The following is a 144,179-nucleotide window of genomic DNA, read 5'->3' as shown; positions in this document are numbered from 1 at the left end:
AAAACCATCGCAAAGTACTTAATCAGGCAAAACATTTCGAATACACAATACAAGAAGTGTTCGGCAGTATCTAAATCCCGAAAAGCTTGGCAACTGCGGCCAAAATTAGTGGTCCTTGCTGCTAAAATTCGTTAAAATTGCCCAAAGCCCGGCATAGCTGTGCGTAGTTTTTGACAGTGTTATCGAATTTTGGCCGCAGGGATAAAAAATCTCGGCTCCAGTGGCCGAGTTATTCGGAAAGTGGATGTTACCGAAAACGTTTTGCCGCATGGGCAACTTTCCATAAGTAAAATAAAATTAAGACGGAGATGTACGCCCTAAGAAAAATCCTAAACATTTAAGATTGGATGGAAAAATGTTTTGTAAGAACAACCAAAATATATAAATATAAATTTGAATAGATATAACTCCCTCTAAACACATTAAAATAAACTAAGTTACATTTCACTGACAAAAATGAAAATTTAATTGGCTTATAAGACAGAAAAATAATGCCTCTCTGTCGTGTGAAGAGTCACTATGTGTCAATGTGCATTGTTGTGCTTTCTCCTTCATCTTCGTATTCTTCTTCAAGGTCGAATTTTTCGCAGAACTCTGGAGTACCCAAAGGTAATCCAGAGTTGTTCGTAGTAAAGGTACATGAAGGCGAAGTCGCCTTTGCACATCTCGGTACACTTGAAACCGTGCGTCCGACAAGTGTAAGGTGGTGCGCAACTTTTTTGTGCACATTTTCACAGACATAGCTCCATTGCTCCATAGCTCTGGAACACATGCACTAAACAATTTTTCTCAGGATATCATATTGACTGACAATGAGTTTCTTATGGACAAAATCTGGTTTTTTTAAGTTAAACAAACGTTGTTTTGCTAGCGTTAAGTTAAAGTTAAAAAAAAAAGATAGTGAAACAACGCTTGTTTAACTCCAAGAAACAGGTTTTAAGTACAATCCGCAAGAATTTAACGCAAAAAACCAAGTGTTGTTGACCAGAAACGACGCTTCAAGTCAAAATAATATCTCAAGAAAAAATGTTTTGAGTGTGGCCCAGTGCATACGACCTAACTGACTTTTTCTCCAACATTTTTCCTGCCACAATCCAAATCTGGATTACAATGCCAGGTGCTGCCTAACGTCTTGATGCAAAATATGGACGCCTGGAGGTGAGCTCTAAGAAACACAGGGTCCGTCTAGTCAATGGGAGGTTTTCATCCTGGTATTGTTTCTTCGAGAAAATCCACTACTTCGCTTCTTCTAAATCTCTAAGAGCTGTTTTTGGAGCACATCGTTGACGTACCAACTCCTCTAGGTGTTGTCTAATCTCTTCGGCGAGAGAAAATCCGGAGCCCAACTTCGCGAGAGCTTCCAACACGTTATTGCTTGCATTATTCATTTAGGTTTTCCACCTTGTCAGTTAACCTTTATTTATGAAAGATCCGGTGATATCGGCACCTGAAGGAGCGTGTAATTCAAGAAGAGTGGAAGCTTTCAAAAGACGGGGTACGTTTCAAATTGGGATGAGATCGAGGAACTTTTATTCCCTTAACCAAGACACATTCCCACTTGAGATGTAAGCTTAGGAATCCGCTTGCAAAGAAAAGAGTGTGGATGGGCAGTTGGGCACGTCAAAATGAATTCATGACCGATAAAAATAATGAGAAGGCAAAACCATTGAAATTTTCAAGTCCAGAGGGGGGAGGGGGCTGCCAACTCGCGATTGCTCCTTAGCGATTTACCATATTTTCTTCTAAAACTTATCTCAGCGGCTCAATGTTCCTTGTCCATGTCTGTTTTGACATTCATTTTAATTACTTACTCAGAATTTTAAAGCCTCTGGATGGAGGATTTTAAGCTTCGAGGGGGAGAGGAGATGGCCTTGGGGCCCCCTGCTCACCCCCTGCATCTCCCCGATGAGCAAAGAACAATTTCTTATCTTATATTTGAAATTCCCTACCTATAAAACCTATTGGCATCTATTTCATACGGCGTATGAAGCTACCTACGGTCATTTTCCCACCATGAGGTCAATTTTGGCCGCCATATTGGATTTTGGGGCCCTTTCTAAGACTAGATGACCATTTCAATGTGAAATTCGAGTTCTACGACCAAAATTACCTATGAATAGACATCCCACTCGGGGTATTAAGGAATTTCAAAATTTTTGGACCCCCGGCGGCCATTTTGGGGGGCACCCTGAGCCTCCCGAAGGGTCTAGCACAATTTCTGACTTCATATTCGTTATTCCCGACCCAGAAAACCTATCTGCGGATATGTCATACAGTATATACAGCCATCTACGGCCATTTTCCCGCCGAGGGGCCCATTTTGGCCGCCATCTTGGAATTGGGGCCCCCCCTTAGGTCGGAGGATTTTTTGAATGTGAAATTCGGATTCTACGACTAAAATTACATATAAATCGACACCTCAGTCGACTCTGTAGGAAAATTTATAATTTTTCAACCCCCCGGCGCCCCTTTTGGGCGCCATCTTGAATGGGGGGCGCCGGATTGATTTTTGAACTTGACACCATCGAAAATCTGATTCTACGTATCAAGACGAAGAGATTGATGTATCGAACACACTCTTTTCACAATACTGCAGACAAATGTACACTAGCAACTCTACTGTGTTCGTTTTTCGTTTAATTTTGGAGTTTTCAATCTATTTTCTTGATTCTGTGTGGTGCACGATTGATTCTAAAGTTCTGTGTGATAACGCTTGTCAAATACTTCCAGAAATGCGACGGGAATGAAGTTAAAATTGTCAGTTTTGGTACCAGTACACTGAGCTCATACCCTCTCCTGTAAGTTCGTTTGCAATTCACTTATTTTCCCCCTACTAAGGGAAAGAACTTAAATCAAAGAAAATGAATCAATTACCTGCCACGCATCTTCCCACAGAGTAAATTACCGCCACACTAAAATACTGATAATGTAGGCACGAGAATGTCCATTTATTGCCCAACTGTATTCTGTCACTTTTGTTTTGTTCTGCCTGTGTAAGAGGATACAGTTTTTATTCCATTTCGATCCAATCTCTAACTTATAAATGTTTTCAACTGTGAGTAGTATTGCAGTCTCTGATATCTCCCTCTTCTCTGTTACAAAAACAGCTGTTTGATAGCGGAAAATGTAGAACCTATCCTGCGCAGATTATCTAATATAGAGAGCAAGCTCGAACGTTGTTACTGTGAATAATCTCTCTGATTCCCTATCCCAATTCTAGGGAGCTCAGTGTTACTATATTAGTGGTAAAATCTTGTGTGGATCGCGCTTCAGTTTGCTGAAGGGAAGATCTATAATTTTAACAAGTGTGACAATTTTCGGTGGTATATTTCTTCGCTAATATTTTGTGGAAATTGTATCCGGTAGTTATTGCGGAGAGTTATATCTTGAAGTTTTGTCAACTTTTACTACTGAATTTACACCTTGAAATATTCTCAACCTCATTTTCAAGATTCTGAAGCTCTTCTAGTCGTAAGAAGTAAAAATCTGTAAGTAAGTATCTAGACCTACGCCGGTGGTTTTCATTTGTTAATCATTTAGGTGATTTCCTACTTTGCATTCGTATTTTTTATCGAGGGATTTCTTGTTTTTGACAAATGCTGAATTCTCATTGAGTGAAAGTAATTACATTTATTGAGAACGGGCTGCCAAGTGATAAAAATGATTTTTCAGTTTACAATTTTGCTGCAATGAGTTTTAGAAATTTATCACCTTCAGCAGTCTATTCTACAACTAAAATAGGTATAGCAAGAATTTTTGATCCATCTAAATTTGTTCCTTCATGTCTCAGTGGTTGGACTATTTCCATAACGTTGTACCCAGTTAATTGAATATTGATGGCTGAGAGGAATAATTTTCCAATTTTTTGTTTGTTTTATCCATGAAACATTGACAAGTATTTCACAGACTTAATAAGCAATAGGCAACTGTTTTAAATCCATGAACTTTACTCATCCGCGAATTCCGGGCTATCAAAACACGGAATGCTCTGGGCAGACGCTAATTTTTTTAAAATAGGTACATACTTCTTTGTTAATAGTCCATAACAATTTAATTTCAGGAACGTGATGGATACATCATACTGACTGAGAAAGATTCAGATCAGATTCAGATTTCATTTATTTTCTTTATTAATAAATGAAATCTGAATCTGATCTGAATCTTTCTCAGTCAGTGATGCATCCATCACGTTCCTGAAATTAAATTGTTATGAACTATTAACAAAGAAGTATGTACCTATTTTAAAAAAATTAGCGTCTGCCCAGAGCATTCCGTGTTTTGATAGCCCGGAATTCGCGGCTATGGAAGCCATCGGTGAATGACCCTCACAGCCGTGAATTCCGCACTCCGGGCGTTCGGCTTCCGGAGCACTCCGGCCCCCGGACGCGGAACGGACGGTAGCAGTATATAGCCCGTACAGTCCGTGCTCCAGGTCCATTACTTTCGGCTCGCACGGCCGGAGGTTTTTTTTGAGTGCAAAAAACAGACATTACTTCGTGAAAAGAGGGGCTAAAGTTTATTTTCTAGATGGAGCCTTATTCAGGAATACAACTTCAAACCTCTTTTTCTCAATTTCAACTTAATGAGGGTTGGTTCATTTCTGATGAAATCGGTGCAATTGAAGGATACCAGCTCGATTTCAGTGTTTTTAAAATCGTGTGACTTCTTCTTTGCCTTAAAAAGTAGTAAATATATTTACAGTAATAAAATTTACAGGATCGTTTACTTCTAACATGAACAGGTTTTTGGTAGGAAATAAACCATTTGCTTCTCTAGGCCTTTTTTCAGATACGGATGAAGATGCTCAATTTTTACAACAATGAATGCGAGCTGATTCTTTTCTGTTTAATGCGACTCATTTGATCACTGAAAAATTGAGGAATTGAAGTATTGAACAATTGTTGACGCTGGTGAGAAGGCACGGATGAGAGAAGGCTACCATATGTTCAGTAGCGACAGATAACCCATTTGCAGCTCATTTGCAGAGTGCGAACTCAATATTAGAAACATTAATCTAGAGAACTGCACAACGAAAATAAATCAAAACACGATGATTTCAGGCGCGACTGAGAATTGATGAAATCCGTTGCCTTTGGTCGCACCGGTATGATTTATGAATTCACCTCCGCGGGTCAATTCGGAAATGGTCCATTTTTGGAACGCAGCGGTCTCAATGAATCAGTTGCGTTGGTCACTGAATCATGTTTTGATGCTTGATTCTACTAGACTAGTTGAAAATAAAAATAATTGTCCAAATAACAGCTTTCTATGTTCAATATTAACAGAGATATCGCACTTTGAAGATTTCGGACTATGACGTCCTCCACCGCGATAGTTTTTAAAGCGTGATATCTCGGTTAATACTGAACGTATGAAGTCACTGTTTGGACGGCTCTCATTATTTTAGCTGATCTACAAGAATCAAGCATTAAAACACGATTCTGCGGTCAGTGCAACACCGATCCATTGAGATCACCGGAAAAGTAGAATTTGACCGGGAATAATGAGCAACCGGCAAATATTTTCCTGAAATGTTTTTTTAAAGATCGCAAAAGTTCACCCATTTTCGATCGCGAAAATATATAAAATTTTCTTTGAAAATTCACATCATATGAGACCAATTGTGCGGTTTTCAAAATATTGTGTCCCCGTTTGTACGGCATGGTTCTTGAACGGAGGTCATCGCGTTTTGCTATCTTTTTTTCTCATCCTCCACAGATGTCTTTGTTTGTCAGATGTCTTTTCCTCAAATTTAGCGCGCCGCGCGAGCACTTTCTGCCTCCATTGTGTCATTGTCTTTTGAAGAGACAACCAGAACGGATTCGATTTCCGACACGCGTGTCTTGGATCACCAATTTTCCCTATCTTTCTCATGGAGGTAAGCAAGCCCCTTTTATTTGACACCTACATTCTGATGAATTTGTTGTAACCTTTTGCTCGAGCGCACTGAGAAGTTGACCCAGAGAAAAATGGCTCCAAAATCGCAAGATAATACTATAAACACAACGAGAGTGTGAATTCTGACTTCACAATCTTCGTGAGAAAACCGCACATCTTCGTAACGCGCAAATATATTTTTCAATTCAATCCCGATTCAAACAGTTTTCATGGTATGGACATACATTGAGAGAGATGACTCGCCCCTGGTTTTCAACTAAAAATGGCCGCTGTCGTGTGAAGTAGCTTTTCAATTCCAAACCAATGACAAAACAAACGCCATATATCCGAAGTCTAGCTCCCCAAATTTAGTTTAAAAAATGAGGTAATTTTTTTGCTTCTCTTTATGTAAGGAACTGTTATGCGATGGCGGCCATCTTCAGTATCACTCGGGGACCGGCCTTAAATTATGTCACGCTCTAGGGAGGGAGAAGAGGGTTCGCTGCATTACAGTGAGGAGAGTGGGGAGGGGGGTTAGTGCAAGCGTTACTTGACCCTATTTCTATTGGTAAAAAGCACAAAAAATCCAAATTGTATTATCCCCATTTCTTCAACGTTATTTTTTACAGTATGATCAAAAATACTTCAAATTTTATACAGCTAAGCATATGCATATTCAACAATTTTCCAAACTTTTTGGGATCTTACTTAAAGGGGAAGGGGGTGTCTGTCAAGCGTTATATAATTATTGAGGGAGGTTCAGAGCCGTGTTACGAAGCGTTATTAGGGAGAGGGAAAGTAAACAATGCCGAACAAGTGCGCCACGTAATGTGTAAACGCTCCCCTGTAGTTGGGACGCATGTGTATCAAATCAAGTCCTCGCCGTGCAGTAATCTCTTTGTAGCGGAGAGTCCAAAATGGGCCAGTTGCGCTGCACACAGAATCGTGTTTTGATGCTTTATTCTTGCAAATCAACTAAAAATGAGAAGATCTGTCTAAACAGCAACTTTCTGCGCTTAACATTAACCGAGATATCGCACCTTGAAAAACTCAATTTATGACGTCATCCACCGCGGTAATACATACCATGTTATGCGCTACCGCGGTGGATGACGTCAAAAACCCGACTTTTCAAAGGACGATATCTCGGTTAATATTCAACGTCGAAAGTTGCTGTTTGGACGGATCTTCTTATAGCTAATCTACAAAAATCAAGTGCCAAAACACGATTCTGTGACCAGCGAAACTGGCCCAATGCGCAAACTTTCCCGGATTCTGAAATTAGAAGTGAATTTCAAATGGATTACATTTTGCAATAAGGAACCACTATTTCTGGCTCATTTTAGAAACAACATATATGCCATTGATTTCCCTATGCAGATACGTGCTTTTATGGAAGAGCTAGAGATAGTGGTTCCTTATTTCAAAATGTAATCCAAATGTGTCTATTGCATTTTATTTATGTATGAACCATTTACCGCGAGGAGCAACTATTTTTTTCGCTCTAACAAAAGCTTGCAATGGGTCTATTTCAGTTACCGGTCGTCAAGTGTATACAAAAAGTACGGATACACAGAAAATGTACGAGTTTTGCACAGTTGAAACAGTAACACGGAAAACCTACGAATATTTCATAAAATTGCTCGAAAATACGAGATGTTTGTGATATCTTAAGAAATAGCCTTGAAAGTTTGCAATTTCTCTGCATACTTCATTATATGTCGTCCTCGCATTAGCGTTTTACGATGTAACAAATCTCATTGTCCTAATTCTGACTACGTCTAGCCAGCTCCAAAGTCCACAGTTTAGGAATACAAAGACCAAAAAATTTCGGATTCTGTAAGGAAGAAACGTAAGTTGAAACTTGTCAGGGTCATTGGAAAGCGACAAGCACTGTTTCAAGATAACATACTGAAGAGTGTGACTTTTATGCAAATTGGACGTCTTCAAGAATTGGTGCGAGAAAATAATATCATAATTGTTTCTCGTTCATTATGTGGAGCGAGAACCCTAATGTTTAGGTGAGGTTGCGTACCTTCATTTTTATAAATGCTGCTATCTCAAAACATGCTGTCTATGTTGTTGGCAATGCTGTATTGCAAGAATCACTTTTGACACGATAAGAGAAACGTTTTTTTTCTTCTTTTTTTTAAAAGTTCCTCTTTTAGCCATTCAAATCAGGCTTCTTTACGGTCTTTTGGTACCCGATTTGCGAGATAGCAATAATTTTTTCATTAACCGGATATTATTACGTTAATGTCTTTATTCAACTAATTGTATGTCAATCTGGCTCCATTAAACAGTATAAAATAGTAATGTTCTATTTGAGATCTCTCTTTCTTTTAAAATATATTTTCTGTCGTAAGTGAATTGCACTTCTATGTACGTGCAAATACAGCTCAGTGGATATCGAGTTCACTGAACCTGAACTAGCAACATTGTCTTTTGATATTCACGGCGGATAAAGTCCAGATAGCCCAACAATTTGAGGAAATCGTTCATTTTTATGAAAAGAACGATTGGATACCGCATCATCTAACTACACTGAAAACAAAGTTACGGGCTGTATAGTTTTTTTGTCAGTGTATGCTTGCGGTCATGATCTTCAGATGACCCCTAGATATAGAGAAATTTAAACCTAGGTTTTTGCTGAATTCTGTGTAAAATTTTCAGGGCTAAATTAGAATTTTAGGTCAAGGAGGACATTAAAGCGTCATGCATATTGATTCCTTCACTATTATTTACTTTATGTGAGTAACAATTTAATTCTATATTCAATATTAATTACTTATTTCTGGGGCGTTATTCTTGAGCAGGTTTGCCAACAACTTTTGCGACAAAAACGGAGAGCTGGCCTGGAAAGAAAGAGGCGCGTGGGCTGAAAAAAGTGCCGAATGCATTGGCAAAGTATTTATTAACTCTTGAGCTAAGAGAACACCATCTGGGAATAGAAGCCATTTTCCTCAGAATGACTATTTAACTTACTATAGTATAATAGGACGGAGTTAAATAGAAAGGAACCAAGCCACATCGGGATCGAACCGAGAAAAAGAGGTTTAAAGTTTGGCTCCTGCTTAAGACTCAATGTAAAAGATAAACTTCAAGTTCAATTTCTGCAAAATTTGCTCCAACAAAAACTTTGAATTTTTGACGGTAGATAGTGGAGCAGTGGTTGAGTTCAAAACCACTCATAACTCAATTTTTTCCAAATTGTGGGTTGGTTCCTTTCTGCTTAACTCAGTCCAATAGTCCTTCTGAAGTTTACTCTTCTTAGTGCTTAAACGTGATTCAACTACATTCAGTACTTGGGAACTACAATTTATGTCTCATCTGTAAAAACACTTATGTGCATAGTGAAACTAATAGTACGTACATTGTTTCTAAACTGAGCTGGATATTGTAGTTCCTAATTGCAAAATGAAGTCCAATTAAAACATGCCTTAATTAATTGAAACATTTAAGATAAATGTACAAATCGCGGCCTGTCCTGTTTGTTTCCGTTCACCTCAATTCCAATATTTTTTTCAATACATGTTTTCATTTTATTCCATCACTCGACGACCCGATGGAAATCCCCGAAATGGCCATTAGGGCACAGCAAATTAATCCTCCGAAGACTTTAGGTGAGTGATCGGTTAAAAATTTATCCGTGCTCCTCTATAAAGACCATTACCGACCTTTTGCATGTTGTTACCACCGGGATCAACCACACCATGGTAACGCTATCCGTACGTATATTCGTGCCACAAATGGAGTCACCCGAAAACACACAAAAAATGTATCTTTAAAATATTTTTAAATTCTCAATAGCGTCTTTACACTGAAATCGTTTGTCGCGTAAAATTGGGGTCGAAGTGATTTAACAAAATGAACAATTTAAAAAAAAAAAGACACTTTTGCTTTATATACATTTGCGCTCGCAAATCATCATAACACGCCCTTTTTATTGTGTGTTTCAGCTTCACAAAGCATCTAAATGTATTACAATGAACATCTTCATTTCTCTCTGCCTGCTCTCACTTATATTTGCGATATCACTGTCATCTAGCACAGAAGACTGCCGTGCTGACGGCTGCTCTCGTTCAACGTTCGAAAAATTATGCAAGGAATTTTTTAATAGCACCATCGAATCTTTAAGGATAGTCCCTACTTTGGCCGTCTCATTAGATGAACTTCCAGTTATCATACCGCTTATGCTTGGGAGTGGGGCTGGTGTTCAGAGCAGTAATGGATCCCTCTTATTTGCAGGAGGTGGTGACATTTTTGATTTTGGGAGTGGAGTGAAGGTAATAGTAACGAATACAACTTTTACCATAATACTTGGAAGCCAACTTGTCAAAGATTTCAATATCACAGTCTTTAGATATGATCTTTTGGTTTGTCATTATCTCGGTCCTCTTTTGGGTAAGCTGGACAAAGGACTAGCTCAGATAGGCTTGAAACTCATCATCAAACTTCTGAACGTCGCGAAGAATCAACTGAACAGCACAGTTACTGAAGTTGTCCCTAGAGACACTACGATTAATATCAATCAACTTTTCTCAGACCTTCCTAACTTATGACACTATCCTAAGTTTTTTAAAATGATCTTAAAAATAACATTCAGAAGAAACATCCAACGGAAAAAGACATGTATAACCAGAGGCTGCTCCTTTCAATTTGCTTGTAGCTTCAAAGAGAAAGAGGAAAATTTCCGCTTGTTTCCAAAAGGATTCTTTTCGAAATTTTAGATATCGTCGCACGTGATATGTCTAACAGAACATCGACGGCCAAAGCGCGAGGCCACTCATTTCCGTTTGTGACGTTGTAGACTTCCTGTCATATACTTTTTTCTTTCCTTGGAATAATAGCAAATGTAATTCCTCGAAAACTTCTTTGATTTTTCCGCTCTGTTAGCAGAATATTCTGTATGAGTTTCAAGGTGTAATGTTGACTTGTCTTTTTTCGAAAAAATAAACTAAAAATGGAGGTTTTGAAACACCGCAATGGGTCTATTGCAAACTTTTGTAAGAGCAAAAATAAGAGTTGTTACTCATAGAAAATGTTTCAAAAATCACGATGAGCACATTGGCAAAGACTGAAATGCACTCCTTACATCACAATTTGCATAAGAAATTTGCGTTTTTTCGAGCTTCCCGCTTTACGATACCAAGGCACAGGTGAACATTTCGTTAGAGGAGTCATTCCACCCAAACCCTGCTCACAAGGATACCACGCAATATTCAACATAGCCGACGCCAATCTGCCAAAACACATGTGACGGGACGATGATTCTAACCACCCGATAACAATCGGCGTGTTAACATTCACATCTATTCACGTTGTTATATATCCGCCTTAATTAACCTTGTGCTCCAACTTGCGCGCGGAAGCGTCGGCCATATTGAGCAGGGATTGAATGGAACGACTTTTCTAACGAAATGTTCACCTGTGCCGTAGTATCCTTTTTGAAGCAGGAAGCTTAAAAAAACGCAAATTTCTTACGTAGATTGTGAAGTAAGGAGTGCATTTCAGAGTTTGCCGATGCGCTCATCGTGATTTTTGAGACATTATCTACGAGGAACAACTTTTATTTGGACCGAGTTCATCAGAAAGGAACCAACCCACATTTACGAAGAAATTGAGTTATAAGAATGTATTTGAGTTCAATTAGTCGTTTATATTCCCCTGCCAAAAACTGAAAGCCGAGAAAACAACATTAGTTTGTGTCAAGAGGGGTTAAAGTTTATTTTCTGCATTGAGCCTTACGCAGGAATAAAACTTCAAACCTCTTTTTCTCAGTTTCAACTTTATGTGGGTTGGTTCTTTTCTGTTGAACCCGGTCCATTTTTGCTCTGACAAAAGTTTGCAACAGGCCCATTGAGATACGTGGTTTCGCACGCCCTTGTAGCAGAACAAATTTTTGTTTTTCTAAAAAAAGTATAGACAAACATATCTGTTATCTAAATGGTAGTTTTATGTAAAAAACATGTAACGCTTTTATTAAAAAAAATCAAAGTTCAGACCTGACCATAATATATGAAAAATGATAAAAGGTAATTTGTTTTTATTGACAATTTTTTTATTTTTTATAAAACGCATGCATACGAAAGTGTTAAAAGTGAACATTTTTATGTAACTATTATATGAAAAAAAGTAATCATTTTCGTGAACTTTTCGCGAATTAGAAGATCTTTCAGTATGTTTGCGAAAAGCTCACGAGAACTATGACTTTTTTTACATAATGTTTACATAAAAATGTTCACTTTCAACACTTTCGTATGCATGCATTATATAAAAAAAATTAACTTTCGCACATAATCTTCATCTTTTCCTTCTATGGTTCTGCTACTAGCGACTTGAGTCTATGATTTTTTCTCAGTCTATGAAACGAATTTTGCCGCGCGATCTGGCAACTCCCCGCTGACCTGTGAGCGAATATTCCCACTCGCACGCCTTTTTAATCTCTTCCTTTCGCTTTGTCACGAGCGAATAATAGAAATTTCCTCGGGGCCTGATCTCGACAAGCCATTCACTCAAGCTCCGACGCCCGACGCAGTAGCGAAGTCGCGAACCGACGCGACGCCTTCGACGCCCGACGCTCGTCGTCACTTATGACCATCCATGTCGCATCGGCGTCGAAGGTCGTGGCAACACGCCTCCGGCCATTTCCAGCGAAAAGATACACTCATGTGATCCAGATATTGGAAAAAAGCTCCAAAATAAAAATGACAAAACTTCCCTTGACCATGAGATCTGCTAATCATTTTCGCGATGAAAAATCCGTGGTTGGCAAGGAGGCTGATTTCGTAGGGCCTTATCTCCATAGAACCAGTGGCGTGGCGTGTTTTGCGATTTATCGATTATTATGCCGTTTAAACCTATGGAAAAGGATCAACGATTACACACAAAGCGAATAGATCAACCTATTCGCCTTGTGTATAAAATTATATTTAGTGGACCTATCTTCTCAGTCTCGTCGTAGAGTTTCCTCATACCCCTTCGATCTTAAATGCCTCGAGTTAATCTGGTTTTTTTCTCATTGTGAAAAACTGAGCGTGCAGTAAGAGCCGAAAATGTCCAGCGACTAAAAAGCAGGAAATCAAATAACGGTCACAATTCGGCAATGCGAAGCTCATCCATCTAAGTCTCTACAACAGGGAGCGACACTCGATACGTGTCTGTCAATACCATTTTCGGGAGCGGCAGCCCCCTTCTCCCCTTTCCTAAGTCTCGCCTCGGCCCGCACTCTGCTCTAAGTGTTTAAATATTTTTCTTCCAATCTTTGCATCTTTTTCAAAAATTCTCAGCGTCCGTTCGTCCTTGGTCGTCGTATGCCCCTTTAAATGGATTCGGGACGCACAAGAACAACCTTCTCTTCTTCCGCTCAAAATTTATTCTCAACCCTTTTCCCGCTCGGATCTCAAACACCCCGGACGCTGTCCCCAAGGCGCGGTTCCATGAGGCCTAGACGATCAAATTCCCGAGCCAATTCCGATCAAAGTAGCATCAAAGTGTCGGGAGTCATCAGTCTTAAACTCATTAATTTGCCTCATTTTAAAATAAAAACTTGGCAGAAATGTTCCCTGTGGCAGGAAATTATGAATGGTGGCACTCCGTTCTGATCTTACTTTGAACATAAAAGTGCGGCCCGTCAAAATTTGATGGTAGATGGTGACCACCAGTCATCAGCATGTCTACTTTGATCGGAATTGGTTCGGAATTTGATCGTCTATGCAGGACTACACCTTCCTCCGAAGTTGCTTTCTTTTCAGCTGATTCGGAACCAATTATATTCGCAGAAAAATTGAAGGAACATTGTGAAAAAAAAAGTAGGAGTAGTTTTAATTTTAACTAAATATCAGCTCATTTTCTCTCGTCCAAAGTTCAAAGTCGAGACAAATCATTGGAGGGAAAAAGAGCTTCGAACTTAAGCTCTAATATTGAGTATTATGGATTGATACAACTTCAACCCTCTTTTACTTAAATATGTCTTGCTTCACTGAGGAGACTTTTTTCACGATTTTATTACGAGCCCTGCTCTTTATCCGTTCTTCGTTAACGACCTTAATGACTGATACAACTATTTCGACTCCTGAGTCTCTCAAATTGCATGACAACAATATTGAAGGAGAACTTACTTTTCAGAGCACCCGTCAACATCCACTCGTTTGACTCAAAATTCTAGGCTGAGGAAAAGTATTTGGAAATTGAAGAAAGAATTGAGCCATAAATTGAGGGTGGTGGGGGGGGGGTCAGGCCAGCGTTACGTAATTCAAAAAAAGAGGGGGTGCAGGGCTGCGTTTTTCATGTGCGTCACGAGAGAGGGCAAGGAAGGTAAAAAAATCGGAAAAAGTGCTTTAAGTATTACTTAAACGGACCCTTAAAAGGAGCGAAATAGATAAAACCAAATTCTACTTACCATGGTTCCTTTCGAATAGGTAGCCAACTCATAGCTCCTGCAACAGAAATATTTATGCACGTTAGAGAATAATTACTTTTATTTCAACAACGGGAAGCCAATTGGCAACGCGTGTGACAGCATGCAAAGATATTAATTAACTTAAGCAAGCAAAAACTTGAAAGGTACTCTGTAAAAAGTCATACCAATTGCTTAGTGTGAGTGCTTCAAGGAAGCTGGAAATCTTCACATCGTATGAGGCGAGTTTCCCCGGAACTGCACGTCTGTCCTCCTTTGCAAATTTTACGCCGGACTTTACACCGAGAATCGGCGTTTCTTTAATGTTAAATTCTTTAACCAAAAAAACTACGGTCTGAATCTGAACTAAGAGTAAAGGAACGGTTTGATTAAAAATTCATGAAATACCAGACGACTGTGGTTGTCAAGGAGGCTAATGAAGTAGAATACAGTAATCCAGTTATCATTCTTTTTTTACTGCAGAAGGCAGAAGGAAAAATTATGACTTTTCACCATTGTTTCCCTCAATCGTTTATTATTCCTCTCGCAACCACTGACACGAAATTTTCTTTAATCGGAAAGAACATCGAAGCTCTTTAGTTTTAGTTTCTCGCTAAGTCGATTGGATGATCAAATTATCACTTTTTTTTGGTCATAAAGATATTGGTCCCTGTTGTGGACGATCAGGACTGTAATTTTCCTTCATTTTTTTGAATATGCAACACGCACCGTCATCGATCACGAATAGTTGTATTCAAGCGTTGAGACAGGAGGGTAATTATAAATGTAGTCTGACTTGATTGATTTATATTTTTAATACTATCCATATAAGGCAGCGCACCCTGATCGCTTCGTGGTCCAACCCCTTGAAGTGCTTCGCGCCTCAGGCGTTATGCGCTACGCGTTACTATTGCGGTACTGTACTTCAGAGTATAATCAAGAAGTTATTCTAGTAGCAGAATACGATTATTTAACCAGAGCATCTGATCCATCAGCAATCCAACGTATTTATTCTAAAAGGAGTATGTGTAGGTATGGGAATTATAGCAAATAAAGTATGTACATCTTAATTTCGTTTAATTCATTTGCACGTACACCGCTCTTCTTATTTTAAAAGCGTCAAGAGTCTAGCGCGGGAGTTGGGCAGAAAATAAGTCAATGAACTTTTCGGCGGAAAGGTACATGTAACGTCATGTCTATTATATCGACGGTGTAAGTCGGCAATCCCATAACTCGATTTGCGACGTCACAGCGACTTCCTGTCATACTTTATTCTTTAAACATAAAACTACTCAACGGCAATTCTTTAAAACTGCCGTGATTTTATTTCTGCGTGCGCAGAAAATTCTGCAAAAACGTCAGGAAATTATGTCAACTTGTTCTCTTTTAAAAAAATAACACAGAGGCGCACATTTACAGACACCACAAACGAGAGTTATGTGATTGCCGACTTACACCGTCGATATGTATCAGGTTAAATTTCAGTCTTTACATATTTTCTCGGTATCAACACCTCATCATTGAACTCTTTGTATTAGAATGTACCTTTCCACGTCTACAATCACATTTATAGAATTTTTAAAGTTCCATCCTGCAACTGAAAGACTCCCCGCCCCCGCAACGGCAGGTTCCTCCCTTTCGAAATTGAGCTGAGTCGACGCGACGTCTCGGAGCGTGTCGCATAATTTCCGCCACGAACCATCACACACAAACCCATTCGTGACGTCACCGACGCGGGCGTATACTGCCGTGCTAAAGAGGAACGCCGTATGAGCCGCAGAGCGTTGCCAAATTTCCTCAGATTAAGTGCTTTTTCCATCGGAAAGAAACGGATATTTCCCCTTGGAATTTGCAGGCACAGTATATGAAATTGTGAATAAAATCCTATGAAAAAATGGGGGGAAAATATCAACAAGTTTTCCAGGAAACATGGTAAAACGATTGAGACAGTAATCGAGCTACAAGCCAAAAATAAATTAAACAAATACACTGGAAAAAAAACCTCTTGGTTCAAGAGTGCAGTTTCTTGTCGCCGGATTTAAGAGTCTGGACTCTTGTGTCAAGCAGATTTTGAATTCGGCGACAAGAAACTGCACTCTTAAGTCAATGTACCGCGGCATTGGTCCAAGAGGTTTTTTTTACCAGTGTAATATTTCAAACTGCATAGAGATGAGCAATAATACAAAAGAGAAATATAATACAATTTATTTTTGGCTCGTAGCTCGATTATTTTTTCAATCATTTTACCATGTTCTATGAAGCTCAGGCAGCCAAATTTGGAATTGACAGGTTTGATTTGGTTTTCTCAGGAAATTTGCATTTTATCGAATAAAATTTGGCAACGCCTGGAGGCTCATACGGCGGTTTTCCCGAGGACAGCCGTATATTTCACCGGTTCCCCGAATGCGGAGAGCCGAACTTGAGCGGCACCCTGGAAACGCTGATACGGTGGCAGCGCGAAGCGGAGATCGATTTACAGCCTCGCAACCGAAACCCTTTGCCGCCGTTATTAGTTTGATTTAAGCACCCAGCCTCTAGGCGCACGGGGGGGGGGGGAGTGGCGGCGAGGGGGGGTGGTGCCGGGGGTGCGGTTTATTTTCATTTCCAGTCGGAGCGATTATTGGGAGCCGGACAATACCTAATCAACCGGGGCACCAGCATTGGTCCACTGACCCTCCCCCGCCACTCCAAGCGCCGCTCTGTTGTCGTAAGTAATGGAAACGATGTCCTGTAAATCTGTCACCAGCATTTCGACGGGCACCGCGAACGCGAGGTTGTCAGCTTGCTTTGCGCCGTCCGTAAAATACGTTACGCTATTCCTGACCCCCCCCCCCCCCCTACCACTGCTAGCACCGTCTGTGTGATGCAAGTCCCTATCTTTTGACACGTACAGAGACAATGGTACGACGCACGGTGGATCGTAGGAGAGATCGGACAAAATTTGGAAACTTTAAACGCTTATAACTCAGCTCTTACGAAACTTACAGGTCCTAAAAGTGGCTCCATTGGTTTCCTCGTGTAATTTTCTTTCAGCAACACCCGTTGAAATTTGAATTGTGACGAACCGAACATAAAAATTTGCAATTTCAGTAAAAAATGTCATGTCCGATCGCTCTGACTGACTCGATCCACTGTGCGACGCTCCTCTTGACCCATCTCTTTCCCTAGAGCTTTACTTATTTAATGAATGATCCCTGAGTCGTTTTTGTGCCGTAAAAAACGTAACGACATTTTCAATGTTGCGAATTTTCCACTTCAAATTGTATTCTTACCAGGCAACTGTCGGGCGTCTCTAACTGATGTCACTGATTTTGAGTCGATTTTGCGACCTTGCGATGGAGTTACGTTCTGTTTTCGGGCAAATGACGAACTTTTTGATCGCTGAAGTGGAAAAATGTGTGCCTTTTATTGCGGTTTTGCAATTTGCAACTCATGTTTTATATAGTCTCTTTAAAGACTAACCATCAATGAGTTTGGTTACAATTATCTGTGAATTTTCTTCTGTCAGTAAGAAAGCAGCCACTTACCTATTAAACAACCTTAAAAAAGTCCAAGGACTTAAAAGAAAAACCGTGGGAATTAGTTACTTACGCTATGACTCTGATTTTTTTTTAAACTACACAATTTAAAAATGAAATAAAACCATCTCATTTGTTACTCAACCATTACCTCCGTTGGATTCTTATAAATGTCTATCACTCACTTTATAAATTATGCAAATGAGTAACTGAACTAACATCCTAAAGTCGCCAAATTTCCCTCGAATAAATGTTTGTTTTTGAGGGAAGCAATCAATGTTTTTCCTTGGAATTTTCAGGGACTCTAGGTAAAATTGAGAACGAAATTATCGACATTTGGAAGAAAAATATTCATAAGTTGACCGGGATATTCGTGTTTTATTAAAGGAAATTTGGAAATGCCCGCAGGTTCATACGGCGTTTTCCCTTAGTACGACAGAGATCACCAGACATCTTATTTGTTACTTTCGTATTCCTTTATTTATAAGTTGAAATAATTGTATATATTTCTTCTGCAGGAAGATAAATTAGGAAATAAGTAAGAAATATTCACAGACAATTTGAGGCAGAAATTTTGGCTTGTCTCCCGCTACAAAGATTAGAATAACAGGAAATTTTGGAATGTTGTAAAACGAACTGAGGTATTGAATTTTGCAGTTTTATTTTTTCCCTTTTAAGTGTCTGTGGATATGTCTTTGGCCTTGATTCCACAACTCAAGGTTGAGCCCGGATCGTCTGGCGTCGGCGTCGGCGGCCCGAAGACATGCGGGATCAGCGCGAGAACAGTTCCAGGGAGTGAAATGGAAAAAGTTTCAAAAGTCCAAGTTCCCGCGAACGGGTGCGGAAGGGCGGGCGGGGCGGGGACTGTAGATCAGGGATCAGGGCTGAATTCGAGATGAGGCCGCCCCAGACACCGGAGCCATCTGGCCAGAGACCGCCGAGCCCTGGAAAAAGGGAAAAAACTCCCGACCCTCCACCCACGCTCCCAGATTTACAGGATATTCTCATGCAATGAGAAACAAATAAGGGATCCCCACGGAAAAAAATTATATTGCTTATTTAACGATTTTCTAGGTAAAATAAGTGTCTCTCATGTTTCAATGTAGATTTTACGATAACATTTTTTTACTATATTGTAAAATAAACGTTTGAAACATGTCAGACATAATTATTAACAATTTAATTGTTAAATCAGCAATCCATTCTTTTGCGTGTGCACGTGGTCCACGGTGTTACGTCGTTAAGGACAGCGGAGGCTCAAGTTCCTTCTCTGTCCTGGGTCACCAGAGCATGTGAATCACTTCGCCGTGAAAAAAATGAAGATGAAGTATAAACGGATTTGGAGACGGAGGAAGAGGAAAGTCAATAGATGAAGAGGAAGAGAAAGAAAGGTGATGATGGGAGAAGAGGATCAAGAAGTATAAGGGAAAATAGAGAAGTATGAAGAAGGGTTCGGAAATGAAGGAACGCAGACAAAGTAGGAGAAAAATGAAGGAGGATACGAAGAAAGAAGAAGTGTTGGAGGATGGAGCGTTGGAGTAAAAGATGAAGGAGCAGGGGAGGGAGAGATGAAAATTAAGACGAAAGACAAGGAAATTGGAGGGAGTTTATAGGGAAGGATAAGATCCATGATGTTGAGGATAAAGAAGGAGATAGTTATGGACGTGGAGAAAGACAACGAGGATGAGAGGAAAGCGAAGAAGAGTTGCAAAAAGAAGGGAGGAAGACGAGAGAAAAATAGGAATAGACAAAAGAGGAGGATGTAGGTGAGAACAGATGAAAAAATGAGTAAAAGAAGATGAAGAAGAAGGCGAAAATGGCAAGGATGAAAAAGGAGGATACAGGAGAATGAGGAGGATAAGAGGAAGGAAAGAAGAAGAAAGACAATGAGAAGGAGATGAAGGGAAAGAGGAAGAGTGACGAAGGGAAAAGTAGCAATAAGAATAAGGTAAAGCAGAAAAGGAAAAGGAGGTGGAAACGAAAGAGGGATTCAACGAGGAGAGAAAAAGCAAGGATGATGAGCAGAAGAAAAATGACGGATCTGGTCTTTGGGATTCAGCGTTTCTGTTTTTGAGTCCCTTTCCAAGAATCAATGTTTGGCACCGCTGGGAAGGAGCCCGACCAGCCGAAGTGGATATTAAATAAGTTTTTCGGTGAAAATGGAAATGTTAACCGGTAACCGGTTCCGCTGATGGGTGATGAGCGCCGATCGAGGGGCATCGGTGTTCGGTTATTAACTTAAGTTGTTCGCTCGTTGTTAAGCGTTGGACGCTCAACTTTTTTCCTCGCTCGGACAGCTGTTGTCCCCGGGTGTTACCTCCACTTGCCGGCTTGACCGTATTCCATAAATACCCGGGACGACGCTCGACAAAAGCACCTATCCGCATCGGAGAGCGAGCGGCGCGATAGGTGGTTTCTCTTTGATCGCGGGTTAAGTTCCGCGGCTGCGGCAACAGGCCGACCCGGACGTAACCTCAAATTAGACTCGGCCGATCCATCAAACTCGGGCTTCGGTCGCTCTATGAGCTCTCGCAACTTTTTGCCCCCTTTTTTAACGGGAAGAGTTTCCTTACGAGTTGGACGCGCTCAAGTTGGCGCATAATTTATTTCGTCTACCCCATCCTGTCGGCGATGTCGGCGCGGTCTTGTGACGCCTTTGAGGAGGTTTTGTGGGCGGCTCGCAGGTGGCAATATAATATCTGCCCGGCAAATTAGCGGCCCTTCACCGAGGCAAAATCTTCAGTAGAACGATTTTCGTCGAATCGGGCCGAAAAATCGGAAACTCAGATTTCCACACGCTTCAGGGTCTTGAAGCTGAGGATAGAGTTGCTTCAGTTAATCTCAGTGAAAAACGTGAAGGTGGATACCAAATCCGTTGAATTGCTTGCCCTAAATGGCCTTAAATGGCCCTAAACGGCAGGCTAAAATTCGACCGAATTTTCTAATGTCTGTATCTGATAACGTTTAGCGTGATTTTTTAACTCCATTAGAGGAAAAAGTGACCCGATTCATAGAGAATTATCCTCAAATTTACCGCCGAGAAGATTTCCTTGTGAGTCAATAAAGAAAATAATGCTTTTTAAACGAAAAAAGATGCTTTTATAAGAAGGAAAGTCACTTACATCAAGCAAAAACTCACTTTTGTTCACCTATTTTATCCTTGATTCAAAATAAAATCTTCTTGATGGCATACTCAAGAATGTTTCTTTATCTCTTTTATCTCGATTTATTTTGCGAGGAAAGTTCCTTACTCTTAATGGATGCCTGTCATTCTTAATATGTTGGGGCTTCTTCAATTTCATTGATACTGTACAACACCTCTATAGTGAGATAGTGAAGCGCCGCGCCGTGGCACGCTGCGGCCGGGCAGCACGCAACGCGCATTGGCGCCTACAAACCTAAGGGGATACTCCACGCATTGCGCAATGCGTGAAGTATCCACTTAGGTTTGTAGGCGCCAGTGCGCGTTGCGTGCCGGCAGCACGTCGCGTCACTCCGCTTCATGTTAAGGTGAGACTGTACACTCCATTTAAACTCATGTAAAATATGCTCATACAAATGACCCTTTTTCTCAGGAACTGTTAAAGCTATCAGTCTGAAATTTTTTGAGTGTATTCTTTATGAGGTGGTGCAGCACTGGTACTAGGATTAAGACTTTACTGACATAGAAAGTGAACTTTTTTGAAAGTTCAAAGTTTGTTTAAAAAAACCCCTGCTTTTTTAGCTTTAGGAATATTTTGAAAAAAGTTGAGTTGAGTTACACACAAAATCCTAGTTCCACTTATGCTCCTTACTCTTGTGAACAGATCAAAAAAAAGTTTATGAAGATATCTCTTCTAGTTCCTGAGATAAAGGGTCATTTAGTTAAAAAAACCAAACTTTCGGAAACAGTAAAAATAGAAAAAAAAGTAGCATTGTTCCAGTAAGTATTTTGAAGAAAATAAAATCACACATATTTACTCAAAAGCTCCTGCTTTATAGAACTCTTCCTCATCCTCCAGTTTTCTTTTGCAGCCAATATTGCAATATTGCAATATAATAATATAATATATAATAATATATATATATATTATACATATATATAATATTGCATATTTGCAATATTGCAATATTGCAATTTGCAATATTGCATGCAATATTTGAAGAAGCACAAAAAATAGACCGAAAAAGGAAAGTATAGCATGTTATATACCATTTTAATCAGCAAAGCAAGCTGTTCAAGAATATATTATAAAACCAAAATGTCATTTTTTTTGATTTTGGGTGTACAGTCTCACCTTAAGCCCTATTATTTAAACTCGCGGAGTAAGCGTTTTTCAATTCGTGTTTTTTGCATGGATTACTCTTATTTAAATGATATAAAAATTTATGCATGAAAGGAAAATACAACGTACGTTTTGTAAATATTAAGGTGGATCCTTGTAAAATTTAATGATTTCCAAAGCTTATGAATTATTTCTTTTATATTTTGTGCTTTTACTGTGCTACATTGTGGTGCACGCGCAATCAAACGCTCAAAATAGGATGTATTTGACTCTAAAAATCGTTGTACAAATGGGCTAAAACCAAAAATTGTGTGCTTCTCGGGTTTTTCCCCTGTCATTCATTTTTTATAGTTTCTTTCAACACAACTACTGCTCATTGACTTTAATATTGATGCCATCGCCCGGAAAAGGTTTTACAAATATTTGCCACGTTTTAAATATGTAAATCTTTTCAAAATAAAGTAATATTTTCATTTAAAAAAAACATATATAAGGTTTATTTTTCATCGAAACTTTTAAGGATAGAAATAAAACCAAATATTCACCCATGACAATTTAAAAATATGAATAAAAAGAAAAAAGTAACATTTCATTTAAAAAACGAGTTACCACAACAACTTCTCCTTCTCTTTCGATTTTTTCATTTTAAAATTGTCGATATAATTTTACATACGAACTAAAATATAACACTTGGACCAATTCCCTTTTACGTAAACTACCGGACAAAAAAATCGTTTATGGAATGTCCTGGAACTGAATTCCGAGTGAACTTTTCCTTACTTCTTGGCGTTTTTCGTCCTTCTTGGAGTCTGTTGCCAATGATTTTAAAACAATTCATGAAATTTTCAACTCTGATAACGACATCCAAACCTAGTACGTGATGTCGAGACGCAGATTCTCCTGAACGCATATAGATTCAGTCGATGCATATTGAGGGTTCGACCTAAGTTCACCGCGGAAACCAAGTTCCCCGGCGAACGGGGCCCACGGAATTAGCTTTGAACAAATTCGGTGAGGAAACAATCTACCTCCCTCGGCCAATAAACTGTATCGGTCCTCTGATTGCGGTGAAGAGCTGTGACGAAGATTTGAGGTCAACCGATCCTGGTCCGTGCTCTGCATCCTAGATGGCGCCATGTGCAGGAAGACGCTGCCAAATTTCACATTAAATTCAACCTCCTAGTGAGTCACATTAGTCTCCACAGGAGAGTTCTGTAAAGTTACGCACGGAACGGTAACACTGTGAGAGGGAGCTGAGATTTCGTATTAGAAAACCCAGGCGTAAGTGCCGAGTGGGGCAATATCAACACACGTGTGGGAAACAAGAGGTTATTTTTTTCTGTACAAGTTGCCGTCTACGTGGAGCAGACGGGAACCTTTGAACGACTGCGCTCGTAAAAACTATACAAATCGAGGCCTTTCCTCAGGGAACACTTGAAGTGTACCCTGGACGCCCCCCATGCCCTCTCCAGGTTCTTTATTTTATCCTGCGGGAGCTTCCGAGGGGTGTGTTCTGATATCGCCTAACTTATGCGGACCCTCCTTGAGACCTTGTTGCCGATGAGGACATTGCTAAACACGCAGATGTTTCCCCTTGGACTTCTTACCTGAAAAAGTTGCAGGAGGTCCTTCATCTCAACGTCACTTACCTCCATTCTTCTACACACATTCTAAGCTTTGTAATTTTCAATTAAAATTGGCACAAGTGCCCTTAAATTCTCCAATTTGCTCCATGTCTCCTTGAATCTTATCAATAATCATGAAGCTCCTTTCTTACCAGAATTTAACGCCAAAGCTGCGAAAAAATTCACCGTCTCTTAGACGAAAGATTGTAATTGTATTTCGCCCTCATAAAATTCCCGATTTCATTTTTACAAGGCAATTTTCTAAATGAATACCGCTCTGATTTTGCCTGGATTACACGCAGCAATAAGCACAATTTTGACCAGAAAGTTACCGTCGTGTCACTGTGAAATTTAATTATTTTAGTCATTTTTGTAACCTTGGAGTGGAGTCTCTTTTTACGTCGTCTGGAAAGCGAATAATTAAGCTACGTTTTGTAGAAAAGGAAAAATGGTCATAAATTTTAATGATATTTTTTGGTTCTATGTTTCAGATCCACCAGATCAAGTACATGTTTGCTAGAAGACGAGGGATTTTGCTTTGAGCAACTCAGTCTCTAATAAATGCCCCTTATTTGGACGTATTTTTCTCAAACGGAACTATGTGAATTAAGACATGAGCCTTGAGACCAATGAGAACATATGCATAACAAGGCTCACCTGATACACACAGTTCTGTTTGGCAGAAATACTACCATTTGATTGGAACACCTGCTTGCGTGACATGACCAACACTGGACGTGAAGGTAAGAATTTTCGACATAATATTGAATAATGAAGAGGGATATGTCATATTTCTATCGATATGAGCTTTATGTTTTCAGTTTCTGTACGAAATTACGAAGAATTTAAAGATCTTAACCGCAGAAGTGGGAAAAAGTCATAGTACTAAACGAGAACTTCCAGGAATAATCCCTTCTACTGCAGGCCGAGCCATGACTCTTAAAATTGTTCTGTTTTTGATTTATGGCTATCGGCGGAACTAGGCATTTTTTTCGAAGAGGCACGAAGTATATAGAACGAGGGCTAAGGAGGGGCTAAGGGGGGTCTGAGGGAATTCCTCCAGCTACGGAGAGGCGTTGGGGGGCCTCTCTCAGAAAATGTTTGAAAATTGGAACAGTTCAAGTGCAATTTCAAGCCATTCGCAATTACAAATTAAAGGAAATGTATTACACATGACAGAAATTTCACTAATGTATTTTTCAAAAATACCATACCTCACAGTGGGTTTTAGTTTAATCAATTTTAATTTATCTCTCACGAAAATAATGATTGCGCTATAATGAAAAGAAAATGAAGACAGAACAAAAGAAATGGCTGTAGAGAGCTTGAACAAAATTAATACAGATATATGAGATGAAGGAGTACCATTTTAACGAGGAACTGAACCAATGAACGAAATTCCAACAAAATCGATAAAATCAGGATGGGGCTCATATCCATCATATTTCATATGCCTTTGATCTCAGAACTAATTACGAGATTGGATCCTTGATCCCTTGGAGGGGGCCGAGAAGAATTGTGGGGGGAGCCGGGCTAGTTGCGCCCATGTTTTTGGCACCGCGAAAATAGCGACAGATTTGATCAAATCAAACACCCTAACTCCAATCCCGCAGTCCAAACAATCCCTTAAATCGTCGAATCTCTGGCGTAAGGGCGTTTCTCAATTTCCACATGAGCCCCGAAAAGCATATAAATATACGGAGAACAGGGCTCACGTGAGAATCGAGGTACGCCCTTACGTCAGAGAGGCGACGAAATAGATGAGTGCTTTCTTAAATCCTAATGTAGATAGACTCCTCCCTCACACATGCGTCCAAATGATTCTTATCGAATGAAACGAATGTACAACAATCTGCATCCGTGCGGCGCCGAGGATCCTTATTCCGAGTTAACGTTGTCTTTTCTAAACTCTAACAAGGCGCAGAAATTACCGGTGGCGCTATTTCACTCCGCGATAAATTACCGACGAGAGAGCAGAGGTCGCTCCCTCCGCAGCCCGCAAACTAACCTGTGGAGGAGCCCGCAAAATAACCTATAAACCACACGGAACGGAACGGGAAAAGCGCGCGGCGCTAATAAGCCAACTAATATACCACCCGTAATTCACGTTACAACAATGCTACCAACGTGTCGGGAAACCCGAGGTAAGAATCGCGGGGAAATTAAAAAATACTGCCGCACAATATCGGGGGCTTTCCATCAGGGCCTGACGGCTTCCATTCAATTAAGCCGATAAAATCTCCCCTCGAAGATACGGGCATCGGGGATGCCTCCAGGTGAAAACCCTTGCTCCACGATGGGTTTATGGCGGAGATGAGTGGTTTTTTTTCCGTCCGCGATGCTCTTGTCACCAGCAGCCCCCCCTCCCATGCCGCCCTCCCCCCAGTTACCAATCAAATGCAACGCGCGAGCCGCAGGTCTTGGCAACGCTCTCAACTCCTCCTTTCATCCGGTGATCCTTCTTTTTTCCCCCTTCTTTCCTGGAATCAGAGGGACTTTAAAGACATATGGAACATGAAAATTGACCATGATCTCCGAGCCCATTCTCAACGATTTCCGAAGAAAAAAACCAATGATACAGATAGCATAGGCGGATCCAAACACTTCAATTTGAGGGAGGGGGTGGCGTAAGGGGTCCGGGGGGTTACCGGCTACTCCCAGAAAATATTCAAAATTTTAAAGTATCTAAAATGCAGTTTGAATCAATTTCGTCATGAATAATTGCCAAATCTAAGCGTCCTTCCTTCTTCTTTCTTTCATTCCTTCCTTCTTTGTTTGTTCCTTTTTTTCTTTCTCCTTTTTTTCTCGTGAACGGGGTGGGGCTGTCGCTTTTACAGTGCAGCAGGGCACTCTATGACACCTGACCATCTTTATGCCATTTTTAGAAAACGCCGTATAAACATTCGAGATTTGTCAAATTTTCTCCGATGAAATGTTCCTCTTTGAGGAGAGTTATGAATGTTTTCCCTCGAAATTTTCAGATAATTTAGATTTAATTACGAAGAAAATTCTCCAAAAAAATTGAGTTACTCCAAAGATACGTGGTTGCGGAGCTTCACCTTGGAAGTGTCGTTTCAGTCAATTTTAATATAGGTGGGAGCTAAACTTTTTCAGAGGGGTATAATTTCCTCGGAAGAGCAGGTAGCAATATAATATCTGCCCAGCAAATTAGTGACCCATCACCGAGGAAAAATCTTCAGTAGAATGATTTTCGTCGAATCGGGCGGAAAAATCGGAAACTCAGATTTCCAAACACTTCAGTGTCTTGAAGCTGAGGCTAATAAAATAAAAATAAAATCTTGATGATTGATTTTTTAACTCCATTGGAGGAAAAAGTGACCCGATTCATAGAGAATTATCCTCAAATTTACCGCCGAGAAGATTTCCTTATGAGTCAATAAAGAAAATAATGCTTTTTAAACGAAAAAAGATGCATTTCTATGAAGAAACGTCACTTAAATCAAGCGAAAACCCACTTTAGTCCACCTATCTTATTCTTGATTCAAAATAAAATCCTCTTGATGGCATACTCAAGAATGTTTCTTTATCTCTTTTATCTTGATTTATTTTGCGAGGAAAGTTCCTTCCTTTTAATGGATGCCTGCCATTCTCAATATGTTGGGGCTTCTTCAATTTCATATGATACTGTACAACACCTCTACAGTGAAATAGTTAAGCGCCGCGCCCGCCGTGGCACGCTGCGGTGCAGCGGGCGGCCGGCCGGCACGCAACGCGCATTGGCGCCTACAAACCTAAGGGGATACTCCACGCATTGCGCAATGCGTAGAGTATCCACTTAGGTTTGTAGGCGCCAGTGCGCGTTTCGTGCTGGCAGCACGTCGCGTAACTCCGCTTCATGTTAGGCCCTATTATTTAAACTCGCGAAGGAAGCGTCTTTCAATTCGTGTTTTTTGCATGGATTACTCTCATTTCAATGATAAAAAAATTTATGCATGAAAGGAAAATACAATGTATGTTTTGTAAGTATGAAGGTGGTTTCTTGTAAAATTTAATGATTTCCAAAGCTTACGAATTATTTCTTTTATATTTTGTGTTTTTACTGTGCTACATTGTGGTGCACGCGCAATCAAACGCTCAACACAGGATGTATTTGACTCCAAAAGATCGTTGTACAAATGGGCTAAAACCAAAAATTTTAGTATAATTTCCTCGGAAGAGCAGGGGGCAAAATTTCCAAAAATCTCCTTAAGTGATCAAATCTGACCAAGATTACGCGTGGAAAGAGCAAATTTGAAATCCTCCTGACGCCGCGTAAATGGACCACGTTAAGCAGAAAGGAACCAAACCACATCAGCTATTGCCAAATTCACTCTAGAAATTTAATTTTTTACATGAAAATGGTCTAGCAGGTTTGTGTGCTTTCAGTGAATATCCTGCTTAGGACGAAGCAAATTCCTTAAAGTTTTCAAAGCAACCCTCACAACCGTTCTCTTGTTAAAAACTGTATTGCTCCGTTAAATTTGGCAATAGCTTAAGTGACTTGGTTCCTTTCTGCTAAACGCGGCCCAAGTATTACCTTTCAGAAATCGATTACGCTGCGTTCCTAGATGGATTTGCAGTCACGCGCTGAAAAATTGAAGCCCTTGGGTGAAAAATCCCTCTTATGCGCTTTAGTTTCTCCACCACCCGATGGAAGAGCGAAAAAAGAGGACAACTTCGCTGCAGTGCTAAAGAAAAACGCCGTATGAGCCTTCAGGCGTTGCCAAATTTCCTTTGATAAAATGCGAATTGCCTGATAAACTTGTGGACCTTTTTCCTCCAATTTTTTAGATAATTTTGTTCAGAATTCCACCAAAATTTTCTGAAAATTTAAAGGCAAAATATTCGTAGCGTTCCTCAAAAATAAATATTTTATCGGAGGAAATTTGGCAACTCTCGAATGTTTATACGGCGTTCTTCTTTAGCACGGCAGTAGGGAGGGCTCTACAAAGAGGAACATTGACCGCCCTTTAGTGCTGCGGTGGGTGCGCGGCGGTCGTAAAAGGTGCCGTTTGAATTAGCCGGGTCAAGAAATGCCGGCCGCAGGAGCGAGTATGAGCATGAGAAGGGCGTAGAGACAGGCCTCGGAGGTCGGGGTCGGGGGTCGAGGGTCGGGACTCCAATAAAAACGCGACCTTAGGTCTCCAACACGAGTCGCCGCGCCAAGTCGTCGTATAGTACTGCGGTGCTAAGGAAGAACGCCGTATGAACATGCGAGAGTTGCCAAATTTCCATCGATAAAATGCTTACTTTTAAGGAAAGATATGAATATTTATCTTCGAAAGTTTCAGGAGCTTTAAGTGAAATTGTAATCAAAATAATCTGAAAAATTGGGAGAAAAATATTCATAAGTTTACCAGGAAATTCGAGTTTTATCAAAGGAAATTTGGCAACGCCTGAAGGTTCATACGGCGTTCTTCCTTAGCACGGCAGAGTACTGCCGTGCCAAGGAAAAACACCGTGTGAGCCCTCAGGCTTTGCCAAATTTTCTCTGGCGAATCACTAATTTTCAGGAAATGTTTTAAATATTTTCTGCCAAATTCTCAGATAATTTTGTTCGTAATTTGATCTAAAGTGTCTGAAAATTTCAAGGAAAAATATTCAGAACTCTCCTCAAAAATAAACATTTTATCGAAGGAAATTTGGCAACTCTCGAATGTTCTTACGGCGTTCTTACTTAGCACGGCAGTGTAGTAGGACTGCCTGGAATCGGAAACTGTGTTTCCCACCCGAGAGTTGGGAATGTCAAGTGCAGGTCGTCATTTTCCAGCCAAAGTATCACGAGCGCCAAGCGACGTTCCAAAATTTCCGCCACGACCATTTCATTTTTTTACAGAGAAATCATAGCACAAACTGATTGCCGTATACGGACGGATCGTAAAACGGTAAGTTGGAGTTTTTTAGCCGACGTGCGTTAAAAATCAGCAGCGTAACTCTTTGAGGGAAAATTGTGCTCATATGAGCTTATTCTAGAACTCATAAGTAAAAAATAGTTTTGGCAGGGGGTGGGGAGTTATGTGGAGACTAGTTTTGACCAGTGAATTCTGGAAGTCACTGATTTCGAGTTTTTATTGAAACATGCAAATTTCTTGACCGATATTCATCGCTCGGACGTATATACCCCAGAGGAACTTTGCAAACATGAATTAAATGAAAAGAAAGCAGGCACTGGAAAAAAAAGTCGCTTGGATCTAGCGTCCAGACTCTTGAAAACAATGACATGAAAAAACACTCTTGATTCAATCGGATATTTGATCGAATCAAAACGAAATCCGCTCAAATTAAGAGGCTTGGTTCTTGTTTTAAGCTAAAATCCGATTGAATCAAGAGTATTTTTTCTTGCCGATGTTTTTAAGAGTCTGGACTCTAGATTCAAGCGACTTTTTTTCCAGTGGGGGTATGGAAGTTGCATGCTTCATAGTCCACTTCGATTGAATTCATTTTCACGTAGATGCTTTTGGCATAAATTCGTCCATTCGATCATGTTCCCGGGACACTTATTTATTAATTTCTGCGGGCGGAGGCCTCTTTCTTGGAACGGAGCCGCCATGATTGAGAATCGTAAGCTCCTCGCCGTTCCTTTTGACATTCTAAATTAAATAAAGGCTAAACAGTGGGCCCATTGATTCGGGGTCGCTTTTGAGACTCCTTCGATTTACCGAGCTTAAATGAATGAAAGGATTAGCGGGAACACGGCGTCTGCTCGAGGGTCCAAGGAACCGGGTCTCCAAGTTCCCCTCCGAGCTCCCCGGCCTGGACGCAGTAGACGCACTTCCCCAGGAGCAAAAATAATTAAAAAATTTAACTTGGACCCAGACGAGCTTTCCCAGTCATCGCTCTTGCTCGCCCGAGACTTGAAAATGAGAAGTCTGTCAAAGCTTGACGAGTCCCGGCCCGAAGACGTCTTTGCCAAGTTTTCTAGAAGATTTTCAATCGTCTTCTCGCAGAGTGCGGGGTGCACCCCTGACCGCTTCGCGGCTCGGCCCCCTCAAGCGCGAAGCGCTTCAGACGTTATGCGTTAAGCCCTGTGTCCACTCGTCAAAATGGCGTCATAATGGAGGCTCAAAGTGAATCGATAGATACGATCTGTTCGCGATTGTTGATCAAAAAAGAGTCGCGCCGCTCTATGTTGAGTTGCAACACTCATCAATCGCATCAAGTCCCGCCTTTGAGCCACTTATAGCCCTGCATAGACGATCAAATTCCGAACCAATTCCGATCAAAGTAGACATGCTGATGACTGGTGGTCACCATCTACCATCAAATTTTGACGGGCCGCACTTTTTTGTTCAAAGTAGATCAGAACAAAGTGCCACCATTCATCATTTCCTGCCACAGGAAACATTTCTGCCAAGTTTTCATTTTAAAATGAAGCAAATTAATGAGTTTATGACTGATGACTCCCGACACTTTGATGCTACTTTGATCGGAAATGGTTCGGGAATTTGATCGTCTATCGAGGCTTTATCGTTGAAATCGATTCACTTGGAGCTTCCATTTTGACGCCATTTTGACGAGTGGAGGCAGCGCTTTACGCGTTACTCGCATCGGTGGCGAGGCGTGAATGATCGATTATCGATATTTCCCCATTTGAAGCTATGGTGAAGAATCGAGCATTAAGGTGTTCGCACCCTTGGATCCTTTTCCATAGGTTGGATGGATGGATCCTTTTCCATAGGTTCAAATGGCAGATCAATCGATTTATCGCAAATCACGCCACGCCACTGATGACTCGCATGATTTTATATCAGAGTTTGTATTCAGTTCCTTAAACAGCTTTTCTCTATACTGCCGTGCTAAGGATGAACACCGTATGAACCTTCAGGCGTTGACGAATTTTTTTTGAGGTAACACGGTTTTCCCGGTAAACTTATGAATATATATCTTCCAGTTTTTCTAGATACTTTTGCTCGCAATCTCACCCAAAGTTCCTGAAAATTTCAGGGAAAAATATTCATGAATTTCCTCAAAAATAAACTATTTAGTGAAGGAAATTTGGCAACCCTCAGATGTTCATATGGCGTTTTTCCTTAGCATGACAGCATAAGAGGCCCATTTGGTTTACATTGCAATTGAGGGAGGTTCAAGGAGATCCTTAACATAGCATCTTAAAAAGGGGTAACTTTTGCCAACCTCGAGTAGGGTGCAGCGGTATAATTTTGGAACTGGGCCCATGAGAGGGATTCCGATGATTTTCCCTACAAAAAATACAAAATACGAGAAAACATACTGCGAGTTTTGTAAAATTTAGGGTGGGCCCTACCCTACCTCGAAGTCTGCCGAAATCATGGAATTTTTTTCCTCCGTATTTCGTACATTTTGCGGTTGAAATTATTCTAATCCCTTGCAAGGATTCATTTCCAAAGTTATACTACTGAATTCGACCATAGGTCTGCAAAAATTGTCCAGAGAGGGGTTTATAGGGCCTCTTCCAGAAATTTATTGAAATTTTAACTCTACTTAATCGCATTTTGAAGTTCTCATTACTCAAATTTGAGAAAATTCTATCAGGATGAGCACAAGGTGTTCATTGAAAACTCTACATTAACAGAGATAAAATATCCCCGACGAAGATGTTTTTTCACCATCTAAAATTTCTGGGAGAAAGTACGGGGGGTTAGATGATACTATTTTGAATTCTGGGGGGCTGGGTCTCCCCAAGCTACGCCCATGGACACAGCTCATTTTTGGCGCTAAGAGTCACGTTTGGCACCGTAGTGATAACACTCCTCCGACTCTGATCGGTTTGCTCGGAGAAATGAAGCGAGACAGATTAAAGTCCTGTTAAATTTCTTCATATTTTTAATTACTTTCCCACTTTCCGACACTCGAACAGCTCCGGGACAGTTTATTTCAGGAGCGAACTTTTTGATGTCGAGCCTCCGGATCGCTTGTTTATCGATTGAACGAATTAAATCGATATTCATCATCGCTAGGGCACGGATATATCGATCAGTTCATTCGGAAGGAATAAATAGTCGATCCGCCGATCGGACTCTGCGATTTCGTCGCAATCAAGTTCACTCACCTTCCTCGGAGAGCTTTAAAAGCCAATAACAATCTCACTGACACCTTGGAGACTTTGCAGGGTACGATGAGGACTTTGTCCCTTCGCCGAGTAGCATTGACTGAAATACGGGCTGCGACAGGGACGAGGGAAGGAGGGTGGAGGAGATGAGAATAAGTTACTTTCAGATTTGCATTTGATGATTAACAAAGTCAAAAATTACTTTTGACTTTTGAATGATGCAGCCTCGGCAATGCCGGTGTGGCTTCGGCTCCCGCATTCGATGCCCTTCAAATACTAACAATAAGCGGTATATACATCCGCCGCACACTGGTTTCGATCGATTTTGCCGGGAGACTTTCCGAAAGCAGATTCGGTCAATGATGACTGATGTTTAATGTACATGGCCAAAGTAGGAAACCACGTATCTCCGTTTGCGACGATGCAGATTACCCGCCATACACTACAAATATACGTATTTATGCTAAAAGGAACTATGTCTTACGCAAATTCTATGCACATAGTACCTTTTAGCATAAATGTATGTACATATAAGCCGCTACTACCCGCCACAGGAATTTGTTATGGTAGAGATTCTCCGGAAGCTGGCATCTCTCCATCTCTTCACTGATGCCCTCTGCCCACCGTTTGGCTGGACGCCCTCTCCGTAGCTTACCTGGGGGGACCCACTCCAACACCTCCTTCGGCAACCTGGTATCAGCCATTCTTTGCACATGCCCATACCGTACCAATTGCTTGGCCATTTATAAATACGTCCAAATATTATTAAAATATACTACAAACTCACTGGTCAGAAGGAAATTTTGTTTAAAATCCGACGCGTTTCGACAACTTCGGTCATCTTCTGGAACGCGACTCGAAACGCGTCAGATTTTTAACAAGGGACCCCTCTGGCTAGTGAGTTTCTAATATTGTTTAATAATAATTTTGGTGTTTGACTTTAGTCTGGTACTTTTCAACAAAGTTTTTTTTTAAAATTGGTTACTCGTCATTTTTTATTTCTTCTTTAGGAAACTATTTGACGTGATTCCTTAAAGATTTTTTTGATTCGTCTCTATTTGCAAAATATTCTGTATACATTTCAAGTTATGAAGTTGACTTGCTCCTCCACAGAAAAATAAGACAGGAGCGGAAATTTTGAAACGTCGCAAAGGAAATACGTGGTTTCGCACGGTATACCGCGGTAGGCATCGATGTAATGAGGAAGCTCTCTTTGTCAAGTCGCACAATTAAAGCGGTGAGGCTCTACTTGTTTCTTTTAAATTTTTATTTTTTTGACGGTTGAAAATGCGTTTGTAACATCGTGAAACGTCCCTGGTATTTATTTTATGTATTTGCTAACGCACACAAAGCGTCGCCAAAAATAGTTTATTAATTGGACATATTTATATCAAACGGAACTATGTGCATTCAGACATAAGCCCTGAGACCCATAAGAATATGCATAATGCATATAGTTCCGTTTGATAGAAATACGTCCAATTAATAAACTACTTTCGGCAACGCTTTCGGTGTGCGTTAGCGATAACATAAAATAAAAACTATACCTACTAACGGAACTATGTGCATTAAGGCATGAGCCCTCAGACCCATAAGAATATGTGCATAGCAGGGCTCACGCCATAATGCACACAGTTCTGTTTGATAGTAATACGTTCAATTGTCCTTGCGGCACGGACCTTGTTCCACCGTGCGGCGATGCCATAAGTCCGGAATCGGGCGTAATTCAATTTGACCAAGTTTTCGGCTTCCCCCGAAGTTGGAAGAACAAAGACACGGGATAATGAAGTAATTAAACTAACTCCAGACTAATGACAGAAGGTATCACTGCGCGGAGTCAGCCAAGCGTGTCGATAAAGTTGGAGAGCTTTTAACTCCCCGAAAATCTTTTAAAATTGTCAGCCTCGCATCGATACCATGCCGTCAAATTCTCGTGTCGGGGTTCGTCACTTGGAGACACACAGGGTCGCGGAATCGAAACAGCATCCATCCATCCCCCATAAGTATCATATTCAAACTTTCATTTTTTGTTGGGCTTTGTTCTAGATATTAGTTAGAATACTAGAATTTGTATAATGACCAGTCTGATACAGGTAGACTTCTTTTTGTTGGCAAGTAAAAAGCTGGAATTGACGAGCACAGGACAGAGTTGTACAGGTGAGATGAAAAATATGAAATGTTGAAAATTTCCGTGAAATGTTTCATGAAATTTCACAAAGTTGTGACAAATATGAAACATATTTTCAGGGGCTGGGTATGTAACACGCACTAAAACACCAGAAAGCGAACACCTGTCGCCTTTCATTTCGAAAAACATTTTTCAATATTTTGCATATTTTTCTGAAATTCCATGAAATATTTCACATGAAATTTCAAGATTTTATATTTCATAAAAAACTGCAACACTGGCACAGGAAGCGCCAATCCCTCATATTAATTGAATTCAAAAATTGTTGTCATTTTCATGGTAATTTACGTGATACTTTGTAGTCATATGTTGTGGTGCTAATGTTTTTGAACTCTCCCTGCGGTCTGTCAGAAGTTATCTCTTGTTGCCAAGCAGCAACTGGACCAGCTTCTCTTCGCGGAACATGAATGGAGAAGCTCGTGAGATTAACATCATTCGCAAATTGAAGGGTCCCCCTGTGTATCATGCAACATGCTAAAATGGATGGAAGCATTCTTCCATGCGTTTGTTTTCGTTATCCTAAGTCATCTTTAATATTTTAATCGAAAATGTCAGGCCGCTTGAAAGCGAGACACAATAATAATTCAAGTTGAATCACAGTATTTGCGAGATTCCTGAGGCGCTCTGTTTACTTTTTCCCCGCACCCCTGCCAGGCAATCGCATTAAATATTCAGCCCTGTGTTTCTGAGGGATTATCTGCTCACTTCATACCTTACATTCCGATAAAAAGCTAATTTAGAAACGCTTGTTTCCCGCCTTGCCACGTTTCTTACAGGATTTTGCCTGTCTATGTGTATAAATGAAAAAATCGTATACCTTAAAAATGGCACACGAGGACTCTGAAATTCTAGTATTCGTTTTGAATAAAAGTTTGAAATCAACATGTGTTTCACGTGCCCTAGTCCCAAAGTTGGAATCCAATAAGCTCAAGAGGGAGTTCTAATAAGAATTTTTAAATTAAATATTACCTATTTAAAGTCATCCTTTTAAATTAAACGCAAGTTTTAAATGAAACCTATAACCCCAATTCCTAGATTTCATGCAACGCTTTGTAGGTCCAAAATGTATTCCTTAAGAATGTTCTCAACACGCCTTATGCACTCAAAAAAAGCTCCGGCCGTGGAGGCCAGAAGCAGCGGACCTGGAGCACGGACTGAATGGGCTATATGGCACTACCGTTCGCCTACGCGCCTAACGGCCGGATTGCTACGTGCGGGGACGACGCGGACTGCAACGGACATGAAAACCGTAAGTCGCGGCCTCGAGCGGCATAGGCAGCTTGCGCTCTAGGCGCTACTTACGGGCTGGACGGCCGGAGCTCTGCGCGCCGCCGCTGTCCGCGACGTGGTGGATTTTTTCGGAACTACAGCTGAAAATTCACCATTAAAGTACCTACATAGAAAAGAAAAACTTTCCAGCAAAGTTTTAAACATTGAGTGAATTATCTTGTGTCAATTTCTGAACAAGATTTTTTTTCTTTCCTTCTTTTTAAAATAGGTATATATTTCTTTGTTGATAGTTCATAACAATTTAGTTTCAGGAAAGTGATGGATAATTCACTGTCTAAGAAAGAAAAAGAGCATATGAACGTTAGCTTGTTGATCATGTTTCAGATATCAAGAGAGATTTGAACTCCTTGGCTGATAGTTCAGCAAGTCAATTTGAGAAAAGAGATGAATCTTAGAGAAGAGATGATGCTTATTGAGAAAGAAAATCAGCATATGAATGTTAGCTTATTCATCGTGTAGAGATATCAAGAGAAATTTTCAAAAACCTAACTTTAATGTTGCAAGCCTTCGTAGAAATAAATAAAGCACTGGGGAAGCACTGGAAGGAACAAATGTAGATAGATCAAAAATTCTTGCTACCTATTTTAAATGTAGAACAGACTGTCCAAGGTATGATAAATTGCTAAAACTCATTGCAGCGAAAAATGTAAATTGAAAAATCATTTTTATCACTTGGCAGCCCGTTCTCAATAAATGTAATTACTTTCACTCAATGAGAATTCAGCATTTGTCAAAAACAAAACCTGGTTCATCCCTCAATAAAAAATACGAATGCAAAGTAGGAAATCACCTAAATGATTAACAAAGGAAAACCACAGGCGTAGGTCTAGGTACTTACAGATTTTTACTCCTTACGACTAGAAGAGCTTCAGAATCTTGAAAATGAGGTTGAGAATATTTCAAAGTGTAAATTCAGTAGTAAAAGTTGACAAAACTTCAAGATATAACTCTCCGCAATAACTACCGGATACAATTTCCACAAAATATTAGCGAAGAAATATACCACCGAAAATTGTCACACTTGTTAAAATTATAGATCTTCCCTTCAGCAAACTGAAGCGCGATTCACACAAAATTTTACCACTATTACAGTAACACTGAGCTCCCTAGAATTGGGATATGGAATCAGAGAGATTATTCACAGCAACAACTTCCGAGCTTGCTTTCACTATTAGATAATCTGCGCAGGATGGGATCTGTACAGTTTCCGCTATCAAACAGCTGTTTTTGTAACAGAGAGGGAAGATGTCAGAGACTGCAATACTACTCACAGTTGAAAACATCTATGAGTTAGAGATTAGATCGAAATGGAATAAAAACTGTATCCTCTTACACAGGCAGAACAAAGCAAAAGCAGTGATGATAGAATACAGTCAGCAATAAATGGATATTCTCGTGCCTACATTATCAGTATTTTAGTGTGGCGGTAATTTACTCTGTGGGAAGATGCGTGGCAGGTAATTGATTGCTTTTCTTTAATTTAAGTTCTTTCCCTTAGTAGGGGGAAAATAAGTGAATTGCAAACGAACTTACAGGGGGAGAGGATATGAGCTCAGTGCGTAGGTACTACCAAAACTGACAATTTTCACTTAACTCTCGTCGCATTTCCGAAAGTATTTGACAAGCGTTATCACACAGAACTTTAGAATCAATCGTGCACCACAGCGTGATCCAGATGAATTTCTGACAAAGTGAACTACTGGACAGTGCCTACTTGAGATAGTACGGCGAAAAATGCAAACTTATTCAAAGAGCGAGAGCGATTATTAATGATTTTTTTTTCGTTCGAGAGGATTCCCTGTTTGAATAGAAGTATATTGTTTTAAAAGACTGGATGAAAAATGTTCGGCGCTTATAAACCTAACCTGTTAGCATTAATACGAGGTTAGCTTGTGTATAAAGCATGCAAGATAAACTATACATCCAATTCTGCGTTTCCACAATTGTGCAAATGTTGTGCGAGAGTAGGTGTCCCTGGTCCGGTCTCGCCCGCCTCTATAATTTTCACTTCATTCAAGATAAGCAAAGTTTTCTATCGTCATATTGAGTTGCACTATTATTTTCTATTTTGTACCAGAGACGTGGATTACTCTAACCAAAACTGGGTTTCTGCAGCTAAAAACTTTGGTTATCTGAGCCGAAAACGTTGGTTATCTGAATCGAAAATTTGATCGGCCTTATGATTCAAAGTTCAGCAATTTAAAACGGACACTGGAAAAAAGGTATACTTGATTTCAGTAAATTTATTCATATACTTGCTTTCAAGAAAATAATCACTTGAATCAAGAATTTAATCCCTTGAATATAGAATTTCGAATCCAGCAGATTTCAACTTGATTCCAGCTATAATCATTGTATCGATGAATAATTATTTTTCGCTAATTTGTAAGCTTAACAAGATGCTGTGAGTCGCACAACTGACCCCTTTACTTTATGCTCTCTGAACTTTCGGTGAGAACTTATGAGAACGGTTTAGCGACTGCATTTTGACGGTGAAACTACAAAGCTGCGTATTTCGGTTGCGGCGCTATTACTTTGTTTTTCAAAAGGAGACCGAACCAACAAAATAGCTTGACATTTTTGGAAAATATTATTTTTACGGGGAAAAAAAATCAGCGAAATGTTAAAAAAAACGATGACCAGTAGTTTTCCATGTAGAAAAAAAAGAGGCCGTCTACAACGCCGCAAAGCGAAACAAGCATTTCTACAGTCTTACCTCTGGACACTGAAAAAAACATCTCGGTGTATTTACTAAGAAAAGGGTAAAATTAACAAGAATTAAGGGTTCTATTTGATCCCAGTTTTTTCTTGGTTAAATTACCATTTATGGAATTGGTAATTTTACCGAGAAATCTCGGTAAAATTATTGAACTTTCTCTGTAATTTTACTGAACCTTGGTAAAAACGCCAATATTTTTTATCGATTGTGGTAGAGTTACCGAGATAAAATGTCAAAGTTACCGGGAATTGATTACCAACAAAAGTGGTATTCTTACCTGAAAAAACAGTAAAAATACCGGTTTTTAGAAAAGCTTACCAGTCTGTCTTGGTAAAAACCAACAATTGGTAAAAAAAGTGAGAGAGTAAAGGTACCAACGGTCCTTGGTAAAAACGCCGAGAATTTTTTTTCAGTGGAGGGTTGGTTGGGCCTTGATATTTCCAAGCCTTTGTTTGGACATGGCAACGTTGTCTACCGACGCGGATGTGTCTTGAATGTGTCGGCACTCGGGAGGGGGAGCCTACCCAGGGATGCTAATTAATCCGCGAAATGGCATGCGATTCGAACCTTTTCCCTCATTTGCATTGTCGAGAGGCGTAAAATAAGGTTAGGCCGATCCGGGGCTCGGAGGAAGTCTTTAGCAGACAGCGCTCGGAATGCATGTAGTCCGGATGAACATGCAGACGGGATGAACATGTAGGCGAACACGTGGGAAACAACCAAACGAGCAATAATATAAGCGGCTGCGAGAAAATACACTAGTCCCTGCACGGCTTAAAACTTGCAACTTCCCCAAGAGCCTCTTCTACAAATTGATAATCCACAATTAGTAGAACTCTATGTATCACTTTTACATCACTGTTAAAGTAAAGAATGAGTTTTATCTAGGGCTCTCATCTTCAACACGTGCCACGCGTGCAGATATACACGGCACAAATACTTCCAGCACGCGTTGCCATCCAGAAAGCCATTACGTCTTCATTTGTTTGCGTTTGCAACAAGCACATTCACTGAAAAAAAAAGTTAAGGGTTACATAGACGTACTGTTCCGGGCTCAGAGGCCGAAAGTTCCGGATGCTGGAACGTAACCTAAGTAGACAATAAATCCCGGAAACTGTTCTTTTACGAATGATTTTTTATCATTTTGAAGGGTTTGTTACCCCCGTATTTATTTTTGTTGCGCAAACAAATGTTTTAACTAAATTAAAATCGTACGTAAGAAAGGTGCGTGACATGCAATTGTCGAGAATTCTCTTATATTTTGGTTAGGTTTTCTCACGGCGCGGGAATCCTGATTGCGTAATTTGACTAACTGTAGGGTCTCTCGTAGGTTGCTGTTCGTTAGTATATTACCTACCTCCTTCGTCTATTGTAACCACCCGCTTCCACCAATAGGATCCCTCAATACCTCTTTTATCTTCTTTGTCTATAGCTTTGTCTATCAATTTCAACAATCAGCCTCCTGGGCTTACGTGCGACACGTAAAACGGACAGATTTATTCAGAAGGAAGTCTTCCTGAGGTGGGCCAACAGCTGTTAGTTTCGCGTACCACCACCGCTTCGATAATACCGGTACGAGCAAAGGAAAAGCTCGATACGCCATAAATTTTTCAATTTTTGAGTTAACATGTTCCAGTTTGAACTGTTGCAAAGTGCGGCATCCTTATGGACGATGCGGACAAAAATCGGTAAAAGACACCTGACTGTAAATAATGAAGATAGTATCACACATTAATCACACATCATATTTTCCTTTCACAAATAAATTTTTTTATCAATTTAAATGAAAGCAATCCATGCAGAGTGTGCAAAACTTTAAAAATCATGAGTTGAAAAACGCTGATTAAGCGAGTTTAAATAATAGAGCCTAGCAGAAAGCGGAGTGACGCGATGTGCTGCCAGCACGGAACACGGAACGCGCACTGGCGCCTACAAACCTAAGGGGATACTTCACACATTGCGCAATGCTTGAAGTATCCCTTTAGGTTTGTAGGCGCCAGTGCGCGTTGCGTGCTGGCCGGCCGGCCGCCGCTGTGCCGCACAGTGCGATGGATGATGCGCAAAAAAATCGGTTTTAAATGATGAAGATAGTGGCACTGACATAGGAACAGCCTTCGGCACTATCAAAGTGAAACACTCGCGGAATAAGAAAATGTTATATATCAGAATATTTTGCGTATTTTTCGAGAAAATTTCATTTGAAGTTGGCAGCCTCGAATTAACCCTATGTTAACAATATAAAAGTAACGTGAAACACCCAAACTTTAACTTCAAATATCTATGATAGTCGCAAAAAGTCGCAAGATTTTTTTAGGTAGAATTGAAGTTGGGTATCCGAGGATTGAGAAAATGTCAATCACCAGAGCATTTTGCGTTTCAAGCGAGAAATCTTCATTTGAAGTTGACGTCTTTTTCCGGTGTATTTCTCATGGACCAGTGATTTTCGACCCATTTTCGGCCCACTTTACACCCAACTTTCACGTAGTTTTGAGGGACAAAATTGGAGATGAACCATCATTGTGAGTCAGAAGTATTTATAAGATAACAAACTCAAAAAAAAAAAGTATTCAGATGTCGAGTTTGTCGAAAACAGTGCTTTTGACTTGATTCAAACATTTCGGAAGATTATTTTTTGTGCAAATATTCCTTCCCACTCCAACCACCACTTATACCGATAGTATCCCTCCATATCTCTTTTATCCTCTCTGCCTATAGTTTCATCCATCAATTTCAACAGTCAGTCCGCTGGTAGTTTCTAGAGTTCCTTTATAGAGAGACTTTAGACAACGCGGCTAATGAATGCCATAGACGTTTTTTGTAATCTTTTAAAAAGGAAAACCATTAATGGTATTCTTTGGGACCAGACAATATCCAAAATTAACAAAAAATGAATTTATAAGTCTATCATCAAAAGCATATTAACCTATAGCAGTGAGGTATGGCAGTTGAAAAAACGGTCCAAGAACATTCTTAAAGCAACCGAAATGGACTACTGGCGTCGATCGGCCGGAGTGTCAAGGAAAGATCACGTTCGGAATGAAAGGGTACGTGAAATTATGGGTGTCGAAAACGACATACATGTAGTGCATGACATTTTCACAATACAGCTTGTCTGGTATGGGCATGTGCAAAGAATGCCATGTGATAGGTTGCCTAAGAAGGTTCTGGATTGGGTCCTTTCAGGCAGAAAACGTAGTGGACGCCCTGCCAAATCGTGGATTGAGGGAATAAGGCAGGACATGAGGAGATGCCGGAGGAGCTCAGTGGCCTGATTGTTGAAATTTTGACATAGGTTAAGAGGCCGATTGTGATTGGTTGGCTATGTCTTATCGCTGCTTTGTCGTGCCTTTGCCAGCAGGTGGAATGGACGACATACTGTCGGAAGCTAAGAGGTGCCGTTAGCTTGTCGTGAGTTCAAACCGACATAGGCACGACAAAACAGCGATAAGACATAGCCGACCAATCACAAACCGCCTCTTAACCTATGTTATCTATGTCGTCCCGACCAACAAAAAATTTTAACAATCAGGCTGCTGGCAAGATCGCTGTCAGTGGCGGCTGGGTGTCTCAGGGCGCACAGAAGCGCTAAAAGAGCGACTTATTATTAGTATAAAGAGACTCTAGTGGCTTCACCGTGGAAATGAAAAAAAACGAGAGCGCAATACTTTATTGGATGGTAACGCCTCGAATAGACCCAATGAAGGAGTGCGTGCGGGTAGGACTTTTTTTTTATTAAATCTGGCAACGCGGGGACGGCGTTTTTATCTGCAACTCCTCGGCTGCAATTTTTGAATCGGGGGATTCGGGGGCACGATCGAATAAATTGCCGCTTTCCCACGAGACCGGGAAATTGGGGGGAACTTGATTGGGAAGCCTGGTCGGGGTTTCATTTCCCCGCCTCGCATAATCCGGTTCTCTCCTCATCATCCGCCCTTAGTCGCACGAGATAATTCTCCGATGAATCAACTTTTCGGCCCGATGCTCCACGTGCATTTTTATTTTCAACCGTTTCCCCCTCCCTGCCCTCTTCTCCCGTTCCATCTGTTTCTATTTTTTGTTCGATAAGTTCGCGCGCTGTGATGCAGCCATTGTTTTTGTTTGAAAATTACACGCATATCTCTCTTTCTTGCACCCGTGGCACTCCCTGGCACTTATTTCACGGCTCTCTCCGCCTTTTCATCGTCACAAGGTGTTGTCTTTTCGTCGTTTCCCCTACGAAGGAACGTAACTGCATTTAAATGTTGCCAGATTTCTTTTTGCAAATGGAGAATTTGCAGGTGTCGTGAGTTTGATGAATTTCACGTTTATGTTGAAACTCTTGCTTGAACTGAACACAAAAATACCATTGATTCATGAATCAAACGTTTATTGGAGGAGATATGACAAAATGACCTAATCTGCTAAAATACATGCGTTTAAATGGGAAATGCTGCCAGATGACGTCACTAGAGGGTGCATTTTCTCACTTTCAGGTCTAATTTTATACTGGTTTCCATGTCAGATAAAATGTTTTAGAAATATTGCAAAATCAGCTGTGTTAGCTTTCTGAGTTAAAGCAACAAAAATTTTGCGTGCAAATTCTCGATCGCATTTTTATCAGGTGAATCTTAGGAATTTCTACCCAGAAACACTGGTCTTTTCTCTGATCTCGTGCAGCAATTAGTAAAATTCTGGACAAAAACTATACAGGTGTTTTCTTGTGAAAATTGAGTATTTTTAATCAATTTTGCAACCTTTGAAAGGAGTTAAGTTCCTTCGTTCAGTAAACGGCGTCTTATGACGTTAATTTCACCGCGTGTTTGAACCGCATTTGACAGAAATGCACCCAAGACAATTTTGAAACAATGAGTCAAGAGTGAATAATTAGGATTCAACTATACTAGTATTAAAATTTCTCCCGTCAAATATTGGAGGTTAAGAAAAAAAAAATTTCGCTGAAAAGCCTTAGAGTCTTATGCAAGGAAAAGCTTTATTCTTTTCTCCTCGGTTCAAACCTTGGTGCGACTTGGTGCATTTTTGTTGAAAACGGTCCATTTGTGACTTTACAAAACGGGTAAGGTGTCTGCTTCTCAAACGAAGGAACGTAAGTACTCTTGAATGTTGCAAAATTTTCACTCTCGATTTAAGGCACTCAGAAGTCTTGGGCATTAATGACTGAAAATTTCATTGATTTTTGCTCTAAGCATGGGCAAAAATCAGCCGAATTTATCACGGGTATCGCTTAGTAATATTTTCTCACAAAATTGAATCGTTTGAGACAATTTTGCAGGCCCGGGAATGGACGAGAGAGTATAAAGATGGGTGATCATCGGGAAATTTTAAGCCTTGAACATAACAGCCTAGATTTATTTTCAAGGCCTCATTGCTGGAATTTCAAAACATCACCAAAGTTTGGTTTGACCCAGGCGTTTTTTTCGTAAAAAGTTCGTTAAACGTTTCTTCACGCTCTGGTATCAAAAACTCAATGATAAGTTTTTCATGGAAGCTATTTTAAAAAAGGGAAAAAAACATGAATCTTCTCACTGAGTTTTGTAAATTTGATTTAACTTGACCATTAACAATGAGAGGCCTCGGGTTTTTACATTAAATGCTTCATGTAATCGCACGAGTTTTTGGTCTGATTCTGGTTTGAAGTAAAAATCGCCTCAAGCCCCAGTCTTGCATGAGCTTACGGTGCAGGATTTAAACATGGCTAAGCCAACGGGTGGAGGAGAGGGGAAGGGTGAAGGGGGGAGGGCAAAAAAGGAGGAAAAATTACACATTCCGAGCGCTCGACTATCTTTCCTGTTCGGAGCCGCCACGGAGCTTAACTTCAGCCGGACTTGATCTCTGCCCTCAGATTAAACGCCAGACCTTACAAAAGCGGAGCTGCCTACTTGGACGAAGAATTTTCCAAAGAAACTTTGGAAGGAAATTACGTGAGAGTGGAAATAGATGGTGAAAAAAAAAGGTTCAAGATTACCAAGGACTTATGTACACGAGTTTCCCTAATTTTTAGGACTTTTCCAACTCATAGGTTTTGCAGTTCATAGGCAACATTGAAAAATACAGCTGCCAAGTGGCACATTCCAATAACAAACTGAAATTTCCAAGAATTTTTATTTGTCTAAAATTTTTTTGGTAACATATTTTATTAGTTTACAAGATACGTAGAATAGGGCCGGACAGCTGCCCCACCCGAAATTGGAAGAAAAGCATTTGTATAAAGGTATTAGACAGCTAAAGCTAGTATCTAATGGATCTTAAAATTATAATTATATTTCTTATTCCAATTTTTTTTTATATTCGGTCTTTATAAAGCTCTTTATTTACAAAATTTTGATTAATTGAATGTATTTACGCTAAAAGGAACTATGTTGCACGTAAACCCTATGCGCTAAATTCCTTTCAGCTTAAATACGTCCAATTGATATATGAATTAATATCTGGTGTGCGGTTGTTACCCCCGGCACCATCCTCTCGGATTACATCGGTAGAAGAATTTTTATTAACGAGCTTCTTTACGCAAAACCGAGAAAGAAACAAAGTTAAATACATGTTTTAATAATTTTTGAAACGACGTGTTTTATGTCTAATTTTAGGTTTTTGGGCTTTTCTTTTCGGCCCCAAGATCCTCATGCCCTGATCAAACCTCAACTTTCCAAATTACCGACATGCCCATACTCTCCTTGTAGGTGGAGTCCCTTTATAGAGAGAGTTGAGACAACGCGGCTTATGGATGTCACAAACGGGAATAAAGATTACACAAACCTTTTTTGTAATCTTTAATCGACCTATTCCCGAATTTTTATCTCCGTCCCCCCTCTCATTCCATTTGTTCCTTGCCGTGCCCCCAATGTCCCGGTCCGTTCCAGTTCATAATCTTTGCAATTGGTGAACCTGTAATCTTTATTTCCGTTTGTGACACTGTGGAGGCCTAAAATACGGTAATCAATTAGAAATGGATTCACATTGTCTTTACTCACAGTATAAAGCTGTATAAACTCTTAGTATATAACTCTAGCCAAAAGATGCGTTGCGGAAAATGGAAAATGAGTTTTTCCGGTCAAACTCGGCAACCTCGGGGCGAGTGCCCCGCGGAGATATTTGAATTCACGCCCGGCATTTTTGCCCTCATCCACGACTTTGAGCTCGTGCGTGATGCCCGACCGGGAGGAGGGGGAGGGGGGGGGGGTTACGGCTGTTTTGACGAATTAGGCCTCGGCCCGACCCCGACGTCATGCAACATACCCACTACATAAGTCGAAGCTGCGCTAGAGTGCGGATTAGTGGCGAATGTAAACGGAAAGTTGGCGCTTTTTAAGCGTCTCAGTCGAGGCCGTGGTTGTCGGCCCGTGCAATTTTCGTGGGGGGCCGAAGGGGGCAGAGGGGGTTGAGTGCGGGGGTGGGCAACCTCATGGCAGAGCGCTTAACTTGGTTCCCTTGCCCTGGAGCCCCGCCAGACCGACCCACAGTGGATCGAATTAATAGGAGAGGCCGAACAAGATTTGGAAACTTTAAACGCTCATAACTCCATTTATACAAAACTTAGAGGTTCTAAAAGAGGTTCCATTGAATTTCTCGTGAAATTTTCTTATCAAAACACCCCTTAAAGTTCAAAATATGACGAAATGAACATCAAAATTTGCAGTTTTAGTCAAAAATTTCATGTCCGACCTCTCTAATTGACTCGATCCACTGTGCGCCCGGCCGCCCGGCCTCCGGCTCCATTAAACCCATTGTCGGTGGGGTGTTATCAACCGTGTTCCGCTTTTCCGACTCCAAACGGCGTATGAGCCATAAGAGTTTGCCAAACTCCCGGTAAAACGCACATTTTCTGGGCGAAAACAGCCTTTTTCCGTTGAAATTCATCTACGATTTTATTTACATTAATCTAGTGTCTTCGAAAATTTCAAGGAAAAATGTTGATCATTCCAAAAAATAAATATTTTAAGGGGCCGTTTAAGAACTACGTAACGCACTTAGGGGAAGGGGGGTTTGAGCCAGCGCTACGGTGCGTTACGAGGGGAGAAGGGGGCATGCCGAGCGTTATGTAACACATTCGAGATGGGGAGAGGGGGGTTACTTTGAAAAAAAAATGTGCAAACAATTGAAAATCCCGCATTTTCAAGCAGTTTCCTCAGCGTTTTCTTGATTTTTTTAGAATTGGGGAGGAGGGGTCAGGCCAGCGTTACGCAATTCAAAGAGGGGGGGGGGGGTTTAGGGCTGCTTTACATATGCGTTACAAGGGGTTTAACTTTACTTTTGAATCTTAGTGACACCTCACTGACTGGAGCACAGAGAGGGCGTTGTGTGTTCACGCTTCGCGCCATCGCGCCTTCAATTTTGCAGACGCAACACGGACATCCATCAAGCACGAATAGTTGTATCTCTGCGCCGTCATCAGCGCGCCTCTTTTCCTTCATTCTACTTCCATGTTGCGTTGATTCCGTTTGCCTTATCTGTGGCGTTGCTGCAAGGGCTTTCATCGGTGTCAGTGTGACCGACTTGGGACTATGCGTATTAATTAAAAAATATCCCATAGGCATCCAAATGTCAATGGGAAGAATTTGACAACATTGGAATGTTCATAGGGCTTTCTGAGGCAAATCACCTCCTCGATAGTGCCGGAGGAACACGATGGATCCCTTCGACTCAGATGTGTGTCGAGGTCAACTGCTGCGGTATGAGAAAGAAGGGGGATGAAAATATGTGACTGTCCGCCAGAAAAGCTTACAAATCAATGGTGAAATTTCCAAACCACCTATCACGATAGTTAGCCATGTCCCAAATCTGTTCTCCCGTTTCAGTTTTTGAATAGAGAAAATCCTTTTCATCACCACGATTCCTTGAAATTTCCTAAAAATATTCTTCAAGCGAGGAGAAAAAAAATCACGGAAGTTTTGAAATAACGAGGTTGAACAGTTTTCTAATTGTGCGATAAGGTATGCATTATGCAACGCCAACAAATCGGTATACGTTTTTCAGAAATTTCACCATCGAGTTGCGATTCCAGAGGCGTCCAACTGGAACGGTATTCCAAAAAATCTGAAAAAATGTCCATGTACTGAGGAAATTCCAAAATTGTAAGGATTAAAATGTACTCCACGACCTCATTCCAGCGTTGCAGAATCGTTGGAAATGCAGAAATTTCCCTGGAAACATAAAAGAGCAAGTATCGGGCCACGTAATATTCAATCCCGCGTCCAATAGCGTTATACTAATAATAAACGGTTCTCGTAACCCGTGCGTGGGCGAGGTGTCACAACCACCTCCTCTCCGTGAGTCGTGAATTACACGCGCGCGAGTCGCAACAATGTAGCACCGACTCTCAGACTCAACTTTCTTATTTATTTTCATTAGCCTTTTTATGATCTTGCGCCCGTTTCCCATTTCGGTGCAGAATTTATGGCCCTCTTTATTGGTTGCCGTTTCTATCTCCGTTTACCCAACGGCTCCTTTCACCCCCCCTTCCCCACACGGAAACTGACCCCTCTCAACAACCCCCTCCTTTCGCCCAGAAACGTCGATTTCTTGCGGCTATCAAACCGTTTAATGGACTCAAATAATAAGTTCCCCGTGTTTTCTCACCATGGGCGCCAGGTCGTTCACGCGGCCCTGTAACTTTGTCTTTGTAACCTGAAACTTACGGAAGGAGGGCCAGAGGAGGAACGAAACTTCCAATGAATAAAATACGGCCCTTTTAAGATAAGAATGCCCTTTTCGTTCTTCGCATTGCTGCCGATTTCCGGACTTCTGCGCAGTTCCATCACCAACATGAAAACACAAGTTAATTTAATAACATAAAAGCACTGACAAATTTGAATTTTACGCCATTGGTGCGAAAACAGCACTGATGATTCCGGAACGAGTAGCGCACTAACTGAGGCTCAAGAAGGCCACACTCAGTTGAAACGGGCCGTACGTTAGTTTGGTTTCTTCGATATCGGGAAGAACAAGGTTGGAAAGCTCATTCATCAAATCGACTCTCGAGGCGCATACACTGAAAAACAATTGGTAGAATTAACCATTCCTTCACGCTATATTTCACACAGTGTGAAGGAATGGTAAATTCCACCAATCTTCAAGTCAATTCTACCAGAGGAACGGTAACTTGTACCAGCATACAGTAATGTTTACCTTTCTTCTGGCAGAATTGACTCTAAATTGACGCCGTGTGAAATACAACGTGAAGGAATGATAAATTCTACCAATCTGTTTTTTCAGAGTACATAGTCATAAATTTCTGTGTTTGGTGGTACTCTGTGTTACTTTTTTGTGTGTAAGGTTAACGTAGAGGACTGGGTCGCTCAACACAATTTTGTGTTTAATTGATCCAGACTGTAGGTTACCCTGAGACATCGTATCATGAAGAAGGTGTCCTGCCAAGCTTATATTTGTACTCTTGCTTTCCTTTACTTACTTTTGCCTGTGTCACACTATCAAAATACTCCATCAAAATATCAAGGTCAGGTGTTGTGATTGGCTTATTCGATGACTTGGACCAATCACAGCACTCAACCTTGACATTTTGATGGAATATTTTGATATTGTGACACAGGCTTTTGAGAACGCGACTTGCGAGTGGCTGACGCATATTGGATTACCACCGATGTGATCCAGGTGATCCTAGCGGCTGCCGACTAATATTTAACGAGGTCGCAGATGTTCAACATAAAGATTTGGTCCTTTGGACACAGGAAAAATTAACACACACACAAAAAAAAAAACAACTAACTGCAGCTTTTGTTACTTTTGTTATTTACTTCCCATTTTAACACAAGTTTTTGGTTACTTTTTCTTAAAAAGTCTAAATAGTCGTCGCGGGACTGAGGATTAATATTTTGGGATCACTTTTTCCCAGAATTCACCCAAAGAAAGTTGATTTGAAACTATTCATTTTGTGCACTGTTTCTCACCTTAAAGTTTGAAGCGGAAAGGATGAAGTGCTGTTATTTTCACGCTGTTGCCCATTCTGACAACACTGCAACATGACTTTACCTCATCATACGTTTCACGCTATTTTATTGTCAGCGTTGTTGCCGGACTAGACGCAGCATCTTGGATATTCTATTCGGCTCAATGACTGGCAAGGCGAACCGGCATCTTAGTAAACATAAAAATTATCAATTTCTCGGAAATAATAGGTTTAGGCCGAACGTGTGTAGAAGTATTAAACCAATCCGTTTTATCCAAACTATATCACCATATGTGGAGGCAGGTACAACTTGTGGAGAGTATTTGGACAAATTTCGCGGTCTCCAGGAGGTATACTTGATTTTTTGATGGTTTACAACTTTATATAGGCCTTTATTATTGTACACTCATCCGTCAGCATTTGTTGAATTATTGACGCGCTAGGAGCCAGTTCGGTGTGATGATATGAATTATATGACCGATAACTTTACCCCGAGATCTAACGTTCCGGGGGTATCGCACAGTGGGTCGAGTCGATAGGAGAGGTCGGACAAAATTTGGGCACTTTAGACGCTTACAACTCCGTTTATACAAAATTTTGAGGTTCTTAAAGTGGTTTCGTTGGTTTACTCGTAAAATTTTCTTCTATAAGCACCCCTTGAAATTTAAAATATGACGAAATAAACATTTAAAGTTGCAGTTTTCGACAAAAATTTTATGTCCGACCTCTCTAATTGACTCGATCCACTGTGTGTCGGTTCTCAAAATATACGACAGTAAAATTATCAAATCATCGCACTTTTTTCATCTTTTTGAAAAGTTAAAACCCAGAAGGAAGCTCCATAAAGTTGACAAGTCGCAATGTCAAGAAATTGAAGGAGTCTGTAAGTTATTAGACGCATCTTTGTGACAAAAGCACTTCGGTCACTCTGTTCGATGGACCAATAATATGAGCGTGCAATTCTTTCAACTTATCTTCGCTGTCGAAGCAGCGCGTACAAACAAAGCTTCTCAGCTCTATTAACAGTTGTAAGTTCCCGCCATCCGCGTTTCTTGTGGCAGTCAAGATAGATAAAACTCGGTATTTAAAGGGCGTCAAATTTGAAAGTTGTGTAGCCACTGTTTTACGAGTGGATTGAGTTAGTAACCGCCGGGGTTAAACTATGTAAACGTTGCGCAATGACGGGCGGGAGGGGCTCGGGGGGGTAGAACAACTTGCGGAAAACAAAGTTGAATGAAAGTTGTCTCTCCTGGCGAAGCGTTGCCCCGGGCCTCAGACTTGCGACCAGGTTTGCCAATTGAAGGCAAAAGTCCGCCGCACTTCTTAGCAAAGGAAAAGTTTTACTCACTTTTCAACTTCCGCCAATTCATATTAATAAGTCAATATTTAAAGTGCTCTTACACGCCTTGACTTGATAAAACATGACTTGTTAAAAAAATCTCAAAATGAGTTTATTACGTAAAGCTAATTTCCAAGGAGAGCTTGTTAATTCAAGTGAAGATGACGCAGAAACTTCGAGAACTGGATACGGTTGTAAAACTATTATTTTTTCGGTCATGTTAACTAAAAACTTAAAATGCCCAAAATTGAATTTGCTCATGAATTACATTCAATTTTAGCGGGGTGGTCTGATTTAAGCCTGATTCTCTCCGTACGATTAAGAGCCACTGAATGGCCCTCTTTAAAAACCAAAACTACATCGTTAAAGTCATTCCATTCAAAAACCAATCACGCCAAAAATTAAGTTTGCTGATAAATTCAATACAAACTAAACAAAAATTTCAAAATTGGCCATGGATCACCCTACACCCTCATAACGTCATTTAACGGTCAGATTAAATCAGAAAACGCTCAACTGCATTTATTTCCTCTCATAGTGTGGTTTTTTCACGGAGAACTAAATTACATCGCGCTTGTAAACTACCTGTAAATATATTCTAAATCACGAAGAATATGCTCAGCAGTTTCATTGTTGTTTAACCGTCAGACGCCCGCTCATGACAGATTGACAGGTCAAAGTGACCCGAGGCTCGCTAAAACATTTGCGCTGCGGGTCGTATGGGGCCGGTACCTACAAGCATTAGAAGTAGGTCTGTAAATACTTCGTTAAAAAACTAGGCATATTATAACTAGGTAGTGAATTTTTTTGACAACTACCCCTAAAAATCCCAAGCCGGGTCAAATAAACCCGACCAACTTCGGGGGAGCTATAGCTATGGGGCCGGTATATAGATCTTTATATATAGATCTAACAGATACATCGTATCAGAACATAAAATTGAAATAAAAAGAAGATACAAAATCGAGTGTGACACCGCCAAAGATATAGGAGAGACGTATTCGGGCCTCGTATGTTGGGAACGGAGTTCCCCATGATATTAGAATCGTTCCGTTGCTTTCGCTATGGGATTCCCTATACCTCTGCGACCTTGAGCGTTTCGCCCAGTCTCCGATTTTTGGTTGATTTTCCGATGTATCAAAAACCGTTGTATTTTTTAGCCAATCATGTCTCTACGTCAAGTTGTGTTGATTGCTAAAATTCGCTTTCAGCGAGTTTTTTTCCATCTTGAGATGTCGTGTCTGACTGGTAAATCTGCGCAGAACCACGAAGTTCCGTTTTTAGGCAAATTCTTTTTTTTGGGAGGTTCTGATTGGTTATTTTTCGCCATCAGTTTTCTGTTCGTTGGTGCAAAAGATCGCCTACCTCGGTGTTCTTGAGAAGCCGCCATTATCCCACCTCAAATTTGAAAAATAGAAGTAAAGAAATAATAACCATCGTACAAGGTGGAAAATTGTTCTGGAGGACTCGTTACGGATAAAGAAGTCAAAATCAGAGCTCGATTGATTGATTTAATTCATGGATACGCAAATATTGCCTTAGCTCAACTGCCGCGATCGGAATGCGTGCTGGCATGAACCTCGAGACGCATTAAAACAGTGCGAACCATGGCTCCTACAGCAAAACAGCAATGCGCTTCATATCATCCCAAAAGCAGTCAAGGTCTCTTGTGATAAGTCCCGCCCATTGCCCGAGTCTTTTGTATGCTATTTTTACTCTCGCCACGTGGATCCATTATAGCCTAGTTGACTAAACCGCCTCGTATTTTTGATTCGGTGCGGGCACCCGGCGATCGGGAGTTCGATACCCGACGATGGGAACTACTTTTTAATGGTTGTATTGAATGTTTTAGACTAATCATCAAAAAATAATTAATAGTAGATGATAAATGTACGAACATTTTCTCGTGAGTTAATATGTTAAACAAAAATACTGGAATATACCTTCTTCATATAATCAGCCACATGTTCCCCCAAATTAATGACGTTATTTTCTTTTTTCAATAAAGTTAATTTGCATTCAACGTTCGTAAGTTAAGCAAAAAGTACCTATTGATACAAATAGAAAGACATGAAAATAGTATGTCTAACATTTCAGTTGTTTTTTTTTATTTATTTTTTGTTTTTTTGTTTTTTCAATAAAACAAATTGACTGGGACTAGAATCATTGTGTCTCTGAAGACAAAAGCTAAGTTTTTTGATACAGAAATACTAATATATTCATCCTTTACATAATCAGGGAGATGTTGACCCAAATATTGATGTATATTTTCTCTGTTCGCCCAAATTAATGATGGTATTTTCTTTTTTCAATAAAACTAATTTACATTCCACGTTCTTAAAGCAATATTTTCTCCAAAACTCAGCAAAAAATAACAATTTATACCTACGCAAAAAGTAAATAAATAAATAAATAAATAAATAAAGCAATGACATGAAAGTAGTATAGGTAGTACACATCTAACATTTCGGTTACATCTATTTGAATGAAAAAAATGGCAACTTAGGAAGCACATAGGTCACTTATCGACGGTGAAACTACCAAACCACGTATCTCGGTTTGCGACGTCGCAGACTTCCTGTCATACTTTATTTTTTAAATGAAAAGCTACTTAACGTCCAGTCTTGAAAATTTCCGTGATTTTTCCTCTTCGTGCGGAGAAAATTCTGTGAAAATTTCAAGGAATGATATTGATTTGGTCTACTTCAAAAAAATAAAATGTGAGCGGAGATTTTTAAACACCGCAAACGAGATACGTGGTTTGGTAGTTTCACCGTCGTTATGATGCGTATTCGGGCATATGCGTAGAGTAAAAATATCATACTTTACGCCGAAAAAACGAAACTGAAAGTTAAATGCGTTAACTTCCAAAAACCATACATAATCCAACGAAAATAAATAATTGGTAAATAACAGCTTTCTTGTATGCAAAGAAAAAAAATTAAAAATGTTAAAAAAGAGATGTCGACACAAAATTACATAGCCCCTTCAATTCTGAAGATACTACAAACGAACTGTACCTACCTTAAAATTTTCATATCCCAGAAGCAAAAGTTCCCATGACGAATATTGCTATCGCTAGCGATTGCAAAAACCAACTTGTTTTAACTTTTCTACCGAATTGGAGATCACCTCATTGGCAGAATAAAGCGAGTTGACGCCGCACGCCATCGCGCCTTCCATTTTGTAGATGCAACACGGACATCCATCAAACACGAATAGTTGCATCTCTGCGCCGTCATCGACGCGTCTTTTTCCCAGTGCTCGTTTACCATATTGTGTTTGTTTATCCGTTTGGCTTAATTGCGTTTGAGTTTGGTAAGATTTATGTAGAGCCGCAGTTAACACATTGAAAAGTTTGCCCCCAGTATGTACCTCTGACATGGGTTGCTGTATCTTCAACATCAAAGTCACAACATTTTTGGACTACATTTTGCAGTAAGGAACTACTGTTTATTCTAGCTCATTTTAGAAACAACATATTTACTTTTTGTTTCTATTTGCAGATAGGTCTTTAAACACGTTAAAAATAACAGTTTTTTATCACAAAATTCAGTTCATTTGAAAAGATGAGAGCGTTTCAGCATCTCACTTTCTAATTGCATCGTTGAAACTTAATTAAAGAGATTGGATTCCCCAGTAAAGCGCACAAAAACTTAAAAAAAGGAACATAGATTGGGTTACAAGTTGCCTTGTAAATTAATAAAGCTTCAATTGAGTTAAACGTCCGAGAATCCTTCTACTAAAGATAACTTGTTGATTCAGAAGCGCCTAGTTTATTTATTTAATTAAATTTTTCTCCTTCAATTTTACTTAATACACAACACTACACTTATACCCATCTTCCAAAGAAATAACTTATTTGAAAAGGAACAACACACTTCTTTTTTTATTATTGTTATTATTAATTATACACGAAGGGAATTACAAGTGTTAGCCTTAATAATTTTAGCTTAGTATCAACCCTAATAATTTTAACTTAAACTTAGTTGTAGCAACATAAAGAACCAATACATAAATTTACAATTTTTTAAGATTTTTGACAATTTTTGACAATCACTGCGGAGCACAAATGCAGGATTGTAAAGTCTTTGCGGTAAAACGAATACGAGGTAAGGTTAATAGATTTGTTTCGTCTTTTAAAGAGGAGAAGGTTGATGAAATTTTCATCGCAATTGCCGATTTTTAAAACAAGGAGTGAAAATAGAGTTTGAGCAAAGTATCTCATTTCTTCAGATTTCTAGAGGTCTTATTAAATTCATCATATAACACTGGTAATAATGGATCTTGAAACTTCTCCCTCCAGCAACAGGGACCAAAAAATTCAACGAGAACAGCTAATATTATTCTTAGTTTTTTATTCATTGATTTTTCGTAAATGTGGTCACTCCGGAACTCCTTTGATATGGCACCAGTGTTTCCACATATGTATGTGCCATTCGCTGAAAATACCCAAAAATACGAGGTTTTGGTCAAATGTTGCACTTAAAAAATTGCTACGAAATTGTATCATTGCTCCTCTTAAAATTTCCTCTCTCATTAACAGAAATCTATATGGTCCTAATTAATCGTAGACGGCACCCAAAAATTATCCTCTCTGGCTAAATGGCTGGTAAAATTTTACGTCGAAGTTAGAAGACCGAATAATTTTCCCTCCCAATAAACATTTCCGCGGAACGCATGCTGAAATTCGCGGGGCTAAAATATCACCCGCTGCACCGAAAACTCGCGGAGCACACAGAGAGCAACAGAACTCGCGAAGAACGGGGCGTCGTTCATCCAGTTTCATCCCCCTCCCCCTTCTCATCATCCCCTCACTGCCCTCCCCATCGCCCACCCCCTCAAAGCCGAAACTTGCTCCGGCTTCGATCTTGATTTAATACCTTTCGACACGCATACAATCCAAGTTCCTCCTTCCATTAGTCCATTATTCACCCATTTTAGAAAAAGTTCTCACAACCCCATCAGAAGGCGATTGGATTTCAACGGGAGCTCGATAACTTATTCGTCTGTCATGCTCAACTTATGTTCGAACAGGGCGCCCTCGACATTGTAGAACATGCTATTTTGCGAATCAATCTCATTGATCCCTCTTCGAAGGCATTTTTGCAGAGGTTTAATTTCAACGTATAGTGATAGTGATATTTTTTCAATATCAAAGGATAATAATAATGAATTACAATAGAGCAAAATAGAATAGAATGGGTACTTTATTTACATCCTGAGTAGGATTTTACAGAGAGGGTTAGGTTGTACGCTAATTTACATCCATGGGAGATTTCTTCGTTACATTACTATTATCTTAATAATCATGAATTACAATTTGATGGCGAAAGACATGTGACACGTATCTCGATTTCAATGTTTCAAAATCTGTGTTGTTATTTTAAATTTTTAATGGAATGCCAATGAACGTCATTGTATGAAATTTTCACAGAATATTCTGTGCAGAATGAGGTAGAATCAGTGAACCTCGACGTCTTTATTTTTGACTGAGTAACGTCGGTTACCTTATTGCTATACTGAACTCTATTTAATGTGTAAGCTTTAAACTATTCTATCTCAAAATCACGAAAAAATACTTTCCTACTTCATTTAATAGGATTTTCAATTGTTTTTTAGCGGGAATATTTTTCATGTGGGGCGTCGAAAGGGCAAAATTTCAAAAATTGTAAAAAAAATTCTCTGAGGAGAGAATTTTAGGTCATATTGGAGAGGGATTGTCAAGATTTTCTTGATTCCTCCTCTCCTCCGCATACTATCTTGGTTTCAGCAGCATAACATGGACAGTTTTCAGCGGAAAGGTCAAAATTGTCTGGACAACTCCCAATGCTACAAACAAAAATTTATATCCAGACAAACTAAACTTTTCCATGCAGTCAAAACAGGCACCTTAACAGCGCTCTTTGGGACTTGAAGCTTGTTAGTCCCTTTCTTTCATTGAATCGTCCATACGAGTGACCGTGAACTCCCCGGCTCCCTGAACAAAGATAGCATAGCACCACGAAACTTTGCATGAATCAGAATCGCCTTCAAATATAACGTACAGGCAATTTCTCGCCTCGGAGGTCCACATAGTAACATCAAGTACTCGACAATACTGCCGTGGTAAGGCAGAACGCCGTATGGGCCTTCAGAGGTTGCCAAATTGCCTTCGATCCATCACGAATTTTCAGGAATACTTGAAAATAGTTTCCCTCACATTTCCAGGGAATTTTGTTCGTGATTTTATCAAATTGTCTGAAAATTTGAAAGAAATATATTCATAACTTCCCTCAAAAATCAATATTTTCTGGGAACTACTGGAAAAAAGACGCTTTGATCCAGACTCTTAATAACATTGACAAGAAAAAATACTCTTGATTCAATCCGATTTTTCCTTGAATCGAAGAGCCGAGCCTCTTGATTTAGGCAGATTTCCTTTTGATTCAAGCAAAAATTCCGATTGAATCAATTTTTTTTTTGGTCAATGTTTTGAAGATTCTGGACTCTAGATCCAAGCGAATTTTTCCTCCAGTGAGAAATTTTGCAACATAAGAACGTTCATATGGCGTTTTTCCTTAGCACGGCAGAATATGTACTTATCGCACTTGTCAAAATCCTAGCGCCCGATCTTTCACGAAGACGAAAATCTCCTTTTTTCTCGGGACAGAAACGCCGCGAGAGCAGACGAAAAGCGGCGCACGAGAGGGGCGAGAAGCGACAAGAAAGATAGGAGGAGGGTCCCGGGGACGCTACAAGTCGGTGCATATGTTAATTTTAACAGATTTACATATCACGGTCGGGTATCGGGCGGAAGGAGGGTCGTTCTCCTAATAGAGGTCGGAGTTCGGAGTTCGATTCCCCCTTTGTTATTCTTGTAATTTGCCGGCAAATGAGCGGATTTATCCTCCTCCGACCACTCCTCCCGGCCGGGGCTTCCAGGTTCTTTCTCGCTCGCCAGGAAACCCGCATCGTTGAGGTATCCGTTCCCCGTCACGGAGACCTCTGCGGTTGACTCCCGAAAGTGGATGCCAGTTTCACCGTCTCCGGCCGCGATGAAATATTTTGCCAGAGTTCGAGGTGATTCCTCGGCACTTTGGAGAAGGAGTTTGGAACAATGAAAGTCTTGTGCATAATACAAGTTAAGCCCAATTCACACTATCAACCTTTTCATTCATCTTTTGAATACAACTTGTCGTAATGGAAAGTGTGAAACTGACGCGAGAATACGACAATTTGATGAAAAATTGAACAAACAGTAATTGAATCCAATTTTTTTTGCGTTAAACTTTCAATCCAACTTTCTGCTCAATTGTTTTGGGTGAAAAGTTTGATAGTAAGAATGGACCACGAGACAAGGTACGAATTTAAGCAATCTGATACATGTTCCTTAATTAGAATTTCACGTAGAACACGATTTGCGCAACGAAAATTACTGAAACCAACTCCTAACGAAGATATTAACGTTTTTATTTCACACTGGTTACGAGGAATTTGAACTGCCCGCTCACTAGAAACTCAAAGCTCTACGCGAGTCAAATCGCGCACTACAACGGTTTCAGCAAGCTTCTCAATCGAGCAATGTTCATTTCCCACCATGTGTTGTTCAAACAAAAACCAATTTGCTACAGCTTAGCCAAAGCGTCAAGATTGAGGTTGCTAGATTTTTACATCGCAGAGACTGTCATGATAACGTTTAGCGCGCGATGTGAATCACGTAGAGCAATGAGTTTTCATGAGCGGGTGGTTTGAATTCACGCATCAATAATTATTGAATATCTTCGTAAGGAGTTGATTTCGGTAATTTTTGTTGTGCACATCGTGTTCTACGTGAAATTTTGATTTAGAAACATAAATCAGAATGCAGAACTTCTTCCATGCAATTTGAGCTACATCGACGTTAAATGGACCACGTTTGCAGAAAGGAACCAAGCCACATCAGCCATTGTTAAATTCAACTGTACAATTTAATTTTTTACAAGAGAACATTTGTGCGGATTCCTCTGTAAATTTTAAGGAATTTGCTCCGATACTATGGAGAAAATTCACTGAAATTCGCACGAAAATTCGCACAACCGTTTTCATGTAAAAAAAGTAAATTGCCCAATTAAATTTGGCAATAGCTGATCAAGCAATGGATCTGTGGTAGGATTCTATAGCCTGCCTTCGGCGAATATTCTTGAACCAAGTTTTTTTTTTATAAATTGGAAGATTCCTCACTAATTGCTTGGTAAAAAGTTATTTAAGTAGGAAGATTAAATCAATGATGATTTCATTCCTTTTCCTGATTTTGTTTGGTTTCTCTCAAATTAAAACGGTTAAAGAGCTCCTGGGCTAGGAAACATTCCAGCCGAGTTAATTAAATGTGGGACTGGCAAGTTGGTTAACCATCTCAGGGATTTGCTGCAGAAGTGCATTGACGGTGATGACATCCCGAAAGAATGGAAAGAGGCCTGGATAACAGCGTCGCATAAAAAAGGAAGGAAGGATGACTGTGGGAACTACAGAGGGTTAGCGGTGACAGGAACGATAAGTAAAATTTATGGAAAAGTGTTGAAAGCGAAGATCGAAGAGGAGTGGACCCCGTTCGAGGCGGAGGAGCAAGCAGGTTTTAGGGCTGGTCGGTCTACCGCTGATCATCTGTTCTGTGTTACCCAGTTAACCGAAAAGAAGATAATTGTTGGCCAGGAGCTTCATTTAGTGTTTTTGGATATTGAAAAGGCTTATGATAGTATTCCTCTTGTGAAACTCTGGGAAGTCCTAGAAGAAACTGGTTTTAGTAAAGGACTTATTGGGGCAGTCAAGCAGTTTTATCGGGGAGCTTTTGCTAGAATCAAGTGCCAAGGAAGGCTTTCAGACGGTTTTTTTGTCACCAAGGGGCTTAAGCAGGGATGTTGTCTGTCACCGACGCTGTTTAAGATATATCTAGAGCACGTCCTGAAGGAATGGAAAAGAAAGTGTGCCGGCATGGGCGTCCCTCTGAATGACCAGGAAACACTGTTCACGCTATGCTTTGCTGACGAACAGGTAGTCATAAGTCAAGATCACGATGACGCGGAGTATATGACCCGGAAGTTGGTGGATGAGTACCGCAAATGGGGCCTCGAGGTTAGTGTCCGTAAGACAAAAAAGATGTCAGTTGGAGGTGCTCAGCAAAGCATAGTCCTGGAGGATGGTCAACATATAGAAAGTTGCGAACAATACAAGTACCTGGGGGTGAAGCTGACTTCGGATGGGAAGCTGGATCAGGCCATTCGGGACCGTAATCTTCTAGGAAGGAAAGCCATCGCCATGCTTAATGGGATCCTTTGGGACCAAAGGATTTCCAAAGACAACAAGAAGAGGATTTATAACTCGGTTGTCAAGCCTATTATCACCTATGGCAGTGAAGTGTGGCAGTTGAAGAAGCGGACCCAAGAAATGCTCAAGGCGACCGAGATGGATTTCTGGCGAAGATCGGCTGGAATCTCGAGGAGAGAACGTGTCAGGAATGAACGTGTCCGAGAGATAATGGGCGTTGAGGGGACGATTGTGCACGATATCATGACCAAGCAATTGGTATGGTATGGGCATGTGCAGAGAATGGCTGATACTAGGTTGCCGAAGAAGGTGTTGGAGTGGGTCCCCCCAGGTAGGCGACGGAGAGGGCGTCCAGCCAAACGGTGGGTAGAGGGCATCCATGAAGAGATGGAGAGATGCCACCTTCCGGAGGATCTCTACCATGACAGATTCCTGTGGAGAATAGGCGTCGCAGAGCGCCCTAGCGCGCCGTAAAAGCGGCTCATGCATACATACATACATACATACATACATACATACATAAAGATCACGTTACAATGGGCACCAAATTAATAAAAATTCACGTATTCAACGATCATTTTCATCAAAAATTAATAAACAACCTTGCCCATAAAAATTTAAGCCCCAAAAGGTTTCAACTGGCTTTACAAATAAATCCCTTCTCCTCTACGTAAGATTATTGTTTTTACTTCGTGCAATATTCTACCAAATGTATTCTACAAATACAAATGGATCTCATAATTTGAAGGGAAGCTCGTGAGGGCTCAAAGGTTGTACATAATTTGTATCTAGTACTCACACCCAGAGTTCATTTTCTGAAATAACGTCCAAGGTATTTCCTCACTAGATTTTTGAATTATAATTGATTACCTGCCAACAAAAAGAAAATCATCGAAAATATTAGGAGAGAAATCAATCAACGATAATAATATGCTTTAAGGAGAAATCTTTAAACAGACAACAACAGACAACATCAACAGATCAACAGTTCCAACAGATCAACATCATCACGTGAAGTTTTCGCCTAATTTTTTTCGTCTAGAGCAAAAAAATCACGAAAATTTTGAAGAGTGACCGTTGCGTGGTTTTCTTTTTAAAAAATAAAGTACGACAGGAAGTCTACAACGTCGCAAACTGAGATACGTGGTTTAGGAATTTCACCATGGACATGGACTTTATAGCCTAGAAATCAAAGCCGAAGTCGCCACTAGAATGTATAAAAATCGTGTTACTCACGAGTATCCTGGTATTTGTTTTCCATTTATTGCAGACACTTTTCGCCCCCCCCCCCCCCAATACGGGGCTTCCTCAGTGCTGACACATCATACACTAAAACTAAGACACTAAGAGAACAAACGATAGTCTTCGCAGAATTGAACGCAGTGTCTCGCAGTGCTGACACATCATACACTAAAACTAAAACTAAGACTCTGCGTTCAAGACACTAAGAGAGCAAACGATAGTCTTCGCAAAACTGAACGCAGTGTCTTAGTTTTAGTTTCAGTGTATGATGTGTCAGCACTGAAGAAGCCCCGTATAGTGGGGGGGGGGGGGGCGAAATGCGTCTGCAATACATGGAAAACAAACGCCAGGATGCTCGTGAGTAACGCAATTTTTATGGCCTAATTTTACCATTTTGAAAATCTCAAGATGTTGCAAAAATCTACACCTAAGACTCTACGGAAGGGTGAAGATAACTCTAATTTGATGAAAAACACGTATGAGGAAATGTCAAGTTGTTCTCATAGTCGAGCTGCTCCGTAGAACGTGAGGAATGGCGTGGAGGTGGGTCCCGGTCCCCCCGGTTAACTGACGCAGTGAAATAAAAAAGCCTCGCGATGGGAGCGGGGCGAGGGGAAATCTGGCGCAAAATTAAAAGGGAGACGAAGGACTTTATGAATCGTCGTAAAAGCCAAGAGGCCCGTATCCCGCTCCTCAGATCACACTCCGCTCCGATGCCAGCGTGCCTTTGCTCCGCTCTTACATCCCTGATAAAGTCCCACTCAAACGAATTGCCGCGCCGGAAAAAGAGCGGGAAGCTCTGATACGTATGTATGGAAAAAACGGTTCGCTGCCGGCTGCGTTTAAATGGACCGAGTTTGTCAGAAAGGAACCAACCCGCATTTTCGAAAAAATTAAGTTGAGAATATTTGGATTGCATTTTGCAAAAAGGAACCACTAGCATTGCAATGTTGCTAAGATTGTGCAACTTCTTTTGTCTTGGAGGAAAAACCCGATTATCCATTAATAGTTTCTATTTTACTTGCTAAAAACTGTAAGAAAAATTACCATCTAAATTTCATAGTTTTTCACGATTTCCGCAATTTTATTGCAAAAGATGAAGTTGCACAATCTTAGCATCATTGCAATGCTAGTGGTTCTTTTTTGCAAAATGCAATCCATTTTCGAGTTCCATAAGTTGTATATTTTTTCCTGTCAAAAAGTGGAAGTCAAAAACCAGAAATTAGTTTGTGATTAGAGGAGTTGAAGCTTAGCTTCTACATTGAGCCTTATGCAGGAATAAAAATTCAAACCTCTTTTTCCTAATTTCAACCAAATAATGGTTGGTTTTCTGATGATTTCGGTCCAAATTTAAAAAGACTATTTTCTTTTCTCCTTTTTTTCTCTTTCATCACATAATCGTGGTTTGATGCTGGATTCTTGTAAAACGGATTAAAGTATAATAAGATCGGTCCAATCAGGAAATTTCTACCATCAACATTAACGGAGAGATCGCGCTTTGAAAAATTCAATTTATCGTCCACTGCGGTAGTGACATCTTTGGTTTCCTCCGCCTTGCTTTCATCCGAGTTTTACGTCGAAGAATCGGTGCAAATGCGTGTCTTACTGACTGATTTATCCAAGGAGGAAGAAAGAAAAGGCGTCACTACCGCGGTGGATGACGTCATAAGCCGAATTTTCAAAGCGCGATTGCTAGGTTAATATTGAACTTAAAGCGTTCACAAGAATGAGGCATCAAAAAACGATTACGTGACCAGTGCAACTGATCCATTAGTAGACTTTAAAAATGGTAAAGTAATCAACCGATGAAAATTTTCAAATGCAAGCGCGCATTTTTCTTTGACCATTAACGGATCGCATTCAACAGAAAGGAACCAGCCCAAAAACAGTGTTTTTAGCATCGTTTATTTTTTTCTTAATTTTAAGTAACGGAGTAAAAAACCAGACTCATCTAAGCAATGTAGGCGAATCTATGTTCCGAACTGCGAAAGAGACGGACAACTGAGAAATGGACTACATTTTGCAATTAAGAACTATAAATTTCGGCCCGGTTTAAAAATAACGTATGTGCCATCAGTTTCCCTATGCACATAGGTGTTTTTTTCTCAGATGAGTCAGAATATATAGCTCCAAATTGCAAAATGCAGTCCAAATAATCGGATAATAAAATCCACCGCATGGCCGCATTTTATTTGGCAGTGAAATTCAAAGGAACTGCATCAACTTCAACGAGGGTAATTTTTGAAAAGTAATTTATATCTTCCGCTCAATAATTGAAAACTTCGTTAACGATAATATGATGGCAGAACCCTCCCTTAAATCGGAGCGTTGACCCACTTCATTGCGGCAAGAATCCACTACGATAGCATTCTTGCGGTGGGCTGAAATAAAGAAAGCGCTCCCTGTCGGCTGAGTGCTTAAAAATGCATAGGAATTTTGCTAAAATATAATAATAAAGAGAAGGGTAAACTTTAAATTGTTCAAAACCAGGTGAATGTGATTTTGTTCTACCGCCTCACACGTTACGCTCTCTTAAGAAAGAGCGACGTGCCAGGCGCTATGGTTTTTGGGTTTAGTTAGGTCACGCAACTAAACTAACTCCGTGGTAGTGCGTGAAGTTTCATCCGACGATGAAGGCGCGCAGAGCCGTCATCGCGCTAGTCGTTGCATGAGAATCTTGCTCACTGTGCATTATGTCACTGCTCATTACAGTGAATCGTCCATTTTGCAAATGCCGCACTCTTTGCCTTTGTTCCTCAATAGGGAACTGAGCCACATCAACGTTTGCCAAATTTCTCTGATAAATTTATTTACTCGTATGTACAAGAGTGCGGTTGTATTGATTCCTTCGAAAGTTTCAAGATAATTTCTCGCGCAGCAAAGGCATGGACGGAATTTTCAGAAATTCTCGGACAAGAAGGTATATTCATTGTTTTGTAAAAACGAAACGGAATTTTTCGATAAAATATGGCAACGTCTGATTGCTCATATGACGTTTTTCCTTTGTGAAGTTTGCACACGTTTTCGGGCATTTGCTCACCCTGCGGCATATTCACGGGGCGAACTGTTCCTTATTTCGCCGGGGAACACTCTTCAAACAGGTGGAACTGAACCAAAAGACGTCAACGGTTGCCATTTTTATCAAAATATTTATTTCTAGTTTTACAAAACAATAAGCGCACCGATCGTTCGGAAAATTTTATTGAATTTGTTACACACTGCATTCACTACACGAGGAAGAGTCTTGTTGCCTTGAGTCTTGTTGCCTTGAGTCTTGTTGCCTTGAGTCTTGTTGTGTCTTGTTGTCTTGTGTCGTGTTGTTGGGTCTTGAGTCTTGTTGAGTCTGCTACCTTATAGGCCGCTGATTCGGCCTATAGGAGCATGCCACGAGTCCCAAGGAAAAATTTCAGTTTGAGTTAAGAAGATGTTTTGGAGATAGCGGGGGGGGGGGGGGGGGGTAAGTGAGGGGTTGAACGGTTAGCTGCGCGCTTTTCCTGCGATAATTCCGCAGCAAAACTTCGTTTTGACGTTAAACATTGGATTCATGTTGACGTGTTTTTTCGCGTACTTTTCATTTCTGATCTTCAATATTATCTAGAACCAATTTTAGTGTGGAAGGAGGGTTTTTTCGTAACTGTTCAACTTTTCTAAGTTTCGGCCCTTTTAAATATTCTGTTTAGATGTTTCTACATATATCTCTCTTTTTTAAACTATTTTATAAATCTTCTTTTACGAGAAGAACTGAAAATTTAGTAAGACAAGGAGAAATTTTTGAAGTCAAGCTCAAAATATAGAAAAAACCCGCTTCGAAACCGCCCGTAGGAGGAAAAATAATATGATGTATCAGACAACGTTTCATTCGTATACTTGTAAAGTCAATGCCAATTTGCACCATTTGAACATCGAATTTTCGGCAGGCAATTTGTCAAAGAGGGTTGTGTCTGTTGCTGAACGGATGATTCCGCATGATGCCTGTCAGACTTCACCTGGACGTATTTATACGTATTTCATTTAGAAGGAACTACGTCGCACGCTAACCCTTTGCACATAGTACTTTTTGGAATAAACACGTCCATCTGATGAAAATAAACGGACCAAGTGTATCAGACTGCGGTCAACTCAATATCAAACCAAAAAATATAAAGTCTCTGCCTTGTATTTTCTGCAATGTGTGCAACTCATCCATTTTAGTAACAGAACTGCTTACAAATAGGAAAAATGGAAATATTAATGCTTGAAAACATGTCCGGAAGCATAAGTGGGATTGTATAGCAAACAACGCAGAAAGGTGTTTACCAATGAATAAAATGCCTTTTGATTTTCATCTCTTTACACTTCGGAAATCCAAAGGTTTAACTAAATGACTCGTTTGCCATAAAATTCTCGTGAGGACTCTGAACTAACCCAGCAAACCAGTTTTCTCTAATTATTCAGTGTTATCTAGTTCGAGAGTTCAAAACTGGTTTGATAAAACTAGAAAAGTTTCTTTCGATTCATTTTCAAGTTGTACGCGCAAGGAACTGATCAATTTCTCTTTTTGGTTGTTTTGCAATTTGAGCTACTTGAGAGTGAAAATAGTCATATCGCACTTTTTTGCCTCCATTCTTATCACATCCCAAGGCAATTAATGAAAAACGTATCGGGTACAAAGTGCAAACTTTCAGATTCAAATGGAATGACGTAACTGTCTCTTCTTTCCAGAGTACCTCACATAATACTCGAATCTTTCCTTAAACCCCTGCCGGAAATCCGGCACAGAAGCCGTGGAGGAATAATCAAATTCATTTGAATGGAACAGAATAAAAAAGGCCATAAAAGCCAAGTTTATTCTTTGCTTCCCCTCCTTTCTGCGCACCCTCACCCCTCTACCCTCCCCCTTCGCCTTTTGGTAGTTAATCAAGCACAATCATTACGACGAATTAACCTGGCCTCGAATAGACGCAGTAACGTCTTTGAGCGCCATTCCAGGGGGCTTAATTATGGCCTAATTTTTACTCGTCGTATTAGACACTCCGTAAAAAGGTCGTTTTCGAACTCCTCTTCCGAGCCATGATTAAGCGGGTCTTACGTGGAGTGCATTTTTAGGGGGAGTTTAAGTACCCTAACGTGTATATTTAGAGGCATGCCATGGATAAAGACAGCTTTATCAGTGTGTAGCCTGGCGCTTGCAGGCCCGAGTCCTCGGAGAACTCGACGTTATCCATATCACTTAAGTTAAGTGTACACTGAGAAAAAAATATTGGTAAATCTGACCATTCCTTCACGCTGTATTTCACACAGCGTCAATTCAGAGTCAATTCTGCCAGAAGAAAGGTAGGGGTAACAATTCCTCTGGCAGAATCGACCTGAAGATTGGTAGAATTTACTATTCCTTCACGCTGTGTGAAATACAGTGTGAAGGAATGGTAAATTCTACCAATCTTTTTATTCAGTGTATTGAAAACAATTTAAGATGAGACTTAGATTCAATTGATGCGTCTGGAGGTCATGTGATTCTCTTACGAGAGATTCTCAATGCATTCAACATTTTATGTGGAAATGTGTATCATATGATGCTTCGATGGGTCTTTTGACTAGATATAAGTCAAAGCACCATGTTGTATTTTTCCTCTCCTAAACGTCACGTAGAAAACTAATGTAGAGTGATAAACCAGCCCAGCGCATTAGGAAGTTCAGGAATCAACACCTCAGCGAAGTATTAACATGCATACATTTTACATGATAGAATAGACCTAATTCACACGAATGCTGTTTTTTTATCATAACTATTGACTAAGCATACCATGTAACTAGTGTTAACTTCAAACACCTCAATATTCATCCGGAGCTTATTTCAGAACTCTCAGTCGTATTTTTTGTTCGTAAAAATTTTGGGAAGAAAACACACAACCCGATCTTTTAATAATTCATACATTTGTGGCAGCCTATTGTTATCCTATCAATTTTACTTCCTACGTACCGTTCGAATTTTAAAAAGTCACAAATCAGTTAAATCCGAAAATTTTCTCCACACTCAACGCTTTTTAACATAAATTTTTGATGTGGCGCTGTGTTTAATGATGCTTTAATTGTTGATCTATTCTATCAGTAAATCATCCAAATTAACATTCCCTTCAAAACTCCGCCATCGGTTACAACTCTTCTATCAAATGGCCTTTGGTTTCAAAAGAACGACATAAGTGCATGAGGAACTCATGACTGATAAGTCCGTTCGCTTGACGCCGCGCCGACGATCAACGATCAATGGGGAGGAGAGAGGAGGCTTCGCTGGAAGTCCGGGTTGCAGCGCTTATGAGTGGGTGAGCGGGAGGGATGAGGGGGAGGAGAGAGGAGAGAGGGAGGAGGGGGAGGGTGCGCAGGTAATGAGTAGAAGCTTTAACAAATTGCCGTCACCACGAAGTTAATGAATTTTACGCGGTGCATTACCCGATGACACGGATAGGATGCATAAACGATCGAAGTTGCAGCGCTGCCCGCTGCGGGCGCCACCGTCGCGCCGGGCGTCATTATTGGCCCAGAGCTGGGAGGGGGTGGCGGCGTCGCGGTCGTTTGCTCTATGCTGCCGTGCTAAGGAAAAACGCCGTATGAACTTTCGAGAGTTGCCAAATTTCCTTCAATAAAATGTTTATTTTTAAGGAAAGATATGAATATTTTTCCTGGAAATTTTTAGAGACTTCAGGTGAAATTGCGAACAAAATTATCTGAAAAATCGGAAGGAAATTATTCATAAGTTTACCAGGAAATTCATGTTTTATCTAAGGGTATTTGGCAACGCCTGAAGGTTCATACGGCGTTTTTCCTTAGCTCGGCAGTATGGCTGTATGGTGATAGTAATTTATTCGATCACACGTAATTTGACTTCGTCTCGCGCGCGGTGTAGTTGATGGAAATCAGCCGGGTGAAATGGGAAGATTTCGAACGGGTTTTGCAACCCAGATTACACTCGGATCATACCAGCTAGACACGTTTCGGATCCTAGTCCGCATGAATAGAATACGTACATTTTTTAATTTATTCATTTTTCTGAACGTTTACAATTATTGGAGAATGTAGGTAGGAATAACCTGCGTGGCGGGTTTTCACTGAAACAAAAACCGGAAAATGGCGCTCTGGGAAAATCGATGTGATTTATTTTGAATTTTAGTATTCGCCCATTTGCTCGCAATTCGCATCAGATCCGTCCTTAGGCTGTTACTGTGGACTCCGCTGGGATAAGAGGCCAAAATGCAAAATGCAACTATTTCAGCTTTCGTAATTAGCTCAAATTACGTAGTGGCTGAAGAGAATGAGCGATCAGTATCCTGTGCCTAGCTCTTCACATGAAGCTGGATGGGCTTTCGGCATTTTATTGGTTAATCCGCACCTGCATTAAAACAACGTTTTTTTTAAAGTTTCAAAAAACCAGTTTTGAACGAATAACGGTGAATTAATAAGTAAGACTTGTTCGCTGAAAGAACTGTGCATTGAATTCCGTCAGCATTATTAAAATGAATCAGACGTCAACTTAAAAAATTAAATAAAATTACATCAGATGTCAACAACCAAAGATATGAGAGACGTCCTCAGGCCTCATTTTTCAACTTTTCTCCCGAATGTGAGTGACTTCTCAATGGCAGCATAGAGCGAAGCGTTGCTAGCTCACGCCTCGCGCCACCGCGCCTTCAAGTTTTCAGATGCAATACGGACATCCATTGAGTACGAATAGTTGTATCTCTGCGCCGTGTAAAGCCGTATAAAGGCACACTAAAACTATCAACGAGCACGATACCAGTAATAAAAATCCAGTGCGTTTATCACATACAACTGCCCACAGATGAAGAGACCTTAGTTAAAAAAAATTAACGATGATTTTTATTAATATTAAAAGAAAAGTCATATCAAACCGGAATTTCATTGTTTTGAAGTTTGTAGTTTCAAAACCGTATCTATTTTTAGGGGAAGTTTGCAAGAATCAGAGAAGTCAGTCATGAAATCTTTGACTAAAACTGCAAAGGGTGGTTCGGGAATAAAATTTCACAAGGAATCTGATGGAACCACTTTTAGAACCTCAAAATTGTGTATAAGCGGAGTTATAAGCTTTTGAGGTTTCCAAATTGTGTCCGACCCCTCCTATTGATTCGATCTGCTGTGCGCCGCCTTTAAAATTTTCCAGCTAGAAGGCTCCATTCAGCCTAACATGGATGAGCAAATCAGCGGTGGTAACTAGAGCCCTTTATACTGAGAGTTAAGACAACCCCCCTCATGGAGTCACAACCGGTAATAAAGATTACTCAAATTGAAAGTTTCTCATAATCTTTGATCGGCTCATTCTCAAATTTCTATACTCGTTCCTTCACTCATTCCATTTGTTCCTTGCCGTACCCTCAATGTCCCGGTCCATTCCAGTTTATAATCTTTGCAATTTGTGAAACTATAACATTCATTCCCGTTTGTGACACTGTGAAGGCTTAAAATACGGGAACCAATCAGAAATGGATTCGCTTTGTCTTTACTCTCAGTATAAAGGGACTCTAGTGGTAACCGAAGTGGCCATACTCTCCCTATAAAGGTACTATAGGAAAAGCGTGAATCCGTGAAATCGACAGGTGGCGCAGCGTAGCGGGGAACGCTCGCAACTTGACCCCTTCCGTTGCGGCTGCGAGGACCTCGCGGCGATAAATTGAACATCACTCATGAGCATGGGACAACTAGAAACATCTCATCTGTAGATGTAGCACGGGGCCAAGAAGGGCCGAGCGGGGGGAAGGAGGGGGGCTTATTACTGGTCTCGCCACCACGCCACCGTCCCTGTGCCCCTCCCTCGCCACAGCCTGCCCATACTAGTGCCTCCGGAGACAATCAAGTTTTATCGACGGGTTTTGTTTCTTTTTTCCTCCGTCCTCGGTGGGGGCGCTGCTGCTGCTCCCGTTCGCGCACTCAGAGTGGAAAACCTTGGCAAGAGATCAAAGCAGGGCATTTGGATCTTTAGGTCCGTCTTCGTCGGGGATTGTGACTTTCCAAGTCAGTGAACTCCCGAATAGGGGTAGAATTTCAGCAATATCTAATATATATTAAGGCAAACACCGATTTTTCCTAATCGTTCCCTTCCGGCCAAAGCATCACAAGCGCAATGTGACGTTTCAGAATTTCCGTCGCCATTTTATTTTTTTACAGAGAAATTGCCGGTTGAATCTGTTTGAATATTTCACCGAATTCTATCGCCAGCACAAAGAAAATTCAGTGAAATTATCGGGCAGCTTTGTTGAATAATTTATCCATAAAAACATAAAATGGCGGCGGGAATTTTCAAAAGTCGCATGGCGCTTGTGATGCTTCTACAGAGCACAGGAGAGAATTTCATGAGCCACCCTGCGCCGTCCCCAGCGCACATGGCGCACGACCCGCCTTTCATTATTACACTTCATCTAGCGTAGAGAGTTCACTAATTACCTCACGACCAGTGTGTAATTTTGAAAGTCAAAAATTAAAAAAAAAAAAATAAACAAAATTTACACGATACACGATTTTCACCGTCAGGGAGTTCTCCCCGCAAAAAATCGGTCTCCTTCCACCTGCCGGGAGAGCCGCGCCGCGGCGTGCTGTCAGCTCGAAACGCACACTGACGCCTACAAACCTAAAGGGCTACTTCACGCATTGCGCAATGCTTGAAGTATCTCCTTAGGTTTGTAAGGGGCTACTTTACGCATTGCGCATGCGCAATGCTTGAAGTATCCCCTTAGCTTTGTAGGCGTCAGTGCGCGTTTCGAGCTGGCAGCACGCCGCGGCGCGGCGTGCCATAAACTTGCCCACAATCTATAGGTCAGGGCGTTAAAATGTAGGCAATTTGATATCAAATTTGAAAATAGCGACTCCAAAAAATACCAGTTACGAGACTTTCGTGATCTTTCAGTCATTATCAGACTTATTTCTTCCTATTTTGGAGTTTTGGACCATAGTGCATCGCGGGCGCGGCGACGGCGCTCATAAAATTCTCCTCTGTGTTCAATCGGCGATGCTTTGACCGGAAGGTGACGAAATGATGATTACTGAAGCACCTTGAGAAGGATGGATAGGGAATGTGCAATACTGATCATAAAATTCCCATAGTTTACTATTTTCTTGCAACTGAATGCCTTTCACGCACCTGCACCACCGGGAGGGTGCGAGATCCCTAAAATGTATTGTCTTCGATCATGATTCAAACTGAACCCCCCCCTCCCCCTCCTATATGCGTCACGTAACACTCGAGCGGTTCCTAAAGCTCCTAGCTGCGTAGTTCCACGGGAATCTGGGCTGTCTGGAGGAGCGTGGCTAAAAACCATACTGTCGTGCTCGGGGAAAACGCCGTATGAACATTCCAGAGTTGCCAAATTTCCTCCAATAAAATAATTATTTTAGAAGAACGTTAAGTGTATTTTGTCTTGAAATTTTCGGATATTTTGCATTAAAGTGCGAACAATATTTTCCAAAAAATTGGACGAAAAATATTCGCAACTTTCTTCAGTAAATTTGTACATTTTCAAAGGAAATTTAGCAACGCCTGATGGTTCATACGGCGTTTTTCCTTAGGATGGCTGCATAGGAGAGCGCGCGCGAGGCGAAAAGCGTGCGGAGATGACTGCGAGGTTTCGACAGGAAGACAATCGAACGTGACAAATGAGGTAAATAGCTAAGCCGGGCCGCGCCGCTCTCCGCTCTCTGCTACATAATCGCATATGTATTTCCCCCATTCAAAGGTGAAAACACGCGGAAAGGAGGGAGGGCGCGCTCGGGGGGCAGGAGGGAGGGTGGTAAAAAGGGGGTGTCGGGCGGGGGGAGGGCGAAAGCCTTCCGGATGCGCATGATGATGCTGCACTTTGAGAATTCGACACTCGCGTATCCGACAGAGTGCAGCGTTACCGAGTTCCGGAATTATGTACGGGCTTCAGACCCTGATAAGAAAATATAATAGCGGTGCCGCTGTTGCCGTTTCAGGCGCGAATTCCGGATTTTGATTTTTGACGCTCCGTGCTGAGGAGGAAGAAGCGTATGCGAAATACCTCTGTGCAAAAATGTCTGTTTGTACTCTTGTTTCGAAAGGCACGATACCTACAGTAAAAATCTAGTGTTGATAGAGCTACCTAAGAGACATATTTGGGCCTCCTTTTTTAACTTTTCTACCGAATCCGAGGTACAACTCATTGGCTGTATAGAGCGGGTCATTGCGACTTCACGCCTTGGGCCATCGCGCCCTCAATTGGACGTATTTCTGCCAAATGGAACTATGTTCATTGAGACATGAGCCCTGAGACCCATAAGAATATAAACATAACAAGGCTCACATCATAATTCACATAGCTCTGTTTGCCAGAACTACGCCAAATTTTGGAGATGCAACACGGACATTCACCGATCACGAATGGTTGTGTCCCTGCACCGTTTACACACACAGCTGTATTTTTTGTACGCTAAATGTTTTGAACGTCTAAAAAATTTGTGAAGTGATTAAGAAGAATAAGAAACAGTTCATATTAAACTCCTCTAGACTTTCCAATTTCTAAGAGATACTAAATTCTTAGGGTCAGAGATTCAGCGTTAAAAACGCTTATGGTGCAGTTTTGGAGACTGTGGTTGTTCTAGTCGTGAGAATGCCAAAAATTGTTAAATAAAAATGTCAACAAAATAAGAAATTTCGTAAAGAAAACAAAAATTGTTAATCGGCTATGTGGTTCGTTGACCTCAGCGCCACTTACAAATAGAGAATTTTTCGAGGATCCGAGGATCCGGCGTCAAAAACGCTTATATGAGAGAGCAGTTTAGAAAACAATAACTTAGCACTTAAACCCGATTTGAAGTTTGAAGAATGCGCCGATATTGAAAGAGAAGGAGAAGGGTAGGGAGCTTAAGATCGGCGGAGACTAAAGGCGCTCGAGTCGGGATACGCTGGCGGCGGTGGGGGGGGGGGGGGGGGGTAAGTTGGAATTGATGCCGACTCGAAAACTTTGATATTACCTAGATAATATCCATTTTGCCGAGCGGAAACGGACTCGGAGGCGGAAACGGAAGGGGAAGGCGACGTGTGAGGTGCGTTGTGAGAACGGAAGCCGCGGCATGTGTCCCACTGTTGCCATCATTCACGTATCCTCGTGTGTGTGTCCGTCCGTGTAACACCCTCTAAGTAGACGTAGAGTCCCTTTATACCATAGAGAAAAAAAGAAGGTGTTTGCATTTCGGGCATCTTGGAATTTTTTGATGACTTGATGACGTAGGTGGGTACAGCGACGTTTAGCTAAATATGAAAAACGGACCATAATGTCCGATTTTTTTAGTTAAATCAAATCATTATATAATTTCAAGCACTTTTTATAGAATGACTTTTTTCCTTAAATTACACCATTTCCAAGAAAATCGACAGGATAAAAACGTCGCTGTACCCACCTACGTCATCAAGTCATCAAAAAATTCCAAGATGCCCGAAATGCAAACACCTCCTTTTTTTTCTCTATGCCTTTATACTGGGAGTAAAGACAATGCGAATCCGTTTCTGATTGGTTCCCATATTATATAGGTCTTCACAGTGTCACAAACGGGAATAAAGATTAAATTTTCACCAATTTCAAATATTATAGACCAGAATGGATCCTGCCTGTTGCGAACTTCGGCCAGAGTAAAAGGAAGAGTTATTTTTTTTTGAAATTGGCTCAAAAATCACAATAAACGCATCAGGAAAGTCGGAAATACATTCTTAAAAGGGTTGCCACAGTCAGGGAACACCGGAAAACCCGGAAAACGCCAGGAAAAATTTTTAAAATCGCCTTAACTTGCTTCCTAGAATGGGTGTAAGGTTTCGAACAAGAAATTTTGCCGGAAAACTATTTTCAATTATGTCTTCTTAACCATCTGTCATGTCTTCAATTGTCAGGGAATTTCATCATCAAGGTTTTGCACTTTGAGAGGAGAAAATGTATAGCTAATGGATTCTAAAACTAACCACACTTCGTTCCTCTCCGCGAAAGAGAGCTTGACTTTTTTCTCCCTGCTCGTTCGCGGATGCCTCTCTGTGTATTATGCAATGACGTGGCATGCTTTTCGATATGACGATTGATCTGCCATCGATCTATGCCATCGATGGTAAAGGATCGATAAACATGGTGTTCGCAACAAGCATCTTGATAAGCGATTCTTTACCACATTTTAAAGGGGAAAATATCGATCATCGATCATCCATGCCTAGCTACTGATATTATGATAAAAACTCGATCAAGCTTTCGTCACGAGAAACATGGAAAATAAGGGCAAAAAAAGGCAAAAACCTCGCGAGCAGTGAAAAGCCGTCAGTTGGAGTGGCCTGAGCAAAACAAACCAGGGTGTGGAATGAGGGACGGCGGGGGAGGATTTGTGATGGGTGTGGGTGATGAAAACTGAGGGATTACTCACCACCACCAGCCTTCACGCGAGCCTCCCCCCCTCCGGTCCCATGTCCGTCCGAAATCACTGCAACAGCCTGAGCAGTTTAGAGAGGGGAAACTTTGCAGGGGAACACAATTTGCATAACAATTTTGCACGACCGATATGGTGTTAGCCGGCACTTCGATTTTTCGATTTCGTTTGCGATTGGGGCAGCGTTGCCGTATCGATGACGAAATCATATGAGAATGATGATCGTCCGCGGTAAAAATGACTTTAATCCATCGCGGTAATTTTTCGGGTGAGCCAGGTTGGATCGAATTTGATAGTGTTACAGACGGTTCCACCGTCTCTTGCGCACAGAACCAATTTTCTTCGAAAAGAAGTCTATTCGTTGAGGGTGGCAGGCTGGATTTCTAATTATCGTTAAAAATATGCACAATTCTAAGATTTAATTGAAAAAAAATTGTTTTGAATAACATGTCTAATAATTTCCCGGACATCTAAAATCAAGAGAGTTGCCTTCGGTCCAGATATTATCATTTATTTCATGAGATTTGTTGATTTACTTCTTCTGCTCATCGGAAATCGAGCTAAATGAGTCACAGGCAGACACCAAGAGGCTACTTGCGAGTGAGCATGAGAAAGAATAAAGTGCGCCTTCAGATCTTTGGGGAAAGTTCCGATATTCAATCATCAGTTGATCATTTCTGAATCTTAAATCATTCCCCAGAAACTACAAAAGTCATTTCAAGCACACTGTGGTTGTTTGTCAGGTGTTCTTTCACGAGAATTAAATGAAGAGAGATGAATAAATGACTCCAAAATTACGTAAACATCAGAAATTTTTCTTTTTTTCGAGTCGAAAAAGATCAATCGAACAGGAGCCGAGATAGTGTTTTAAACCATATTCACCATTTTGAATTGTCAAATTTAGAATCCGATACTAAGGTTCGCAAGAATCGACCAAACAAGAATCGAGATGGTATATTTTCGTCCACGTTCGCCTTCCTAGATTTTCGACTTTTGAATATTTGACTAAAAATTCGAACTTCCCGTCCAAAAATATCCCTATTTAACCAAGTTGCACAAACGCCGATAGATACGTGAGCTAAGGTAGCATTTACCAATCAAATCAAAAGGGACAAAAATTCACGGAGAACTTCGAGAAAAACAATTTGATGAGATTCCTCGTAAAAAGTACTGTAAAATGAAATTTTGGGACGTTTGAAAAAACCGTGTCCCCGGTGTAATTGAATATGCCCGGTCGTAACTCAGTGAGGTTAGGTTAAGTTAGGTCACGCATCTAAACTAACTCAGCGGCGAAGCGGGAAGTATCACCCGAATGGAAGGCGCCCCAATAATCCTGCATATGCACATACTATTTCTAAAACTTTGGTCATTAGAACTTTCTAGGCTCCTTATCTCTTTCAGCACACTGTAGGCAGTCATGCTGCGTAAAAAAAAACCCGCTTATGGATAATTCGATGCTGCCAAATTTCTTCTGATAAAATACAGATTTTCCGAGAAACGTGTGTAATGTGTACAAAAAGGTTTATTCTCAATTATTCAGCGTACCTTTCCATTTTTTGAGCAAATATTCGTAATTATTCTCGAATGTAATTTTACACGCTGTCGGGTTATGTCCCCTCCTTGAAATTTCTTTCCGGCATAAAGATCATTCGGTCATTCGAAGCTTCAAACACGTATTTCTTGAAATCAGAGGCGGACCCAGCAATTTGGTAGCACCGGTTTTTCTCCCGTTAAACCTATGTTAAATAATCGATTCGTCAGAGCACCTAGCTCCTTCAAAAATCGATACATCCCCATAGGTTTAAACGGCGAAAAACAATGTTGCCGATTTGCTAGATTCGCCAGTGCTCGAAGTAGCAAAATCTGCACTTATGCGACTTGGCCTCCAAGCTTCTCACATAAGCCAAAGCTACGTTCCTAATGGCACTCAAACCTCATTTTCAGTACGTTGTTGTTGGGCACGAGAGATCAGAGTTGATCGATTCGAATCGATTTTCCGCTCTGACATCGAAAACCGTCGGAAAAACCCCACGGAGCACACCCGGGCCGGGCCAACAGCCTGCGACTCGGTGCACAGTGGAACGAGTCAACGAGAGAGGTCGGACAAAATCTGGAAACTTTAAAAGCTTATAACCTTAGTTCATACAAAACTGCGAGGTTTTAAGAGTGGTTGAAATGGTTTTCTCGTGAAATTTTCTTCTAGAGGCATCCCTTAAATTTAAAATGCGAATAAATAAACGTCGAAATTTGCAGTTTTATAGTTAAAAATTTCATGTCCGACTTCTTTAATTGACTAGTTCCACTGTGCGGCGTCGACGAGCGAGGCAGATACAGAGATAAACAGAGGCGAACAACGGGAGCGCGGTGCAAGCGAACAAGCTCGGACGCGCTGAACCGTGAAGTAAAATACGTAACCACGAGGACGCAACGCGAAGAACAGTGACACCCAAGTACCAACATTAATCATAATAACCAACACCCCGCGTTGCCGTCCCAAAGAGAGCTATATTCGTCATTACCAGTCGTAAGTGAAAAGCGGCATCCAAATCAGCCGACATCGAAACCTTACACATCCAAAAATGTAAAAAAAAGTGTATTTTTTTGTTTGAGAGGACTTTTATTGTCTGTATAAAGGATATATCGAATATAAAGGTTTTTTAAAACATAAAATAATTAAAATCACCTTTTTTATTCGTTGCCTGCAAAAACATACGAAGTCATAAAAAAAATTCAATTTTACGCAAATTATGCCAGTCTGGTCGGCCTGGTGGCTTTTAAATAAAAACGTTTGAAATTTTGAAAGATAATCTACATAGAATGTAAAAAAATCAGATATTCCAAGAGACAGTGCCCATTAATTTTACTTAGAAAAAATGAAGTACGCTTCAATAATATCGCTGATGAAGGTATTTTATTTCATCCTTCACCATCTATATGATAATCATGGTAAATTTAGGTTGCACCAGCCATAGCGTTTTCAATATTTCAATCTCATCTGCATTGCCCCTGTTTATTTATTATTATTTTATTTTTTTATTTTTGTCGTTCATTTTAGCTTCCTTTATCAATTGGCCGTATTTCTGTGAAACGGAACTATGTGCATTGTGGCGAGAGCCCTTTTATGCATTAATTCCTAGTGGTATGAGGGCTCATGTTTTAATGCACTTAGTTAATTGGCTTTGCATGGATTTGCAATTCTGGCCCATCCTTTTATTTTTCCGTTTTTCATTTTTATTTTACTGACTTCGTATAAACATTCGCAATAATAAAACTATCCATGCCTGCGAGCATCATCATCTCGATCGGTGCAAGCAATGACCTTCGACAGTCAAATAATCCTGCACATTACTTAGCTGTAACGCATGCATGGTCAGCTCGTGCCTTCCAAATTTCGTTTATGTAAAATTACTTCTGTCCAGTTAAAATAGTTGCTTGTTCGAGCCTTAGGAGCTACTGTATCGAGGCCTATCTGAGGCAGGTTTTCCTTCACTGAAAACACATACAGACGTCTGTCAAGGCACTTTTCTCTCGGAACTCACCTCGGACCTGCGTCAAATCATCAGAAACTATGATCTAGAGAACTATATTTTAATCCTCAACACTTTAAACCCTAGAACCGAATACCTTTATTCAATCTATTCATTGTATGAAACAAGAGAAATGTCTTAAGATTTATGTTTGAAATTCTCAGAAGTGTTGCAAACAATTATCTGGTCCCCATTTCGAATTGAAATCGTATATATTGAAGCGCTTAAGATTTTGACAAATCGTTGTTTTAAGGGAGCATTCTCTATTCGGATATTTCGTGCCGGGTGCTTTGCGTAGAAGTATTTCAATTTCCTTGTTCTGCTCCGAATAATATTTTCTTACCAGGGCCGGATTTAGGGGGTTGGAAACACGGACCGCGGCCCATGGCGGCAAAAGGGAGCGGCAAATTTTGCAATTTTGTTAAATGCAAATATGCATATAGAAAAAAATCGGACACAGAAAAAAATTAAAAATGAGAAATGGCGACAGAATCTCTCTTTTCCGAGAATAGAAGTTTAGAAATTTCTAATTTTGTCGTCTTTCGGTGATACAAGAGCCAGGACCTTTCATTAGTTGAGTTAAGAGATAAACCATACAAGCAATTTGGCCTGGAGCGGCCTTGCGCAGTGATGACGAGGACTTGATGAAATGAAAAGTAGAAAACCTCGGCGCGGCGATCGGCATGTAACACATACTAGCGCCCACAAGACTGAATGAATACTTCATGCATTGCGTCAAACACAATGTGGTCAGCAAAGTAAAAGCACAAATTATAAAAGAAAAAATTAAAGTGCTTTGGAAAGTATTAAATTTGACACGGAACCACCTAAACATTTACAAAACCTTCATTATATTTTCTTCATATTTTTTTTCATCACTCTAAATGAGAATAATCCATGTAGACTCTACATGGATTTATTACACTCTACATTGTAGAGTGTTCAATTATTTCAAAATCATGAGTTGAAAAACGCCGACTCCGCGAGTTTAAAAAGCCAAACAGCAGCCATGCGGCGTGCTGCCACCGCGACACGCGCATTGGCGGAAGTTAAAATTATTTTACCACATTTATGTTTGTTCTTTCATACATTTTTCGTTCATTTCTTACAAATGGAAGGCCTTGTCAAGCAGAGGTAAGTTAACGGAACTTAACTAAAAAAACTCACGCTTTCACTAAGAGATTATAATTATGTTGGACGTGTTATTCTTCATTTTCAGGGAAAAGTATTTGTTCACCTCTGGTATCAGTTTCTTAAGACTGTCGTCATTTAGTTGATGATGATGGTTCAGGTACCCATCGAAAAGCGTCCGACGTATAATCTCTAAAATTGAAATGTTTTAAAACATTTAGGGCATTAAAAGTAATCAACAAACCAAAAATTATGCCCATCGCCACCTTAATTATTTTAGATTTGAGTCAATATCGGTGGCTGGGTAATTTTTAGCTCACCTAATCGGTACATACATATAAGTCGCTTTACAGCACTCCCTCGCGCTCTACGACTCCTAACCTCCACTGCTCTCTTTCAAACCACAAATCATGGGGGATTGAGCACCTTAACATTTCCGCTTCAATCCCTTCCCTCCAACCTTTCATTGGGCGCCCTCTGCGTCTTCTCCCAGGAGGAACCCAGGAACCTAATCGGTGCCTTATGTAAATCAATAAGATTTTTCTTCTCTATTCACACGCATCTGGAGCTACTAGAATGAATTAATGAATTCTGAGGTCACAGCCAGAGATGGTCGAACACTCATAGGATATAACTGGAAAAGCTGATAAGAGGAAAGTGTGACTCATTTCACGTTTCACGTGATAACTTCGAACTGAGGACATTCTGACAATCGTAATATTGCATGGAACCATCATTGAGACGAAACGAGTATTGTTTGCTGTTTATCTACTGCGGCCATCGAAAGACACCGTAAAACTGATTCTTTTCAGCAGTAAACGTTGTCATGATATGAGAAAACTAGCATGCCATCCCTATGTTGTAACGATCTTTTCAAGGGAGTTTGTCTTTTGAAGCCGGCAAGGTTTCAATAGAGTACCTATGACGGAAAAGAGATGAGATCCTATAGGAATCATTCTGTTATAATCTCCACGTAAACCCTTTGTCCTCGAATTTTCGAATTATGAAATGGAATAATAGACGGCACTAGCCAGAATTAGTCTAACTGCACTAGACGTTGCCTAGTTTTTTTTCTCATGTTTTATTTTTGTTTTTCAAGGAATGTAAGTAACATTCTACCTTGACATTTTGTGAGAACATTTTTACACTCTCGGGCATTTTTTCAGAAAGGACTAAGACATAATATAGCTCAATTTTCCTATCTTAAAGAAATATTTATGAATGTTAATAATGATGAGTAAATTACTGTAAGAAATTTGGCAATTGAAAGTATTTCTGTCAAACGGAACTAAGTGAATAATGACGTGAGCCCTGTTATGATTATATTCTTATGGGTCTCAGGGCTCATGTCTCAATGCATATAGTTCTGTTTGGTAGAAGTACGTCCAATTTTAAATGCAGTTAGGCTGAATTTAGTGAAATTCGTCGAAAATGAGCAAGGTTTTAAGGCGGCCCTGGTCATGGTGCTGAGAGCCCATTCGGTGGTAGGACGACATAGCGGCCAGGGAGGGCCTTCTAATAGTGTTAATTATTGAAACAAGTTTTGAAAATTCAACTTTAAACACGAGTCTCTCAACTTTTTCGCGGGTCTCTAAAATATTTCGTGTTTCACGGCTGTATCTACCGTCGAGTTTCAGCGACTCGTTCAAAAGTGAAGATCACCCGGCAAAACCAGAGATGTGTCTGACCGGGCTACGTTCGACACAATGAGAAACCCTCCGAGCGTTGCCACTCAGTGCGTAATTAAACGCAGTATCCGATAATTCCCGTACGAAATTATCAAATTTTTATTGGGAATTTGGCAACGCTGGAGCCGCACTTGGCCCGGGTTGTGACCGGCAAACCGCCGAATCCGAATCCGAAGCCACTAGTCGAGTCTCAAAGCACTTGAGTCGGTCGATGTTGAAACCACTCATGTCCGTCGTCTCGTGAGCCTCGAACTACGAGTGTTTTTACGGGATTCACGGCTCAGCGGAGCAGGGAGGGAGTAGGTTTCAGCACCACTCGATTCACTTGCACTCTTTCTCTCGCTCGAAATTCAATTAAAATTACCGAATCTGCGTCCCCGTCTTGTCCCCGGAAGGGACCGGCAGGAGTGGCGGTGGCAATTATCTTCACTCGAGCTCCCCCGTGGATGCCAGATCGTTCTCTAAATCATCCAATTTCCCGGGATTCAACTAAGGGAGTGCGCGTTTTTTGCGGTGATTTGGCAACGATGGTTGCAGTAGTCCTCGCGAAAACCACTTCGGTGCTATTTGGGGGCGAAATCGAAAGAGGACAGCTTCCGTGCAACAACCCCGGTTACAAAGCGAAGGATCGATTATTGAATTTTGGTCGCTAATTTCGGGGGTTCAAGTTTTACGTAACGCAAGTTTCACGCTTAATTTCGCAGTAACACAGGTCGTGAAATAACTCCTGAATTAATGGGGAAGAGGTAATATTTACGAGTTTGAAAGTTCAAGAAAAATGAATCTCAATGAATCGTGCGTAAAAAGAGGTTCAGAATTTTACAAACGGAATCCTCAAATAAAGCGTTTTGAAAATATAGGAGACGTATTTTCCTTAAAAGCAGTACTATTTCGTTCTTTCTTTTTTGGCCTGTTTTACTGTTCTTTTTACAAGTTTTTACACCGTTTTATTTGTGTCAATGATTCGTATTGTGCTATCAGAGTTACCAACCCGCCCACTGTAACGCATTTTCTAAGCTAAATCAGGCCATCTCATTCGAACTGATGGCTATCACGCCCCAAAATATGAACTATGTGCAATGAAAAACAGTCCTTGTCGCAAAGAAAACCTGTTTAAAAATCGTCCTTCATTATCATGAACATTCTATCAGGAGAAATATAATTGCGTTTTGAAAAAAATTTACTCTTCTTCCACGAACGACCAGTGCATAGCCTTATTTGTCAGGCCATCTAGCACCGAGGACATTAAATCATAAATTTAATGAAAACATAAAATCGGAAATAGGAAGGACTCGTCAAATCAATAAAACAAAAACAGTAATTAAATATTCAATCGCATCCTCAGAAGAAAAGAGCCATAGCTTTCAGTCCATCTCTCAGGCGGTCGTCTAGGTAATCTTATCCCTGAGGGTTCTCCGATCAAACATTTCTCGTAGCGCAATGGGACAGTTGCGCTGGTCACATAATCGTATTTTGATGCTTGATTTCCGTAGATTCGCTTTAAATAATAAGATCCGTCCAAACAGCAACTTTCTACGCTTAATATTAGCCGAGACATCGACCTTTGAAAACTCGGGTTTTTGACGTCATTCACCGCGGTAATGACACCCTTGGTTTCTTCCACCTTGCTTTCAACCAGGTTTCACGTTGAATAAACAGTGCTAATTTGAATCACACCAACTGATGAAAGCAAGGTGGAGGAAACCAAGGGCGTCAGTACTGCGGTGAATGACGTCGAAAACCCGACTTTTCAAAGGGCGATAGCTCAGTTAAAATTGAACGTAAAAAGTTGTGGTTTGGGTAGATTTTATTATTTTTACCTGATCTACAAGAATCAAGCATCAAAACACAATTCTGTGACCAGCGCAACTGGCCCGTTAGCCGCTTGCTTGGTGCAAGGAAAATCAACTCCCGATCAACAGAAAACCTCCAAGAAAATCCTCTTGGTCCGAAATAATGTAAATTTGGTCAACAGTGAGTCAACTTCATGTCACTTTCGGCGTGGCAACACTGTGGATTGAAGTGCGGCTTAAGTGAAGAGGCGCGACGCGGCAGTTTGGATGTTACAAAATTTGTCTGCTCCTTGGCCCCCAATTAAAAGTTAGTCGCTTTGAATTGGCGCCCTCCCGTCTCGCATATATTCTTACCTCGAGACTCGTCGCTGCCAACTTTCACAAATCGGGAACGCGCCCATGAGCTCCGCCATGGAAAAGAGCCTAGTGAACCTCGCAGAATGTCCCTTTTACAATTCGAATTTCAAAAAATTACTTTATACACCGAAAAAAAATCTCGGTGTATTTACTAAGAAAAGGGTAAAAGTACCAAGAATTCAGGGTTCTATTTGATCCCAGTTTTTTCTTGGTAAAATTACCATTTATGGAATTGGTGATAATTTTACTGGACCTTGGTAAAAACGCCAATATTTTTTATCGACTGTGGTAGAATTACCGAGATAAAATGGCAAAGTTACCGGGAATTGATTACCAATAAAAGTGGTATTCTTACGGGGACAAACAGTAAAAATACCGATTTTTAGGTAAGCTTACCAGTCTGTCTTGATTAAATTACCAATAATTGGTGAAAAAAAGTGAGATAGTAAAAGTATCAACGGACGTTCGTAAAAATACCGAAAATTTGTTTTCAGTGTAACTTACTGAATCCCACCGCATCCTTCATGGCAACTTGATCGACTTACAGATACGTCGCATACTGGACCGAGTCAATAGGAGACGTCGGACAACATCTGGAAACTTAGAAAGCTTATATTTTTAAAAATATGAAACAAACAAGTTAATGAGTGGAATCATTGGCTTTTTGCGTGAAATTCCCTTTCAGAAACACTTCTTGAGATTGAATTTGTGACAAAATGAACATCAAAATTTGAAATTTTTACCAAAATTTTCATGTCTGGCCTCTCATATTAGCTCGTTTCTCTGAACGTCATCCATTCTACCAGAAACCGATGAAATGGAACCAGGTCTTGGTTTAGAGGACACCAGATAGATATTATTTGCGTAAAGGCAACAAGTTCCGAGTATTCGAATAATCGTAAATCGATACATCACGAGATAAATTGATTGACATGAGATTTAAAAACCTCATACTTCAACTCAGGATTGAATGAAACAGGAATAGTTCATTTGTCCGCCCACAATCTTCATAAAACTTATAGAGGCAGTGCTCATTTTATTGTGTATGCGAGCACTACCAGTTTTCCTTCAATTATCTGAATAGGCAAAATTAGCGACTCGGGAGCCGTTATAGTTGCATGCAGCAATTTACCTTCAACAAAGTAATTTCTCCGGAGAGGGGCACATCATTTGATTTGGTCGTTCATTCGTACGCAAGAAACAAATATATATATTTTGACCTATAATTTGTAATTACATGTGCAGTATTGCAAATTTACACTTATACGTTACGGGGCATCATTGAGTTCTATAAATTTCATATTTTCCATCAGCAGCCTATAATTTATCATCATAAAATCGTAATAGCTTTGCATTGTTTTTACTTTTTTCTATTGTAGCTTAATAAATTAGTCATGCTAAGCATAAAAGCTCGTTGTAATGGTGAAATCATAGGGATATAATGAATCAATCAGAACCATGACGTTTTTGAAGTTTGGAGTGAAAAAAAGAAGTTTCTAAAAAAGGCTTTTTTTAAATTCCTGGCCGTCTTATTTAAGACATGCATTTCCTAGATTCTAACACAACTGACGTTCTACATCGGCCCAAAACTGTAGTAACTCTATAGACGGTTTTTTGTTGCAATCTCAAAATCAGATGTCTAAATCCAACTCATTAAACATAGTTCCTCTGAAAATTTAGCCTCTGTGAACTGCAACAGAGACAAATTTCATCACAAAAGTTTGGTTAATATATAGGTAGTAAAACACAAAATAACCCTCGCCTCGAGTTGATAATTTGAAGAGAAAATGCCACCTTGCTTTCTTGAAGATATTTAACAGAAACGAGTGGTGAATACAAACGTCGCAATCAGAGGAATGCATTTTCCCAGTCCCCCATTGCGGTGCTAAATTCACCGTAAACTGTACCAAAATTGACACAAAATTTGTATTGGATTGTGTTTCACCTCCTATCTAAGCCAAAAGACATACAAGAATACAACTATTTTCATTAGTGTGAAGTCCTTTTTTCTGAGCATATTGGCACGCTTGGTGGCCAAATGACCAAGAAATCGCTCGAATTTATCCACCGTTCAGTCGCTCCGATTTAACTGTACCCAAAATCGATAGAAATCCAGTCTTACGTTGAGATCTCCTGTTATTTAGTTTTTTTTTGTCGTTGGATAAAGAACAGCTACGTGTACTAAGGCAGAACGCCGTATGAGCCTGATGTCGCCATATTTCCTTCAATTAAAAACAAATTTACGGGGCAAATTTTGAATATTTTCCCTTCAATTTTTTAGACACTTTCGTTCTCAATTTCATCTCGGACATCTGAAAATTTCAACGTAAAATGTGCACAACTTTCCGCAAAAATAACAATTTTATAAAAGCAAATTTTGCGACTCTCGAATGTTGATAAGGCGTTTTTCCTCAGCGAGAACAGGTCTACATCCGTGTGGCTTGACCCTGGAACAAGGGTCAAAAGAGCCGAGAAGAGAGGAACGGACGCAACAGATGGAGACAATGTGACAGTGAGGTCGTTCCAGTCTGTAACAACCCTGAATCTGCTCTCAGCGCGTCAAAGCAAGAGCACGCATTTGACCCACGAGAGCGCTGTAAGGAAGAACACCGTATGAACATTCGAGAGTTGCCAAATTTCCTTCGATAAAATGTTCATTCGTGCGGAACGTTATGAATGTTTTTCCTTGAAATGTTCACGAACTTCAGGTGAAATTACGAACAAAATCATCTGAGAAATTGGAAGGAAAATATTCACAAGGTTACCAGTAAAATTCGTGTTTTATCAAGGGAAATTTGGCAACACTCGAATGTTCATACGGCGTTTTTCCTCAACACGGCAGAGCGCCTCGATTGTCGTTTGCAAGTACCAAGAGCAACGAAATGCCAACATCCTCGATTCGACAAACTCCTATTTGCTCATGTGTCAAGAATTGCGAGGGCGCGCCGCCCTTTGAATTCTCATTGTAATTTGTGACCGGGGCTCCTTGTACGAGCGTCGCTCCTCCATGTTTAAATTGGTTCCAAATTCCGGACGTGCGCTGTTGCATTGCCTAGGACCCCCTTAACTTTCCAATAAGGTTCGGAATTAGAACTTTGCTGCTCGTTTGTTTCAACCCACAATCCACCGCAAAAATGAACCAAAAGCGGATCCAAGAGGGGGGGGGGGGGTACCGTTCGCTTGAAAAAAGAGGAAGGAAACTAGGTGGAGGAGAGGAGGACGGATCGGAGGAAAGAAAAAGTAAAGACGCTTGTACTGCCATGGTAAGGAAGAACGTCGTATGAACATTCGAGAGTTGAAAAATTTCCTTCGTTGAAATGTTTATTTTTTAGGAAATTTATGATTATTTTTCCTTTAAATTTTCAAAATCTTTCAATAAAATTGCGAAATAAATTATGTGAGAAATTGGTAGACAAAGATTCAAAAATTTTCCTGATAATTAGTGATTCGCCAGGGGAAATTCGGCAACGCCTAAAGGTTCATACGGCATTTTTTCTTAGCACGGCAGTGTAGTTGGTTGTTATTCATGAAAAAAATTGACTTGAACTGCATATCAAATGCTTCAGCAATTCAAAATTTTGGACCCTGGACTCCCCCTTCCGCCCTCCCCCCGTTCGAGGTTTCTGAATACACTTATGAATGCACTCGTAAAATATGTGTTGAACGGGAATTTCTAGTTGTCCAGGAAAGCGGTGAAACCAGTTTTTGGTAAAAAACTGGTAACTGGTAAAAAAAACGTCCGCATGGATCAGTTGCGCTTGGTCGCGTGGTCCTTGAAACACTACTACAAAAAATATGAACGGAACCGACACAGTATAGATATAGGGCACGGGAAAAAATGCGCGTTGATGACGGCGCAGAGATACATCTATTCGTGCTTGACGGATGTCCGTATTGCATCTGCCAAATTGAAGGCGCGATGGCGTGAGGCGTAAACTCGCAATGCTCCGCTCTATGCTGTCACTTGTGTACCTCAAATTTGGCAGGAAACTTTAAAAACGAGACCAAAGTACATAGCCGAGTATGTCTTTTCTACCTTTGCCTATGCTGACATTCGATGTTTTTCTTTCCATTTTTAATATGTATGACGTCTGATTCTTTTTTTAGGATGTGTGGATACATTCTAAAGCTCTTAAGTATCGGCTTAATAAGTCCCTCGCGAGAAATAAAGAGACTAATTTGACTCCGCTTGGAATTTCCAAGAGTAGTCATCCGAAAAAAAATCCCTGACAATATTTGTTCAATTTAATGTCTAATTCTTTTTTAATGGTGTATTTGAAGACCTGTATACCTGAGGCTCTCATGCACTGGCCTCATAAGAGCCCGTACACTTGAACGAGGGACGTCGCTACGACCAAAGCACTTTAGGAGAAAACTTTACAAGCGGAAAAGTCATTACTTAATCCGTAGAAAGAGCTTTCGCGGTTTGGTGGGTTAACCCGCAGACACTATGTGTGTCATTGGATTAAAACAAAATGGCTCTTTACGTATAAAAAATAAAAATGAAGTAACTATAGCACAGCTTAGAGGAGTCAATTCTGCATCATTTGACAAGAAAAACTTCCAAATGTTCCAACAATGACCGGACGAAAGCCGAGTGTCTGTTTTCCTTGTACCTTAGAGGTAATAACGGTAAACGTAACTCCAATTACTTCCGAGCGGACGAGAGCCGCAGCGTAGCTCTCACAAGAACCAGATAAATCCTCATTGAAATAGTATCATACAGCTAAGATGCATTGTGTTCTTGCTCAAACAAGCACTGCTTTTGCTCTTGCACTTAAACAAGATTTTCTCGACGGAAAGAGGAAAGCTAATTTAAAGCACACATTTTCTTCTTAGAGATGCTATCTTGGAAATATTTTCTCCCTCTTTCCTGAGAAATTATGTTACGTACAGAATACGTCCTGCCCCTGTCTGTTTCAACATAATTTAGCTTCTTCATTTCTTTTAGGGGCACAGCGTCCAAAACTGGGAATGTCGGCTGGGTCGGTTGACTACACGATACCATGTGGTTTTCTGTGCGTGATAACTTTTTAGATCATTTTACGTAGGTATTAGTGATAGTGAATGGAAATGAAATGTATAAAGTTTAATCATGCGTGAGGTAAAAATTTAAAGAGAAACTTTTTAAATAAAGTTGGTGCCGATTTGGTCAAAGGAAAACATAAATTTACGAAATTACGACAGTTGCGAAACGATTGATGGATGAATGTCTACCTCAGATGTTTTGTGCTGAATTCCAGTGGTTACGCGATAACGGCTGGGGTCAGGTCGCCACTCAATTTTTTATTTATTTTTTTTTTCCGTATTTTGTCCTGTTTTTGCAGCTGAGTTGCTAACAGCTCGAAACGTCCTGTCTTTGAGTGTTTAATCAGTGAGTTCGAAAACACCAACTCGGGTTTTTTTCGATTTTCACTTATTTACGGTCTAGTAACATTTATGGATAGAATCATCTGCACGCAAAAGGAAATTTCGAAATTGCAATCGGAATGCTCGAAACAGCGACGGGAAAAGGGAAAAATCGAAGTATTTCATTGGAAATACTAATTTTTGGCCATTTTAAGGGAAACGGGTGACGATCCGATGTTGCGGTTTTCTTTTTTCGGTTCAGTATACTTTGTACCAACAAGTAATATAAATATTCAAGAGTTATTCAGGTCGAAAAATATACATTTTTCAGGGCAAACTATGAAAAATCAGTATCTAAAAGTCGAGGAGAACGAAAACACACTAACTCAGAAATTTTTTAACGCTTAATTCTCTGTCATCAAACATGGTGTATCGATTTTAACTCGGCGTTTTACTATGTCTCTAAGTACTTGTCCTTTGACACCAAAAAGGGTTTTCTTAAACTAACTTCTTCGCCCGCTGCGCAGTTTTAAGTGTTTCCTGGACAATTTTTTTTCCCCGAGTTGGTGTGTTTTCGAACTCACTGATTCATTTTAGCCTTGTTTACCCATATCCCTCTCTATTCGTCTACAGCGATAACTTGTTTTCCTAAAATCTCAATCTAAAGTCTCTCTCTGCACTGCGGTTAGTTTTCCATGGACTAATGACCATAAATCCAAAATAATAAAATCCGTCTTGGTTTTTTCCCCTTAGAACCCCTCCTGAGTCCCGGCTCGCGTCCCGTCCCCGCGTCCCGTTGCCTGAGTCAAAGTGACTTCGGCAGTGCCGCCCGGCGACTTCAGATCGGATTAAGACACCGCCGAGTGGAGCTTGAGGAGGGGGCGTTCAAGATGAAGGGGCAGGCGAGGGGCGGGGTATGGGGCAGCAGTGCGTGGTCATCCATCATCCTCCTCCTTCGTCCCCGCCATGGGCCCCCTGCCACAGCCAATCACATTGGACGTATTTTACTGTGCCCGTTGTCTCGGATCCGGAAAATATGATCGGACAAGGTTGCGGCCCACGTCATTGAGTTACCAACAAGGTGCCCGCGGGGGGACCCGGTTGAACTGGTCGTCTCATTTGATGGTACCGAGACCCTCGTAATTATGGTATATTAACCTAATTATCACGCAAGAACTCCAAGTTTATTGGGCTTCCTTCCATCTAAAGTCATTAATTCACAACTGAACAGCGTGAGGAATTAGGCATTCTAGAAAATTCATGAAACTGTGCTAATTGGACCACGTTCAGCAGAAAGGAACCAAGCTTCATCAGCTATTGCTCAATTCAACTGGGCAATTTCATTAATTACAGGAGAACATTTGTGCGGATTCCTTTGAACATTTTAGGAAACTTTCCTCGTACTATTATTAAAGTTATTATTCACAACTAAACAGGGTGAGGAATTAGGCATTATAGAAAATTCACTGTTCGCACTACGTCATGAAGTAAACAGAAATTTCAAATAAAACCATGTATCAAATAATTACAAGTTTGTGAGTGAGGCTCCGTCATCTGGCTTCGTTTGAGGACGATTAATGTACCAGTTGATATCCTTACCTCGGGGGAGGAGAAGGGGGGATCAGATGGACGGCCATATTGCCATGCTGAGGAACCATGCTGTATAAGCATTCAAATGTTGACAAATTTCCTTCGATAAAATCTATTTCTCAAAGGAGATGTGCTATTCCTCCGTGGCCTTAAAGCACATGCGAATGGATACAACATTCCCAAAATTTTACCGGAATCATTCATCAATAGTCCGGAAGATTCTTATCTTATCAGCGACAGTCTGACAACCCTTGGAATGTCCTACGGAGCTCCTATTTCGGACAGGAAAATGAACACGACGAGTCTAGGTGCGAATGTTTAAACTTGGCAAAAGAGCACGGCTCAGCTTCTCCCAAACATCGCGATACTTCCCGCTTGAGTCTCGATCTGATCCATTTTCACTTTACAGCCCCCCTCCCCCCTCCCAGCCAGCGATATAGCTTGGAAGCTTTTATATCCACCGATAGCAATCACATCCACATCCAGCCATTCTTATTTATGCCCCCGACAACACAATATCATTTGGAACCACGCTGCCAGCTCTCCCGAGAACAATTACATCGCGTCATGAATAAGTGATGCCGAGGGTAGTCTAGAGCACCTATACCAGTGGCGTGGCGTGTTTTGCGATATATCGATTGATCTGCTGTTTGAACCTATGGGAAATGATCGATAAACAGGGTGTTCGCAACGAGCACCTTAATAATCGATTCTTTACCACAGGTTTAAATGGGGAAATATCGATAGTCGATCCTTCACGCCACGCCACTGACCTATACGGGGAGAGCACTAACGTGTCGAAATATGGAGCTCTTTTGGCCGAGAAGGGCAGCCAACCCTCTAACAAAAAAATTCCACTGCCAATCTTCAGATTCCAGTATCAAACCAAGATGGCCTGAGTAAATTTATGTATTAAATTGAGTAAATTTATGCAAAAACAAAGTCGAATGCGTGCTTTAAAAACGACGGGTCGTAACAATTGTAATAATCAGTCACTCTGGAAAAATTGAATTTCTAGGTTGGCTGCCTTGTTGGGCCCTAAAAGCTCCATGACCTAACATCAGAATTACCGACTTGTCCATCGTCCATACTATCCCTATATATGTCGCAGGCAATTAGTCAAATCAGGCATTTAGTCAAATGCCTAGGCAAATAGTCAAATTTTACCGAAAACCCACTTTGGCTATTCGCCTAGGCAGTTGATAAAGTGCCTAGGCATTTGACTAAATGCCGTATGGCCTTTAGGCAAATAGTGAAACTCGTTAAAAATCAGGCAAATAGTCAAATTGCTTGGCTCACAGGAACACTTCATAACACCTTGGCCGCCAAACATAGAGCCGGCTGCAACCGCCTCACGGATCGATATGAATTTTTCTCGCGGAATTTGTGAAAAGTCGAAATCAACACAGTCGATTCGTCGAAGGTCAGGTCTGGCGCACCAATTTTTTTATGATTCCACCAATAGTTCCGACTTGGTAAACTCCGTTACGAATATCTGTTACGAAACCTTGTACATTCTGATGATCAAGCGGCCCTCTATCGACTTTTGGGACGGCTAAAATAACTTTGTCTTCTATTTGTAAATCATCAAACAGTTTTTTACTTGATTCTGCCATGCCAGCTGCTGCATCTTTTTGCCTTTCATGAGTTTCAGAACGTGTCTGACGAATTACTATTTCATTCTGGCATAAGTTACAAAGGAAGGTAAGGGATGTTTGCCCGTCTTCGAGGGTAGTTTGCCCACATTGTGCATGGCAGACATTAGGACATGTCGAACACTGTTCAGTTTTACCACCTGTCTGACAGTTACAGCAAGGGACATCATTTATGTCATCTTCCAATCTAGCAGCTTTTTCTACAGGTGCATCCGATGGTTCCGGCTCATTTGAATCCCTAGAGCGTTTTCTTTCTTCATTCCCTTTGTTCTGCAAGTTTTCAAAATCTTCTTCAGTCGTTAATTTAGCAAGAATGGAGGATGGTATATTGGTGCTTCCAAAACCCATTTTCGGTTCCGAAACCAAACAGAGCCGTGTACGGTGATCGGTTCAAAATGCGATGGAAGCACCTCTAGCCCCGGTCCGTTCATTTGACTATGTGCCTGATCACCTCTCGGCATTTTGTCAAATGCTCAGGCATTTAATAAAATGCCTAGGCATTTAATCAAGCGCCTAGGCATTTAGTCAAATGCCTAGGCAAATAGTAAACTTCGTTAGTTTCTTACATTTCTTGACTATTTGCCTAGGCATTTGACTAAATGCCTGATTTGACTAATTGCCTGCGACATATATGTACTCTACGGTAATCTACAGGGGAATCAGTTTCCATCACGGATCTAATTCGAGATTCCGAAAATCGCAAAAAAATAATCATATGCTTATTGTCAATTCTTTTTAAGGGTTATAGAACCGCGATATGGTATCAGATAAACATAATAAAATTTCCAAAAGTAATTTTTCCCTCTTCAATTTGAACAGATGTATTCGAGAAACACGGCGATTGACATCGTTTATCGTGGTTGCATACTATGACATCTTCACCCTGAGTTTCTTTACAATTATACGTGGGACAATCAATCGAAAATAGTGTAAAGCGCTAATGAATCAAAAGAGGGAGAAACCATGGTACACTCACATAAGAGCAATAGAGAATTTCAATTACCGTGTTTTTTGAAAGACGTTTTTTCGCCAATAGTGGACGTAGAAACTGTCGTTTCGACAAGTTTTCTCATTTTTGTCAGCCTCTCTCTCAGGACGTAGCAATCGAAACACGATTTTGTGAGCCATGCAACCTTAGGCAGGACAGAAGTAAGTGCCAGTTTTTGTGCATGCTTCTTTGGCGACAATTTTTGGACTTGCATCAAATAAATTTCAAACTTAGAAATCGGCTGAAAAGAGTATCATTTGACTTATTACAGCAGCTATCTTTCAGAATAATGTGCGCCCTTTCCTATTTTGTCTGAAATGATGTCCAATTTTATTCACGCACTTCTATCTGATAGCTCTTATTTTTGTGTTCATAAGACGAAAACTGTAAAAAAAAATCGCTTGGATTTAGATCCCGGACTCTTAATAACATCGACAAGAAAAAATACTCTTGGTTTAATCGGATTTTTCCTTGAATGGAAGAGCGAGGCCTCTTGATTTACGCGGATTCCCTTTTGATTCAAGCAAAAACCCGATTGAATCAAGAGTATTTTTTCTTGTCAATGTTTTTAAGAGTCTGGACCCTAGATCCAGGCGGCTTTTTTCCAGTGAACGTTGCTATTTTCGCGGAATCAATTTGAAACTGGATCGAACGTATTTTGAAGGAAATCCGATTTCGAAAACTTTGGAGTTACTGTTTTCTTCAACGATACAGCAGTAGTGCGCTCCGGGCTCTTTTGTTTCGGATTCTTCGGTCCACTGTGACAACGTTGATTTGTAAAAAACAGGAGCGAGGCTCAACACTATCCGGGAGGGACCACGCGTTTCCTGTCACCCGCACTCGAGTGAAAACACACTCACACAGACCCGCGAAAGCGCTGTTTTTCCACCATGGGACTCGAACTTAGCACCAAATGGACGTATTTCTATCAAACGGAACTACGTGCATTATGACATGAGCCCTCTTATGCGTATATTCTTATGGGTCTCAGGGCTCATGCCTTAATGCACATAGTTCCGTTTGATAGAAATACGTCCAAATGGGAGCCGGGGAATGGGAGTATTCAACGCACTTTTCGACGAGGTTGTCGAGTTGATGGATCTTCGGGCTGCCATCTCGCCCTCGCCCGCGTGCTAAGCAACGATATCCGCGAATTCGCACGGACAGCGAATCTAACCGGTGTCATGCGATCGACTATACTGCCGTGCTAAGGAAAAACGCCGTATGAACATCCGAGATTTGCCAAATTACCCCTCTTCCAATAATGATTTTTGAGACAAATCATGCATATTTCTACTCGAAATTTTCTTAAAATTTAGATCGCATTGCGAAGAAAATTCTCTATAAATTTGAGCGGGAAATTTTCACAGGTTTTCCTGAAAATTCGTATTTTATCAAAAGAAATTTGGCAACGCACGAAGGTTCATACGCCGTTCTTCCTTAGCATGGCAGTATAATCCACCTACCTTGCTTTTACTTGACCTCAATGTGCACAGAGAAAAAGAGATCACCGAAAAACAAGTGAAGTTATTTAACATTCTGGATATGAAAATAGTGTGGGAGAACATAAAAAATGCTGAATTACCCAATATACGTAGAAGTTACTCTAGCAATACCAAGATGTAAATCTAACTACTGTGATGGGTAATCCAGCAATTTACGAGTTTTCGCATACTTTTTTTACATCCAAAATGTTGAATCAACTTCACTTTTTTTTCGGTGTTTCAGTAGCTTCTAGATTTCTGATTATGAGACATGCCACTACGTAGCACTTAGCAATCTCTGACAGAGACGATTCAGTAAACACACAAAAACAGAAAGTTAGGTCATAGAGCTTTCAAGACCAAAAAGGGCAGCCAACTTATGAGTTCAAATTTCAGAGTGATTTATTATTATACAATTTTTACGACCCATCTTTTGCAAAGCACGTATTTGACTTAGCATTTGCGTCAATTCTCTCATTTTTGCGAGAGAATGCTCATTTATGAAAATTCTTGGTCATCTTGGTTAAATATTGAAATCTGAAGATCGGCAGTGACATTTTTTGTGTTTGAAGGTTGACTGCCCTTGTGAGCCCTAAAATCTCTATATTTTGACTTGTCGATACTCTTCGTATATGAGGCCCGATATGTAACAATGGCGGATGTAAAAAATTACCTTTCCGAAACGCGCCTAAAAAACTGTTTTGGTCACACAAAAATCTAATATGTTCGGCTCTGATATAATGTACAGATCTCAAAGATCACATCTCAAGTACTTTCTCAAATTTTCTCGAAGCCAAAACAGTTTTTTGAACTTGTTTCGAAAAGGTAACTTTTCACATCCGCCATTGTTACATATAAGTCCTCATATAGGTACCTACTCTAGCGCACAATATATGAAAAAGCACGGGTTGAGTGGGAAGGGATCTTATTTAAAAATCTTATCACGTGACAAGGTTTGAACCAACAAAAATGAAATTTAGAGTTGATAAATAATATGATGCTGATAGATGGCAGAGGGATTCAACGGTGCGCGGTCTTGGCACAAAACCTTACGACGCTCAAAAAAACTTGAAGCTGACCCTGCCCCGATAAAGGTCGTGGGTTCGATGAATATTTGGCACTTGAGTGTCAAGCGGCTGACAAGCGTAAAACCTCTACCCTCTTCATCTGCACCTCTTCATCTCCGTGGCGGTGCTCGTGCTTTGAGTATCGATTTTAATTTACATGATTTTACATATCTTAACTGTCAAGATCCCACGATTATATTAGACATGCTTCAATATCCTTTGCTCGGCTCCAACTGTCATCCAGGATACCAGCTTGATTCTCCTCAATGCAAACCGGAAAATCGAGCATCTCAGATGCGTCGACTTAAAATTTCTGCTCATGTCGTGTTTTTACAGGCCGGCAATCTTAATTTTTTAATTGAATTTTTTTACGAGGTGAATGAGGACATTCTGGGGATATCATCGCCGAAAACGACATGGAAAAAAGAGCAGTGGTTCGTTGGGTGATTTGAAAATTTCCAATTACTCCAGTCAATTGTGGTAGTTCCCCAATATATTAGGTTACTAACCCAATTTATTTACGGTAGTACTCCAATTTGAGTTGCGGTACCACCACAATTGGGCGTATTTATGATAAAAGGAACTATGTCACACACAAACTCTATGCACATAGTTCCTTTTAGCATAAATACGTCCAATTTATCGGAAATGTCCATGTCATTCAGCAAATTGGGGTAGTATCACAATTTTAGGATATAACACCTATCACTTTTTTCCGTGCATGGAGTTTCTGAAAAAAACATGAAACGATCAATGCGATTGACCGTCGTCTCGTAGACAAGATAACGTAACTATATTTTGTGACTGAAAAATATACTCAAGCACTCTACTCTTTTACAAAAAAAAATATTGTTGTACCTTGCCGCCCCCTTTTCATTCGTTTTGAAATATCAATACAATAAACCATCAAGTGAACAAGCCGGAGTAGGAGGGGTGCATAAGACGTGTTTATTCGTGTTGGGCACATTTTTTTACGAAAGCCCTGTCAACACTTGCCAAAGTTCACGGAACATAGCGCGAAAGTTAAGTTCCGTAAACCTACCTCTGTGTGGTCCAGGCCTTCCATTTATAAGAAATGAACGAAAAAATTATGAAAGAATAAATCTGAATGTGGTTTAATAATTTTAATTTCCGCCACCGCGCTAACCGCACTGTTTTTGACGAAATGCATTAAGTATTCATGCAGTCTTGTAGGCGCTATGAGTCTCACGCCAACCGCTGCTGACCGCACTGCGTTTGACGCAATGCGTAAAGTATTCGAGGAGTCTTGTAGGCGCTAAATGTGTTTCATGCTGACTGGCGCGGCGCGCGAAGGGCTTCTCCTTTTCAACTCAAATCCTCGTCATCATTGCTCTTTGCGCCGCGCCGCTCCAGGCCAAACTGCGTGTTTGGTTTCTCTCTCGACTATACCAATGAAAGGCGCTGTCTCTTGTATCGCTGAAAGACGAACAAATTCAACGCAAAAAATTCATTACTATATGTATACTTTAACTCTCAGGAGATGAGAGATTTTGTCGCCTTTTCTCGTTTTTAATTTTTTTTCTGAATTCGTTTTTTTTTAATACCTCAATTTGAAAATTTGCAAAAATTGCCGCCATGGGCCGCGGCCCATGTGACCACCCCCTAAATCCGGCCCTGGATTATGGGCTGGGGAGGAACATTTTGACGATGAACTCCTAAGCCACGTACATCGTTTGCGGTATTCAAAAATCTCCGCTCCCATTTTACTTTTTGGCGGAGAGCAAAGCAATTTCATTCCATGGATTTTCCACACACTTTTCTTCACGCAGACGAAAAATCCCGGGGTTTTAAAAAATTGACGTTGAATGGTTTTCATGATAAAATAATGTATGACAGGAAGTCTGCATCGTTGCAAACTGAGATACGTGGCCCCGTAGTTTTACCGTCTATTTGGGTTCATTACTACGCAGATCGATTTTAATGTCAACCTGCGATAACTATGAGAGTTGAACAAATTTTCACTTTGTGTGCGTCGTTTTTCCATATTTTTAATCCATGAAATCGAAAAAAAAAAAGAAAAACATTTACCATCCAATTTTCGTTGTGACAGAGAGGTTACTTGTTGGCAGCCCATGTTTTGCCGTTACGCATAAAATCGGCCACGTTTAATAGAGATACATCTAGTCGCTTTCAGTTTGAACCAGGTTTCAGGTTTGAAGTTTCGTTTATTCATAAAACTTAGGTAATGTTAAATGTGAAGTTTAACGGGCTTTTAGGCTTAAAAATGTTTTATCGACTTTGAATTTTAGCCAGGACACGATGCAAGACTAATTGTATTAAACTACTTCAAACTCTTCTCTTTTCAAAATGCGGCAAGGTAACTGGTAAGTTCCTGCTGAACTTGGTCCAATTCGTTGCTCTTATGGCGTAAGGGTGTATCTCAAATTCCGCATGAGTCCCGGCACAGTGGTTTTGACGATGAACTCCTAAGCCACGTACATCGTTTGCGGTATTCAAAAATCTCCGCTCCCATTTTACTTTTTGGCGGAGAGCAAAGCAATTTCATTCCATGGATTTTCCACACACTTTCTTCACGCAGACGAAAAATCCTATACTCATCTCAAAATTTTTCTCAGAGCTTTGGGTTATTATCAGCTTCCATTTAAACTCCGGTTCGATGGCCGAATCGGCTGCCAAAAAAGCAAGCCACTGTTGAGGGGTTCTATGAGAAATTCGTGATATTATCGGCTCTCAGGAAATCACCCCATGGCTAAAATTGGTGGTATAAATGTTTAAGTGCTTAAAATAATCGTATTCAAGAAACTAAGGAATTAAACTATGGAGTCAATTTCTTTTTAATAATATAACGAATTTACTACCGGTGATTTAGCTATTATAGCCCCAGAATACTTTTAAAGCGCCTTTGCGTTCCAGAATCTCGACGGAATTTTTTTTTTTTTTTTTTTTTGCTTAAACGATTCAAGAAACATTGTAGTTAAAAATATAAAGATTTTTCGATTTGGACGTATGAAAAATGTTTAACTCGTTCAGGCACACCGTGTATTGTATGGAGTACTGCTGTTATTCGACCGTTGTCTTCAGGTCAAAATTCTTACAAAGAAGCCCCTTGCAAGAGGCAAATTTTTTGTAATTTCTCCCAGTTTTTTCAGCGTTAGGTATATAAATGAATTGTTTGTCAAATTTTGAGGTCAATTATATTTAATTGTAATTTATACTTTCTTTTTTTCCCCTTCATTTTATTTTTCGTATCGAGGAGTCGAGGTTTTGTTGATTTCTTCGGATTTCGATTACTGTAACTTCTCTTCTATTCGGCCGATTTTTATGAATGAGGTCTCTTTTTATTTGTGTTTTAACGGAGAGTAAGGAAAAAATTGCTAAATACATGCGAAACAATTTTTTTTGAAAATTGGATGAATCCTAGCGTGACGGTGAAATGGTTAATGAAGCGTGAGTAATTGGGGTACGGGTATCGGCCGCGTTGGGACCCAAGGCCCATTGTTCTTCGTGACGCCGACGCAGTGATCAGGAGCGTGGGGACGAGAGGGCTTAGTGGACTCCTGTATGAGCCACGTTTAGCAAATGGTCTAATGAGTTCCTGAACTGTCCCGTTGCTCCTATGGCGTAAGGTGTATCTCAAATTCCGCATGAGTCCCGGCACAGTGGTTTTGAAGCAAAAAAAAAAAAAATTGCGACAAAAATGTACCCAAAAATGGTTTGCTCGGGGTGAGTCCATGGTACGTGCACACTTAAAATCGCGAAAAATCAAAATCTTGGCTAGTGCTATTTTCGAAATACGCGCTTTGAAATTTTCATAGTAAATGCAACTTTTCTACTGATCTTGATCCACTTTTTATTTATTTGTACATTGAATCGGTGTTGATCGGTTCACGTTTTTATTTTTTGTTCGAATCAAGTCGATCGAATACATGCCCTCTCTTTACACGCACACTTCCTTTCATACTCTTTTTTTTAACCGAAAAATTCGCCTTCTGCTGCGTCTGCGGCAATTGTTGTTACGAGTATGCGGTGCGTGCTGGTTTCAGGTAGTTACATACTCGACTCTTTGAAGGCGTTTTGTGTGCGAGAGCAATTCGCCAGTTCTCCAACAGGGTACGCCACTTGCGCACATAAAACGCCTTCAGAGAGTCGAGTATGTAATGACCTGAAACCAACACGCACAACATATTCGTAACAACAATTGCTGCAGACGCAGCTGAAGGCGAATTGCTCTCGCACATAAAACGCCTTCAGAGATTCGTGTATGTAATGACCTGAAACCGGCACGCACAACATATTCGTAACAACAATTGCCGCAGACGCAGCTGAAGACGAATTTTTCAGTTAAAAAAAAAGGGTATGAAAGGAAGTGTGCGTGTAACGAGAGGGTATGTATGATCGACATGAATCGAACGAAAAATGAAAACGTTAACCGATCAACACCGATTCAATGTACAAATAAATAAAAAATCGGATCAAAATCAGTGGAAAAGTTGCATTTACTATGAAAATCTCAAATCGCGTATTTCGAAAAAAGGATCAGTCAAGATTTTGATTTTTCGCAATTTTACGTGTACACGTACCATAGACTCGCCCCCTGCAAACCATTTTTGGATACATTTTTGTCGCTTTTTTTTATCTTTTAGATAAAAAATCTCGGCAGATTTTGAATTTTCAGCAAAAAAAAGGACGATAGCCCCTGCGCATGAGTCTAAAGAATCATTCTAAACCCAAAAATCGGCAAAATTAAGAGAAATGAAAGCAGAATAGTGTTTGGAAAAAAACCTCACATTCGATACAGAAATCGGTCAAGGGTCAATTCCAAGCGAGCTTACTTGGTTCCGACCCTATCGGCGAAATTTCCATTTTGACCCGAAAAATTTAGTCCATGCTATCCGTGTCAATTTTTCTCGATTTGGGACGGAGAAAAAAAAAGACAATGTTTGTCAAAAATGCTGGTTGAATTTGGTTTCAATTTGCAGAATACATGAATTTACAAGTTAAAAACGTCCAAAAGTTCTCGAGTAAAAATGAAAAGTTGCGAAAGAAAGATTTGCAACGCAAGAATCTAGTTACTTACATTTTTTTCTTGATAAAAAATGAAATGGCGTCAAAAGGTGGTATCTCTGTCTGAGCTTTCGATTAATGGATCTTAAATTTTTTAGTGTATTTTCCGAAGAACATACACTTTTGCATTCTCCCATGATGTCGGACCCAGACCTAAGGTCTTTTTTTTTCTTTTTTAAATATTCGGGGTCTGTTTACTGAAGCACGAATCTTTGACCCCCGAATGGTTTTCAAAGTTTACTTTTTTCAACGTAGATTTTCTGTACATTTTTATAATACGTCCGGAACGCTGTTCAATGTGGAATCCTTAGAATCCTCACTTGTCAAACTTTAATTGAGTTCTTGAAAAGAGCAGGCGGCAACCGAGTACGCCCTCTGCGTCGGTCGTGTGATCCTTTGAGAAGAAATTACAAGACAGCCTGTCAACCCATACAACGTAATTATTAAAAAATCCTTCTCGCTTGCCGGCCCTCCTTTGACGACCCCAGGGTCCTTTGAAAAGACTCTCAGGTTTAGGAACACTTATTATGAAACCACAATTTACGCTTCAACCGAGGTTGTAATATTTTACGAAAAACCATATATTTGCAGAATTTTACGATAGTAAATATCACAGTAGTTACGAAATTCCTCCTGACTATTTTTGTGGCAAGGGTGGACACGCGGAACAAGTTTCTAATGAAGTAGTTTAAAACCTGGAAAGGTCAGGGAATTTTGCCCAACGCAAAAAAGTCAGTGAATGCTGTTGTGGGACTTTGACTTTTTTTTCAGGACGAAATATTCAATACTTGTATTTTTGATTTCAAAAGACTTCACGGTAATTTTTCGTTTGTTTTTTGTTTTTTGTTTTTTTTTGTTTGTTTGGTTTGTTTGTTTGTTTGTTTGTTTGTTTGTTAGTTAGTTTGAAAAGCAATTACATGAGGAACCATGCCAAAGAAAACATTGAACATTCACGGAAAAGTCAGGAAATTTGCCTTCCAAATGCTTTGTGTGGTCATGAATAAGTCAGGAAATTATGGAACTCCAGAAAACTTGTTATTCTGTAGGACTATTAGCATCTCAACTATGTACTTCCTCATATTTTCAATTTCAAGAGACTACGATTTTTTTAAAGCATTTACATACGAAATTGTGCCAAAGAAAAAATTGAAATTTCATGGGGAAGTCAGGAAATTTGCCTTTGAAATTCCTGGTGTAGTCATTGCCGCTTGATGGAATATTGAAATCCTAGAAAACCTGTCATCCCTTCGGATCATGAGGAACTCAACTTCGAGTTCCTGTGGCCTGAGGTCCAGTCCCCAGCAGACGGTGAGATTTTATTTTTTCACTCTCCGCATCGCAGTCGAATTCCCGCATTGAACACAAACCGAGAACCCTAATGATGCATACAACGCGGCCGAGTCGGACCGACCTCAAGCTCATCAATTTTTTCCGAGAGTTGATCCTAATCTGAAACGCTTGCTCGGAGGCCGCCGTCCGGAAGGAGAATTACTTGCGCGCAATATTTAGAGGAGATACAGCTCGGAATTTACACCTAGAGCGCTCTCGGATGAGCTTAAATGCATGCTCTCTCTCGAAACGTGTAGTCTTTAGAGCTTTAAACCGGTAAAGCTCCCGGAATGAGCCTCACGGGAGTCTTTTCGCTCCTCTCTTTCGTCGCTCCACAAACACAAACCCGTAACTACACCTCGTGATGAGCCTCGGCGTCCATTTAACGCCGTGTCTTCCAGGGCTCAAGTGGGGATGCGGCTATGATCCTAGAAGCGAGGCCCGTCGCCTTGTCTGGATTTTTAGGTTAGAATGGGATGAGAGCCGTGTTGTTTCCCGGCACCAACTCCGCTTTGTTTCCTGGGCCCTTGTAATCCCTTTCCCCGCATCTCCGTTCATCCCGCGCCGTCTCGGATAGTTCCCGACCGTGTCGCTAAAAGGTGTCGTTCGAAATAATTTACCGAGCCATCCTAGTTTTTTACGATTCCGTATCGACGATTAAAGAGATAAAATCGCTTATCTCGATTCGGCGCCGTGCTCCGAATGCCGCGCGCATTCCGCGCGGTTCGGAGATCCTTAATCGTGGGATTCATGAATACCGATATGGGCACCCCCCCCCCCCCCCTTGGGGAGGCATCCCGGGGTGCGTAAAAAGGGGGGGCAGCTCATTTGAAAGTGTTGATATTTGGTTTGTTAACAGTAGCATCTTGTGAAGAGGTCTTACGCTACGAGTTGAGATCCTTTTTCGGAAGTTTTATCAAAGAAATCAACTCTTGTACTGGACCACTAACTGCAATTGGACTGCATTGTGCAATTTGGAGCTATACATTCTGGTCCGACTTAAAAACAACGTATGTGCCATTAGTTTCCCTATGCACATTAGTGTTTTTTCAGATGAGCCAGAATTTATAGTTCCAAATTGCAAAATGCAGTCCAATTATACTATATCGATGGTTGAAGTTTAGAAATGCAACGTTTAAATATTTCCGAGTATTCTCATTGCAACGTTTTAAAATGCCCGATTATGTTAGATTTGGGAACAAAACTGGTCAAAATATCTCAGTCTGATTTTTTACGGATATTTCTGAATGATTGAAAAAAATGAAAAAAAAAAAAAATTCAAGAAAATATGTCTGTGAGTTTTCTATGTACAGAATATAATATAAACGACAATGTACAACGTCACAATCAACGACATGCTTTTTTCGAGTTTAGTTATCAAAATGTAAGTGCTTCTCCAAATAGGCCCTCCGATGAAAACTCCAATCTTCCGTCGTAGCGAAAACCCCCAATCAGGGTAGAAAATATCGCGGTTTAAATTTCGATGCTTAAAGTCACCTAAAGGCAGTGTCAATTCTTAAAATTTAACAATAAATCTGTTTTTTTTTCTGTTTTCAATTAATGTATAACAATTAATTCTTGGTAAGGCAGCCTGCCTCACCTAAAATCGATATTTTTCATGGATTTAAATAGAGGGAAAACAATGTAGCCCACTTGCAAAATCGCCACTACATTGGAAAAGGGAGTCTCCAGCCAGAAGCAGAGGTGCCTAACTGAAAAATGCAGTGCGAGTACGCCACGCGAAAAAGGGTAGAAAAACATCGAGGACAAGGGTCACTCCTTTTTCGTTACAAGAGTCAAGCTGTGTCACAATTGAACTTCTCTTTACGGTTTTTATACTTGAAGCGGGTTTTTTTCAGTGTAAATTCTTGGAAATTATTCTCCCTCAAACAAGAGTGTCCACGCGCGGAGCCAAAACCTAGGAAGTAGGGCAGGAGGGACGAGAATTCTCGGAAAACATTTAGGGAGCGCCATCGAGGAAATGTTCCCGATACCGAGCGAGATGTCCTGTTCCTATGTTACCGCAAGTTACGGAGTCGGTATTGAGGAGTAATAATATGCTCCGTAACGAGTTTAGCCTTTCGCTAATGAATTTCAACCCTTAGTCGGACCTTTCAGCGAATTTTTCCGTCCGTTAGTCACAATGACGGAGCCTTTGCATCCAATTTTCACGGGAAAGTAAAAACCCACCATGAACGTCCCTTCTAAGCTCGTTAGTCTGTCAAACCATTCTTTGAACTCAGTTTCGCTTTTGAGAAAATGCATGCTCTAGTTTTTAAGGATTATCTTTCAAATAGATTAAAAAAGGGTATGCGCCGCACAGCGGATCGAGTCAGTTGGGGAGGTCGGATAAAATTTGGGAACTTTAAACGCTTATAACTCGTTTATACAAACCTTAAGGCTCCAAAAGTGGTTTCATAGGCTTCCGCGTAAAATTTTCTTCTAAGTGCACCCCTTGAAGTTTAAAATGTGACGAAATAAACGTTAAAATTTGCAGTTCTGGTCAAAAATTTCACATCCGACCTCTCTAATTGACCCGATCCACTGTGCGCCGAACAGACGCTACTCTCTGCGAGTTATATGCTTGCATTGCAAATCGCTATCAAACTAATTTCCTTGATTGAATACGTCATGACACCGTGTCATCTTTGATGGTCGCTCATTTATTTTTGTTCATCGAATCCAACTTTTTCGGGGTCTGGTGTGAAACGGTCGAATTACATCCATTGAAAATCTTGAATTGATCTGCATAAGTAAACTCAAATTGAAAAAAAAAAAAAAAAAAAAAAATACCAATGCCATTGATGACTTGGCAACGACGATAACATTTAAGGGGATAATGGAGGAACTAACCAATAAAACACCACAATATAGTAGGCTTTAAATTTAGAATGTAAACACATAGGCCCCCGGCTGCAATTCTGTCAAATTGTAGTTCCACCATGTGAAATACCAAAAAAATATGTTTAAAAAAAAAAAAAAAAAAAAAAAAAAAAAAAAAAAAAAAAAAAAAAAAAAAAAGCCATTGATGACAACGATCGTTATCCATTCTCCGGCATACCTAAAACAACCGTGTTTCACAACTGCCCGTAGTCTTTTTGACTTGTGGTGCATGGATATCAATTCGATAAAAAAAATCTAGTGCTAGGTACGAATTCCATTTTTTCTCGCCTATTCAGTCGACTGTCTTTATGAAGTTTCATTTTCGTCGAATTCTTGGCCTTCCAGATTTCTTTCTAAGTTAGTTGCTGCATCCATTTTCAACTTTGATCGTCTGATTGACAAATTCACCCCAAATCGGCCTTACATTGTATTTCATCAATTTCCTAAAAATTATCATGTTTGATCATAAAAATTCGCTCAACGAGTGTCAGCAAAAGAGAAATACGGGTAGCGAGTTTATAGTACTCTTTTATTTAGTTCAGGGCCGGATTTACCTACTTGCCGCCCATGAGCCGCCTGTATTTTGCCGCCCCCTTCTCATCTGTTTTGAACCGTCAATAAAAACCATCAAGTGAACGTGCCGGAGGGGAAGGGATGCATGAAACGCGTTTACTCGTGTTGGACACATTTTTTGGGAAAGCCCTGTCAACAACCGTAGCAAAAGTTCACGGAACTTTGCGCAAAAGTTAAGTTCCGTAAACCTATCTCTGTGTAGACAAGGCCTCCCATTTATAGAGAAGGAACGAAAAAATTATGATAAAACAAATAAATGTATGGTTTAATAATTTTAACTTCCGCCGCCGCTCCGCACAGACCGCACTGTTTGACGCAATGCGTGAAGTATTCATGCAGTCTTGTAGGCGCTATGCGTTTCCAGCTGACCGCACTATGCTTGGCGCAATGCGTGAAGTATTCACGCATTCTTGTAGGCGCTATGCGTTTCACGCTGACCGCTGCTGAAGGCACTGCGTTTGATGCAGTGCGTGAGGTATTCATGCAGTCTTGTAGGCGGTAATATGTGTTACATGCCGACCGCCGCGCCAAGGACTTCTCCTTTTTATCTCAAGTCCTCGTCATCATTTCTCTCTGAGCCGCACTGTTCCAGGCTAAATTACTTGTTTGGTTACTATATTAACTCGACTAAATAAAGGTGCTGTCCTGTATCACTGATAGACGATCCAACTAGAAATTACTATTCTCTCAGAAGATGAGAGATTCTGTCACCTTTTCTCGTTTGTAATTTTTTTTCTGAATACGATTTTTTTTATACCCACATTTAAAGAATTTGCAAAAATTGCCGCCCCCTACATTTGCCGCCATGGGCCGCGGCCCATGTGGCCACCCCCTAAATCCGGTCCTGATTTAGTTGGTTATAAAATTAGGCATACTTTAAATTGTTTCTCCTCTTTTTTCTTTTTTTATTACGTATTTTACAAATATAAAACATAATACAATTACATGCGCAGACCCGGGTAGGTCTACAGACAATTACTTTTAACTTGTAATGAATTTACAATTATTTACAGGCACTTTTGATCAGAAAATAAAGTACAAAATAATAATAAAAAAATAGTGAATAAAGAGAAGTACAAAAATACAGAGGTAAAAAAGTGCTAAAAACCTTAATTTTCGATAACATGAAAAAGACTGGGCTGGGCTAACGGCGAATCTTGTCTTCAATTACAATATTACATAATACAATATGTATAAATAGCAAATCTAGCACTCCTCCATTTAGTTGGTTATGCAATGAGGTGTAATTCAAAGGCAATGAATACATTTGTATGAGGTGTTTTGGTCTCTTTATATTGCGTGCAATTTCAAACCGAACGGAGATTCTAGCGGAGCATTCCTCCAGCTAATAATGTAAACCGTAATTGAAGTAGGAAGAAAAAATCATAACAATTTTTCACTGAGTCGCTGCTCTGTATTCTTAATTTCCCGGTGCATGTCTTCCGTAAGTTCCGTAACACGGAAAGCGGAAGTTGAGTTTACTTCTATCCTCAAGCAGGTACTCTGACTGCTTCTCACAGTTTTATCTGTTGTTCGCTTGTCTTCAAGCGGATGCTACCAACTTTTTTTGTGATGAGCTTTTAATCGCTCTTGACTGACATACTTCAAAAGTCCTCAGCCTGTAAATTAAAATGTTTTTGCACGCCTCTTGGTTCGTTTTACGACGCTTCTTGGGATCTGCTTGACTAAAGATCTCCTTGAAAGTGGCTCGGCCCTTGGGAAATAACAGCATTGTACATGAGAAGTATTCAAAGTGAAGAGTTTAGAAAGTTTCAACAAGTATATTAAAATTCTGGCGTATCTTCCAAATTTGATCTCACTAAACGATCAGTATAAACTCTCACTCCCCTGTATCACTCTTTTATAACATATTTTATTGCACTTTGAGTGTTTTAGAAACTTTTGTAGGGGACAGTCACAAGAACAATTTTATAAAAAATGATAAAAAACCGCGATCTCACTTGCGCTATGTTAATTCAGTTGGCTGTTCGCTGTTGTTCTGTTCGCTGCCGGCTGATGATGGGGCTATCTCGACCCCGAAACGCGTCCCAACTGCATTAGCATAGCGCAAGTGAGTTCGCGGTTTTTTTTTTATCATTTTTTATGAATGTTTTGTTGTCTACTCTCTATAGCTAAACCAGCTGGAACCCTCGATAAGTGAAGTGAAAGAGATAGTTCGATTTTTGAGAAGAAAAAATCGAGATATCAGTGATTGTAATCAAAACTTGTTTGAAAGTGGGTTTTCCAACGAAGAAAAAACGTCGATATCTAAAACTCAATTTACGGATTTTTACATCGGTCTTTATTCTTAATGAGCTATAAGAACGATGTAATCGTTGAACTTTTTAAAACTCTTTTATCAACGTCATCCTATTGTTTTAATCGCTGAGTAGGCAACTCATTACCGGCGAATGCTTGAAAAATTAACGTGGTCAAATATACATCATGAAAACCGAAAGACAGCCGGAAAAGTCACGATAAAATATCTGCTCACGCGGGATTCCAACCTCGCCACGGGGATTCGCGCCCTAATGTAAATTTAATTTTCGGCTGAATTGCCTGAATAATTATCATCCGTTGATGATTTAATGCCCGAGTATTCGATGTGTGTATCATATTCTACGCTAAATTTTAGACAGGAGATTTGTATTGAAATGTTATTTTCAACCCTTCATGCCTACGCTGCCATGCTAAGGAAAAACGTCGTATGGACATCCGAGAGTTGCCAAATTTCCCCTCTTCAAATAATGATTTTTGAGACAAATAATGCATATTTCTACTCGAAATTTTCTGAAAATTTAGATCACATTGCGAAGAAAATTCTCTATTAATTTGAGCGGAAAATTTTCACAGGTTTTCCTGAAAATTCGTTTTTTATCAAAAGAAATTTGGCAACGCACGAAGGGTCATACGGCGTTCTTCCTTAGCATGGCAGTATGGTGGTGAGTCTCATAGTATTTTTTCGAATTCAAATTACCTAAAAATCTGCACTGGACCCATCGCACCGCATGTACCACAAAATTATAAGTTTAAGGAAGGTACAAAATACATCCGGTTATGCGATTCCTTCTTATGAGTAGTAACGCGTTTCTTCATTTGATTTATCTAGATTGAAAAATTTGTAATCATGATGAGGGCACCAAGAAGAAGGCAAAATCTGCCCAGACACAGTTGAATCTATTTAAGGTAAAAATTTTGACAATCCAGGCGCTTTTTTCAAAGTCGAGTCAAATATTTGATTTTCGCGAGTAAAAAATAAAAATTTAAAAATCAATATTCAAAAATATGAAAACAAGATAGAAATGCATGCAACGACAAGGAAAATAAGTTTCACAAAATTTGTAATCTTTTCATTTAATCGCCTTGGTGAAAGATACCCTGAACAACAATGACACTCATACTCATATCATATTGCATTGCTCTTGGGAAATTAGAATCGCCTTCAATTAGACGTTTAGGCAATTTGCTTTCCTAGCCGTTCGAATAGTTGTATCAAAACAGCCTGACGAAAGAGATGATCCAATAACTTCGTCGTGCAAAGCAAAAACCAAGTATGAATATTCAAGCGTTCCCAAATTCAACCCGATAAAGTGTTTATGTCTTATAGAAAAGTTATGTTTAAGAACATGCAATTTTTATATTTTACGGAAAGAAGTTACCTCTTTTTAGTTTGCAATTTCAATTCCTTTCAATTCTTAAAATTTTCCGAAAACCTGAAAATCAAATATTCTCAAGTTTTTCTACACATTCGTATTTCATCTTCGAGAACATTGCATCGCCTAATGGCTCTTACTATGTTCTATCTATAAGCACGTCAAAAATATGTTTGATTCTATGTTTTCTTTTGCCATGTCACTCTCTTCATCGATAACGTGACCTTTATGCAAATTCGGAACAAGGAAAGCGAAACGCAAGTTTTTAGGTTTTTCCTCCTATCCAAGTACGCGATTTTTTAATGAAGAAAGTGGCAGGGAAGACGGAAGATCTGCCTTCGATGCAATATGAAGACTTATGATGTTTTTTCTAAAGATGCGCACTGAATTTCTCTTGCAATGGCCTGAAACGTTTGCATTGCATGCATATTTAGTTTTTTTATGTCGTTGATATAGTTGGGTACTTTCATCGGTGTTAATGGAAGTAACTACAAAGATGGGATTGGCGGTTATTTAATTACCCAGGATAGGTGTTTTTACACCTCTCTTTGGAGCTATATTGATTGCTGATGACTAAAAAAAAATATGAAAAAGCCTACCGGCTCCGGATTTTCATTGGCTAGACGAATCTTTTGTTATTGGCGATTTATATGTAATTTATGTGAGACCTTGACGAACAGGGCTGTGCCTGAATCGTCGGTAAAAGGAAGAGGAGAAAAGGAAGAAGCAGAAGACTATGAAGAATTAAAAGAAGACAGAGGAGTGGGAGGAGGAGGAGGAGGAGAAGAAAAAGGAGGCGAAGGAATGTGGAAAAGAAGAAGAAAAATAAAAATAACGAGATGAATAATAAGATGAAGACGGAGGAGTCGGAGAAAGAGGAGAAGGAGGAGAAGTAGAAGAAGGAGAAGTAGAAGGAGGAGAAGAATAAGAAGAAGGAGAAGAAGAAGGAGGAGGGAGAGAAGAAAGAGAAGAAGAAGAATAATGAGAAAGTGGTGGAGAAGAAGGAGAAGAAGGAGAAGAGGAAGAAGCAAGAGAAGAAGGAGAAGAAGGAGGAGAATAACACGAAGAAGATAAAGAAGAATAGTAATGGGATGAGGAGGAGGAGGAGGAGGAGGAGGAGGAGGAGGAGGAAGGAGGAGAAGAAGAAGGAGGAGAGGAAGAAGATGAAGCAGAAGAAGAAGATGAAGCAGAAGAAGAAGAATAAGAAGAAGAAGAAGAAGCAGCAGGGGAGTAAGTCCTCCAGAAAATGCTGTTAAGATGCATAACCACGGAGGTTTCAGGGGGGAGGGGGGCTCTTTTTATTGGACCCACGTGGGAAAAATTTGCGTATTTCCCGGTTGAGCCGACGTCACTGTCTTTGGTGCCGTCGAAGAGAATCAACCTTCAACCGCGACGGTAATTGAGCGGGCTCCCGCGGGATGCGCGAGACAGGCGGCGGGGAGGGCGGTCGTCAGAGGGGGCGGGGGGCGAGGGTAGTCGCGGCGTCGCGGCGTGGCGACCCCCCCGGAGGATAAACCTAATTAACACTGAGCCCCCTACCCTATTCCTATTCATTTGTTCCCCGCGCCCCCACCCCCTGCCCGGCCGCGGAGTCTCTTTTGGGTCATCGCCTCGTCTTGGCCACTCGCACGTCCTCAAGATCCCCGCTGTTGCCGCGCGCATATCATCACGCGCTTCCGTCCCATCCATCCAGATATCCTGTCTATCAGGACCGTGATTTTCGATATCGACTCCTGGTTGAAATTCCACGGGGTGTGTCACGGTGCCAGGGTGGGGGTTTTTCCGACAGAATCAAACCTTGAATTTATTGGTAAAACATAACATTAGGAAATTGAATGGACGGAAATGGACTGCTACTCATTTGCTTGAAAGTTTTAATGGCAAACAACTCCTCAGATTATATCACATAATTCGTCTCGAAACTGTTCTCTTTTTACGGACCCAGATTAAGGAGCTCACTCGAGGTCGATAAGTGATTTCACACCTGTGTCTCGAATAATTGTCTTCATTCTTCGTTGACCCATGTAAGCACCATGTATATATTATGTATTAGTAAACAGTTAATGTCCATCATGCACCATGAGACAACCTAATGATGAGATTAATTTACATGCTTATCATGCGTTATACACAGTTAACCCCCTGACATCGAATTAGAACTATTCTGATGGATACCATAAATATTTTTATGGTACTTGTAGTATACCATTGTATATGTAATATATTGAATATATTATGTCGTTAAAAAGAGAAAAAATTGTGGTCGATTCAATCGGAAATCCGCGATCTGGTGAAACCCTCAGGATGGCTTGAATGTATAATACGCAAGCGCTCATATTTTGACGTACATGCGGTTTCAGTGGAAAATTGCGTCCGTGCCACTGCATATGTATTAGGATGCATCCTTATAACTTTAGGATCCAGCCCTACAGACTGTAGGTCTCAGCACTATTGCCTTATTAGCTGGCTCCATTTGATCTAAACAGTTAGGGCTCAGCACTAAGTTGTTTTAGCGGCTCTGGTGCTTGCACTAGAGCTGCTATTCCGGACGGTCCCAGCTGGGGAGTATTATTGGACCATGTTACATTGGAGAGACCGCGCGTTGGTTAATGGGAATCGGCGCCATTTTCGGCTATGTTCCTTGTCATGACTTTATTTCATTGCATATTGTTTTATTGTTAGCCAATGCTATGTTGTGTAGTGTATTTTTGGAATCATGGTGATACAGTCAATAATTCAAAACTTGTCTGTGCTTTAATCTCGTGATGGAAAAAATGTACTTTACGTTCAAAATTTGAAAATTTGAATTTTAAAGTTTTCGCGGTTAAGGAAGCTCCAACCACTGGGTTGGAGCTTCCTAGTCATATTACTCGATATCAGCTGATAGCAAACAAAGGTTACCAAGGAAACCGTAAACGTCTAATGCCGTCTGCCCACGTAGCAAATGGGAGGCGAAAATGGAAGTCATCAGTGCATCTTCCTTGCGGAATGGAGGGTTCATCTTGGTGATACGAAGGATTCAAACATTGAAATATCGTGTACTTGGATGGAAGGAAATAACCAAGAAAACTTGCGTTTGGCCTTTCTTTATGAAATTGGAAAATAGGGGATAGCACACAGCGTTCCTTTGCATTACGGTTATAATACGTTATAGATGCAAAGAAAGGGATAGCATAAAGTTGACATAGAAGCAAACCTATTTCTGACGTGCTTAGATGGAACATCGTAAGTCTCCTTCAGGTGTTGCAATGTTCTCTTTCGATAAAATAAGAATTTTTAAGGAAACTTGTGAATAATTTTTTCAGGTTTCCAGAGAATTTTATTGGCAATTCCATCGAGAGTATCTGAAAAGTTCAAGTTTTCCTAACTAATCATAACTTTTCTGAAACATTAACATTTAATCGGGTTAAATTTGGCGATGTCATCAGTTTCACTTTGATTGACAAATTGACTTCGTCATCTTTTTTGTCAGGCCGTTTTGATGCAACTATTCGAACGGCTAGGAAAGCAAATTGCCTATACTTCTAATTGAAGGCGATTCTGATTTTCTAAGAACCATGCTACATGGATGCTACTGCTGTCAGCTGTGTTCAAGAGAATAAAAGCAAATGAGCCAATACGGGCGTAGCAAAAAAGCATTTAGTTTAACACTAATTTCTCGTCGGAAATGATCTGTGAATATTTTTCTCCAATTTTACAAAAAAAAAATTCGTGTGTGGCCAACTTTAGCCGAAGGTTCCTTGAAGATTTCAAGGAAAGAGATGCGAAAACTTGGTCAGCTGCGAAGAGTAAACATTTATCGAAGGAAATTCGGCAACTCTCGAAGTAGTTCATACGTGTGACGACTTGTTCGTAAGCACGGCATTACTGCTGTTTAGACTGTGGTTCATCAGGCGATTGACCTCAAGTTTTAAGAAAAGAAATACAGAAAAAAACAAAGATCCATATGACCTAAACTTTGTTCCTCGTCTTAAGATGCGCATCTCTGACATGTTTTTATGTCTCTTACTCGAAATTCATTACTTATTTTTTGAAGGATCAAAATTTTGACTCAACTTTGAAAAAACCATAGAAATTGTTGGACTTTCGTCCGAAATAAAATTGAGGCACGTTGAAGAACATGGGCAATACCGCATCATTCGCGTGGGCTTTAAGATCAAGGGCATATTTAGGACACGTGTTGTTTAAACCGTCCCCGTGTAGGTGAGTAGGAGTAAGCTTTTACTCTTCTCAGAAATCAGAGTCCTTCACGGTGGGCATAAAGGAAGGACACTTGTCAAACTTTTCCTTTTCGACATAATAGCCTATCTTTACATTAAAAAAGCTCTCCCGTTCATCGTTTTGAATACGCCAACCTGGTTTATGAGTTGATTTACAAACTTCCTGATGCGTGATTCTTTTTTTCCGCGAAATGTCGTAGAGGAAATATGCCCCATAAATAGTACTTCAATACATATCTTGTCCAGTGGTCCCTTTCTACGTAATGATTACCGATGATGAAAGAGTTGAGCACTTTGTTGAGTAGTCCTACACGGAAAACAGGGCTAGGGGTTATCCCCTAAAATTGTGTTACTACTCCAATTTGTTGGATGATATGGGCATCTCCAAATAATTGTGGTATTAGTATCGCTACTCAAGTTGAGGCAGCACCGTGACATTTTGGTCAGTAACCTAATTTTTTCAGGTATTACTACAATTAATCGGACGTATTTCTGATAAACGGAACTATGTGCATTATATCGTGAGCCCTGTTATGGGTCTCCCTTCCTATGGATCTCAGGGCTCGTCACGAGCGTTCCTGAATTTTAAAACTGCGATAACTTTTTTGGTAGATGATATTTGGAAAAATGGATTACGGCATGTGAGAGAACGCAAAAAATCAAGCGGAGTAGATACTCCACCAAACTTTCCTGAGACGTGCCATTTTGACGCATCAGAGCTTTGAAAAAGTTTCAGATTTTCGAAGCTCCTTGCTGGGTAGGCAATGTTTACTGCAGGGACTGTAAAATTGCATAACGCGTAGCAAAGGAAGCGTATAGCTCACTTATAAAGCGTTTTCGGGCATATGTGTGTTGGAAAAAAAGTCATATTCTGAGCCAAAAAATGGATCCTGAAAGTTGAGCACGTTAACTTCCGGACACCCTTTATATCGACTCTGGATCCGAGTCAGTCTGACTGAGGTCAGGTTTAGAATCTGCCATAGAGTGGAGTGTAAGCGATGGCGGAAATTCCCTTTATTCGAGGATCCGGCAAGGAAGCGCAGGAGTGGAAAGGAGGAAATGAGTCGAGAGGGCCCGGCGCTGATACCCGAATGATTATTCCGGTGACTCCGGCACTTGGACGCGACGAAATGCCTATACTTAAACGCGGAGGAGACAGAAAAAGACAGCTTGACAGGAAGGGCCGTGGCGTCGTGAGGGGGGGGGGGGGGAGGGGGGACCCGGAGCCGGTCGATGAGTCAAACTAATGAACCGATGCCTACGAGATGAGTCCGGAATGAATTACCTCCGCGCCCGATTTTCCACGCGACGCAACCCGCCCGCCACCGTGCCAAGTGAACGAGGTTTCGCCGACGATTTTGGCGTCCCGTTCTCGATCGTGGATAGAATACCGGTATTCGACATCATCATTACTCCAAGTTCTCTCACTTGTCAAATTTTCATTTTGAACGCTCAGCGGATAGCGTATGCTTTCTGCTTTTGATGTTGGTCCGCACATTGAAGCAAGTCGTTGGGTGAGATCGATCATGGTGCTATTCATTAAAACTGAAAATGTTCTTGTTCATTTTATCTTATGGTAAATTTTAAGGGGTGCCTCTTAGAGGAAATAAGAGGCAAGAATTGGAACCGTTTTCAAACTTTTACGTATTGTATTGATGAGAATTTTACAATTTTCAACATTTCCGATCTGTTCCATGGACTCGCTTCAGTAAGCAAGTTTGTTCCATCAATATACCACCGATACTGCTAAGTTACCGAATAATGTAAATCGTAAGTGCGAAAATGAAGTTCTAACGGATTGGATCGAGTAGGGTCTGTTCTAAAAATATCATCGTATGAATCCTTCTGTTCTTTATAAAATTGTGGATAGCCAAACAAAATATTTTTAGATTGATTGAAATACTCGCTAGCAACATCGACGAACTTTACCTTCATCAATGGATAGGGCCTCACTCACCTTATGTTGCAAGACTTGCTTTATTCTGTATAATATGCCAACGTGGTTACATTTTGAATACATGAAAAACAAAAAGTTTACGTCAGAAAGCTAGAATAATATAGGATGGCAATTTGCACTCGACAACGGGGGATAAGAAGGGGTCATTTAGTGCCGTATACTGATGGTTTCTCGTCAGAGACAGTGTATTTCTTAGCTCCCATGTCGGGATTTGATGAGTCCTGAAGGTTTCCAACTCTTGTTGCTGATGTTGCTCTTCTGCTAGCCTTGTTAGAGGTTTACAACAGACCCACCCGACAAAATCATAAGAACGGAATTATATCTACTTTCAGAGTTTAAAGCAGGTTTTGATTTACTTCATGTTTTGCAATATGTTATGTAGGAACGCATTTAGATTTTGGGAATTCGTCTAAGATTGGCTAAGAGGAACGGTGGATCGAAATCGGAAACCCACGCTACACTCCATTGAAGGTCTTGGGTAGTTAGGGAGTTTTTAACTTTTATGTACGTAACACTCTACTGTTTTCCTTTTTTTTTGTTCTTTTTATTTGTATCTGCACTCCTACAGACTCACATTCAGTATCACTTTAATATATCGCCGTATTTTTGTGTGTTTCCAGGAAACAGATTCATCAAAAGTAACAGACCCACGCAAACCGCGCTCTGAGAAATGAGACAACTTCCTGTGTCAGGCAATGGAGTTATATGAGCAGTTGCTTGATGTTATACAAACGCAGGTATATTTAGAAGTAAATTATAACTTTCTTAGCTCTGACTCAGCCACTGTGTCATTACTTTGTTTCTCAATTGTGTCTTTTTTGGAGGATGATGCTCCAAGTTTGTTGTCCCACGCGTTCGGCGAAAGTACCACCAACCCTCTTTCGATATTGTTGTTATCAATGCCAACAAGTGTGAGGACTTGGAGCCCAAGTTCTAGTGTAAGAGGGTGTGAATAAATGCTAATCGTTCCACTATGAGTCTGGTCGTGCGCATTTTCAGCATAAAAACCGTTTCAACTGTTATGTGAAAATATGGAAACTCGCGTCTCATCCGTCATTATTTAAAAGGTTCCTTTCAAATCAATCCTCATGATCTGAGGAGATTTTATTATAAATTGGATTGCATTTTGCAACAAGGAACCAAGAGCATTCCAGTGTCGCTAAAATTGTCCAACTTACATTACTAGCAATGAAATTATTGAACCTTGCAAAAAGTTAAATTCACAAAGATAATTTTCCACTTGAATTTATAGTTTATTTGGAGTAAAAATAAAACTTGTTCAGAAGATCAGTTCATATTTGCAAGGTAAAATTAGTTGCATAATCTTAGCGACATTGGAATGCTTGTGGTTCCTTTTTGCAAAATGCAATCCAATTGCAATACGAATTCCATAGGAAACTGTTACAGTAAGTCAAAGATTTATCATACGAATTGTGTACAATTAGTTATCTTGGAAAAGGTATAAAATATCCTAGGAAATCTGGAGCATCGCAAACCGATATGCGTGGTTTGGTATAGTTCCCCCGTCGATACATTTCAGAACGCGGTTTGTTCGAATCCATGCTTCCCGTTTGGACTGGATCCAAATAAAACTTCCGGGAAAGGGATTAAAAACGTATCGCAAAAAATTGAGACACCGGAATATTTACGATACGTGCGCGGAGAAAACTTCCGGAGCCGCATTCTCCCTTTTTAAAGTTTTAAAAAACGCGCCGGGTCCCCGAAGTGCTCATATCGGCTCGATCGTGAACTCGCGGAACGCGCCATGCATTAAAATAAAAGTTTAGGCGAACATCGGTACCTCGATGCACCGTAATCCGTTTTAAAACACATCCCGCATGTAGTCAAGTGCATGTGCACGGACTAATTTCAACCCCCGCGGCTCGGAGGGGAGGAAGGCGACGGTGGGGAGGGGGTGGGAAAGCTCCCACCACGGGGCCACCACGATCAAACTTTCCGATCCGCGTAAGAAAGGTCGAGCGCATTGAAAAATTAAAGTTTCCGAACGGATGTTAAAAAACTTGAAATCGAGTTTAAAGGGAGGGGTGGGGGAGGAGGGGTTGAAAAATGACAGGAATCTATTAGTCGCTGCGCGACGCCGGGGATAGTGGATACGTGTCAATGGAGGGGGGAGGGGGTTGCGAAGTTGTAAAATGAGAAAGATGGAGGCGGAGCGTGAAGTACAAGATAATGCCTCCGGGAAAGGGTTTATTTGTGGAGTTTAAGGGCCGAATTTTAAGTCGCTTTCCGTGAGCTTTGCGCTTGATACCCTTCAGGAATCGCCGCGATTCACCTGGCAATTTAAGACGCTTTGAGAAGGCGGAGGCCAGGCTTTCTTCCGAGAACTTCCGCCGGTCCTCCTCCGGGCCGGAATCTCTTTAAATCCACTCGAAAATGATGCAGCCGCGGGCTTTTGAAACACCTCGGCTTTTGATTCCCAGCTCCGACCGATCTGTACTGCCGTGCTAAGGAAAAACGCCGTATGAGCCTTCAGGCGTTGCCAAATTCTATTTGATAAAACACGAATTTTCCGGTAAACTTATGAATATATTTCTTCTAATTTTTTGGATAATTTTGTTCGCAATTTCACCTAAAGCTCCTAAAAATCTCAAGGAAAAATATTCATTGCTTTCCTTAAAAATGAACTTTTTATTGAGGGAAATTGAGCAACTCTCGAATGTTCATACGGCCTGCTACCTTACCGCGGAAGTGTAGGTGCCTTTTGCTCAGCTTTGATTCTGTCTCTCGGAGGAAGGTCTAGCTCTTGTTTTGCAACCTTGAATGAAGAAAACCTGCTCCTAAATTTCTCCAAATATTTCACTTTCAAAAATTGAAAAGTGATGGCGTGCACCGAGAATAAAACTTCGTGCATGAGACACGTTGAATGTGACCGAGTTAAGCAGGAAGGAACCAATAAGCCACATCAGCTATTGCCAAATTTAACGGGGTAATTTAATTTTCTAAATTATTTTGATCAAAGTACGATCGAAATACTCTGGAAAATCGGAAGGAAAATATTTATAAATATTCCCATAAATTCGCGATTTATTAAAGGAAATTTGGCAACGCCTAAAGGCTCATACGGCGTTTTCCTTTAGCACGGCAGAATGTACCTCTGGAAGGGGGAGGGCCCACGGCTCCCTAGTCCTTCCCACGATTGGAGGATGGAACGAAGTGGTTTTTTATATTTTTCATGTATGTTTCCGAGACTCGATCGAATTGACAGGAAGGTGCGGAGCCTTTACGCAAATTCGGAACTGGATGCCGATGAAAGTGGAGAGGGCATCGTAAACGCTTTCAATTTCATAGAAAAGTAAAGTGAGGTGTTCTTCCCGGCGATAAACTTTTACGATTCATTCGTCCGGAATGCCTGACCTCGTAAACTAGGGTTTGATTATTCTTGTATTTCCGATTATCGGGGCCGCTTTGTTAGCGGAATGCCAGGACGGGGGAACGCAGTGCATTATTTATGTTGCAAGAGACGCTCGCGGGAGGAGGAGGCGGTAAGGGGGGCGCTGTAGTCAAATTTCCCCCGGACTTCCCCGAAGGGAGAGATGGAATTGAACCGAAAAGAATCCTCAAGTTTGGTGCAAATGGTGCATGCGAATCAATTTTCCAGCTGAAGCGAGATTTGTTGCACCGTGCAATGAAACGTTCAACTTGTTCTAATTCATAAAAACCATGGAGCATTTGTATTGAAATAATTATTAAATGACCACCTACTACCGCTGCTACTTCTACTAACAAGTCACTCTTATAGCGCTTCTGTGCGTTCTGTGTCACTCAACCGCCACTAGCGATCCTAGTGCATCTTCACATTTCCCACCTTATTCCCTTAATCCAAGATTTCGCGGGGCGTTCTCTACGTTTTCTGCCAGGGGGACCTAATGCAGAACCTTTTTAGGCAACCTATCATCTGGCATCCGTTACACACGCCTATGCTAGACAAGCTGTTTCGTGAAAACGTACACAGGTAAAAAATGACTCGATTTATGCAGAAATATGTAGTCTTGAATTTGCAGTCTAGAAGATTCGATTGCAGTCGAGAATGAAATCGCTTGAATCAAGCAGGTCCCATATCAGTTTTTTTGCCTTGTTCTCTTCTGATACGAGGAATTTCCTTCTCGATATCCTCATCTTTTTTCTTGATAAGAACATTTTTCACCTTGACACGAGCACACTTTCTTGCGACGACACTTTCCAGAAAATTTCTCCGTAAGTAAAGTTACTTTTTTTCAAGTGTACAACTTTTTTAGTCGGTTAAAAGAGAAAATGAGGTTGTTTCACTTCCTACATTATTGTAACAATTTGTGTTAGTAGATTTAATTTCGCTAGTAGTCATCAACTTAAGTGCCATCTGTTGATATTAGGGGTTAAGTTTATTTCTTGCTTCTATAGAAGAGTAATCAAGAGCATTCCGGAATTCCGAGTATCAAAAGGAAAAGGCGAAACGCGATTATTTTAGCTTTTTTCAAGCTATATAGTCAAATTGTATGACTATCGAAATGAAGGTCTTTCAGGATCCACATACTGCTAGAAGAGAACGACTAATGTTCTTTTACGTGGGAATCCGGTTTCTGAATTTTTGTATCTAGAAGAAATACACATACATTTACTCCGGTCTGTGTTCGTATGTAACTCTCTGCGTTTTTCATTATTCGTTTTTTGGAGAAATTAAGAAGCTAGATGGTAATTTCCGAAGGTCTCATCGCTCGATTGCTTTAGAAAAAGTTAAGTTCTTTCAAAATTAAGGGTGAACTTCAACTCCTCATGGATACAATTCAAATCGACACCATACATTTTTCCTTCTGAAAAATGAGTAGATTTGCTATGTAGAACTTTCAATCAGCTATCGACACTACTTTCTGATATGAAAGCCAGAACTCTTGCCCAAATTAAGGAATCATTATCAGCAAATTCTTACCGTTCTTAGTTTTGATCATTATTTAAGTACATCTTACTTGCTCAAACAGCTCACCTTCTGAAAAAAAGTGAAACAAAGAAATTTTCATCATTAATGAAATTTAAACTCGTCTCGTGACAATAAAAATTACAAGGAGTACGCTCAAAATTTTAAATTCTATTCATTTTAACTCTTGTATAGTCTCCAGAGTAGTTTTTATGAATCGTCATTATGGCCCGAAACAAAAGCGAAATTATAATACTTTACAAAATAGATTGAAGGTATGTGAATCTGAGTCTTGTTTTGGTCATTACAGATATCTAACTAAATCATCATTTCGGATTCGAGGCCACGAGAATTTAAAAGCCGCTACTAATGGTTACATTCGTCTTTACCAAACACCACTCGAGAGAGTTGGTGCATTCAATTGAATGCTCATTTTAAATCGATTGAATGGTGGTATTTTGAACAAATGCAGAATCTAACGACTCTTGTTGCAAAATTGTGCGATGGAAATCTGATGCCACAGCAGACAAAACAAAAACGCGAGATTGGATCAGTTGAGTAAGGCACAGATCGCGCTCTGGGACCAAGATCGTTTAATTTAAGAATCAATTGAAATGCTCAGTTCCAATTTCAAGTGTTAGAGAAGGAATCATCCTTTTAAAAGTAGAGTCGATGACCTAAGCCGCTGCTTTAGTCCAAGACATTATCTTTTCTATCGTATGGTCTCATCATTAGCTCACGTGGACCGCTCAGGGCTTAGTGAACTACATTTTGCAACAAGGAACGATCCATTATTTCTGGTTTACCCATAAAACATTTATCTGCCTAAAGAAACTAACGGCACAAATTGTGTTTCTGAAATGAATCATGAACAGTAGTTTCTAATGGCAAAATGTTGTTTAACTTAGTATACTGTAACCGTAACTAGTAAACTAGTATACTGCAGTCAAATCGGATACCCATACCAAATTAATATCAATATACTTTTCCATTAAATAATTTTCTCACATTTCTGAGGTTTTCTTGAGATACTGAAAGGTTTTGTGCACTACAAGAAAACAAAAATCTGGAAAAAACCTAGTTATTTGCCAAAAATGAATAGCTGCTTTGAAAGGTCAAGTAATGAACTATGTTGAGTTTTTTTTTTTTTTTTTTTTTTTTTTTTTTTTTTTTTTTTTTTAGCAAAAGATTTCAAGTTACCGATTCTAAAGTAAATTTTACACAATGATCTGCTCTTTAAGTTTATTTTGACCATATTCATTCGACACATTCAACATGTTTTGCGTCAAAAAAAGTTGACGAAACGTGCATGGAGGTATTGGAGGTACTTCGCTTCTTCCATGTGCGGTGTGACCTACATTTCGGCATGTCGCCAAAAAAGCTTGTTTTCGCAGTTTTCTTTAAAGTTTTATTATGTTTCCATGTTTTATGACATTTACTTACATACAGATTGAAATTTTTAAAAAGGTTGGCCCTCGTTTCTCATCGAATCTTTCACACCCAAACTCGGAGGGTTGCAGGACACGGGACGGAGATTGTGTCCCCGTTATATTGCAGTTTTCAAATCCGCCTTACTTTTCAATGTACCCTGGCCCTGGCCCTGGCAGGAGCTCCAAGATTATGGAGGGCCCGTTAACGGAGTTTACTGCGCTTTTATATCCAAAATAAACTCCAGCTCCTCCCAAAGGAGGACTCAACCTCGCTGTAGAATGGAGATAATCTCTGAAATTCTCTCAATCCTGCGTTTTAGAAGATGGGCCGAGTTTCTGTTTCCTCCGCTCCTTTTTTTGGGTCACCGTTTTTTTTATTGACTATCGAAACTAGTGATTTAAAAGGCAAATAATTGGAAGTTATATACATCAGTGAAAAAATACAAAAAAAACGATATATAAGCTCTTCTTTTGTTTTAATTTTTTAATTTTTAACCTTATCTCCTTGTTCCCAGATCTGATGAGCTCGAAATCGCTCGAAATATAGCCTAATCCTTGGAAATAATTGTAAGTTCGGATCTTTATTGTTGAATATCACTTCCCCGTCCTGCTTTGTTTTGATCTTTTTTCAGTATTTTTCTACTCAGATTTTTAGTTCTTAATTATTTTTTCCCCCTCATATTCAATTATTGAATCTGGTTATTGGGTCTTGTCTTTCTTGACATTTAATCAGTAAGTATATGTCTATGTTGGGCAATTTCAGACGGAATGTTTTTCTTTCAGGGAGTAATACGATTTAATGGATTCTGACTTCGGATTTTTGTCATCTGCTGGAGATAGCTAAAACCAAAAATATTACGAAAACAATTTCGAAATACTGTCAAAAATGTTTCCAGAATGTTTCACAAATAAAGCGAGGTTGCTATAATGCTTTTGGAACTAGAACAATTTAACTTAGACTTACAAAACTTTTCGGTTTGAGTGACTAAACTTTTCCGTTCCAAAACCAAGCTTCGATCTGGGTAACTAGAATTTTCGATCATAGTCTCGAGACTTTCCAAGGATTTCGGTCAACCGATCTAAAGTTCTTTTTTTAAGTGTATTTATTATGTTATTCAGATATACATGTTGACATAATTATTCAAGACATACATATAGGTAACATACTCAATTAGAGAAACTTAACTTAATAAAACCCCGCGACCGCCTGAAGCATTACATTCGTTTGGCCGGATTGACAAAATTTTGGTGGAGCATAAGAATCGAAGATACAAATTTTTATATAGCAGCTCGAGACAATGATAACAGTAGAAAAACAAGGGGGAAAACGGGAAACAAGGCTAAAATACACAATTTTAAAAAAACCCCGTGACGTTTCGACTCAAAACTGAGTCATTTTCAGTCGGAAACGTCACAATAAAAATTTATTTTTATCATTATATTTTTATACTGTATATTTATTTTTCTTTATTTTTTTTCTCAGATCCCGGCCACCACTATGTAGGGCTAAGGTTATTCATCGTTTTTTAAAATTTTATTGTCACATTTCCGACTGAAAATGACTCAGTTTTGAGCCGAAACGTCTCGGTTTTTTCAAATTGTGTATTTTAGCCTAGTCTCCCGTTTTTCCCCCCTTGTTCTTCTAAGAATCGAAGTTTAGTTGTTTTAACCGAGAAGTTCTTTTCACGGTGCGTAACGGGAAATCCTGAAACAGCGCTATCAAAACCCGCGATGCTCCTCCAGTTACACCATCGATTTGTCCGCCTTCCATCGATAATTTATTCAAGGCAGGATTTATGAGTTCGTGTCGCCAGACACATTCCGTCCCCGGGTGCCGTTCGTCGACACGAATAAATCCCAAGTCGAAACTGGCAACGTCGCATTCCTGCCACGACCGCGTCCGCGCTTTTCCCGCCGCCAATTTTATTTACATTTTCAATTCGTAAACAATGTCCCCCTCCGCGCCCGCCCATCGTGACCCCTCTCGAATTACCCGCTTCCCGCCGCCCCGGGGGAAAACCGCCTAAAGTCAACGGAACTCGGCTGGAAATTCGTGGTTTTGCCTGAGTGCGGCCTCTCGGACCGCTGTCAACTCAAAACCAAAATCCGTGCTTCCAGGGGCCTGTCGGCACGCTTGACAGTTCGCGCTAAACAGGGTTTTTTATTTGGGTCCTCGCGCCGCGCCGCACAGTGGATCCGGTCAATCACAGATAAAGGACACGGAACTTTTAACTAAAACTGCAAATTTTGTTGTATCTTTCGTTACATTTTAGATTTTCAAATGTGCATATCCGAGAAAATTTCACGAGGAAACCGATGGAACCACTTTCAGAACCTCAAAGTTCTGTATGAACTGAGTTATACGCGTTTAAAGTTTTCAAATTTTTTTTCGATCTCTCCTACACCGAAAAAAGATAATATGCTGTTTTAGTATCTAGGATGTCAAAAATGTGTCTGGTGATCCCAAGATGCTGCCTTTACTGCCCCCGCAGTTAATTTTACATCCTGTGAATGCAAATTCAACTGCAGGGGCAGTAAAGGCAGCATCTTGGGATCACCAGACACATTTTTGACATCCTAGATGCTAAAACAGCATATTATTTTTTTCGGTGCGACTCGATCCACTGTGCGCCGGTGAGGGAAAAAAAGTTGAGTTTAATAGGGTTTGATGATCGTTGCGATGGGTTTCGCTCGGGGTTGAGTGGGGGAGGGGGCGGACTTACAAGCGACTTACGACAAGGATGATCTGCGGCATAGATTGGAGGTAAGCGCGCCTGTGTTTAGGTAAACTACCCGGCCCGACTGATGGGTTTTTGTTTGTCGTGCCGACCTTTTTCTCAAATTTATATTTTACCCGTGAAACAGTACAAATGGGCGGTGTTTAACGAAAGGAGGCTGAGTGGTCTGGAAAATAAAGAGCTAGTCCGATAGTTGCTCAGCGGATTCTCTCATAAAAAACAACGTTCATGAATTTTTCCTCTCATACGTTGAGTTTCAGTCAACGGAAACAACTGATCAGGAATCTCTTAAAAATTCAGTACTTCTTCTATAAACCAGAAAGAGTAATAACGAACTGCATGAAAAATCATTTCAAACCAATTTTAATATTTGTCCTGCCTTGAAATACATGAAAGAATAATTTAAATAAAAAGTCTGTGGCACAATCAATTTATTTAAATGAATAGTAAGCATCGTCGTAAATCGAAGTGCGTGTTTTTTTAAACTTTTAACCACGTTAAATAAACGAGGCCGGATTACGTTTTCCCTTTTTTTTTGTCTGTGTTCCTCACGTGACCCTTGAAGCACCATTTTCAAAATGGGAGCATGGAAATCAAGCAAGTTAGAGGATGCGCGTTGATCCCGGCGCAGAGATACAACTATTCGTGCTTGATGGATGTCCGTGTTGCGTCTGCAAAATTGAAGGCGCCATGGCGCGAGGCGTGAACTCTTCGCTATATGTTCCATGCTGCCCATGAGGTGTCACTTAGATTCGGCAGAAAAGTTAATAAACGAGGCTCGAATACGACTCTAAGCTATCCTCGGCTGTGTTAACACTCGATTGTTTTGCGTAATCTTAAACGATAATCAAAATACGTTTCTATGAATAACGCAACGGCTTTTTTGAACGCAAGAGATGCAGCCAAATAAACACACTCTTAACGTGGAATATCACACGAAAATATCGTTGAGCATATCAAAAAAGTCTGAAATCCATTCCTTAGCGCGCAATCTGCGTAGTTTGTAATACGTTTTTTCAATTTTCCCGCGTCTGGGAGCAGTTTTTCTCACGCATCGTCGACTAGGTTTGCACAGGCAAAGGAGTAAGAATAAGTAATCGGGATAAAGAAACAATTTTACTACGTTTTTATCTTATATGATTTTTAAGAGTTTGCTTCCTTTTTCTTTCTTTATTTTGCAAAAGCAAAAGCTTTGAATCAATGGAAATTTTACACAAAGAGAGTTTATAGCAGCTCCTCAATTTTTTTGTTTATTTAGGTTAGGTCCCTCTCCGAGCAGACCTGACTGCAGGCGACCAAGAAAAACTGTCCGGTGACGCGGTAAATTTGAAAAAGCGCGTTACAAAGTACGCAGATTACGCGCTAAGGAGTGGATTTCAGACTTTTTTGATGTGCCCAGCGTGATTCTCGTGCCCAGAGATTTTACTATCAGAGCGTGTATTTAGTTGGCTGTATTGCCGCGCTAAGGAAATACGCCGTGTGAGAATTCGAGATTTGCAAAATGTCTCCGGATAAAACATGTATTTTTCACGCTTATTATTCCTTGAAATTTTCAGATACCTAGATGAAATCGAGAACAAAACTGTGTGATAATTTTCAAAAAAATGATGAAGATTTTCCCCAATAAATGCGTTTTTTATAGAAGGAAGAACTCCGTATTAGCCTTCAGACGTTTTCAAGTTTTCTTCGATAAAAACCAAATTTACTGGAAAAATTGTGAATATTCCCCCCACCCCCCCCCCCCCCCCCCCCCGAAATTGTCAGACAATTTGGTACGAACCAAAATCTCTTTTGGATCTAAAATGTCTGAAAATCTCAAAGAAAAATTTCCATGAATGCCGTCAAAAATACACTGGATAAAATAACACATTGGATCTATAGTCCAGACTCTTGAAAACATTGACAAGAAAAAGGACTTTTGATTCAAGCAGATTTAAGCTTAAATCAAAAGGAAATCCGCTCAAATTAAGAGGCTTGGTTCTTGATTTAAGTAAAAATCCGATTGAATCAAGAGTATTTTTTCTTGTCGATGTTTTTAAGAGTTTGGACTTTAGATCCAATGTGTTTTTTTTCCAGTGTACACGTTTTATCGAGGGAAATTTGGCGCCTCTTGAATGTACATACGGCGTTCTTCCTTAGCACGGCAGTGTACCTCTTGCGTGCAACAGACCCACTGACCCATCTCTGCAGGGACACGAAAGCTGAGGGAGCCAATTCGAGAGAGCTTTTTAAGGAGAAAATCCGTCACGGGGAACGTCTCGGAATGGTGAAGCGGAATGATACGAATCGTGAGACGGAGCGTGGGCGGAGGCGGAGGCGGAGGCGGAGGGGAGCGAACGGTGAGGATTGGTGGTAAGTTTTGTAAACGCTCAATTACCGTGTCACTCGGAACTTCCCGCTGAAATTAGCTGCTCATCGAATTCCGAGCCGCTACACTCGCGCGGCCCATAAATTATTCCCGCAGAACACAAGAACCAGAACGAGAACCCTCCCGTGCCGAGGAAAAACGCCGTATCCGCCTTCAGGCCTTGCCAAATATCGACGGTGAAACTACCAAACCACGTATCTCGTTTGCGGTGTTTAAAAATCTACGCTCGCATTTTACTTTTTTGAAGTAGACCAAATCAATATCATTCCTTGAAATTTTCACGGAATTTTCTCCGCACGAAGAGGAAAAATCACAGAAATTTTCAAGACTGGACGTTAAGTAGTTTTTCATTTAAAAAATAAAGTATGACAGGAAGTCTGCGACGTCGCAAACCGAGATACGTGGTTTGGTAGTTTCACCGTCGATATCCTTTGACAAATCGCTAATTTCCAAGTGAACTTATGAATATTTTCCTTCCAATTTGTCAGCTAATTTTGTTCGCATCTTTACCTAAGTTCCTGAAAATTTCAAGGAAAAATATCGACAATGTTCCTCAAAAATAAACATTTTATCGGAGAAAATTTGGTAACTCTCGAATGTTCATACGGCGTTCTTCTTTAGCATAGCAGAACAGACCGCGAGGCCCTTCCGTTTTGACCGGCCCGGGCTGCCCGTTTCAACTTATTATCGATTTTGATGCCGCACAATGGATCGAATCAATGGAAGAGGTCGGACATGAAATTTTACGCACTAAAACCAAAAATTTAGATGTTTATTTTGCCAAATTTTAAATTTTGAGGGGTTGTCCTTGAGGACAGTTTTAAGAGAAAACCAATGGGGCCATTTTTAAGATCTCAAAATTGTGTAAATCATAGGTGTGAGCTTTTAAAGTTTTCAAATTTTGTCCGACCTCTCCGATTGACTCGATCCACTGTATGCTGTACGCCACTCCGGCCAAGGAGTAGAGTAGCGTGGGAAAGAGTGTCCCGCACCCCGGATCGTGGCTAGAGTGGTGGTAACAGAACCGAAAGTAAACTACACCCACTTAGGGACCTCTTCGGAATAATTAAATCCCATGTCGAACGTGAAACGAAGAGGATGTCCATCAGTGGCGTGGCGTGCTTTGCGATGTATCGATTGTTATGTCATTTAAACCTATGGAATAGGATCGATAATCAGGGTGTTCGCAGCGAACATCCTAATAATCGATTCTTTACCATGGGTTTAAATGGCAGAACAATCGATATATCGCAAAGCACGCCACGCCACTGATGTCCATGATCAAACCAGGTACTGAACCGCGAATCTCGCCTCGCGCCGTTGCAGCTTTACGGGTAAATCTTATGTTTTTTAAGGATAGCCGAACATCGCCTATTGTCAAAATTCGTCGTTATCATGACGAAGAAACGTAACTCCATTCCAAGGTTGCCAAGTTGACCTAAGCAATTCAATTTTTTACAAGAATGTACTTTTGAAAGTTTTGCCCTTTGTCGGATTTTTGCATAAAACTAGGAGAAAAATCCATGAAATTTTTAGTCCGAAATGGAATGTTCTCCTGGTAAAAATACTGCAGTTTGCGAAGAGAAATTTGGTAACATTAAAATTTAGTTACGCTCCTTCGTGGAGGAAGTGATGAATTGTATCCGATTTTCCTTTTGCTCTTTTAAGGGATATTAGGAAAAACCAAAGACAAACAGATCAGAGACTGGAAAAATCTAGAAATAGTGGTGGAAATTCAAGAGGACGAATCCCTTATCAGAGCATTGCTTTACCGGCATATTTTATACGTTTTTTAAGGTAGTAATAATTAGAATTTTTTCTCAATTTCTTCTGGTTTTTTTTATCTTATGAAAAATAGTCTGCTGAAAGAAAAAAAATCCAGATAATTACGTTGATTTTGGCTTCACTTGAACAAGTTAATAGACTTGTAGATAAATATTATAGCAATAGAGAAACGTGTTTGAACCTTCATCAGCTATATCGCATGCGTGAAGGTTAGGATCGCACCATCAGTAACAGGTCGGCGAAATAGTGACGGTTCCTAAGTTTCTCTCCCCTCCCCCCCCTCCGAAGCAGCTCAAACTTGTAAGTTTGATACAGAAACTTTTTCTTCGGGAGTCTTTTAACTGGCAAACTCCTTGGGCTGGAACGAATTGAAAGGGAGGAATGATGAGACAGGATATTTTTATGGGTCCGCCAACGAGTGAAAGTTGAGGCAAGGAGTTTTTATGGGGCGCACCCACGAAAATTGTTCTCAGTTTAGTGCTGAAACTTCAGGCAAATTCGCTCGATTATTAATGCTCCAGGGAAGCGGGTGAAGACAGCAGAAAGGTCCCTGCAATTCATGTACAAGTCGCCTTGCATCCTTTGCCCCCCTCCCCCCCCGTTCCCTTTCCCATATCCCCCCTGCCCTTCTTTGGTACGTGTCGAAGTGTGCCCAACTTCGATTTCTCTACATCGGCGGCCAAACTTTGATTTTGTCCAAGTGAATTGCCTGAAGGTGGATTCACCACCGTAAGCCAGGGTACGGAAAAAAGACCATCTTACTTATAAATTAGCAATATCTTTTGGTAAAAAATTGTCAATTTTATTGGGAAGTTTTTATAAAAATAGTATTGCGAACATGTTTTTGAAACTACCTTATACCTTTCCATGACAATATTTTTACAAAAACATTTTAAATATACTCTCACAAACTATCCAACAATAATTACGGCAGTATTCTAAAATCCATGAAGGTATTTAAAAATACTACAAAACTTTTAGATGAATTTAGTTATTGTCAACAATATCCCAATCAGTTTTTTATCCCAACATTTTTTGCAAATATTTTAAAATTTAACTTAACAGAAATAATTAAAAATTATGATAATTTCATCTATATGTCTGGCTGAGTTTGTCTTCAGTCCAAAGTATGGTTGCATCAGTTGTAGGTATGGTTGATTCAACCGTATTTCTGATCAATTACCATACCTCTGGCTGATGGGACTAGACCTCCTGGCTGGTGCCTGAATCAGCCTGGAATATAGTTGAAAAATCGTAAATTTTTTCATGTGCTTGTCGACTTAAGAGGTATTAGAATCCATCATTTTCCTTGTACAGCTTATTAATGTGTATGTAGAGAGAACATATGAATTATTGACAATTTTCAATAAGCGCCGGAAGAACCTAAGAAACTGGTTAAATGCATTATCATATTCTTACCAAAAGTAGAACAGGAAGCTCGTGAGACAATTCAAGCACACTGTGTAAAAAAGATCTAGATGTTTGGACTCCTGACGTTTCATGACGAAACAATGATAAAATTGAACTTTTGAATGTTCCTCATTGTGAATATGTCACTTCATTGGCAAAACTGAATAATTTCGGAATAAAAAACTGTGCAACGGTAAGAAAATTTTGAAAATAATCAGACGAAACCCCCAACGCCGTTCGCCCACCTTAAATCCCGCATCTACAAATCATTGCGTGAAATTTTCTACCAGACTTGTTTCCTCTCATCCCTGGTCTTTCCCCGGCTTTAAGTTATTGATTTTGCGATTTTTAAAGTTATATTTTGTTTTATTATTTTCAAAGATTTTACGATTGAGAGTAGCTAAAGATAGTAGGCCTATACGAATCACTTTTCACATCAATTAACTTGATGGGCGATGTTATTCCGCAGCATGAGAAAATCATACATGTTAACTAACCAGAGTCATTCACCAAGTCGCCCTGCATGTCTGCGAACTCAGAGTTTGGAAATGCAGTTTAATTATTTCCTCTCCCACTTAACTTAGCCAAACCCGGAAGTTCTGATACAGAGGGTACCGTGCGCATACAGGTTTTCGCGGAAAAGTCTCTGATTTCCTCATAAGAAGCCATGAAAATCAACCGAATTTCAGACGGAAGAAGTCAACGCTGGGCTCGGTCTCGACTTACGATGAAGAGTACTCTACGCCCGGATAATTATGCAAAACCACGTCTCTTCAGTGCGTTGCGTGTTGCGTGCAATGTTTCGCGTGTTGACCGTCAAAATATTACCAGGCGCTTGCCTCATTCCCTAACTTGTGGATCCTCACGAAAAGTTGCCATATTTCCTGATAAAAGAGAATTTGCAGGTGTCTGAACTTTGATGAATTTCGTATTTCAGTGGAAACTACATAGTGGACTGAACACGAGGATACCCTTAGTTTGTGAATTTAACAATTATTGGAGAAGATATCATAAAGTGATTAAATCTGCTAAAATACGCGTATTTAAATGGGAAATGCCGCCAGATGACGTCACTAGGCAGAGCATTTTTCATTTTCCAATCTATTTTCATACTATTTCCCACATCATACAGCATGATTTTGTTAAAGGTGTTGCAAAGTCCATTAGTTTTTTGTTTATTTTTGCGCAAAAGTTAGACAATTTTCTTAACACTCCGGGAAGTCCGGCTCATTGCACCAAAAAACCCGTGTCACCAGAATTTTTTCTCCGTAGAGGTGAAACTCGTTTCTCCAAGGGAACGGCTTTTCACGCTATGTAAAATATTCGCAACCATTCATAAAATAACGAATTTATCAAAGTTGTGATGATTGTTTTGTTTGTTGCTTTGATTTTTTTAATAATGATAAAGAACTTTTCGCTGTAACAATGAAAATTTTGATTAGTGAAATTAATCGCTTTTTTGGCGCAGTAAATATTTCCCCTTGCTCATCAAAAAACATCAAACATGTATAAAGTACACTGCTTCCTTTGTTGAGATGAATCTAATATTCCTGAGAGTGAATTTCTTCAATTTTAGACCATTAATGACGGAGGAGGAGGTTTAGTACTACCTAACGAACCGCTTTCAAGGAAGGTGGGAGGGGAGAGAGGATTTGACTAACTAACTAAGTAACTAACTCATCACGAGCACACCCCATCTTGCTACTCGCTTATAGTTCCTTTTAGCATGAATATACGTCCAATTTTTTTCACCCAACACGGAGAAAAAAACTTCGTGCGTGGGACCCGAAGTTTAGGTTCTATGGATTTCTGAGGTTTTCGGATTGAGCATCTGAACACTTTAGGTCCAGCTGCTGAGGTTTGGATCACACATCTGAAACTTCAGTTCTTACATCCGAACAACTTCGGTTTTCACATCCGAACAACTGCGGTTCTCACATCCGAAAAACTTCGGTTCTCACATCTGAAGTACTTCAGATGCAAGAACTGGAGTTTCAGATGTGTGATCCGAACCTCGACAGCTAGACCTAAAGTGTTCAGATGCTCAATCCGAAAACTTCAGAGATCCATATGACCTAAACTTCGGGTCCCACGCACGAGATTTCTTTCTTCGTGCAGTGGTCATTGACCATGTTGGACATATTTTTTAACAATTTAATCGTTGCACTCCATTTTTCCCTTGCTGTTCAGTCGCTGATGCTTGAAAATAGGGATTTATTTTAAATTTGGCAGGAGGAATCTTGTCTGAGGCGGGCACCACATCAGCTTGCGATTTTGCCAGCGAGCCTGGTCGTAAATTCCCGGCTCGGAACCGCCGAAGCGAGAGTTGCAGACTAATAAGGTCTATAGCCAGGAAAGTTTAAGCGGTATTTTTGCACGGTGACTTAAAGCTGTCTCGGACTCGGCGGCCCGCCTGTGCGACACGCGCGGCCAATCACAAGCACGCTCTGCGGGGGGCCCGACAGTACCGAAGCGGTGACCAATTAATTACAGGCCAGCCATGCTGGAATGCGCCAAAACATGACGTTGCAAATCTGCAAGTGACACATGCTAAATGTTTCCCAGCCTTTTAAACTCCTCCTGCCTCATGATTCCGGGTCTTTGTCGGGGATTATTTATTCCATTATTCCAAGATTTTTATTGGCATTCATGCGGCGTACCTACGCTTTTTTACCGCGCAGTGTTACCTCACGAAGATTAAAGGCGTGCTTTTATACCTAAAAAGGGATTTTTTTTTTTTTTAAATCGCTTTTACAGAAATAAATATTGATTTATATTTTTATTTTAAAAATGAATAGGTGATGGGAAAAAACTGTGGACGTTCTTGATGGCTTTAGCGTCCGTAAGAAATATTTATTTTTGGCTGCTGAGATCGGAAATAACCTCAGTTTTTCTTTATCATGTACAATTTTCTCAAAAACTTTAGTTTTCCTCGGAAAATCTCAATTCTCTAGAAATACTAGTGAGTGAGGGGTAAAACCTATGGTTGTTTTTTAATCCGGCGCCGCAGATTACGTAAAAAACAAGAGTCGAACCCTCAGAGTTTTCATTTTTTAATTTTTTTTACTCGTTGTGGCAGACCTGTTCGTGGTTTTTGCAAATTATTACAGATGAAAAAAGACGTCGAGTCAAACTATTAAAAAAATTGAGACAAATTCACATTTAAATACACCAATAATCATGTTTGTGGAAAATTTGATCTTATTAAAATGTATTTCTCCATCTCCAAATTCGAGTTTAAACTTCAGTTGTTTCATCAGCTAACATATAATTTTGTCGCTTAGTTAAAACGGTCTCTCTTGGAGTCTCATTAGTTCCCGTAACTATGCTCCAGCGGGCTGATTGTTGAAATTGATAGACAAAGAAGATATAGTGAGTATGGAGCGATCCCATTGGTTGAAATGGGTGGTTCTTATAGACTAAGGGAGAACATAATGGAATAACTTTAGTTATTCCATTATGTTCCATTATGTTATGTGTCTCTCGTGGGTTGCCGTTAGTAAGTCTAGTACCTACCTCCGTTGTCCATCACAATCACCCGCTTCCACCCATAGGATCCCTCCATATCCTTTTCGTCATCTTAGTCTATAGCTTTGTCTACCATTTCAACAATCAACCCGCGTAGCCGCGATATCCTCTCTGAAGGCATCAATGATCGTCATAACGATGAAACACCAGCTTTCAGATAACTTATCCCAAGTCCACAGATTTGTATCCGACACCCCATTTCGAAGACCTCACCTTGATTGTGCGAAGGTTTTCCACCGAACAATAGGAAGAATGTGCATGGGTCAAAATTGTACATAAAAATAAACGACGGAGAGAAAATTGAGTTGCAGATAAGGGAAGGGAACACAGTGTATGGGGATGATATCACACCCGAGGAATATTGACTTGCAGAGAGTGTGAAGCAGGTTCCCGGCAAAAATGAAATGCACGCGTTTCGCTCGTTTTTATTTCGAGACTTTGTTACCATTCCACCGGGTTTTCTTTTCTATTGTTTCACGCTTTTTGACCTATGCGAAGCATGAAAATAAAATAGTATACGCAGAGTATCGTTTCATGAGTTATCAATGCCATCTCCTCTGTCCTGCTTTTTTGTGCTGCACTTAGTTTGATACACACGGAGTGATGATGATTTCAGAGAAAATCACGGATCTTGATCGCAATTTTTCAACATATTTTATTCGTTGAAAGAGGATATTACTTAATTTTTAAGTATAAAATACTCAAATCGTACTTTTTAAAGGATTAAGAAAAATCATATCAATCCAAAGGCAGTTGAATGGATTTAGAGGCCACCAAACAGTTAATGCAGTTCCCAAGTCAGGGTAGTAGGTAAAACAGCGTTATCTTTATTTTTAGTAGACCCCTCGTTTCTTCGTCCTAGCCTTTCACAGTGCAGAGTCAGACGTATCAGGTTAGCAAAAATTGTTTTCCTCCGCATTAAAACCTGTATTGAATAATCCAACCTTGTCGGAGAATGCCCGGCCTTACGGAGAAACCCTGCATTTTCCATAGGTTTAAAATGGAGAAAAAACAATGTTGCCAAATTCCTGGATCAGCCAATTTTGCACAGATTAAAGTCCATATGCCTTGGAAAAAGATAAAAGATGGACGTGGCCCTTAAAACCACTTTTCTTCAATTCAACGGAATTTGTATTTTTCTCCAGTTGAACTTTCTGACGCAAATGATTCAAACCGTCCTTTTCCGGACAAAGAAACGTAACCATTCCAAGTTTGCAAAATTGACTCAAACAATTCAATCTTTTAAGGAATGAGCCTGAGGAATTTTTGTTGAAAATGGGTCTGATTTTTGCACGCGATCAGGTTTCAGGACATTTTGTCAACGATTTTTTGTCCGCGCACCTTTTTTGTCCAGTAGTTTACGTCCACACGTAAAATAAGCAACAGTGACTTGGCCCAAGCGTTATATTTTAGTCGGTATGTAAAATTATATTGACAATATGGAAATGAGAAATTATGAGAGAAAGAGGTGTTGTTATGGTTGCTCATTTTTTAAATGAAATTTTATTACTTTCTCCTTTTGAATCATCTTTTTAAATTATCATTGGTAAATATTTGGTTTTATTTCTATCCTTAAAATATTCGATGTACAATATACCTTATATATGTAAAGGTACTTTTTTTATTTTTTAAATTTTTTCTTGACGAAATTATTACTTCATTTTGAAAACATTTATATTTTTAAAACGTGGCAAATATTTGTAAAACCTTTTCCAAGCGAAATTAATCTCAATGAGCCGCAGTTGTGCCGACAGAAACTGCAAAAATGAATAAAAGAGGGAAAAAAACCAAGAAGCACACAATCTTTAGTTTTAACCCATTTGTTCATCGATCTTTTAGAGTCAAATTCGTCAAATTTTGAGCGTTCGGTTGCGCGTGCACCTCGTTGCAGCACAATGAAAGTACAAAATGTAAAAGAAAAAATTAAAGTGCTTTGGAAATCATTAAATTTGACACGGAACCACCAATATTTAAAAAGCACACATTATATTATTATTCTCCTTTGATAAATCGATACATATTTTTTCCCATCAATTTAAATGAGAATAATCAATGCAGAGTGTGCTAACATTTCAAAATCATGAGTTAAAAAACGCTGACTATTCGAGTATAAATAGGTATTAAAGCCTAACAGAGCGGAGCGCCGCGCGAGAGGCTCACTGGCGCCTACAAACCTAAGTGGATACTTCACGCATTGCACAATGCTTGAAGTATCCACTTAGGTTTGTAGGCGCCAATGCGCGTTTCGCGCTGGCCGCTCGCCCGCCGTGCGGCGGCGCCTGAAGCAACTATTTCACAACAGAGGTGTTGCACAGTATTATACGAAATTTCACGTATTAAGAATTTAAAAAAGTAAAAACTCTGCGTAAAAGACTCTGCATTGATTATTCTCATTTAAATTGATGGGGAAAAATATGTATCGATTTATCAAAGGAGAATAATAATATAATGTGTGCTTTTTAAATATTGGTGGTTCCGTGTCAATTTTAATGATTTCCAAAGCACTTTAATTTTTTCTTATACATTTTGTACTTTCATTGTGCTGCAGCGAGGTGCACGCGCAACCGAACGCTCAAAATGTGACGAATTTGACTCTAAAAGATCGATGTGCAAATGGGTTATAACTAAAGATTGCGTGCTTCTTGGTTTTTTTCCCTCTTTTACTCATTTTTGCAGTTTCTGCCGGTACAACTGAGGCTCATTGAGATTGATGTCGCTTGGAAAAGGTTTTACAAATATTTGCCACGTTTTAAAAATATAAATGTTTTCAAAATAAAGTAAAAATTTCGTAAAGAAAATATTTAAAAAATAAAAAAGTACCTTTACATATATCGACGGTGAAAGTCGGCAATCACATAACTCGTTTGCGGTGTCTGAAAATCTCCGCCTCTACGTCATTTTTTTAAAGGAGAACAAATTGATATTATTTCTTGAAGATTTTGCAGAATTTTCTTCGCATTGAGAAGAAAAATCATGACAGTTTTAAAGAATTGCCGTTCAGCAGTTTTCCATTTAAAAAATAAAGTATGACAGGAAGTCTGCGACGTTGCAAACCGAGTTATGTGATTGCCGACTTTCACCGTCGATATATGGTATATTGTACATCGAATTATTGTACAGCGTTCTACCGGGCTGATTTTCATAATTTTTACGGTTATGGACAGGCAATTGTCTCCTAATGAGCACGCTTTATTTAGATTTTGAAAATGTGACCCAGATTTTTATATTACGTGGTAAAGTTGCGCATTCTTCCATTTAAACAATGTGATTTTTTATTTTTGGCATAGTTCGTTTGAGCGTTCTACTGGGCCGATTTCCATGATTTTTGCGGTTATCGACAAGTGACAGTCCTCAAATGACTGCTCTAATCAGAATTTGAAAACAAGACGCAGGTTTTTTTTATATAAGAGGAGACCAGGGAGCTTAGAAAGGGCGGCAAAATTTAAAATTCCCGCCCATGAAAAATGGCTGGAATTTCAAATCCTGCGCGAAGCGCCATCGGGGGGTTGGGCCGCGTAGCGGCGAGGGGGCATAGCCCCCTAGTAGCCCATAAGTACGCCTTCTACGGCCGGAGTTTTTTTTCAGTGTTGTAGTTTTGCTACCGATATTCCTTCAAAAAAAGGGAAAATGAGAGGAGTTTATTAAAGACGACACCCGAAGCATTTGAACACGGCGAAAAAAACCTGTTGTGCCAATACAAAAGTGGGGGAGGTGATCGATAGATGGGAAATGGCCCGGCAACTCTGACAATCCCGTTTTCTGCGACCCCTCGATTCGGAGGGGGGGGGGGGGGGGGGAGGAAACCTGCGGGTGGGATCAACGCGAGCTGAGGCCGAGGCGTTCTCTCTTAACATCAAGACGGAGGTGTTTATGGCCCGTATTATCCGTGCATTTCCTTCGATTACTTATTTGATTGGAGTGTTTCGGCCCCTTCCGAACGAATGTGACACTTTCCTCTCGCCTCTGGTTTCCTCCCAGTCCCGGGACCCCCGGAAGGAGAAAAATGGTCCCCGAAAATATTTATCAATGTCATCTTGTTCCGTGTACCGGGAAAAAATTATTGTTTCGCTCCGATGATGGCTTCATTAACAACCTTAAAATATGAGAAGAGTTTGAACTAGAATCAGCCGAGCCACACCACCCGTTGCCTAATTTCTTCCCCTGTTTTATTCATTTCGTAGAAAATCAGGCGCTGTTTCGAGTTGAAATTTTTGAGTATATTTTGCATAAAAAAAAAAATCCGCCGAAATTTTCAAGGCGTTATGTTGTTCAGTTCCCTCTTCAAAAAATTAGCTTAACTTCAACTCATAAGCTAAAAAGTTAAAGTTAGGCAATGCAAAATCAATTTTATCATGCTCGTTTCGTTCGAATTCGTCTAATTTGGAAACAACGAACTAGGAACCGTGTCTCAGTTTGCATCGATGCAGGTTTCCTATCAACTTTTTTTTTCTTCTTCTCTAAGGAATAAAACATTATTTTCTTTCTCCGCCCGTTTAAGAATAACCTTTGAAAATCGTACCCAAGATCATAACTAAACTCGTATGAAATAAAATTGAGTCTGGCCTGGAATTTTGGGACATAACAATCGTGAAATGTGTTTAAAGAATTTTCCATCAAAACTCACTCTCAGTCTTAATCCGTTCCTCGTTGACGACCAAAATGATTCACACAACTATTTCAACTTTTGAGTCTCCGAAATTGCCTAACTGCAAAATTGAAGGAGAACTCTTCTTTCCAAGTCACGGCCATTATATCTACTTGCTTGCTTGCATCTTGTTTTTTTCAATGAGTATGATCTGAAATTTGATTTCATGACCCGGATTATGCGAAAAATTCGAAGGCGAGCGCAAGTTCTTCGTCGCTTCAATTCTCGCCACGTCTACTGGCTCGATTTTTAAATGGGAAGAAGTGACTAATCCGATATTCCCGTCGTCTGGCATCGCCGGTCCATGGATATTCGCGTATTTTGTCTAATAATAACAGAGTCACCGCGGTCGGACTCGAAATCAATATCTTATCAGGACCCGATATTTCACCCCGCGCCGCTCCCGCCCGAGGGTGCCCACCCCCACCCTCCCTCCGGCCGAAAGTCACTGGAAACATATTTATAGATGTCCTTCCAGTTGGGTCGTCGCTTTTTTCCAGCTGCGTTGATTCTAATGGGCTTTTATTGGGAGCCCGGCCCGGGATATCCGCGCAATCTTCGCAGATCTCTCTTCATCCCTCCGCCCCCGTCCCGCACTCACCCCTCCCTCGAGAGCGAGTCCGGGGGGCTGGAAAAAAGGCGCCAGATTTGGTCCCGAGCGGCAAAAAGCGAAGCTCAGACCCGTCATTGAGTCGCGGTTTAGCCTCGCATTCAAATCTCTTTCTCTTGCTGAATCCACTCTCCGTTCAATGCTCTGTTGAGAGGCAAAAATGAGTGACATGGGAACTCAGACGTCTGCGTAGATCGAATTGCATAACCAGACTTAGTGAAGGCGTTTTGAAAGGGGGCGCTGTACAAGATACAAACTGATGGACTCCGTTATGAGTATTCTTTTTAAAATATTAATCATAAAATTATTCTAAGTATGTGGGACTCATAACTTAACTCTTGAAGATAAATATATACTAGGGGCTTATGGGGCTGCTTCGCAGCCCCTTATTTTTCCTGTACACTTTTCACTTTCACATGTTTTTTTTTTTTTTTTTATTTATTTTCATTTAATTTTCTGTTTTGTCTTTGAATCGGGTCTAATTATTTTTTTGAGAGAATAAATACAACAAATGTTTTCAAAAATTGTAATTTTATTTAGTAAACTTTAAACTAAAATTTTGTTTTAATCTTCATACAAAATTATTTTTTAGGTTTTACATTTGTTTTCAAACTAATTTTAAAGAAGATCTTTTTTTATTTTTTAAATACTTTGCTTTTTTTTTCGATTAAATTGTTGATTCTTCTTTTGCCATTTCTGTCCTGCTTTTCTTCCTATATTTCCTACAACTTTGCTCTTCTTCTTTCCTCCTTTTGTCTTTTCTTTTTTTGCTTCTTCTTTTTCTTCTTCAGTAGCTGTTCCTTCTGGTTCTTCTTCTTTTTCTGCTCCTGTTTTAACTTCATCTAATTTTTCCGCTTTTTCTTCTTCGTTTTTTCCATGTTCAGTCTGCTTTCTGGTTTCCGGGGAATGCAGCTGCATTCCGGATGCGTTAAGGGGTGGGAAGGAGGGAGGGACGGACTGAGAAACTGAAAAAAGTACGTTACGTAACGGTAAATATTAAATAAACTTACCTATATATGGATCCTTGAACTTTAAAGCAATAAGGTCCATCACCCGGAATATCAATTCGATTTACAGAGAAAGAGGCAAAAGCAACAGCACTATTATAATTTCTGATACGCTTTATGAAATTTGGAGAATATAAATACTCGGTAAAGAAATTAAGCCATTTTGGCAGCAGTTATTAAAATGACCATTGGACATTTCACCCTGAAAATGGCGAGCATCACAATGATGACAAATTATATTCATTGAACCGACTGAAAATTTGGTAACAAAATTTTCATCAAAGTTCTGATCATCAATTTTATACTTCCGAAATGAAGAAATGAAACTTTGATTTTCTATACTAATAACAGAGTTAAGTTCTTGCTTCACTAAACGAACATGCGAAGAATTCTGGAAAACGCGACCACGTTTTGGAGGACGACCGCCTCGGTCATTGAAAATTTCACTCATAACAACTGTTAAATTTAAAATTAAAATTAGTAAAAATTATTATTATTTTAACAAAATCATAACTGAAAAGTTCAATTTTTAAATTAAAAAAAATAAATCAGAAGAAAAAGGATGAAATGAAAATGGAAATTAATAATAAACATATTTATACACATTGAAAAGAAACAGCGTGAAAAGTTCTGATCGGAATTTTTTTTTTTTTTTGGTATGTTAAAATGAGAAAAAAACTTGGAGGTTATTGACTTAATGAGGAAAAATTGGCAATAGGAAGCAATCATGAAAAACCGTAAAAAAAAAAAAAAAAAAAAAAAAAAAACGCGGGAAAAGAAAAATGTAAGTTGATGGCAGTTGAGTGTTGGACGTAACCTCACTTAATGATGATTGTTGAATGAAAACAGCTGATAAAAAGACAGCAAACAGTAAAGTAAGATGCGTAGCAACAAAACTTTTCCGAAAAACAAAAAACAAAAAACCCCCACTTCCCCTCATCCAATTTATGAGTTTTTAGGGATTTAAAAATCGGGGACGAACCCCAGAAAATAATTTATAGTTTTCCCGAAGCATTGAGAACAACACCTTTCAAATGAACCAACGCCCCTCGCAATTAGTACAGTGGTTGATTCACAATTTCATTCTATTTTTCAAATTAAATATTAAGATTTGTAATTGGACAATCTAACCTGAATCAACTTAGTCCTACCGGCTGATTTTTAAGGACGAATGGAGATGTTGCATGTGTGAGGAATTTGCGATTCGACTGTTGATTCCTACGTAAAAGTTCGCGGGAAACACGATGGTGCCACTGGTTTTCTCTGAAATCAACTATCAAGTTCAAAAAAAGCTCTCAATTTGAGGCCAAAATGGAGGGGATATCCCACGCTATCCTGAGAGTCCGCATCTACATCAAGACAAACTCCTCATGCAAAGATAGGGAGCAAATACATTAGAAGGGGTACCACTTTATTTGGGAACTCCAAAACTGAAAACACGGCATCACTGCTAATGTATTTGCTCCCTATCTTTGCATGGAGAGTTTGTCTTGATGTAGATGTAGACTCTCAGGATAGCATGGGATATCATCCCCTCCATTTTGTCCTCAACTTGAGAGCTTTTTTTGAGCTTGGGAGATGATTTCAGAGAAAACCAGTGGCATCATCGGGTTTCTCGCGAACTTTTACATAAATCAACAGATTTACAAGAATTAACAGTCAAATCGCAAATTCCTCACACATGCAACATCTCCTTTGCCTACCACTGATTTTACAATATATGTATAAGTAGATGCATCTGTAAGTATGTCCTAGGACGTGGTTCCTGTCTGTTATCTCGGCCCATTTGCATATTAATGAACGTTACATCACGGTAAGAAACAAAACTGAGTCGTACATTAATATCAACGCTTGAGTATCTCAGATTTTTCAATTATTTTTTTTATTTACCTGAGATCTAGTTATTTACCTGAGGTATAGTTGGATTTCAATGCCTCATTGGGCCCATGTTGAGTACAGTGTCTTTGCGAGCGGGAGATTTGAATTCACTTTTCATAATGCACCTGAGTTACAAAATGTTTATTTCTTTTTGCTGAGTTTTAGCAGTTTTTAAAATTTTCAAAATGTTCGGCATGAAATTTTCTTGCCAAAGTATGTGCTGTATAGTGCTTAATTTTGTCCATTTTTGCAGTATCTCGTTCCGCAGTGTTCTCTTATGAACAAGAACGGAAAATCTGCAACGTCATGACAAATCGAGACCCTGTTTTTCTATTTCAACTCAAGCGCGTTTTTTATGAGATTCAAAAGACGCGCCCTTACATCAAAACAAAGCGAAAAAATTCGATCTTGACTTTGACTTTGAAAAATTAATCAGAGGAATTAATAGGACCCCAAGTCGCATTATTTGCACCCCACTTAATAGACGAATCGAGTCGTAATTAATTTATTGTCAGTGTGCCACTCGGATAACGAGGAGGAAAATCGTGCTGCGGGGGTTGGTGCGTTGAGTAATTAAAGTCAAGAGGAAAGGTGTTGAGCCAGGACCAGCGTCGGAGGTCAGGTAGGACCGAGTTAGGAGATCAAGAGCTCCAGTTGGGGCGAGGTTGTCAAACCATGTACAAATCAGAGAGGCCGCTAGACATGGTCTCAGCTAGAATAAAATCCTACATGTTTCCCTACTATTGTCCTTTTTATGAAATTTCGTAAAGTCGTTGTTTCTTAAACAGCCCTTAGGGTCGCATCCATACAGTTTAACATTAAACAGTTCTTTTCCCAAAGAAGCTCCATTTGGTTCACATTGCAATTAAAGGAGGTTTGAGTAAGCCCTCAAAGTAGCATCATTAAAAGGACAACTTTTGCTAACCTCCAGTAAAATTCAGCGGTGCAATTTTAGAAAAGGGCCCTTCAAAGGGATTACAATAATTTTCCAGTGTAAATTGTACAAAATGCAGACAAGAAAAAAAGAATATGTTCCATTTTGATATAAACTTTAAAGGTAGGTGGGAATCTTGCAATGCATTTTCTTATACGTTTTACTTTTCGCAGTTGCAAATTACTTTTATCCCTTTCAGGAACCACTTCCAAAAATATTTTTGTCCATCTTGATGTGACATTGAAATCTGAAGATTACATTTTTGTAAAGGAAGAGTGCGGACATTTCAAAAAATGGAGTTCTTAGGGCTCAAAAGGGTAGCCAACCTCGTAACACAAAAAATGTCACTGCCAGCCTACAGATCCCAATATCAAACCAAGATGAAAAAGAATTTTCACAAATGAGCGTTTTTCCGCAAAAGTGAGCACATTTTTGTAAAAAAAAAACTAAATCACGTGCTTTACAAATGACGGGTCGTGTAGGTTGTATTGAAATCACTGAGGATACTCTGAAAGCATAGGTTGTCTGCTCTTTTGGGCCTTAAAAGCTCCATGACCCAATCTCAAAATCAGCGACATGAATTGGAAAAAAAAACACATTGGATCTAGAGTCCAGACTCTTAAAAACATCGACAAGAAAAAATACTCTTGATTCAATCAGATTTAAGCTTAAATCAAGAACCAAGCCTTTAAATTTGAGCGGATTTCCTTTTAATTTGAGCTTAAATCTGCTTGAATCAAAAGTCCTTTTTCTTGTCAATATTTTCAAGAGTCTGGACTCTAGAGCCAATGTGTTCATTTTCCAAGTGTGTCCTTACCCTCTCATATAGGTACTTTAGGTGAGAGAGCGCCTTTGACAGGACATAGTGGAAATTTTTAGGACAATTTGGCGGGTGTGAGCTGGAGAGGAAGTGACAAAATCGTCATCGTCATAGCGGGGTCCTTCAAACGGACCGGCTCAGAGGCGCCCCGCTCGAAGCCGGGCCCGGCCCGAGTGCGCTTTGTTCGGGCGCGGCGCACGGGGCACGGAGAAGGAGGAAAAAATTGATTGCGATTCCGAGTTAATTTCATTAAAAACAAAAAGCCTTTCAGCTCGGGCGCAAAGATGAAAAGCGGCGCGTGAGTGGCGCCACGTCGCGCTGCTGTCAAGTCGAGACACCTCCTGCCGCGCCCCGCCGCACAGTGAATCGAGTCAATAGGAAAGCTCGGAAAAAATTTGGAAACCTCAAATGCTTATAACTCCGTTTATACAAAACTTTGAGGTTCTATAAGTGGTTTCATTGGTTTCCTCGTAAAATTTTCTTTTTAAAGCACCACTTGGAACTTAAAATGTGACGAAATAAACATCAAAAGTTGTAGTTTTAGTCAAAAAATAAATGTCCGACCTCTATAATTGATTCGATCCACTGTGCGCCGTCGAGAAACTCTCATTATATCACTCTCCAATGCATCACAACGTCGCTCTCCTCACAGTGTGGCTATTTTTCAAAGTGAGCACTGTTCTTCCTCCGTTTAAATGTATGTAAAACAGTCGATTCTTGGTGAGGCAGCTTGTCTCACCTTAAATCGATATTTTTAATGG

The sequence above is a fragment of the Bemisia tabaci genome, chromosome 3 (genome assembly GCF_918797505.1).
Source record: "Bemisia tabaci chromosome 3, PGI_BMITA_v3".
NCBI lineage: Eukaryota > Metazoa > Arthropoda > Insecta > Hemiptera > Aleyrodidae > Bemisia > Bemisia tabaci.
The sequence above is the reverse complement of the archived record's forward strand: the minus strand, read 5'-3'. Positions refer to the sequence as shown.